The 138,520-nt window shown below is 42.4% G+C and overlaps 2 protein-coding genes across 4 annotated transcripts; both read right to left on the minus strand.

The window, feature by feature from the left end:
• Positions 1–208: 208 nt before the first annotated feature.
• Positions 209–33,284, minus strand: CSE1L (chromosome segregation 1 like). Of its 2 annotated transcripts, none has more exons than XM_044986355.1 (25): positions 33,134–33,284; positions 28,722–28,817; positions 27,951–28,093; positions 23,132–23,233; positions 21,963–22,108; positions 21,549–21,639; positions 21,171–21,278; positions 19,868–19,960; positions 18,508–18,675; positions 18,299–18,428; positions 17,102–17,167; positions 14,556–14,758; positions 13,633–13,717; positions 12,799–12,860; positions 11,640–11,776; positions 11,380–11,483; positions 10,611–10,708; positions 9,461–9,611; positions 7,391–7,599; positions 6,119–6,216; positions 5,841–5,926; positions 4,591–4,672; positions 3,652–3,798; positions 2,439–2,670; positions 209–751 (listed from the first exon to the last, which is right to left on the minus strand). In XM_044986355.1, the coding sequence occupies exons 2-25, from the start codon at positions 28,804–28,806 to the stop codon at positions 662–664; spliced, it is 2,916 nt and encodes a 971-aa protein (XP_044842290.1). In that variant the 5' UTR covers positions 28,807–28,817; positions 33,134–33,284; the 3' UTR covers positions 209–661. The 2 variants fall into 2 exon arrangements, with proteins under 2 accessions (XP_044842290.1, XP_044842291.1); XM_044986356.1 differs by lacking the exon at positions 33,134–33,284 and adding an exon at positions 29,189–29,207.
• Positions 33,285–37,603: 4,319 nt separating this feature from the next.
• Positions 37,604–94,255, minus strand: ARFGEF2 (ADP ribosylation factor guanine nucleotide exchange factor 2). 2 transcript variants are annotated; one of them, XM_044985580.1, is made up of 39 exons: positions 93,736–94,255; positions 84,596–84,626; positions 81,380–81,503; positions 80,019–80,165; positions 78,987–79,166; positions 77,626–77,845; positions 76,604–76,675; positions 75,189–75,340; positions 74,019–74,149; positions 73,179–73,413; positions 72,794–72,893; positions 72,356–72,495; positions 70,078–70,186; positions 68,791–68,992; positions 67,353–67,464; positions 66,466–66,671; positions 65,362–65,446; positions 65,091–65,262; positions 63,166–63,317; positions 61,612–61,740; positions 60,966–61,124; positions 58,553–58,700; positions 57,218–57,317; positions 56,345–56,385; positions 56,088–56,257; positions 54,516–54,667; positions 54,196–54,368; positions 50,997–51,157; positions 50,032–50,162; positions 49,799–49,928; positions 49,254–49,389; positions 48,133–48,271; positions 47,994–48,048; positions 47,628–47,742; positions 47,140–47,270; positions 45,849–46,017; positions 44,327–44,465; positions 43,043–43,160; positions 37,604–42,104 (listed from the first exon to the last, which is right to left on the minus strand). In XM_044985580.1, the coding sequence occupies exons 1-39, from the start codon at positions 93,872–93,874 to the stop codon at positions 41,979–41,981; spliced, it is 5,331 nt and encodes a 1,776-aa protein (XP_044841515.1). In that variant the 5' UTR covers positions 93,875–94,255; the 3' UTR covers positions 37,604–41,978. The 2 variants fall into 2 exon arrangements, with proteins under 2 accessions (XP_044841515.1, XP_044841514.1); XM_044985579.1 differs by having other exon boundaries at positions 37,604–42,155; positions 93,736–94,254.
• Between the last annotated feature and the right edge of the window lie 44,265 nt (positions 94,256–138,520).

The following is a 138,520-nucleotide window of genomic DNA, read 5'->3' on the forward strand; positions in this document are numbered from 1 at the left end:
TTCTATTTTTATTACTAAAAGAGCAATACCTTGATTTGAATTTTCCTCCAAATATATTTTTAGTTTTGTTTTGAAGGGTGCTTAGAGTTAGAAGCACCAAAAAACCCCAAAGAAACCTCCAAAACTTTAAAATTTAGTACCGATAATAATAGTGGGACTTCAGTTATTTTCTGATTATTAGATTACCTTACAACAGTAAATACACATTTCTAGACATTTTAAACAAGTGTTTCTTATTTATTCACAATTTAGACAGTTTAAAGAAAGACACAAAAGAAATACAAATGACAACATCAAAATGAAAAGGAAGTTTAGTGACAGAAAGTGAGTTTCTATAGCCAGTGCTCTCCATACATTTGAAAATATTATCCAAACACTGCAGATGCAGAACTCAAATCAATGCCACACGATAAACTGCTGTTACTATTCTCTTTGAAATTAAAATGGAAATGGAAGTTAGCTGCCTCTTTATTTATGATCACATGAACCACCTAATTTTCCATTTCTGCTTAAAGCAATATTTAATATCTTTTACAAGATGAATTCTGCAATACATTTTGAAGTAGCAACTTCATTTTGTCTGAGCTCTGCTTAAAAGAAAGTCAGTGTCAATTTTCTTTTTAAACAAACAGTTTTCAATCTTGCTTGTCAAACATGCAATTCAGAGCAGCGTTACACTTGCGGCTTGGAGGTATCCTTGGAGATACTGCAAGGCTTCTGCATTCAGACTAGTACTCAGCATTGATGGAACCTTAAACATAAATAAGACAGGCATTAATATGTGCATGCATTAACCAAATACCACTATATTTCAAGATTCCATCAGTCTGAGGGTATAAAATACGGAGCTAACTGAAGTCCTGACACAAGGAGTTTTTGCAATGTGAAAGCACTTCCTGCAACAGACATGCCATTGTCTGCCAGCCCAAGAAATTAGTATCAGAGATCTTAATTCCCAGCATTTTTCAATACTGCACCTTGAAATTGAAATTAACATGAGCAGCTTCGCTTATATTGTTGTATTACCAGTTTGGGTAGAATGTGAAAAATGAAAACAAACCAATTACAAAAATCAGGTGCCTTACACAGTAAGCTGTACCCTGATCTCTCTGCTCCTCAGAAATCTTGAAGGCTACTAAGAGTTATGAAAACTTAAAAATATTATGTGTTCTAAGGTATTTTTAACTGCAGCCTATTAGTATTTCCAGGCACGAGACTATTCATCCTGAAAAGGTGTTTTCCATGACAACAGTAACAGAGTTTAGTGTTTTTCAAACTGTGGGTCAGACTCAGTACTGGGTCACAACATGTAATGCACTGGGTCGCTTTGCTCTGGTCAGCACTGCCAACCGGGACGTTAAAAGTCCCTTCAGCGGTGCTGCCCAGCTAAGGCAGGCTAGTGCCTACTTTTTCCAACACTGCGCTGCACCCTGGAAGCGGCCAGCAGTGGGTTCGGCTTCTAGGCGGGGGGGGACACAGGACTCTGTGCGCTGCCCCCGCCTCAAGCACTGGCTCTGCACTCCGATTTCCGGCCAATGGGAGCTGGGGTGGGAGGAGGGACGGCGGTGCCTGTGGACGAGAGTTGTGCGCCACTGCCTAGGAGTTGGACCTGTTGCTGGCTGCTTCTGGGGCACAGCACGGTCTGCGGTGCCAGGACAGGCGGGAAGCCTGCCTCTGCACCCCGGCTGCGCTGCTGACCAGGAGCTGCCGGAGGTAAGTCCACGCCCCAACCCTGTGCCCCAACCCCCTGCCCCAGCCCTGAGCCTCCCCAAACCTTGAACCTCCTCTTGCACCTCAAACCTCCCATCCCCGACCCCAGAGACTGCATCCCCATCCCATCCCCCAACCCCCTCCCCCAGCCCAGAGCCCCCTCCCATACCCGGCACCCCTCATTCCTGGCCCTCAACCCTGCACTCCAACCCTCTGCCCCTCCCACACCCCAAACGCCCCATCCCCAGCTCCGTTGGGTCGCAGGCATCAACAATTTTATTCAACTGGGTCCCCAGAAAAAAAGTTTGAAAACCACTGACACAGCTGAAGATACTGATTTGGAGCTTTACCATTCTATTTAACTCATTAGTGGCATTGGATGTTTTCTCTGGATTCTGCTTCCAGTCCAGGCATGATCTTCCCCAGAAGACCAATAAATGCATTAGAATCTAATTCAGAATAGTTTTATTTTTTCTTCAACCCACCCTTTTCCCAAGAGAAGATAGTTTACCCTAAGAGGTGGCAACATTTTAAACTCTTCTCAGAATCCAACAGAAGTATCTGGGCCCTTATTAGCCTAGTTAAGTATCCCTTACAGAAAAATACTTCAGTTGCAAACTAAATGAGTGAAACAGCCACTCAGTTTTTCTGGCTAGCAAGACATCTTGCACAAAATAAATGCATTGCAGAAATGGAGATTAATGTGCCGTACATTAACTGTTACCTACCCTGCCTGGACATGCAGTAGATAGCTTGTGAAGAGACTGTGCCAGGTGGATTTTAGGATTGTTCACCATTTGACCCACAGGATCATGTTCTTTTTTCCCAGCAAAGGCGAGCTGAGAGAATGCAGTCTGGTATCCTGGGGTATCTTCTATATCAATGAAGTGTTCTTCATCAGGGATGGTATCATCTTCAGGCAGTTCAAAGAGACCAATTAGCGCCTGCAGTAAAGGAGTCCTGCCACAGGACAAAGGAGGATAAAACCAAAATAGACACACATTATGTCCGCATGGATGGATTTTAAAAGAATACTGAAAACTCAAATTTATCTGAACCTGAGTGAGAACTAACAAAGGGCCAGGTGTTCATAGACTGCGTCCTGACTTGAGCAAATCCGGGCTGCGTAGGTGTAATGGATGTGCATAAAAATTTACAGGCACAACTTGGGTGCTCTTATTAAAAAGATGGAGAATGTATTCATCTTGGATTGTCTCAAGTTCTCTTAAAGTGTTTAAGGAAAGCAACTCTTTTAGACTACTCCATTCATGCTGCCATTTAATTTTTTCCTAATATTCTAACATTGAGATCAAATCATTTTAACTATAACTTAAGTTACTTGCCATTTGGACAATGGAATTTCTATGAGGCTTGATGGCAAACAGGAATTTTATTAATGGAACAATGGCAACATCAGAACTAAAGTTATATATAGGCTCAATTATATTGCCATTCTAAAGACCAATGAGTCAAAATCTGGCTTGATTTTTCATAAGTAATGCAAAGGTAAAGGAAAGTAATATTCTCTCAAGCAGGATCCTAGCTGACCTGTCCAATGGTGCACCCCTGTCAGAGGGGTAGGGAGAGCTCAGTGGTTTGAGCATTGGCCTGCTAAACCCAGGGTTGTGAGTTCAATCCTTGAGGGGGCCATTTAGGGATTTAGTTGGGGATTGGTCCTGCTTTGAACAGGGGGTTGGACTAGATGACCTCCTAAGGTCCCTTCCAACCCTGATATTCTATGAATACTGACATCTGCTCTGGAAGGAGCAGTGTAATATTTCTCTTAGTAACAGCAAACAGGCCTGAACACTCACTCCATATTGCAGCGAGCATATCTAAGACCACAAAAGAATATTTTAAAAAAAAGGGGATTTGATTAGTTCAATTGCATAAGCAGCACTATCTTTACCAACAAACCTTCAGGAGCTGTTCTGCACTTACCACAGTTTTGTGTATTCTGTGTCCATCATGGGAGGACACTCCGTTAGTATTTTAGTAATACCAACAGCACAGATTTTCTTCTCTACTTGTCCAGATACTTTCTGTATTTCAGGAATTATAATTTTCTCCAAAACCATTCCAAACATCCTATTGTGATGTTATAAAACAAAAAAATAAGTATAAATAAAAATGGTGAAGGGGAAAAATCCACCAATTATATTTAAAATAAACATATACTAAAACGGTGTATGTAATCTTCAGGGAGTGATCTAAAGAAAAGCAATGCTATGCCACCACATGAAATGGGTTCATTCAAAAATCCAAACCAAGTTAAGTTTAATTTCCTAACAGGAACAGAATCAAACTTCACAATTCCCCATGATCATCAGTGAAGTGATCTAACGAGTTCATTCAATAGAAATCACATGGAAAAGTAGGTTAGATACACTAGGAAGAAAAGAAAGACTAGAGGATATGAGAACTACCCAGCCTTAGAGAACAAATAAGGACAGCAACAAGAGGCATCAGAAAACCATACAAAAATGTGGAATCTAGCATGACAGAGCCTTCCCAGAGGACCCAAGCTGGAAATTGTGTGTAGGCAGCACACTCTTCCCATGGATCGAAGTGAAACAGGAACTACCTCTTGCCCCCTTCAGGAGATACTCTTTGGCAGGTACTCAGACAATCAGAGTGATTCAGGGGGAAATCACAATCAGCCAGTCTCAGCAGAAGAAAGTATTACTGCTACATGGAGCCTTTGATATGGTAGCAGAAATCTCAGAGGATAACCCCTCCTCCAGGATGGGGTGGGGGTGGTAAAATGACTATTTAGTTGAAGGGACAAGTACTTGTTTTCTGATTTTTAAGTAGCCGACCAACTATTTCCCACTTACAAGTAATAAATATACAAAAGTCTTAAGAAAGAATGATACTAACTTTGGCTGTATGCTGTCAAATATTTCTTGAAGTGCTAACGCCCCATATTTTACACAGTACAAATTAATGAAGACTAGGAAACCTATTGAAAGAAAAGGATCAAGTTAAAAACTATCTAAAGAATATTTGTACATACTATTGAATAACAAGAGACTTCTCTGAACAAGCTTTAGAAGGAGAAACAGACTGCACCATTACTACTCAACCTGGCATAAACCATCTGATTTCAAAAAGTGGTATTTTTTGATAAGATTAGAAATGGTGATCCAAAGAATGTAAAATTTTAATTATAGAAACTAGATTCATTCTAGTTTATCGAGATTTGTTCAAAAAGTTATGCACAGGGTACAATTTTAGATATCTAAAAAGAAATTAACCAAGATTGATTTTCTCATGCAATGTGTTAAAGCTCCTGCCATAATTAGATAAACTAAGAATTATAGCAATTGTAACACAACAACTGTCAACCCTCTTTCCTATGTGGCTGTTAGGAAAATCACTTAATTTCAGTTTGATGTAGGTTGTTATAACAATCATACCATTCTCATTCCTGCCAAAGACACACATTTAACTACAAGACTAAAGATTTTGTGGTCTATTGTATGATTTACATAGTGAAAGAACATAAGATTTTATACTGAGTAACTATGATAATCTCTAAATTATGGTGTAAATCACCAAAACACATTTCACATTTCAGTTATTTGCCACGTTATGTTTGTGTAACGCAAAACCATAACAATGACCACAGCTGTGTTAAGGCAGAATAACTTCCCAAATACATGAAATGTGAGAGTCCTATAACTGACATACAAGCACATCAGGTCACTGTAAAAGTTTCTGTATTTAGAGTGCAAGTTTGATGAAGCTGGAATATATATTGCTTCTCAGTATCAATATGAGATGAAAATGAAAGTCTTATGGAGTGTTTATTAACAGTGGTGTTAGCAATATGAAGGTGGAAAGGAACACACAAGTCTTTCCCCATAACTTTTTATTTCTCTTATTTTAAGGTTTTGGATGGATGGAGTGCAACCTTAACTGCCTCAAGATGTAGTTTTTGTGTGGTAATGGAAATAAGTTGGTATAAATCATAGAAGTTCAAGATACAAAAGACCTGTTAGGTCATGTACTCATCCCCCTTAACCACTGCAGGATTCTTCCCTATGGTAAGTTCATCCAGTCACTTTTTGTGTTCCAAGTTATAGGGATTTCTGTATATCAGAATTCATATATGGCACAAAACTTACTTTTGATAAACTTTGTTGTTTTGGAATTTTGAAGTCTTTGGAATAGTAGAATGAAGATTTGCTTCCTGTACTGGTCAACTGATTCTCTAGAAATTTAAAACAATTATTCAAGTTACACCTGTATCTTGCTAATGTAGTTTTATAGAAAGTGTATATAAGAGTTTAATTTAAAATTATAACATCTGATTGAAAAAGATACCAGTGCTAAATTCAAAGTACATAAATATATCTGGTCTTCAGTAATTAGGCTTGAACCTAATTTCACAAGTTATACTCACGGAGGCATATGCTCTATAATACTATTGAGAAGATAGAATCCTTGATGGTCATTAGCTTTAGAGGCAATCAGCTTCTGGAACACACCTAATAATCCAGGCTGTAAGTGAAACAAATGAAAGACAGCATTTTTCTCTGGTGTCACTTAACAGATATGAGAAGAAGAACTAGCAAAAGTCATGCACCTATTTTCCTAAAAAGTATATCAAGGAGAATCAAACAAATCAATCTAACAGACAATTTCATTTTTGCAGTTAGAGACAAAAAGATTTAGCAAAAGGACATTGATGGAACCAAGTGTTCAAGAGTTAGAGCTAACTTTGAAAACTACTTGAAAGCCAAAGTTAATTCAGAACATGGCTGCCTGCCTGTTCAATGGCATTATCTGCTCAAGCCTGACTCTGTGAGGCTGGGTGGTGATGGAGGATCAGGACACGCAAAATAAATTTGCTGCTAGAAGTTGCAGGGAGAAGCATGGGGGGCATATTTATTCCTCACCATTCCAATGCTCTTTCTGGGAGAAATCTTTGTCCTTTCCTGTTCCAGAGCTCTACTGAGATGCACCAGTTTCTTCCATCTCACTAGCAGAACTGGGGAAATCTATTTGCATGCAGGGCTGGCTCCAGGCACCAGCATCCCAAGCAGGTGCTTGGGGTAGCAATCTGCAAGGGGCGGCAGTCCGTGTGTTTTTGCCCCCAAGCAGCGTGCCAAATTGCCGCCGCAGACGGCGGGGGCAGTCCATGTGCCTTTTGGGCAGCACGCGCGTTTCCGCGGCGACGACAGCTTCTATGTTCAGCTGTCCGCGGCGGCGCAGCTTCTGTCTTCCGGCTGTAGACAGAAGCTGCCTCCGAATTGCTGCCGCCGCAGAAATGCACGTGCCGCCCTAATGGTGCATGGACTGCCCCTGCCATCTACGGCGGCAATTCGGCACGCTGCTTGGGGTGGCAAAAACAGTAGAGCCAGCCCTGTTTGCATGCCAAGAGCAGCAGGGACTGGACACAAGAATTCTGCATCTACAATGGTTAGCTGTGTGATGGAGTGCTTGCCATCAATATAGAAAAACTGAATGAAGAGGATGTGCAGTGTACATTGTGTTGTGTACATTATTCTTCAGTTTACTATGTGAGAAGTTTGAGTTTACAAAGGGAGTAAAAACTCTGTATTAATCTTGCTATCTACTAAATTTATTAAGTTTTGGAAAGTGTGTCAGTATCATTTGTCTGAATTAAAAAATGCAGTGATAGGCATGTTGCAGTCAAATTAACCCAACTTACAATTTTGTCAGCTGCAGCACTTGCTATTGTACTGGCACCCTTCTCTAAGTATGCCTGGAGGAGTCTCACCAAAGGAGGAATGTTTCCTGTTCTTTCCCACAGTACTGGTTGGAGGAGATGAGGAAACAATGCCATGTAGGATGACGGGATGTCGTTCTTATGCATTTCCAATAGCAGAGACATCACTTGAAACACGTATGGAATAAACTCTGTTATGAGGGAGTAGAAAATGACATTACACACAGTTGAAAGGGTCACTATCAATTCATACAAACATATTTCTGTCTGAATTATTTTTAAACCTACTATTGTGACAAGTAACACCTAAGATCCCTGTAATGAAACCTAGGAAAAAAGTTTTTCTGCCCCCACATTTACTTATTTTATACATTTGCAAGCATTTTGTGTATAGTCAAATTCAAATTTTCTCCATTTGTCAATTTTTCACAATGCAACAGAGAGGAGAAAAACTTGAAGCCTATGTAGATGTTAGAAAAGCTACAAAAACTGACAGGATGATTCAGGGATAAGGGTAGTAAGTAGGGCTGTCAAACAAATTTAAAAAAATAATTGCGATTAATCATGATTAATCACACTGTTAAATAATAGAATACCAAATATTTTTGGATGTTTTCTACATTTTCAAATATATTGGATTCCAACTACACCACAGAATACCAAGTGTACAGTGCTCACTTTATATTTATTTTTTATTACAAGTATTTGCACTGTAAAAAAACAAAATAGTATTTTTCAATTCACCTAATACAAGTATTGTAATGCAATCTCTTTATTATGAAAGTTGAACTTACAAATGTAGAATTATGTATAAAAATACTGCATTCAAAAATAAAAATGTAAAATTTTAGAGCCTGCAAGTCCACTCAGTCCTACTTCTTGTTCAGCCAATTGCTCAGACAAACAAGTTTGTTTACATTTTAGAGAGATAATGCTGCCTGCTTCTTGTTTACAATGTCACCTGAAAGTGAGAACAGCCATTCTCATGGCACTGTTGTAGCCAGCGTCGCAAGATATTTACGTGCCAGATCCGCTAAAGATTCATATGTCCCTTCATGCTTCAACCACCATTCAAGGGGACATGCTAATGACGGGTTCTATTTGGTAACGATCCAAAGTTCATTTTCATTATCTGAGTCAGATGCCACCTGCAGAAGGGTGATTTTCTTTTTTGGTGGTTTGGGTTCTGCAGTTTCCGCATCGGAGTATTGCTCTCTTAAGGCTTCTGAGAGCATGCTCCACACCTCGTCCCTCTCAGATTCTGGAAGGCACTTAAGATTCTTAAACCTTGGGTCGAGGGCTGTAGCTATCTTTAGAAATCTCACATCGGTACCTTCTTTGCGTTTTATCAAATCTGCAGTGAAAGTGTTCTTAAAATGAACAGCGTGTGCTGGGTCATCATCCGAGACTGCTATAACATGAAATATATGTCAGAATGCAGGTAAAACAGCAGGAGACATACCATTTTCCCCCATGGAGATCAGTCACAATGAGTGTCATCAGCATGGAAGCATGTCCTCTGGAATGGTGGCCAAAATATGAAGGGGCATACAAATGTTTAGCATATCTGGCACATAAATACCTTGCAATGCCGGCTACAAAAGTGCCATGCAAATGCCTGTTCTTACTTTCTGGTGACATTTTAAATAAGACAAGGGCAGCATTATCTCCTGTAAATTAAAACAAACATTTGTTTTAGCAATTGGCTGAACAAGAAGTAGGACTGAGTGGAGTCATTTTTTTTAATGCGATTAAAACTGTGATTAATTTTTTGGGTTAAATCACAAGTTAACTGCAATTAATTGACAGCCCTAGTTGTAAGTTACCTGTGTGGTTTTTTTTTTAAACTGGTTAAATTTTCAGTTCGCATGTTCTTTATGAACAAGGAGATATTGGGATACTGTATTTTATAAATAAACCTCTTTGGGACCGTAGATATAATATGTAACTCGGAATTACTGCATTAACAAATATGCATAGTAAGTCATTGCACATTACATACACTACAACATAGGATGGGAACACAGACAGCTACTTATGGCTTTTAGTTACCTTGCACATCATTCTGTAATATCTCAGTAAACACCATAAACAAAGCCTCTTCAAAGCTTCCAACAGCAGCAGGGTTTGCTTTGCAAGTTATCCTTATCGACAAGCATATTGATTCAAACATGTAATGGTTAAAGTGAGGTTTGCTTGGGTTCTAAAAACAAGTTATGAATAAACAATCAACTCAGACTTTGAGCCAAGTCAGTTATTTAACACAATGTAACTTATATTTAAATTGAGAAACCTAATCTAATTTTAGTCGAAGAATAAGTGCATTATGCTATATTTTTCTAACAATAATTTCAGTGACACCATGGGATAAAGCAGTAAGATCCACTAATATTCGTTGTCTAAGTTTTTATCAGTTTTGGAAATATACAATACAGTTTTCATAACTAGACAAACCAAACAAATATACAAAAAGAAACAGCATGGGAAAACATCTACTGAAAAAAAATAAAAAAATATATTTTGCAGTTATGTAACAATGTTCATTCAATTCTTTATCTATACAGCAAAATGTAGGCTTTAAAAAAAAAAGTTTATTTGGTTGGCAGTTGAAGGTGGCCTGTAGTCTTCACAGGATTGTCTATATAAAGTATAGCAGTCCAACTTGAACTGAAAAAATCTGTTAGTTATCAAGAGATTTAAACATATCAAGAGTTAATTTCTTCTTTTATGTATAACATTTACAGCCTCCATATTTCATTGGTTTAAACAACTGCCTGAGAAGTCCCCAATACAAAGGAAAAACAGAGACAGCTTTAAGATTTATGTGACTATCCGTGACAAATCCAGATTTATATACTGGCCGTTTGTGTATATACAAAAGCTTGTACTAAAATAATTGTTATATTATAAATACACTTAAAAAGTTTTTTATAAAGCTTGTATTTCAAATGAAAGAGGGGAAACTCTGCAGGAACCTGTGTCTACAAATGAGGATAATTTTTCCACTGTTAGGTATGAAGAATGAGTTCCTACCAAATGTAAAAGAGTTGCTTATTATTTCAATTGGCAATTTGTTGTGCAACAACCAGTATTTTAACAAAAAAATCATTTTTAAGAAAAACAAAACAGATTTCTGCCTTAAAAAGTAGAAGCAGCAGCTAATAGCGAAGTGAACATTGTGCTCGGATAGCCTTCTGTTTACCTTACTGACAGCCAGCAGTTTCTGTGTAAGCTGAGCGATGAGAGAAGGGATGTATGGGATTATAGCTTCCTGTAGCAGAGAAAAACTTCTCATAACAGCTGTAAATAAATTGAGATAGAGAATTTTACATCCATGAAGATGTGCCGGCTTGCCAGTTATAGATATAAATCCTTTGATCTTGTATTTGTATTATAGTAATGCCTAGAAGCCCCAGCTACGATCAGGGCCCGTTGTCGTAGCTGCGACACACACACACACACACACACACACACACCTTGTCTTGAAGAGTTTACAATCCATAGTCAAGACAAAGATTTTGGCAAATGATCATTATCCCCCATTTTACAGATGGGTACAGAGAGATTATGTGATTTGCCCAGTATAAATCTGTGGCAAGAATTAAACCCAGATCTTCTGAGTCCCAGTCCAATGCATTAGCCACGAGACACTCATACATTTAAAGTCTGCTGTTAATATATTTCCCAGCTAGCCTTCAGAACGAGGGACATGCCTCATCTGAGGCCTTGCTATGTTTTTGTCACGTACAAGCCTGTTATAGATACTATATTTCCTGGGTTCTACATTTGGGCCATGGCAAAATTAGCTATGTTAACCTAACTAATAAGCACCTGCATTTAGTGTGTGTATCCACTTTAAAAAAAAAAATGGCATAAATCAGGAGTTTCAAATCAGACTGAGGCCCATAGCTAGAGTAGCTTCTTACCTCAAGTTAAGTCAGTTTCTCAGTGCACAGTATGGAATTTCTTACCTTTCATAATATACTCATTTTCAGATGAGCCAGGAAATGTCAGAGCTTTAAAAAGGTTCGTTAGTAGCACTTCTACAAATGGTGCCATTTCTGCAGCTGTAATGCTGTAAATGAAAAAACACAGTTTTGCAACATTTCAATGTTTTATTCAAAATGCAATTTCTGAGCAACTTAGGACATTCTGATATGATGAGAAAAAAAATCCCCTAAAATGATGATAAAAAACCCAGAGGTAAAATTACTTCTAACTGAAAACTTACAGTGTAGCATTGTTAGTTCCTCTCATAGTAAACAATCTCTCAAGAGCATGGGCTGCATAGGTATGAACCACAATACTTTCTGCTTGCAGGTGATTGATTAAGAGAGGGATAGACACCAAAAGTTGTTCTTTAGGTACCTACAAAAACATAGTGACAACATTAAAATTGACATTTTAGAATCAGACACCTGTATTTTGAGAAAACATTCACCCTAGAATCTGTTTCATTGGGACAACGCAAGTTCTGCAGGAGATCAGAAGGAATCTCTGGCAGGCTTCTCCAGTAGTTAATATCACACCCTGACCACCTGATATCCAGAGGGCTATTACCGTGTTCCTGTCATCACCTATGTCTTGCTCGCTATCAATACATTAAGATTTTTTAAAGTAATATTTTTCTTCAGCATTTTATTATGCAAAGAATCTCTAAATTAAGATCTTAATATTTTTTCTCCTCTTAACTGTCTGTATGATGATCATTTTTATAGACTTCTCTAGCAGCATTTGATATACCTAAAATACTTTTCTCCCCCATTATTAAATGAAAAAATAGCTCTCTGATATCCCCTATGGTATCAATTTGATCAGGAATGCTTGGGGAATAAGGTACTACTCAACATGACTAAGGTAGCAGAATCAGGCTGTTTGATTTGATTTTGGGGCCCAATCCTGCTCCCATTACAATTAATTAAAAAAAAACATCACTGATTCCAATGGTGTGGAATCAGGCCCTTTTGTCTTCTGAAATAATATATAGCTGAGAGTTGAAAAGCTAAGCAAAAATAGAGTATACAACTGAAATACCTAATGTCTTCTCTTGCTACATCTCAAAAGTCAAAGGAGGGAAAAAAATTATTGTACTTCCTGTAACAATGTCATGACAAAGGCAACTGGGCAAGCCCTAGCTAAAAGTCACTTCTCTTCTCTGTGCACATGGAAGGTTACGAGTGGAAAAGAAATCCTAAATGTTCCCTATTCTAACATTAACAAGCTTTTTATACCACTAATATTCATCTTCAGACATGGAACATGTGGTTACTGAATATCTGTTGAAATAATTTATTATATGTTGTGTAGAAATTAGTTAATTAGGCTTGGTAAGTATAAAATGACTGCAAGCTAAATGACACTAGTAATGGAAGATTAAGAGAGCAACTTACTTGGTTCCTGAAAATCATGATATACTTGATGCCATCAGCTTTAAGCACAGGAAATTCATTCACTAGAAATTAAAGGGATGTTTAGTGAGCGTTTGGGCATTATTGTATATGGAGTTTATTATTTAACATAAAATTACATACAGAGTTGACAGCAGCTCAAAGAATTCTTCATGAGTTATCTGTACAATACATTTTCAAAATTGTATAACGTGGACTTTGTTGTAGGAGAACTTGCACAGCATGTAGCAGTTGTAAGACCGTAATGGCGCTCTCCACATTTGCTTCTTTTTTGCTTTTTATAATTTTACGATCAGATATGTTAAACTCTGGATTTTGAGTTGGTCTGATCAGTTATTCATAGCCCTGACCTACAACAATATGACATGGCACTAGCCACCACACTGATGGTAGGCCATGGAACTGATCAAGGTAACCTCGTGACACAGTTTAAAGAAGTACCCCCCCCCGGCCAAAATCTAAGGTAGTTTGTACATGAATAGTTAACTGTATTTCTAGGCTGAAAACAGCAGTCTATCATGGATCAAATGGCGTGGGAATATGAAAAACCTCCCATCCTCATCCCCACCAAATACTTCCATAGAATGAATGGCTGCAGCAGCAGAATACAAAACATTCAGTCTCCTATAACCAAATTTTTAACTTTGCTACCTTACTCAAAAATGGGTGGGTATACGCTGCAGGCAAGCCATCGGTATTGTTACTCTTAAAACTTTTGGGCATCTGAAAAATCATCAATAAAAGTTAACAGCCACCAAAGGAGGTTTTAGGTATGCTACAAAAGGAGCGTTATGGCATAGATAACCCTGAGCTTACCATTAGCAGACTTTAAGTCGGGTTGAATATGATTCACAAAGAATTCTGTCAGATTTACAAATTCATTGGCTTGCGTTATTCCATGCTAGAAAAAAGAAAAATCTTTATAGACATCAACATTCATCTATTTTTTTAACTTATTTCCAAGTGGTTTTTACAGAAGGCACCCAAATTTATCTAGTTATTTATAAAGTGCTCAACCACCACAGTCTAGGTGCTACATAGATACTCTCATTCAGAACATCCTTTCCAATTATTCTGCACACACTTGTTTTGGCGTCATTTCTAGCTGCAATGTTAAATGCTCAACATAAAATAGCCCCTAAACTGAGAAAGTACTTATGACACTTGCTAATCCTATAACCCCTACATAGAGGTGAAATCAAGTTCCTCTTAAATCAAGTGGAGATGTGTTTCATGGCAGTTTCGTAATCCTTGTAAGACTTATCTATATCACAACCATCTAATGCATCATAATTGAGCACTGCTCTCCAGATGCTCACAACTGGAAAGCAAGAGAGCTATAGTGCAGAACTGGGGTTCTTTGGCAGAACAGCAAGAAAGGAAGGTGCATAATATTTTTCACTATGCTTGATCGCAGACAATTGTATTAGTCTCTCATAAGGCCATTCTAATTCATATACGGCGGGCCAAATTTTGATCAGCGTAACGCCCTTCCCTTCAGTGAATGTATTGCCAGTATATACCATGTAACAAACTCAATCAACTTGTGGCACATATTTAGTCTCCTGTGGGCTGTAATACTTTAAACTCAAGGACCAAAATCAGACCAATGTGCAAGTGCTGGTAGCGGTCTGTGATATGTAGGGGGGTCAGACAATCCAGTGGTACCCTATAGCCTTTAACTCTATGATGTGTGTATAGATACATTATGGTTTAAAATAAAAGGCGTGTAAAAGTACCTTCTGTGTCTGAGCTTTGGATGCCAAAGATGTTACAAGGTAAATGGCTGCATCTTTATGCTTCCAGTTGACAGATGGATTCTTTGCATATTCTTGCAGCATGGAATTAACATAGCCAGAGAAGATCCCTGTTACAGGTCCTTCAAAAAACTTGCATAAGCCTCGTACTAGATCACAGGCTGCTCTGCGTCTGGTATCAATATCTATATAAAAAAAGAAATAAAAATATTATTTGGATATGAAAGAATGAATGGATCTAGTCACATACCTACCTAATATAGTTTATACTGACTACCAACAACTATTGCCATGTACAGTATTAAGTCAAATATTTTACTTACTGTGATGAACATAGAATGGAGAAGTTTAAATCCATGCAGAAAATTTTGATCTACTGCTTAACAGAGTGTTAAACAATATTCTAGGATATAGGCAAAGATATGTAACACTGCTGATAGCATGCACTCAATATTTACTGCCTAATGAAAATTTTTTGACAGGTATGCAAGGAGTTTTCTTCTTCATTATAATTTTCTCTTTACCCTTACAATAAAGTGCCTGGGCTAATAAATTTGCATGACAATTTTGTAAAATTTTCTTTTTGTTTCCAAAGAGGACATATACACACTAGAGCTTATTCTAGACCAGGGGTCAGCAACCTTTCAGAAGTGGTGTGCCGAGTCTTCACTTATTCACTTGAACTTAATGTTTGGCGTGCTGGTAATACATTTTAACGTTTTTAGACGGTCTCTCTCTAAAAGTCTATATTATATAACCAAACTATTGTTGTATGTAAAGTAAACAAGGTTTTCAAAATGTTTAAGAAGCTTAATTTAAAATTAAATTAAAATGATCTTACGCCGCTGGATCACTCAGCCCGCTGCCAAACTAGGTGAACGGAACCTAGTTTGGCAGCGGGCTGAGCAGGGCCTGCGGGACCCCAGACTGGCAGTGGGCTGAGTGGGGCTGGCGGCTGGGACCCCAGACTGGGGGTGCAGGTGGGAATGTAGGGGGGGTGCAGGAGCTCCCGTTTGGTGCTCAGGGTGGGGATGGGGGGGGTGCAAGAATCAGGGCATGGGGTGTGGGGGGCTGGGTATGTGTGGGGGTGCAGGAGTCAGAACAGGGGCTGGAGGTGTGTGAGGGGGTGCAGGAGTCAGGGTGTCGAATGGCTGAGTATGTGTGGGGGGTGCAGAAGTCAGGGCAGAGGGCTAGGTGTGTGGGAGGGGGTGCAGGGGTCAGGGCAGAGGGCTAGGGTGCTTGGCTCGTGTGGGTGCTCCCAGCACCCTGCCATGAGCGGCTCACGGCAGGGGGGCTGGAGGGGATATGCCCCGATTCCACCCCTTTCCCCAGGGCGCCATCTGTCCCCACCTCTTCTTTGCCTCCTCCCCGAGCAGCGAGCACACTGCAGCTCCACTCCCCCCACACCTCGCAAGGGTGATCAGCTGATCGGCACAGGGAAGGAGAGGAGGAGGGGCAGGAAAGCACCATGCTGGGGGAAGAAGCGGGGGAGCTTGGCCGCTGGCAGGACCAAGCTTCTGCCTCCTGCCCCCGCAGTGGGCAGAGGGGCTGAGTGGGGCCGGAACCCCGGCAAGTGGCAGGTAGCAGCATGCCATTAAAAATCATGCCACAGGTTGCCGACCCCTGTTCTAGACAAACTCGAGATATGGAATAAGCTTTTAAAGAATGGATTAAAAAAGTAAGGTTTCCAACTGGACAACACAAGTACCAAGTAACAACCTATTTTCCATAACTGTTTGCAGTTTATTTGCCCAACTGGTCTCCAACATAATATAACTAAGGTAAGGGAAATCAGAACCAGATTCAGATGCATCAGGCTGTCTTCCCAGTATCCCAAGTAGCCTCAGAGTTCATATAAAATGTAACCGGTTGCCTAAATTCGATAAGAGTGGGATACTAGTTCATAAGAAGTCTCTCTACAGTCCTGGACCAACATGGCTACACCACCACTGCATACTACATCACAGAACTTCAGGATCATCATGAATAAATGCCAATAGTGGAGGCAGTGTTGCCTAGTAGATAAGAGCTCAGAAGACTCAGGCTCTATTTCTGGCTCTGCCATGGACCTGTAAGGTGACCTTGGGCAAGACATTCCACCTCAACGCCAGTTCCCCATCTGTAAAGTGAGGATAATGATATTGACCTCATTTGTAAAGCATTTTGAGGTCAATGGATGAAAAGCACTACATAAGAACTAGGTACTAGGTATTATTACTGTTGTACATCTGAAGTGTGGCTAATTCCAGATAAGAGTGGTAGTATTTAAAACTCTGCTATGTCTTTCAATTGCAACACACTGACTTTTAGCCACTCTCTTTCCTATTATAATTTAAGAAAAAACTGAACAATTGTTCTTTTGCATGACAGTCAACTTGCTCAAGATTTGGATGAAGTCTCTTTAGAACTGATTTTGGAAAGGGCCTTCCAAGTGTAAAAATAAAGATATATAAACTTCAGAAAACTACTTCAGTTCTTTGGCATTATGTTTAAAAATGTAAAATATTCCCAGTATATCTGTGCATTACCAGATCCTTCCAAATCCCTTCTTATATATTCTTCAGAATTATCTTCAAAAGCTTCTTCATCAGCAGCTGCAGAGAAAATAGACCATTTATAAGATACATTAATGAATTCATTTGTTTGTTTGGATCTTGGCAAAGAATTGAGATACTTTGTGTCAACAACTATGGTTTAAACAGTGTTCTGTGATATTAATGGGATTAAGAGATCTTGCCAACTACTACACAGCATATTGGGCTTGATGCATAACAAGTGACACAATGAGCTTTAACTGACAAATGTAACTCCTTTTCTTCCATGTTCATGAGCGGTTATACATTGGATGTAGAAAAGATGGGGGACATTCATAGAATCATAGATTATTAGGGTTGGAAGGGACCTCAAGAAATCATCTAGTCCAACCCCCTGCTCAAAGCAGGACCAATCCCCAAATCCCTAAATGGCCCCCTCAACTCACAACCCTGGGTTTAGCAGGCCAATGCTCAAACCACTGAGCTATTCCTCCCCCCATATACACCTCTACCCCGATATAACACGATCCGACATAACACGAATTCGGATATAATGCGGGAAAGCAGTGATCGGGGGGGGAGGGGGGGGAGGGTTGCACACACTGGCAGATCAAAGCAAGTTCAATATAACGCAGTTTCACCTATAACGCTGTAAGATTTTTTGGCTCCTGAGGACAGCGTTCTATCGGGGTAGAGGTGTATTTTAAGTGTATTTGAACCAAGAGGCTTTCAAACTCATGCACTAGAAAGAAGGGAAGCTTCCAATTGGTGCAATAAATTTTCGTTACAGGTTAAGTCTTGCTGCCCCCAGGATCAAAATGATTCAGATGAGCCAGACAGATGAACCACTAAAGCTTGATGGGGTAAATTCTCCATGCTCCACCTTGTTACACAGCCTGAATTATTCTGGTGTTTGCGCTAATAACTTTAAAAATTCAAAGTAATAGCTCAACTTGAAATTACAAGAGGAAGGACTGCTATCATTCCTTCCCAAATTGAAATTTTCCCACATGATCATTTCCACAGCAACTCAACAGATTAGCATACTATCAGAGAGACTTGGTTTGACTCTTGTGCAAGGGTGCATAGGGTCCAATCGTGCAGCCCTTACATTACTATGAAGGTAACAAAAGTTATCCTTTACTGGTCATAATTGCTACTAACATGCCTTAAAAAAAAAAAATTAGTTACCTCTAAATTCCATGTTGGGAACAATAACTTTTTCACAGATGCTTGTCAGGGTATTCTGATCTTCAAACAGATGTTTATAATGTGGTCTCTCACAAACCGAGGCCAGAAACTGGATTGCATTGCTTACCAACTAGAACATAAAACGGACCCATTTTTAGCACAACTGACCCGTTTATTCTAAAATTGGATGGAAATATATAACAACTTACCAAGTCATATTTAACTTCCTGGCCTGTCGTGACCAACAAATTCCAGATCGCTGTGACAAAACGAGGCAGGTAAGGCTGGAATTCTTCGTCATATTTTTGAGCATACAAAGCAGCATTATCACAAATTTGGGATTTCAATAGCTCCAATAATCCGGCTTCCTCTTCATCCTCATATAAAACAAAACTAAAAACTCAAACATGCAAATTTCAACACTAGTGAATAGTTAGCTACCAAAATAAAAAAAAAAGGCAAGTATTTTATAATGCTGTTGTATTGGTGTTTCACAATTCTAAATATAAGGAAATATAGGAATAAATGTACAGTTCTCACAATAGAGAGAAGTAAATAACAAGGGATCTCAATGTTGTTTAACATATTCATAAGTGATCTGGAAAAAGAGGGTGAACAGTGAGGTTGCAAAGTTTGCAGACAATATAAAATTACCCAACAGCTGTCTATGAAGAGGTGCAGAGAGACTTCAGAAAATTGGGCAACTGGGCAACAAAATGGCAGACAAAATTCAGTTTTGATTAATGTAAAGTAATTCATATTGGAAAATGTAATCCCAATTATACATACAAAACGATGGGGTCTAATTTAGCTGTTACCACTCAAGAAAGATCTTGGCATCACTGAGCAGATGTTTTCAGAGAACTATCAACAATGTGCAGCAGCAGACAAGCTAACAGAAGGTTAAGAACCATTAGGAAAGAGAAAGATCAGAGAAAAAAGCATCACAATGTTACTATATAAATCCATGGTATGCCCAACACCTTGAATACTGTGTGCAGTTCTGGTTGCCCCATCTCAAAAAAGATACATTAGAATTGGAAAAAAATACAGAGAAGGACAACAAAAAACGATTGGAGTATGGAACAGTTTCCATATGAGGAGAGATTAAAAAGACTGACTGTTCAGCTTGGAAAAAGAGGTGACTAAAAGGGGATATGATAGAGGTCTATAAAATCATGACTGGTGTGGAGAAAATGAACAAGGAAGTATTATTTACCCCCTCCACATAACACACAAACAAGGGGGTCACCCAATGAAATTAATAGGCAGCAGGTTTAAAACAAAAAAAAGAAATACTTCTTCACACAACACACAGTCAACCTGTGGAACTCATTGCCAGGGGATCTTGCGAAGGCCAAAACTGTAACAGGGTTCAAAAAAGAATTAGATAAGTTCACAGAGGATAGGTCCATCAATTGCTCTCTCCCAACGCTGTGCCGTGACTACACAACCACGTTAAAGCGCTGCCACAGCAGCACTTTAATGTTGCCAGTGTAGACAAGTCCTTAGTCACTCCTTCCCACTGCAAACAGATTTGAACAGAGGCAAATTTTATGGAATACTTACATCAGTCTGTAATAGTTTGTTATCTAAAGTTAAAAGACTATGAAAATTTGTCATCCAGGTTTCCATGTGATCTTCAAAAAACTCAGGAAGATCCTGTGAGGGGAAAAAAAGTATGAAAGAAATGCACATTTTAAGTTCATACCTGGTTATACTAGTTTGGCAGCTGTATACAGTTACTGTCCGCTGTTCATTAACAATTTATTTTCTAAGAAAGGAAGATGGACAAGGACATAGGAAATCATGCAAGACCCTGACATAGAGACTTCACACTATAGCTTCTATCTCTAGTATTTGTTTGTAGACGCCACTTCAGGGGATATTAGGAGCCATGAGACATTTTCTCCTCTGAAAGATGGTCAGGGAGAGGCAACTCACGACTCTTTTTGTCCTAACGAAAGACACTCTCACTCCTCTTGCCCCCTTAGCCTCAAAACACAAAAGCACAGGCCGCCCCTTTTGCTCAATCCTACTCTTCAGTAGGAAAGAAGGAAACAGGAGTGGACTCCAACAGTCTATGGGGACGTTTATCACACTTCAAGGGCCTGTACTCATATGGGTGCTTTGCCCTGTATAAAGAGTCTAAAAGTTTGCTTTTTAGCGTGTTTTTAAACACAGATATGCTTGTTTTATACCTTAGCAATTCTACGGCAATAAAAAAAATAGTGAAATTATGTTGCTATCAAACTTAAAGTTAATAAAATCCCTTCTCATCTGATTTGCTTGAGACTGTTTACAATTGTTTTCTGTCAACCCTTACTAGACATGCAAAATAGTTTGACACTTGGGAAACAACGTCCACTGAACCTTTACCACCACCACTGCTCTTGTAATTAAGATTGAACACTCCTAACAAAACCAGAAAAGGCCAAAATTGACATTCTTGATCGTTTTCATTATTCTTTACCTTACTATAAGCAACAAAAGCTTTTCAGGCTCCTTTATGCATTATGAAGCAGCAGAGTGGCCACAAATTCATGGTTTTTGTTTTTAAGAGTCTTTTGCAATTCACCTGTAACTAGCTACCCTTGTATTTTTGCCTCTCTGATCTGCTACTTAGAGTTTACCTAGATCAGGAAGACAGACTAAAATTAACTATAGGTTAGCAAACACGTTAGTCAATCCCAACCTCTGCCTATTCCTTTGTGTAGGCACAGGTTAATACTTTTTACCTTGACCAGATAATATCCTCCAGAGGGGACCTTTTAAATTGATTCTACAGCAAAAAGCTTAACAGCTTAAAGCATAACAGCTCTGTCTCCTTCAGAGCAGACCCAATAATTAGGAACAATAAATTAAGATTCACCTGAAAATTTAAACTGTAGAACAATTTTGCAATCTGAATTAGAGAAGAGAAGAGAACCTTCAAAGCACTGGCATCATTTGCATGCGTACTGCAAAGTTCAATGGTAGCCTAGAAAAGAAGAAAGGGTTAATAGGAAACATGAACAGAAATGTATTGGGTGTATTGCAAATGCCATGTAATGTTACAATTTTATTGAGAGCACATTCCAGAGTACTGATGACTTTAGAAACGTACTAAATTTTAAACTGAAATCAGGATGACAACTAAACAACTATTTCTAAATAACTTGCATTCCACAAGAATTCACAAGTAAGTCAATTTAAAGTGTTAAATCATCCTTAAAAGAAGCTCAAACAACTCTCAGAAATAATCCTGTACCTTAAAGAGATTTGTCAAGGGCTGTGCAAAGGCATCAAGGACAAGTTTGATTTCTGTCCACAGTTCATTTGATTTAAACTCATGGCGGTATCTGGCAAACGAAGGGAGGGGGAGGAAAAAAAATGGTAATAGCACTTCATTCCAATTTAACTTGCATCTAATTATTTATAAAGGAACTCTGAACCTTGAGACAAGTTCTTGCATTTGCTTGAATGACTAAATGCTACAGTTAAAACTGTCCATGTAAGGTATGAAATCCAATAACCACTTAAATAAAGCTACCAATCATTATAAAGTCAGTAACTTCAATCAGAAGCCACAAATGATTAACACAACCACAAAATTCAATTTAATAAGCAGAGGTATGTGCATTTTAGTAGAAATTCTGGAATCCATACACTAATCCCTTAATACCTTTTAAATAAGGAGTGTGCAGTGCGAAGGACTCCATTAATGACATGGAAATCTCCACTCTGAAAACGATTCACCATTTCGGTCAGCAGGTCTGGCCATTTCTGAGGGAAGTCTTCCCTGCCAATAATGCTAATGGCGTCACTTAACTGGAAAGGAAATGTAACCATTATATCATACCATTTGTGAGCAGCATAGTGATCAGTACTTACATACTACTTTTACTCCTGGGGGAATTTTGCACCACTGCTGGTGGCTCCTACCTTGCTCCCCAGTCCACCCAACCCCCATGCATCTGGACCACCCATACCCAGAGCCCCCCCAGTCTCCTGCACCCGACCCCCCACCGCGGTGATTCTCACCCTTCCTGCAACCGGACCCCCACCCCTGCATCCACACACCTGCTGAGCCCCAACCACCTTCACCTGGATCCCCGCCGCAGAGTCCCATTCCCCCAGCACCAGGGACACCCCCTTCAAACCACCCACACAGAACCCTCTCACCCCACACCTGGATTCCCACTGGTCTAACCCTGCTTGCCTCACACCTGGATCGGGGCCAGGGTTAGGCATGCAAGACTCTGTCCCCCTCTCACTTGCTACCTTGGTACAGATGGCATGAAGGGGCAGGGCCCTGGGGTGTTTCTGGGGGCAAGCCCGGCCCTTGCATTGTGTTAGGGTCTGGTGCAGCCTCACCACTGAGTCTGTGTCCCGAGGGGCAGGGGAGCTGCAGGGTGATCTCCCACCTCCATGCAGCCAGTGGCCTATGCTCCCCACTGCCATGCTGGAGTCTCCACATTTATTTATTGATGAATGAAATACGCAGAATTTTAAAATACTGTGCACAGAATTTTTATTTTTTGGGTGCAGAATTCCCTTAGGAGCATACAGTGACTGACACGTGACAAATACCTAGATGCTCACTCACTTTAAGCTAGTTAGATTGAGAGGGATCACAAGTTAAAGAGGAAAACATTTGTTTTATCCACTTGTTCTCATTGAGTGAGAATGAATACACACACACACACACACACACACACACACACAGAGTAAACTCTTTGGAAGACCCCAGAGCACGACTCTGATCTCCCATCAGGGCTTCTAGGCACAACATCCACCTGAAGATCTCAGTTAAGCAATCTAAAAAAACCCCACTTCATTCTGTCATCTTACCTGTTTTTGAATTTGTTCTGGACTGCTAAGCATCAAGTGTACTATGTTGCCTTTAATAGCTATCCTGTCTGTTTCACATATTTTGTTTGGTTCATCTTCAATCTAAAAGTAAAACATTAATTAACTGAGACATCTGTTACTCCTCTGTGCAATGAAAAAAAAATACTCCAAATATTTTTGAGTGTTCTTTACATAAGTTGAGCATGTTGCACCACAATAAAGAAACCCAGTGTAGAAAACTGAGTGTTTGCCAACATCTTTATTGTAATGATATACCTCTGCCTATGCTGGAACCATAATGGCAATCTCTGCAGATAAACCAAGAAAATTAAATGCTTCTATAAAATTAGGGACTACACTTTCTCCTTCAGGATTACTGGTTTGAAGAGGCTGACCAACCACAACTGCCCAGCTCACCACATCAGCTACATGCTCCAGACGTGCTCCGGCCAGGAGCAGACAGGATTGGATTTCCTGGGCCTGAGAACATACTGTGCAGTCACAGCTACAGACCATCCACAGAAATGTGGACATCTATGAGCAGATTGCACAGGGGAGGCAGAAGGGGTATGACGGAGCAGCACCAAAGCAAAGAAATGGCGGTAGGCATACCAGAACGCCAACGGTCAAGTCAGTGCCAAGCTGCAGACCTGCTACTTTTACAAAGAGCTGCATGCCATACTTGGTGAATACACCATCATCCCACACTCCCCCATGGATACCACTGAGGAGCCCAAATCACAGGCCCCCGGTATGAATAGCAAGGATGAGGACGACGACGGGGGACATTCAACTGGGGAGGGTGTCCAGCTATGCCACAATTCAGGACCTATTTGAGACTTCCCTGCAGTCCAGGCAGTTGAGCAAAGGCAAGCCCACGCCTGTGTAAAAATGGTGCCAGTATTCAGTGCCATTGCACTATACTCATAATTTTAAGCAACCAGCAATTCCCCCCTTCATTTCCCTCATCCCTGGCAGGGCATACCATGGCTGAAGCTGTGAGTGATGCTGCGCACAATCACTCTGAAGCAGAAATGTCAACCTCTTGTTTAACATTTTAGGGGAGCAAGGGAAGGCAGTTCTAAATCTTAACTTTCGTTTTCCATTGTGACTATACTGACAACGGTATCTCTGTGTGTTTTATCTGTAGCTGCTGTAGTTGCAGCAATCAGGGGTTTCTCTTCCACACCGGTGAGTGCCTGAGCCAGAGGAGGAAGAGAAAGAGGAGGACTTGGGATAACATTTTCAGTGGGATCCTGCAAGCCAGTGCTGCATCAGACTGTGAACAGAGGACCTGGAGGATGAATATTGCAAGACTGTAGGGAGAAGGAAAGATCAGACAGGGGAAGGGCCCAGGAGTCAGAGAGGGAGATGCACCAGGTCATAAAGGGGCTTCTCTAGCAACAACAAACATAGATGCTGCAGACTCTTCTGGACCTAATGATTCAACAAGCCCAGGCTCGCCTCCCTCTGAAGGCCATGGAGAACTCCAGTATACTCCACACTCCATGTGGTATCAGGGGCCACATCCCTACCCCTACACACCGGGGGACATTAAAGACAACCACAACTATACATACACTGACCTGTTAAGAGCCATGACTGCTGTATGTGAAGCTAAAATGGACATGAATGTTCCTTCCCCTTCTTTAAGCTCTGTTCCACAAGTCTATTAAGGTTTTAATGCATTTAGTTTTAACTTGCACAAAATTTTTTGTGACATGTTTTCATTTACTCAAGAAAACAGTATTGTTTGGCAAATAATTCATCTTTATTAGTTTCCAACATATTCTGCAGAATGCCTGGTGGCACTGAAAGCACCCACTTCGTTGTTAGAGTACATTGTAACACAATTCATAGGCTCAGTGAACAAAGTGTAGTCATCAGATGTGCACCAAGCACCACACAATTTGTAACAAGCCCACAAACTATAGGGCCAGGTAGAGCACTGTACACCACAACACATTACTGTGGCTTGCTGTTAATGTGCTCTTTCAAATCCTCCTTGAGCTATATAGCTCCATAGTGAGCTCTTCTGATAGCCCTTACGTCTGGCTGCTCAAACTCAGCAGACAGCTACTGCACCTCTGCCCTCTACCCCAGCAGGTACTATTCCCCCTTTGCGTCACAGATATTATACAGGACACAACAGGCAGCTATGACAATTGGGATACGTTTCTTACTGAGATTCAATTGTGTGAATAAACACCAGCACCCTTTCAGTCTACCAAAAGCATATTTATTCAACTATCATTCTCCAACTGCTAAGCCAGTATATGGCTTCATGAACCAGGGGAGTAAAGAATAGGCTGGGTCCCTCAGGATCAGTATTGGCCTTTCAAGATCCCTAATGGTAATCTGCAGATCAGGAAAGAGTCCCTGCTTGTAGCTTTCTGAACAGTCCTGTGTTCTTAAAGTTACAAGTGTCATGCACCTTCCCTAACCAGCCAACACTGACGTCAGTGAAGTCCCTGGGATCCACCAGCGCTTGCATAACCACTGAAAAACAGCCCCTTCTCATGATGTACTCTATGGCAAAGTGGTCTGGTGCCAAAATAGACACATGCATGACATCTGTTGCTCCACTGCAGTTCAGGAAACCACTGCTGCAAATCCACGCATTCTGTCCTGCACACTGCCAAGAGTTACAATCCTGCATAGCAGGAGATGATTAATGACCCTGCACACTTGCATGACAACAGTCCCCGAAGTGGATTTTCCAACTCCAAAGTGACTTTGCAAAGACAGCAGCAATCTGGCATTGCAAGTTTCCACAGTGTAATCACTGTCACTCTAATTCTTGTGTCACTGCTCGGCACACAGACCCAGGAACGCGGCCTTGCACATCCAAACATTCTGCAGCCAGTGCTTATCACCCCAAGCCTACATAACAATGCGATCCCATTAGTCAGCACTTGTTTCCCACGGCCAGAAGCAGTGCTCCACCACTTGCATCTGCTCCATATACACCAAAAACAATCTTGAACTAGTTCTCACTATGTCCCACAGCAATCTGCTCTTCAGAAAATCATCACATTCTCCGCGGCTCTTCAAATACCAGAAGATTGCCTATGCCTGCAATACTCATGACAATAGTTCAGAGCTGTGCATGCTCCAGGCTTGTGTCAGAGACGGCGGACTGCAACAAGTTCCACGTGGGTTCATGGGATTTTCAAAACAGGCACGAAAATTATGGGATAGAGATGGCATTATGGGGCAGAGAAAGTCGTACGATGAGAACCTGAACCCCATTGTCCCAGTCACCCCTGCGCGACTCACTCATACCCCACCATGCTGCAATGCCAAAACTTTCCAAAACAGTGCACTGAATGACGGGGAGTTACACACTTGGGTTACCTACCCATGGCACACCGCATTATTCATTGAAACAAGCATTCCTAGCGCATACGTGAAGTACTCACATGAGTCAAGTGTGCATGTGCACAAGTGATAGACTAACTGTGGCAGCTTTATGGAAGCATAACTTGTGCCGATAAATGTTTGTAGTGCAAATGTGACCGATGTGCTTGATAAACTCGGTGCCTTTTTCCTCCCCCAGCCCTTGAGCTTTATACCTGGGAGATACCTAGCCCAAGGCTGCTCAGATGGCCTAGAAAGGTGAACCTGGGCACATACTCTATACAGCTGCTCTCCAACACGAGTGAATCTTAGCATTTCAATTGCCAGACAAAGGGAGTGCTTGAACTCATATAGCATCCTTAATGACTCTTTGGATGCACCTACTACATGGCATCTTTATCCTGAGTGTTTGTACTAATAAGGAAACCATTAGCACCTTTTGCTATAACTGTATGCTGGGTACTAATTATGTCAACAGCAAATACAATATTTCATATAAAGAAGTGTGATACGACAGTGTCCATTTAAATTGTAGTAAGACAGACACCAAAGGCCTAAAATTTTACATCACTAATACAGTCATCCCATTTGTAATGAGAAATTCACATTCTGATTTAACAGCTAGTTTGCATTAATCCTAAAGCATTTTTTCCAGCATTATAAAATTTATACATTGAAGATTTTCAGAGACACAAATGGCAGTTAGGCATTTAACTCCCAATAACTTTCAGTGGGAATTCAGCATTTAGCTGCTAGGTGTACTACAAAAATCTCCACACATTGTCAGGGTTGATAGGTCCCAAATGTAGTTGTTTTATCCATAAATTAAATTAAATTTCACTACAGCTTAATATTTTGAACAAAGAATGCTCCAGGATCTCCAAAATAAGAACAACTTTAAGCTCCAACATCTCTAAGTGAGAAACTAAAACAATATAATGCCCAAGTGTGGACACTCTTTAAATTGGTTAGCGTTAATCAGTTATAACCTCACCTAAGCTAAACTGATTTAAAGAGTGTTTGCATACAAAGTTGTATTGGTTTAAAAAAAAAAAAAAACCCAAACCAAAAACAACACCTTCTTTAGTTGAAATGAGGCAACTTTGTGTTTAGACCAGGCTTGCCCTACTGTCTTCTGTATTTTTTTCCCCAGAAATGTGAATGTCAAATGCTATATTCTTCCTTCACCATTTCATTATCCTGCTCTATTCTTATGATCCAGCAAGGGAGTGAAATTAACAAGAATCTGACCGTCTTCTCTCAGGCTTCAAGAACCCAAATACCGTCAATTCCTATCCAGTCAATAAGTCAAGATCTGTACTTGTTTTGATCCATCTATCATCTCTCAAAGCATGGGTATGCTAACATTCTCCATGATTACTGTTCACATAAGAATAGTTTATTGTATATCAGACAGCTTATATTACATTTTATCACAACTATTCACCAAAATACCTACAATTCTCCAGTTTCTTTTAATATAATTCTTGAAAGTTACAGAGGCACAGACTTTGATGACATTATCTTGTGACTTCTCCAGCAGCGTTAAGAGTAACAATGGGTAATTCTGGTTTCCTTCAACTGATTCGAGAAACTTCTCCGCTGTAAGATAATATGCTAAGTTAACAAAAAATGCATTAGCTTTTACAGAGCCGTATCATTCTTCAACATTGAAATAGAAAACAAAGCACCATTTAGTAATTAGACTAATATTCATATGAGTGTGTCTCAACAAGAGACGTATGTAAATAGACTGCATTTTTATTTCCACAAAAATTGACAAATATTAAGTGATCGTGGTGCTAGAGTGTTTCCACTACAAAAAAAAGTTTTGAATGAAGAGCAAGCTGTGGAAATATTGCATCCTCACCATTTCTAAAAAGTCATGAACACCCAGAGGCAAATCCTGGATTTTTAATTAATTAGCATTATCTATGTTTGGAAACAGCATTGCTTCTTTTCATTGAAGATATATAAGAGAATATGAAATTAGGAAAAGAAGGGAAATGGACGAGAAGGAAAACAGGGAGAAGAGTTATGGATAGCTTTTATTTACACACTTTGTCACAGGGTTCCTTCAAAGACTCAACTGCTTTAGAAACTAACCCAAAACAGTTTAAGGTAGGAAAAAGATCACATCTAACAAACGTCAGTGGCAGTTCAGGCAGACAGAAGAATATGCAGATACTATGCTTTTCAGCCAAGCGCTATGCATTTTTAAGTATTTTACCTGGACGCCGTATAGAAGGATCTGGATCTAGTGTCTTCTTTAGGTATTCTGTTAAAGTCTGTAAATTGGCATCACTGAGCTCCATAACTGCAGAACCTAAAGATGCATAAAATATTTGGTTAAGAATTCAGAGTAAAAAATAGTTTCTATGCAATCTATTTACCAGCCCAATAGGCTGTGCATGCAATTATTTAGGATTTACATTTTCATTTGAAATTTCAGAAAGTGCATTCATAACCTGTATTATATCCAAGCAAAGCGGATAGATATATATTTCATTTCATAAGGCAGAAAGCATAAATTTTTCTCAATTATGTATGACTGCTAACAACTATTTTATTAGTTTGGCCGAGCAACTAGAGAATTGCAAACAGAACAGTTTTAAGTTCTCTGGAGAGCTGACTCTTGTTTAAAGGCACATTACGAAAGAAAAAGCTGGTAAAGAACTTGCAATATAAAATTCTTACCCAGTAAACAGAAAGCTGTTTCAAGCCAAGCCAACCTACATTATTCTTCCTCTCCGCTCATTGTCCTACACATATTTCCAGGTTCACCTTGGTGAGCTGTTACCTTCACAGCTTAGTTGAGATCATTCAAGTGACAATATCATCACTCGACTAGAGTCAAGACACATTTCAGTTTTGTTCAAGCTCTTTTCCTCCCTCTCCTTTTCCCACGGTGGTCTGTTTTTCTTTGCTATTCCAAGTTGCACTTTCTTATCCTATTGTTTAGGCAACAACAAGTCTGGCCTAATCTTCAGTGAGAAGATGTTTCCCTTCTCAAAAAGGAGATGGTAGCAAAAATTAAAACTAACTACAGAATTTATAATCTGCTATGAGAACACACACTTTTCCACTGGAGTATCAGCAGATACTTCTGTAATCCAGACTGAAGTCTGGGTGTCCCATTTTAGTATTGATCACCAATCCACAGCAACATCTAACCTATCTACAAATGCATCCAACCTCCATCTTGTTGAGCTAATTTTTGCCTAATGGTACAGTATGTACTTATATACCATTTTAAAGAGACAATTACACCACAAGAGTTTCATTTACCTTACTGTGGGTAAGTATGTAAGTAACCATTGCATGTTGTAAAAGAATACAATCCTGCCCCAAAACAGAAAGGTCAGAGGCATCACTTTTTCCTGCAGTTTTCAGCTGACCTGACTACAATCACATTCACTAGCTCATATCAGCTAACAAAACCCTACTAAAAGGTAATATTTAATATGAGAGTTTACCAGCTCTCCGACATAAAGCCCTCATCCACCATTACTGTGGTAAAACAAATATTTGATGCATCCATAATTAAAAATTACTTACTCCAGGCAAGTGTAATTTTGCAAGGCCACGGAATCAACCAATACACAAGTCATTCAGTTGATCTTTCGAGTCTGAATGAAGTTCAGTGCTCATGAAACAAATGGATCGCAAGTACTGGCTAGGGAGAGCCTGGCCTTGGTAAGCAGCTGTATAATACAGGTATGTAGATATACTCCACCCTAATTGAACTCATGTCACTTGTGAATTATGTAGACTTGATACATGGCTGCAGTGGTAAGAAATTAACCCATGACACACACACACAGCCCTTTTCCATCAGTCCCATGGTGAATGGAATTTACATTAGCTACAAGAATGTTGCTGATTTTTCATCTTTACAACTTGTTTCCTCTATTTCTCACTCCACCTCTCATCTACCACTTTCGTCCTTTCTCTGTTACAATCAGGAAATAAAAGACACTTTAGCCAAAAAATATGTTAGCTACTGAATTAAGAATCTATTCCCTTCAGTCTCAATCTATTTGATTTCTTATCAGAGATTTTCTTTGGAAAACTGTTGGTTGAAACAACTTTGAACTCAGATGACTATGCTTTCCTGCTCTGAGCTCAGAGCAGGAGTTTAGAATTTCAAAGCCCTTTCAGTTGCATCTGGCATGTCAGTCAGTACCTGGTCCTGTGGGACCACAGGAAATCCCATCTCTCAGCCTCTCTTATTTCCACAAAGATAGAATGGGCTCTTCTCCCTGGAGAGCTTACTATAAAGTTATAGAAAAACCTCAAACAGAAAGAAACTGAGGTCTGTTTTCACAGTCCTGTTTCAGACTCTGAACTAAATCTTGCGTATTTTACATAAATAATCCCACTGAAATTAATGGGCCCATATCTGCTCCAACCGAAGGCCAATGAACTCATTCACATAAGTATTGTGAACAGGTGCTCAGCTGGTAGCTGTGGTGCTATACTGCCAGCAACTTTTGTTCCCCTTTATATTAATACACACCAGAAAGCCATAATAATGCATCTTCCTTAACAGACTGCAACTTGCTATAGAAAGAGTAAAAATGTTTTTGAGTTTTGACCCAGGCAAGTGTCTATGCTGACAGATACTAACATAATTCACATATTAAGGAGGGAGATAAATTAACTGAGGGCAAGGATTACTGTGTCAGAAATAAGAAAAAAGACATTTCTCCCCACTCCACTTTCATGGAACACTATAAAGAACTTTTGAGAACACTGCATTTCTGCTCTAAATTGTTACATCACTTATCAGGCATGAGTTCCATTCACAGGAATACTTATTTCCTTAATTTAGTGAAAAGATAGTAAGCGGAATAGCAACTGACTAAACCACAATACTTTGGAAACAAGTACTAGCTGGGATTTTACCTGAAACAAGACAAAGTGAGGGCAAAGTCAAGAGGTGCCGTGTGCTATGATTTACTGTTCCCAAAACCCATCTTCTCTGCAAACTTCCTCTACCACAAAACCCACTGTAAGGGCAATGGAAGAGGTTTTTCTATCCATGTAGTAAATCCACCCCCTTGAAAGGTGGTAACTTGGTTGACAGAAGAATTCTTCCATTAAGCTAGTCGTACTTACACCAGGGTCTAAATTGGGTTAACTACATCCCTTGGGAGCATGACATTTTTCACACCACTGAGCAAAGTAGCTAGGTTGACCTAAATTTTAGGTGTAGCCCAGACCTCAATTGCAGATATCCGTACATAGAAGAGCACAATACCAATACACATTGAGGTAATGGCTGTCTCATGATCTGGTACTTTTCTCTTCCCCCCAGCAGCTTTCGCTCATTCTCTAAACCCCAACTTCTCTTAAGATTGTAAGTAACCACAGTTACTTTAGCAGCAGAGCTCTTGTACCCACTTTATGTGGCAGTGAGCAGGAAAGAGATGGAGGAAAGAAAGGAGTTAAACACATAGAAGTCCACATATGTTTAGAATAATTAGGCCTAGTATGTTTTCCAAATCACCACCACTCCTTCACCATCCATTCCAAGTTTCTAAATCCCTGCTTTTACTACAGTGCCCAGAGTATTACACAGATGTAAAGATTGCTCCTCCTTCCTCCAAAAATCTCAGCTCATTTTCACTCCTTTTTAATGCATCCTAGCTCCTCTCTTCCCTTTCAACTGTAGCCAGTAACCAGGCATAGAGTTAAATTAGAACAAGGACTAAGTGCACACAAGTATTTTGCAGCAAAAGCTGGTGCCTTCCAACAGGTACAGTGCTGGGAAATGAACCCAGCTTACATCCAGGGAGGAGTGCCTGTTTCCTTCCTTTGGTTGTACTAACCAGTGAGTGTATACTATGCACAATGATGCGGTGGAGAGAGAGTAAAAGCACCCAACCCTAGAGTGAGGAGAAACTCAGTGCCACAGACTTCTGCAGCAAAGACTGAAAAGATCCCACCCATGTGGTGAGGCTTCTTCCAGTTATCACCCAGCTATCTCCGAAATACTGCTGTGCAAATCACCTCCTGTGCTCCTCTACCCATCATACCGCAGCAAACCAGGCCACGTGCCCGAGGGACAGACAAGCGAGACAGGCCCGTAAGGGAGGGCAGAGGCTGCCCCCTTATCCCCTCCCTGCAGCGATCGGAGGACGGCGGCTGCCCCCTTGCACCCACCCAGCCTGTGCAAGAGGGGCCGGGGAGACTGCCCCCTTCGCGCTCCCCGAAGAGGGGGTAGGAGGCGACACCGCCACCCTCAGTCGCTACTGTTTAGTCGGGGGCCGGGGCAGGCTGCCCCGAGGCCCTACCGCCAAGGGGGCGCGCTCAGGGCCTCGGAGAAGAGAGACTGAAGCGGCACCCACCCTCCCTCACACTAACTCGCTACCCGCCAGAGACTGACAGCAGCGCAGACCAATCAGAGCGAACCTTTCCCTACTACTTCGGCCTAAGAACCAACGCTCGCGGGTGCAAGCGAAGAAGGCGGGCCCGGGTGGGCCCAGCACGTTCAGCTGCGCCTCCCGCTGGGCCGTGGGCCCAGAGCCCATCCCCAGTCCGGGAACAGGGAACCCCCCCGTGTAAGCAGCGAAGGGGACCCGGCCTACGAGCCTCGCCCGCAGGGGCCCTCGCGCTGCGCGCGCGGCTGACCCTCACCTGGAGGGTCTCCCCGGCGGCGGCAGCTCCGAGAGCTCCGGCTCCGCTTCACATTCAAACCACGGTGAGAGGGCGCGACGGTGGCGGCGGCGGCGACGCACTGATCGCATCACGCTGCGCGCGCGGAGCTGAGCCAATCAGCAAAGCCTTAGCGCCTCCGGCTTGGGCCAATCGCCGGCATCTTCGCTCCTGAGGCTGCTAGGCCAATCGCCAGCCTCCTCCCACAATCCGTCGGGCGCGGCCGGGCTTGTGGGGTCCAGGCCTGAGTCAGCGCTGACCCCCCGGCCCGGCTACGCAGGCGCCGCTCCTCATCCCCACCCCGCAGGCAGCCGAGCGGCTCTACAGGGGCCTTCAGCGTTCATGTTTCTCAGCTTTTCTCCGCGACCCGCAAGGGCTGGAAACGTACATTAGCCCCTCCCCCCACCTGTGAGAGTCTCACCTCGTTCCCTGACACCCCCGCCAGAGCGTTAAGCCATTGCTGCTACTCCTGCCCGGGCAGGGGGGCCAGTGCAACGTACCCCTCCCGCAACTCAAGTCCCCAGCTTCAGGAATCAAGGCTGTCCCCTCACAGCTCCGCTAAGCAGCACGCCAGCCAGAGCTCGTCCACAACCTTCATTTCTACCATCAGGCTTCAGGAATAACTGGCATGGCCTCCTGTTTTTTTTGTGGCCAAGTGACTAAGGATTGCATGGAATTTACATGCATCTGATGAAGTGGGTATTCACCCACGAAAGCTTAGACTCTAATGCAGCTGTTAGTCTTTAAGGTGCCACAGGATGCGTTGTTGCTTTTTATGGAATTTACAAGCACCTGTAAATAAAAAAAAAAGGAAACTGACAGCATAAGCTTCCCACTTGTGTTCAACAAGGCCATTTGGCCAAACCTGCCACTGTAAGTAGTAGGGTGGGTGAGGGAATATCTTGTATTGGACCAACGTCTGTTGGTGGCAGAGACAAGCATTTACATTTACACAGAGTTGGGGAGGGAGAGGAGAAGCAGCTGACGCAGTGTCACACCTAACTACAAAGACCAACATATTGTTTAGCTTAACTACTTAACACATTTAAAGGGACCATTCCAGGTGAAGTGGCCTGTTAAAACCCCTCCCCTCAAAGGGAGGAAGTGAGTTATAGATTGTTTATCCCGTGTCTCTTGAGTCACTGATTTTTAATGTCTAGCAGAGTTAGGAATTTTAGCTCCCAAGCTCATCTTTTGAAAGTGGGTGCAGGTTCTTTGCAGGGAACTGAGGTCAGATGGAGTAATTGCATTGTGAAATATGTTCACCCACAGCTGATGGGATGTTTTTGTCTTATTTTCCTGTGTAAGTCTGAGAGCATAGTGATTGGTTTCTCTCACACAGCTTCTATGGAGGGCATTTAGTGTACTGGAGGAAGTACACCCACATGCTGTGATAGGCATATGCCTAAGAGCCATGCATCCAAAGCAGCACAGAAGATACCCCCTAGTGAGACTGAAGTAACAGACTCCTTACCACCTTTCCTCAGCCCCTTGCCAGTCCCTGTCCCTGCCCTAACCCTTCTCTTGGAACTGCCTAGGAAAAGCAGGGCTCATATGGGAACCTTTGCCAAAAATAAATTAGTTCTAAACCTAGTCATAAAACTGGATGCTATAGAAATCAGACTACACAAAGGGTTCACCTACAGACCATTCTAGTAGCTTTACAACAGTATTAAGGAACGCTAGAAGAAACTAATAGCAGACAGTACTATTTTAACCTGTAACTTTTGGGAATTATATCAAACTAAGATGGTCATTCAGTGCACTTCCCACAACATGTTACTGATTCCACAGACGACTAGGCCAAACTCATTAAATTAATGTACTATTTTGTGTGCTCAGATTAATTGTGTATATTAATGTTCTCCCACTTGCACTAAAAACTCTGATCCCAGGCAAAATGTTTAAGATGAGATGCAGACCCATGGCACCATAGGAGTTTGTGTTATACCCATTGTGGATATTCTATTTCTCAACTCCCATTTGTATGCAATAATGGTTACCCTGTGGGTTGCTGTTACACCTTTAGGTCTCATTTTCCTTGAGGGAGAGGTGTTTTTCTTGGCTCTCCAATTGTGGCACACACAAAAGATCAGTCTGTCAGCAAGTGGCAAAATAAGAAGTCAACAGAAAACTAGACTGGTCCTAAAAAACTAGACTGGCCATAATCTAAAGCTAATAAGGACATTCACACTCACAAATCACATCAAACTAAGCCTCAAGGTTCCACCTCAGCTGACATTGTGCAAGCTAGGCACCATCTGTCCAATTTGGACAGATTATAAAATGTTAAGGCCTGAATATGTTGCAAATTAATGTAGTAGGAAGAGTTTAAGACTATTGTAGAGGTTTTACTATAATTGCAGTGGTACTAAAAAGCAGAGAAAGGTCTATACCAGGGGTCTCAAACTCAAATGACCCCGAGGGCCGCATGAGGACTAGTGCATTGGCCCGAGGGCCGCATCACTGACACGCCCCCTTGCTGCCCCTGGCCCCACCCCCAATCCACCCCTTCCATGAGGCCCCGCCCCTGCCCTGTCTCTTCTCCACCTCCTCCCCTAAGCGCGCGCAGTTTTAATAAATATATACACTCAGTAATGCACCTCACTCAAAGGACAAAACACGCACTTAGATTTACTGCCTAAGGCTCTGGGAGGGAGTTTGGGTGGGGGAGGGGGTCTGGATGCAGGCTCTGTGCTCGATGCAGGCTCCAGGCTGCGGCAGGGGGTGGGGGTGCAGGCTTTGGGACGGAGTTTGGGGATAGGAGGGAGTGCAGGGGTGAGGGCTGTGGGGCTGAGGGCGAGGGGTACATGATGCAGGAGGGGGCTCAGGGCTAGGGAAGAGGGTTGGGCTGTGGGGTGAGGGCTGTGGATGAGGGGTTCATGATGCGAGGGGGCTCAGGGCTAGGGAAGAGGGTTGGGCTGTGGGGTGAGGGCTGTGGATGAGGGGTACATGATGCAGGAGGGGGCTCAGGGCTAGGGAAGAGGGTTGGGCTGTGGGGTGAGGGCTGTGGATGAGGGGTTCATGATGCGAGGGGGCTCAGGGCTAGGGAAGAGAGTTGGGCTGTGGGGTGAGGGCTGTGGATGAGGGGTTCATGATGCGAGGGGGCTCAGGGCTAGGGAAGAGGTTTGGAGTGTGGGGTGAGGGCTGTGGATGAGGGGTTCATGATGTGGGGGCGCTCAGGGCTGGGGCAGAGGATTAGGGTGCGGGGGGCGGGGGGATGAGGGCTCTGGCTGGGGCTGAGGATTAGGGTGCAGTGGGATGAGGGGTTCATGATGTGGGGGTGCTCAGGGCTGGGGCTGAGGATTAGGGTGCAGGGGGATGAGGGGTTCATGATGTGGGGGCGCTCAGGGCTGGGGCAGAGGATTAGGGTGCGGGGGGATGAGGGGTTCATGATGTGGGGGCGCTCAGGGCTGGGGCAGAGGATTAGGGTGCGGGGGGATGAGGGCTCTGGCTGGGGCTGAGGATTAGGGTGCAGGGGGATGAGGGCTCTGGCTGGGGCTGAGGATTAGGGTGCAGGGGGATGAGGGGTTCATGGTGTGGGGGTGCTCAGGGCTGGGGCAGAGGATTAGGGTGCGGGGGGAATGAGGGCTCTGGCTGGGGCTGAGGGTTTGGGGTTGGAGAGGCTCAGGGTAAGGGAAGCCTGCCTTGCCAGTACTGGCGGAGGGCAGGCACTAGGACCCTGCACCCTAATCCTCAGCCCCAGCCAGAGCCCTCATCCCCCCACCCCCGAAGCCGCTGCCCCAGCCCTGAGCGCCCCCACATCATTAACCCCTCATCCCCCCGCACCCTAATCCTCTGCCCCAGCCCTGAGCGCTTCCCTTCCCCCCCCCCCAGCCCAGCCCCGGCGGGTCCCGCTTCCCTTCTCCTGGCCCTGGCCCCGGCCCCGGCGGGTCCCGCTTTCCCCCCCCCCTTACCCGAGCGCGTCTCCGGCGGTCCAGCTCAGAGCCGCGTGGTGAGGGGGCGGGGCTGGGAGCTCCACGCCGAGCGCAGCGCTCAGCCCAGAGCTCCCAGCCCCGCCCCCTCCCCACGCGGCTCGGAGCGGGCGGGGCTCAGGCGCTCGGACGGAGACTCGGCGCTCTATGCGCCGAGGCTCCAGGAGAGGGGCGGAGGCGGGAGCCTCCGCTTTTCTCTTGGGGGGCCCCTGCGGAGCTCCCCTGGGGAGCTCCGCGGGCCGCAGGGAAGAGCTCCGTGGGCCGCATGCGGCCCGCGGGCCGCATGTTTGAGACCCCTGGTCTATACTATACCCCAATTAAAAAACCCATACATCTATCATCAGATAACCCAAGACTTCTATTCTCACTTACTACAGTAGAAGAGATCGTTGTAGTGTATAGTTGTGCCCCAAAAATATTTTAAATCCATAAACAAACATCAGATGAGCATCAATGAGGATTAAGTCAATTTATTTGACAAACTTAGCTGAACATACAGTGCTCATGCAGGAGCCTGCTAGTCAGAGGTAGCTTTCATAATATATTATTCTGCCTACCCAGGCACTCCTAGCTTCTGAAAAGCTACTATTCAGATGAGTAGTAGTGGCAGTTAAAAATGATTGTTGTGGAAATCAAAGTGATAATATTCTGATTCCTGAATTACCTGTTCTGAACCCTTCCTCTTCTCTCCCTTCCCCCAAAGAGTAGTAAGAACACTAACAGGTACTCTACGGAATAGTAACCTGGAAAAGGACTCTTCTAATCATGGAAGCATACTTCATTGTACTTCATTGCTCATAGAAGAATTATAAGGAATTCACAATAATGGAATGAAATTCTCCTGCCAGTGACCCCCGCATCCCTCACATTTAACAAAACAAGAGATGAATAATAGTGGACAATTCTCTCTGTTCTTTGTAAGTTGTCACTGACAGAGAACTCTCCCACTGAAACTGCCCCAATTTAAAGTTAGCACAATTTTTCCTACATATACCATTACATTCGTGTTTAAGCAAATCACTTTGGTTAACAAGACTGCATAGGCAACCTTATGCGGATAGCCAAGATGTATCTGCCTTCTCTGAAAATTAGTCAAGTGTTTTGTTTTTTTTGTTTTTAAAAAAAAGCACATTACCACCATTTCTATTTGTTACTCACCATACACCAAAAGCTTTGTTGTTCAGAAGTTTGAAAACAAGAGGACTGGTTACATCTCACAAACTGGATATACCACAAAATAGTTTCACATAAGTTTTAATTACTACATTAAAAACCACTTCACTTTTTAAAACTTTATTGATTTACCACCTGATTAAAGCATGGATTGTAACAGTATTATACACAATATTTTTATGTAGAAAACTTTACATAGTTTTTATTATATAATTATTTTCTGCTATTCTCTCAAAAATGTATACATCCATTGGGCAAGGAACTCTTCTCATTAAATTACTGATATTAAATGCACTTAATATGGAGATCTTCAAGAAAAAGTAACTAGTTACTAACTTAGGCATTTTACATACATAAAACATACATTGTGCACAGAAAGTACATGTTGTTTGAAGTGGCAGAAGTGATTGAACAAAACTTAAAGACAGTTTAAGTGAGCTGTACCTTAGAAAGCTTGTAAATTTACTGCAGGCCAAGGATAGAATATTCTTTTAAAACATTCATCAATATATCACTACAATGTTAGATTTTTTAAGCTAGAAGAGTTGTACTAGAATCTTGTTGTGTTTGCATTTTAGAAGCTACAGAAATAAGTGAAATCACATAGGGAGAAAAAAAACAAGGTTCAATATAATATTTTACTTGCACCATAACAAGCAATAGAAACACCAAGAAGAGGGTAATTTTGAGGGTTTATCCTAATCAGCACATTAACAACTCTCCCACTGTCCACCGCCTTCAAAGGGTTCCAGTAAAAAAAAAAAAAAAAAAAAATCAAACATGCAGGTACTCCACATTAATACCATTAAATTATAAGACTACCTGTCATTTGTTGCATAACATTTAAAATACATCTGAATACAACTGTGTACTACACACGGAGGCCTAGATCCTTATCAGCATATACTAACATGGACCCCTGTTCTCATGCATAGTCCCACTGAAACCAGTGAGACTCCACACAGACAGTGGGTGTGCGTGCCAGCAGACCCTGGTTCAGGATCAGAGCCAGAAGGTAATTACTCTTGGAGTTTTGACTGAGCACTCTTAGCTTTGTTATTATGATGTCCATGGGTTATGGCCTTTCCAAAAGGTACAGAGAAGCAAACAGCTGGTGTAAAATTAAGGGCTTCAGACATTACATTTACTAATGCACCATTCTCTATACAATCAACTTTCAGAAACTTCTGAGACAGGAATAAGGCTGTCATAGTCTCTCTTCACCGCATACACTATATGGTAAAGCTAGAATGCTTCAGATGTCATGTATGATCAAATATCAATTTTTAGCAGTTTTTAAATGGCATATAGACCAGTCAAATCCTTTCATAAGGAATCAGTCTAAGGAAATAGTCACTCAAACCTGAAGCTGTGTTAAAAGGCTCTCTGACATTGATAAAGGCTCTTAATTTCATTATCTTGAGTATCCATACATGTATAAAGACACGTTTATTAAAACCACTTCAATACTATTTTATATTGAAAGAAAACCCAAAATGCCATTGTTCTGAAAGAATTTGGAGAAAAAAATAAAAAGCCCAATTCTCATCATTCAGATTTTAACAGTTGTATTGCTTTCATGCTGCCACCAGGGATAGAAAGCATGCAACCTGAAAGGTAATGTTTTAACAGGAGACAGGACTAAAGTCATATACTGTACATTCATTAACAATGAGAGTGATGTTCAAACATGAGAAATAAAATCTAAATAAATAGTCCTATTTATTTATTTTCTTACTGTAGTTGATGAAACAATACAGTAGAAGGGAATAAGTGACTGCTACACTTTACACTGCCACACAAAGGACATATACGGACTTCAAATGTAGGAAGTTAGTTAAATGCAATTACTTATTTTTCAGTCTTTATTCATGGTAAAATAAAGCCATATATTCTTTTCTACTGAAATAATTTATATATTTCTTCTAATGTATACTTAAAGTAAAAACCCATTTACTTTTCTTTGGTATTAAAATTAAAAAGACAAAATAAGGTAAGTGAAAACCTTAGAGCACTACTGGCCAAAACAAACTACATTAATATAAAGTAAGAGCACCATTCTGACTCTGAAGAAACCCACAAAAAATGAATCCCCATCGAATCCAAAGTTTGGATTTTCCAATGCTATATTAAACTTTGATTGCATTAGCAGGAAAAATCTCTATTTACAAAGCAAAAGGATAAGTACTAAAGACACAACTGTTTTATTTCATTCAATTAACACTTATATAGTTCTTGTATGCAAATATGGGTAGCACAAACAGTGCTTGATAACACTTTTCCCACTTGCATCCTTAATACATTAAAGAAGGTGGTGACTTTCCTCCCACCCTTCCACATGGATCCTATACTGTTTTTAGAGTTACGATTTTAAGTCACTTGCAAATACGGATAATCCTATGGACAGGTTCAATTCTGTTCAACTTCAGTTAAAACTGAAAGTGCATCAGAGGAATCATTGTAACAAAACACTATGGTCTGGCCTTTCCAAAAAAAAAAAAAAAAAGGAAGTCACTAGGGCTAATAAAATTGCAATGTTAAATCACAAGTTTGCTTCTTGGTTGCCTCCAATAAATAGGAATGTATTGGAAGGTGTGTTATAGTGTGTGCTGAAGCTAAATATTTTTTAACTAAAGCGGTCCTGGTGGGAACTAGATTTTATTTCCCCAAGCCATACTGACAGAACTTGAAAGTTGAGGCATTAAAATAACCAACATATTGTTAATAACATATTAACAAATTGGCAGTAAAAACAGATATGTCCTGATATGTACTAAAGAGATTACTTCTGGCTAAACAGACATCTTTGCTACGAAATATATATTCAAAATATAAGAGGTTGACAAACCAATGTTATTTTTACTTAATCTGTTCAGTGTGCACTTCAAAGAAAATCAAATAAATAACTCTATTCTTGCATTTTACCATCTCATCTAGATAATCAGGCAAAATATAAAAGGCAATGAAGAGTTTAAAAAGCTTTCCAATTCCTAATAACTTGAGATTTTTCTGAGTTCATTTGAGAGTATGTGTTACTATGTACTCCTGACACAACTAAACCTTCCATGAAAGCTGATCTTGGAAGGGTAAACACTGCTACTAAAATGGCTTACTACATAACCTGCAGGAGGAAAGCCTTTCCCCCAACTGGTGTATCTACAGCCACTGTACAACAAACTAAAAAAAACACACTAACTGTTCTAGTCATGTGCACACAAAGAAAAAAATCCAGCATGATCTTTTGGTGGCCACTAGCCATTGCAATATATTTTATTATTAACATATGTGCTAACATCACAAGCCTATACAACCATATTCAGTATTTCCAAGGGGAATAATTTCCATTGAGGAATCATTTCCAGCAGATTTATGGGAATAAGCTGGAAGGTACAAGATCAAACAATTGAAGTAACTGATCTGCAGAAACAGAATTAATCGTAAGAATGACTAGCACTGAAGCAGACTTTACATCCACTGTGTTAACTCTGTCGGCAACAATTTAAATACAATCATCGAACTGCTGATAGCTATATTTTTGTAGGGTGGGCAGAACAAAAATCTGTTTTTCCAAAAATGGCATCTTGATCCGGATGATCTGCTGCTCTCTTGGGTTACAGAGAGGTACCAAATGACTTTTGTCCCTCCTCTTGAATCCATTCCTTGAATGTAGCATGACTAAAGCTTTGTGAATAAGCAGCAATGGCCAGTCTTACTTGAGGCTACCATGAAGGCGAACGGGTCCCAGTTGTCCGTAACGGCTCCTGTGGTATCCAGATTTTGAACACTACACCTATACGCAGGAAGAACTTCCGTAACACAGCTCGGAGCTCAGGAATCAGGTCAAACTGCATGATTTCACAGAGGTACGGGTAATAAGTTGAAGCATGTGCTTTAAACTTTTATGGAAAAAGAATAAAATGACTTAATACAAGACAAAAATAAAAAAAAAAAGTTACTCCCATTACCTAGAATGTTACAACAGTAAAACTCAGGAGTTGGCATTGTTTTTCCCAATGAAGAGAAGAAAATGCTCATGCCACCACTAAAAGCCAATTTCTGAACTCTAAAGCAGCAATATGATATTTCAGACAATGTGACAGTGCACTAGTTCAATGCCGGAAATTTCCTATTTTGATAACTATGCATAGTTAAGTAAAATATTTTACAGTAAGATAAAAGGTTTAGTAAGTTCTGGCTTTATATTTATTTCTGACTATCAACACACTGATGTGGCAGCTGGTTTAAACAACTCTTCAAGCAAAACTTGTAACCTTCCCTGGATGACCTACACTGTAGTGAGTACCAATAGCCCCATATTACTTCGCCAGTTTACACTAACCTTCCTCTGCATGGTCAACATCCTGGGGGACGCAGGAAATCCAGGAGACTTTTACATTTATAGCTACAAGTTTTCTCCACAATCGCCAAGTTAAATTATATGGAACTAATGTAACATACGCAATGTAAAACCAAGTATTCTCATAACCTTACATTATTCATTTGTATGTAAAGCACCATGAATATCTATATTGGTATGTAAATAATATTTCTCCACCATATCTTTGTGAATAAGTATATTTCATTGACAGTCCCCTCTGTGCACTGTGGAGCACTGGCAAACTACATTTAAAAATTCCTACATTCAGCAAAGAAAATTTACAAGTTAGCTAATAAAAATACTGAAAAACAAAAGAATTCATAACACAGATTCCTTTTAGCAGTAGTGAAGATCAGAGAAAGTATATTTGGATGCAAGTATAAATGATTTCCAGGTCTATCTTACCTTTTCATCACTGATTTTAAGTGTTTTTGTTAAAAGCAACAATAGGAGATTGGTCCAGGCCTCTCTGTGGCTTTCTGAATTTACTGTTATAAAATAGGCCAGTGCTTCACTGCACACACTAAGAAAAAATTACACAAATTAGTGCACATAAGGGTACAGCAAACAAAACAAATTAAGTTTATATATGTGTCCGCCATCTGTAACAGCAGTATTTTGTGTTTAAATACGAGCTGCACTTTGAGCTTTTTTTTTTCCTATTTGTATATCATGTTTTTAATAGAGTTTGTTAACTTTAAACAAGTACACTGCTATGTCTCTATAGGTTTTCATTTATTGAAACTGTTACTGATAACCAATCGGCATTGAGACTTGCATTAAAACTGATGGTTCTCTACTGGCAGGATGGGAAAAGGTTTTTTCCCCTCAACATCCCTCCCTCCAGTTTATTTTAAAAACTGACATTTTTTAAAATACATTACTATAGTGATCATTAAAGAGATATCAGTTTGATAACCCCATGAAGAGAAATCCTTTCCTGATCCTCAGAACAGGTATAGCAGTGCAAGATTCCCCCTCCAAATCTTTTATGGACAGAAGCGGAGTTTTTGGTCCCTCTGGAAGACTGACAACAAGAGGCATAATCAGTGCTATTTATTGTGGTGATTTCTGCTATGTTGACTAGAAATTGATAGAGACCTCCTTTTACACACACTGATTAAAGAAATCAACTATAAGCCAATAGGTAATGGTAACCAGACTGCTGCCAGCCTCAGCTGGATTTGAACTGGCAATCTATAAGTTCTCCCCACACAGACTCAATATGAATCCTCTGAGCCTCCAGTCAGCAGCAAGTCATCTTTGGGGTAAGGATGTAGTTGATATCTTTATTACCTCTTGTTGCCCAAAGTTCAAACTGTGATGCAACAGATGCCTGAAAAAGTTCATCAGGAATTGGGCTATATGGCGATTGGTGCTCACACCCTACCCATCCCCCCGCCCCCAACAGGAAGGGCTATCTGGCCACATAGTATCCATTCTGAATGGACTTACTTCTGGTTGCCAAAACCCCTTTATTAGAATGCCCCCTTTTCTATCCCTAATCAATTTATGATCCATCTGCTCAACTACTTTGAATAACAACATGATTAATACTGCATTACCACCCAGAAGTCCCAATCAGGATCAGGGCCCCACTGTGCTATGTGCTGGAAAAACAGTACAAGACAGTCCCCCCAAAGAGTCTTCTTGAAACCCAAGACTCATTAGGTAAAATACCATTCTTACTTTAGGAGTCGCTGTTGTATAGCATCCCAGGAATCTCTGCGACTTTCATCAACGTACATTCGGAAGAGGATTCTCAAGCAACAAGCCAAGCTGCTGGTCTCTTGTTTTAAAAGATTGGGTTTTGACTTACCCTTGAACCCTAGAAATGAATTCCAATTTGATACATTCATACATCTTTGCATATAGTTTAGAAACAGTAAAAAGTATAATTAAACTTCAAGATACCAGCTAAGCAGACCAACTTATTGTAGTGCTGCCTAAATCATTTTAAGGGATAACTTAATTATATAGAAATTTTTAAAACAATTAATCCTGCAGGCTATTGACATGACATCTGAGGGAAGCACTGTCAGGGTTTGTCATGGAGCCTTAGGTGGTGTGCAAGTCACTCATCATTGAGAGGTTTAGATTTGTAAAGTACATAGGTTTGGATTTGCCTCTAAAATCCCTGTGTATTTTACTATTCAATCCACATATGGTCCCACAAAACTCAGTTCAGCACACACAACTCTCCTTGCATATTTTATATGGTCTTTTATTCAAAAGAGACCACACATACCCCGAAGTCAGAAGCAAGAGCCTTCCAAAACTGCTTGAACTTTTTTTTTTTTTTTTTTTAAATAGCTCCCCAAGTTGGTACAGAATTACCACCAAGTAGCAGCATTGGTCAAAGATAGTGCCACAAGGCAGCTCAGTGATTAGAGATAAGCAGGAATCCTAGAAATGCATTTGCCATGGAAAAAGGCAGATTTGCATTTTTACAGAGAACCTTCTGTTTTTACATTTCGTGAAAAAATAAAAACATATACAGTAGAACCCCGTTTATCTGAGCCTCCATTATCCGGCTCTCCGTATTAACCAAACTGAAGCTGACAGCCCAAGCCCAGCTGCCACCCAGAGCCGAAGCTCTCCAGATTATCCAAATTTTTTATTATCCGATCTGACCTCGGTCCCAATTAGATCAGATAATTGGAGTTTCACTGAACCTATGTATACTGTGGTTAGGGAAACTGAAGTTCAGAGTTTCATTTTAAACACGGAAAAATGCAGCTTTTTATACCTTTGTATCAGAGAATTTTTTTCTTTTTATATATACAGATCATGGAAAACTGGGATCCCCGGTGATGAGCACTTCCGTGCAAGAAGACTGGATTCCATTGCTCCCGGGCCAACTCCCCTACCATCAATAACAACCCCCTTCCCCCTACCCACGCGCCCCCAAGGTTATATTGACAAAACTGAATTACATAAATAAAATCCAATGTTTCCCATCATGTTTCTATTTTATTGTAAATGAAGTAGGTCTTTCGATCAATATTTCTATTTTGTAATTAAAGGAATTAGAAAAGTGACAAGTCTAATATAGAACAGTTAAGTAGCACTATGTGATTACAAACTTTTACTATATAGTACACTTGAAAAAAGTCACTTGTGCTGTACTACACATTCCTACCTTAGGGTAAATATTTTAAAAAACCCACAAGCAAGAAAGCTCAAAACCATTACTAAGTAACTTGCTCACCAGCTCTCCATAGGACAGTTCGCTGCTCATAATTTGAGTTAAAGGCTTTTGAAAATGAATGAGACTCTTGCAAACAATCCAATAACTTAAAAAGATGTTGTGAAGTTATGTACTTATACATTCCTTGCTCTTCTGTGTCAATGTGGATATCTGCATCCAGTGTGTCTCTCTACACAGAAAATCAAGTTATTAGTGGTGGTTAATGGAGAAGGAGTCCAAAAAAAACAACAACACTCAGTTGTGCTACACAGTGAAGTACCCAAATCCAGAATAATTCCATTGTCACGGATGTAAATGAAATTTACTCAAGAATACCGGAGCAAAGTTTGGCCCACAATATCTACACATCTGTTTCCATCAGACCAGTGGGTTTGGAGAATGTTAGGGCTGTGTTCCAGTGCTGTCCTGTGATTTAGTGCTTTCCTTCCTACTAGTGTATTTCCAAAAATACGTGATGTAATTTATTTTAGCAATTAGCATAAGATCAGATCAAAAAAGAATACGACCTCTATTTCAAGGCACAGAGAGGTCCTGTTGAGTGATACAAAGCTCTTGCCTACCCACAGAGGCTGATTCACCGCCTCTGCAGAGCTCTGAAGACTGTCAGACAAGTTAACTAGTCAGACATATAGTTCCCCATGTTGAAGTAGATGCTGAACAACGTAAGAGTTCACCTTTTTTGCCTTAATTAGAGGTTGCATTAATAAAATTTTGTTCTTACAAATATAGAGATGTGCACCTATTACAGAAGCCTCTGGACATAACACATTAATAACAGACCTGCCAACTGTCAGGAAGCAGACAATCCCAAAATATCAGCTTCACCTCTACCCCCAAGCAATATATATAGGAGTTAACAGGTTTGGTGAGGGTGGTTAAGACAAACCCCCAACCCAGCCCTCTACTGGAACAAGCAGGTGGGCTTTGCACAGTGCCCTCAAGATCAGGGTATTTGGACCTGAAACATGGAGTTTCAGAGTTCAGGATTTGTCACTGAAGACAGCCTGCTATCGGCCTCAGAGGTTAAGCCTTGCTAAACAACTAATAACTTCTCCCCTCAACAGAGATGCCCCTTTCAGAAAGTACAGTGTACACAGTCTGTTCAGAAAGGGGAAGTTAATACAGGAAGTTACTCTCTATTGAACCCATTTTTAAATTATTATTATTACAGTCTTAATGGTTGGAAGGCCTTCCACAAACTGTAAAGCACTACAAAAAGTGCTAATTATTACTATGATAGTAAGATGCAAAGAAAAAAAGATTATGACGTTCAAAATCTAAGATAAGTTACCTGGGCTGCAGCCATGTGCTCAGCATCCTCCTTCTTGCTAGTTGCTGGGTAGAATACTATGTTGTCAATGGTCTGTATCAATTCCAGCTGCACCACACATTTAATAAGGAGGCCCGCAAACAGTTTCTGGTCTAATAGAATAGAGGAACTCTGGTTTTCAGTCTAGTTTTAGATGCAAACTTATGATAAAGTATGTTAAACTAGAAGACTGAAACTCGTATTTCTACCAGCATCTCCATACCCAGTTATTTTGTGTGTTCTTTGAAGTACAGTACCATATTGCATAGTCAAACATTTTCTCAATTATAGTCATGGTAGAAATGGGAGAGTAGATTATGTGCTTTGGCTAGTAAGTTTTCATTAAAACATTAGGGCACCTGAAGCACAGATTTAGGAACCTCAGCAAGTCGTTGTTACTTAAATGATCTGGGTCAGTGACTAGAGGTTCTGTTGAAACTAAAGACCTTTACAGTGAAATGCATCCTTACTTGCATGAGGCCCGCCTTTCCAGCTGTCGTCTGTGCGATTTGAAACCTGACTCTGTCCCCTCTCCGAAGCATTTTTATCAATACTGCTTAGAGACTGGCGATCTAGGTCCACATCCTAGAAGGGATAATCGAAGATACAAGTCTGTTTATCCAATGTACTTAAAATTTGTCACAACTCAGTTTTCACATAACGTAACAAATGTGGCTTAAGTTTTCTACTATCAAAGTACTGAGATAGTCTTGCATTTGATTTTATGATCAGTTGGGCCTAGCATACAGTATAGTCTGTATTTAATTCCAGCTTGCGGCTTTACAAACAGATTTACCACATTAAGTATTTCTAAAGAAGAACAGTTTAAGTCTTACCAAATGCTTTTCAGAGGAATCATCCTCCATTCCTGCTGGCCTCCATGTCAGCAAGCTTCACAGAGAAAAGAAATATAATAAATAAATAACCTTAACATGACAGCTGGCCTCAAAACAAATTTATGTTGGACTAACTTACGCATGAGGAATGGTGGTTTTGAAGATTTCTAGCATACAATTACATGTTTGGTCCCAGACTTCAGGACTGAATTTCTGTCCATTTAGTATCACCAGATTTTCTAGACAGTTTGTACCTGATCGAGCCAGCTGTTCATTATCTGTAAAATAATTATCCTTATATATTAATCTCTGAGCTCTTCTAGTCAAACAATGTGAATTAAACATCTTCTGTGCTTGACAGTCATTATGCATGTTTGATATTATGATGCAATTGGTATTTGTACCAAATCTCCAATAGCTCAAAGCCTGCTTAGAGTGTAACCATTATTTGTGTGACTGTAAGCACCAAGATCAGGACCCCTAGTGTACAAAGACAGTAAGAATCCCTATTGTGAGGAACCTGCAAGCTAAATAGAAAAAGACAAATGGTGAGAGGGGAAAGCGGCACAGAGAAACAAAGCATCTTGCCAAGGTGACACAGCAGGCCAGTGACAGAGCTGGGAATAGAGATTAGATCTGATGCCTAGTCCAGTGCCTGAGAGGCCCCAAGTCATTTTCCCATGAAATAATAAACTAGGCACCATGGAGGATTTAAGGACAGTTTGCGTTCAATTCACAAGCCCCCCTTTCCCTCCCAGTCTTCCCTAAACACTCTGTGCTGTCTGCATAAAAAGGTTACATAATATAAAATTCTAACAAAAAGATATGGCAGCTGACTCCTTATGTCTCTTGTTCAAATAAGTATTCTAACTTTTTAGAATGCTCTCTGTATAGATATAGGGACAATTTTTGAAGTGTGAATGTAATGCGAGATTAAATGTTATTCATGCAGCAAACAAAAAAAATGCTTTTTTGCCAAATGAAGAAGGGATAATGGCAAAAAGTGTTAACGTAATTCATACTGAAGCAAAAGAAGTTAAAGATCTTTCGTAAGTAGCAGCACGTTTGGCAAAAATTGCAGACAGAGAAAAGTCACTAATGGATTAAACAGCATGAAAAAACATTCTTGCATCAGTTTTATATATAGCAATAGTGGTTTATTTTCCTTGCTTTGATTACCTCGAGGAAAAAAAAAAAGTTAAAGCATGCATTCCAGACGTACATTTAAAAACAATGTGTATATGTATGTAAATAAGCTACCTTGTTTTACACACCAGTGTAACTGTGCAAATATGTCAGGAAGAAGGATCTCATTTAAAGCTTCATAAAACTGCGTGAATACATCACAGATTGCATAAAGTGCATGGTTACATGTAGTTGTCATCCATTCAGATTTCTGCAAGACAATGACAGGCCTTTATTTTTGTTATGATAAGTGCTGAATGGAAAGAATGGGTTCCCATCTTATGGTGCTACATGGCATAGGATTGGCTGGCTATACAAAAAGAGAGGAATGTAGTTTGGATAAAATTGGATCATCTTGTAAGTACCTCGAGTCGGGGTGATTAGAAACTAGATACCATTTGGGCATGGAGACACACAATACCACTAGTCCAGGCTGAACCTTTTTTTTTTTTTTTTTAAATAAAAAGGTACCAGGCGTCAATTTACCAGGGCTAAGAATCTCGCTCCTTCCAGGAACAGTAGGATTTCACTAAGTGGAAGTTTGGGGGTGTTATTTCACAATTGTATGGAAACCTCTTATTTTGTCACAACAACAAGATCCTTCAGAGGGCTTTTGTTACCTCCGTTTGTTGTTCAGGAAGCTTCATATTGTCAAATATCCGAAACACAATCCTAAACAGATCTTGCCACCAGTGTTTTTCAAAGGTATGGCCATAGCTCTTCATTATTTCAAACATCACCGTTAGGCCTCTACAATAAGGAAACAGGAATACAAAAATAAGATGCTAAAACAGTTGCCTCTGATCAGAGTTTCAATAACTGAATGCAGCTAAAAAGCAAAGAACCTCATTACCTTGTCCGAACATCTAATTTGCATCGATTAATAATGCAGGAAAGTTCAAACAAAATAGGGAACCATCCTCTGACCCAGACCCTGTCTCCAGGAGCAACATTCATGTCATCACTTGTATATTCTCGCAATACCTGAAAGCCATTTAGAGAAAGATTATTACCTATTAAGTCACATCTAAAAGACTTCAGAATTAAACTAAATTGCATCTTCTAAACAGAATTTGGCTACTCAAAATTTAAGTAAGTAGTGAGAGGTCAAATAAGATATTTGAGTAACCCTTTCCTAATTTGTTTGTTTCTCCAAGTATCTCCATTAACACTTCTAAATAAAAAGATTCATCTAGTTCTATTCCTACTCTAGGTTTAAAAAAATATTTGGCTCTTTTTGTACATTGGAGACAAGATTTCAGATCAACCTCTTAACTGCACCCACATTTACACACAATTGCTCATCTAAATACATGTGTGCACACAGTTCTGTGTAAGTCAATGCTGTGCTCATGCATGCAAGAACTGAGGAACCTGCAAATCTTGCAAGATTAACTAACAATGTTAATTAGGTAACTTCAGCCTACATTCTTTTAAACAGAATTACTGTAATATTACATATTTATACAATAGGGATTTGGTGTTAAGCTCTAACAGGATAGGAACTGACATGCAATATGAAAGTTAGATTGCAAGAGTCCTTATTTAGAGTTAAGAGTTTACAATTTTTGTTTAACAAAACTGCAACAGCCAATTTTATCCAGCTATTTCCACACCTGATTGAAACAAGGTTCTCTCCATTTTCTAAAGATGAGCGTTAAGTGTGTGTTCTGCTAATGCTAAAGAGGTGTCTAATTTGGGGGAAACATTTTAGCATGATATTCACTAAGAACCTAAAGTCTATGTTTAAGAGCAGAGTCTTAGCTACAGGAGTAATCACAGTTTAAAACTAAAAATTATTACAAGAACAGAAAATACCTGTGGTCTTTCTGAAACATATTTAGCACAATAACGGATAAGTCGGATTGCTTCCATACTGGTGTCCGGAAATGCTGCATTACAGGCAAATTCAGATAAACATTTTACAGCATCCTGGAATGAATCTATTGCTGCTGGAAAATGCTGCTGAAAAATATTGGCTGGGGAAAACAAAGGAAAAAGAAATGTCTTAAACATACTAATATTGGATCAGACTTTTTGAGTTGGAGCCTCCACTGATGTAAACTGGCATACCTTCACTGAAGCCAATGAAGCTATACCAATTTGTATCAGCTGAGGATCTAGTATTTGATTTTATCAATATTAAACACTAAACAGTATTACAGAATCAACACACCACAATTTCTTAGTATATACTAACAGGTAAATAGTATTAATATTAAAAAATCCATTCTATGATAATGATCATTACTATTTCATAGCCTCATTAAAATGGTTCAAGTCTATTTTTTTTTTAAAAGCCACAGATACTCTTGTTAAAGCTCTTTAGATGAATTGTTAAATTTCAAATCATCTTCTATCTGTATGCAAGATGCACCACCTCTCTTGTTTCGGTCAAATAACCCAGAGAGTCCTCAGAGGTTCTGTAGTAAGAGAAACTGACTAGTGTTCAAAAACTGAAGGGCCAGTCAGCATGAAAATCAGATTTGTCTGGAAGTTTTGTACCTAGTAGTTATAACCATAGTAAGATCACTATAACTGATGTTGGAGGGGGAAAAGAAGAAGAGGGAAAAAAAAAAGGAGAGAAAGTTATTCTGTTAGTTTATAAGCATAATGCTATTAAATACAAAGAGCAGTTAGGCCCTGGTCTACCCTACACATAAAAGACAGCTTATGTCGATCTAACTATGTCAGCGTACAAACTACAGCTTTGCTCCCACCGATTTAAGTGCCCTACTACACCAACATAACTACTCCACCTTCACGAGGGGTATAAGGCTTATGTCGGTGTAGTTAGGATCATGCAGTGTCAATGTAAACACTGCGTGATGTAAACACTGCGTGACTTACATCAGCTATTGGCTGTCTTGTCAATTTCACAGCTCTGCTGGAGCCCTGAAATTGATAAGAAAGCCCAGCTCCCCAGCAGGGCTGCTGCTGGGTCTCTGCTCCAAGCCGGGCTGTCACCCAGGCTCCTGGTGGTGCTGCCTGGGCTCCTCACTCCCTGCTGGGAGCCTGGCTGTCTCCCCCTCGGATCCCAGCAGCACAGAGCCTCCTGGCTGGAAGTCTGGCTGCCCACCCCCTCCCCACCCAAAGCCCCATAGGGTAGCTGGGCTCCCAGGGGGAGAACTTCATGAAGCTAAGAGCCCTGGCTCTCAGCCCCACCACACTGCTACTCTTCAGGTCAGTGGAAGCACTCCTGGTGAGGACACGCACCACCAACAGAAGGAGGGTAGTGTGGACATCAACCACCACAGTAATCACATGTAGTGTAGACATACCTTAGTTTCACTTTTTAACTCAGAGTCAATTTCTCCCTTGCTGTAAAAAGCATTTAAACAGCAACAGAGCAGAATAACTTCTACAAAAGTGTACAGCGAATGCTTAAAAATAAGTTTCAGGGCATATATTGCAAGTAATATGCCATCAGAAACTAGAATTACTTCATTTCAAAAACTGGAGTACACAATGTGTACTTTTTAATTGGCTCACCAATATGCCCAAATATCTTTTTAATAAAGTAGATGGCTCTGTAGGGCTAACTCAGCAAGTAAAATATCTAGGATGGGTGATTAATCGCAGTTAACTCATGCGATTAACAAAAAAATTATTTGTGATTAATCGCAGTTGTAATCGCACTGTTAAACAATAGACTATCAACTGACATTTATTATAAACTTTTTTGAATGTTTTTCTACATTTTAAAATATGTTGATTTCAATTACAGCACAAAATACAAAGTACACAGTGCTCACTTTATTTTTGATAATTTTTACAGAGCAAATATTTGTAAACAAAAAATAGTATTTTTTCAATTCACCTCATAGAACATCTCCATTATTAAATGTGTGTATCTCCTAGAACTGGAAGGGACCCTGAAGGGTCATTGAGTCCATCCCCCTGCCTTCACTAGCAGGACCAAGTACTGATTTTTGCCCCAGATCCCTAAGTGGCCCCCTCAAGGACTGAACTCACAACCCTGGGTTTAGCAGGCTAATGCTCTCCCTTTCTATTGTAGTGCGATCTCGTTATCGTGAAAGTGCAATTTACAAATGTAATTTTTGTGTGTGGCATAACTGCACCCAAAACCAAAACAATGTAAAACTTTAGAGCCTACAAGTCCATCAGTCCTACTTCTTGTTCAGCCAATCACTAAGACAAACAAGTTTGTTTACATTTACAGAAGATAATGCTGCCTGCTTCTTTTTTACAGTGTCACCCAAAAGTGAAAACAGGTGTTTGCATGGCACTTTTGTAGCTAGCATTGCAAGGTATTTACGTGCCCGATGCGCTAAAACTCCAGCACGTACTGTTTAAAAAGACAGACTGGAGTAAGCACTGGGTGTTAATACGATGCAACCCACCCATACCCCCACAAACAATCTGACCTGATAAAGAGGCCGGAAGGGTTGGGGGGGGGGGGGAGAGAAAGTACTATTGCAACATCTAATCCAGCCTTCAAATCAAGTCATTTGTAGTCCTTTGTTCTGTCTAAGGAGAAGCGTGAGGGTGGAGTGTCTTAAATTGCAGTTAATTACAATAAAGGGCTATGAATAGATTATGCTTGGACTGGGAAGAGTTTTCCTCTAGCCATCCATGACATTTCTAAGGCACCCATCACTGCCTTTGTTGGAAGCTATATATCAGAGACACAGAACTTAACTAAATCTGTAAAGCTGGAGAATTAATCTAGGTGCCCAGATGTATTATATAGGGTTGAGAGAACACTTTCATATTACTATTAGAAGTATTTCATATACCCGATTGGATTCAGATTATATAAAATAATACTTACAGATCATGCCATACACGATCAGGCATTGTACAATAGTTTGGTCTACCATGATACAGAATTGTTTAGAGCCAGGGAGCAGGCAAAACTTAACCACGTACTTTAAACAATTTGGACATTTAAAAACACAGCCCCCTCCCCTACAATAGAGTTTATTATGTAGACAAGCGCTTTTAGCATGAGAGTATGTTAGTTAAGGTGTTCCATCTGCCAACCACTACTTACTAACTATATGTCCTGTTGTTTGGAAAGCCAACTCCACAATATTCCCATCATGGTCTGAAGCTGCTTGGTGAAATACTGCAAAGATATTCTTCCAGCCTGAGCGAATGTTACCAGCCTGTGAGTTCACCATCTGAGCAATACAGCGTATTACCATGTCACGAATGGTAGGAGATCTTAAAAACAAATTAACCACCATGTTATTTGCCATTGCCTGCATACCAGGGAGCATCCCACCCACATTAGCACAGGAAACCTGGTCACATTTTAAGTTGCTGCATAAAAAAACCCAAGCCAAGACAGACGTTTCAGTGCACGCACACCTGTTTTTCTTCATAATGTGCTCAAAGGGCCTCAAAAAGTCTTTCTGGAAACGGAAGTTGGCTAATTCTCCCTTCTCGAGAAACTTCATTGATAGCTGCCTTAATGAATCAACTGCAAAGATGGCCACATCTTCATTAGGGTTACATCCAACCTAGTAATAGAGAAGGAAAAGGGGTGTGTGTGTCTCAACGTACATTTAAAAGTTCATGTGAACTATACTACACAAGCTTTTCATTTCCATGGGATTTTCATTTCCATGACCCAATCTTTATACACCTGAATGGTTTTTACAAACGTATAATGGCTGTCTAAGAACCCCAGGGATTAGTTTACTAAGGGGCATGAGGGAAGGGGTACACCACCAAACTATCAGGCTAGGACATGGAGAATTATTTTATGTTAGAGAGTTAGCATATTTGAGTTTGCAAACAAACACTTAGTTTCCCTGTATACTCACTATTTTTCTAGTTTCAATAAGATAACATTTCATAGCAAGAAAAAACCTCATAAGCTTGTACATTTTGCTTAAATGCCTAAAGACAGGAACAGAGATGATAATGAGCTGATTTTTTTCCAGAGATCCTGACCACTCAGTCACTGACTTCAATAGGAGCTACAGGTGGTCAGTATATCTTGTCGGGAGTGGAAGGAAGTCAGATAGGTAATTAAATCGCAGTTAACTTTAGGTACCTACATCTGAATGCTTTAGCAAGGATTAAGTGTGAATGGGGAAATATTAAATTAAAAGATTCATTTAGAACTATCTAGATATTTATGCTGCACATCATAGATGTTCCTAGGCTAGATGTTGTGGTTAGACCATGTTTTCCTGAAGTTGACATGTGTGCTTTTGCCCATGTTAAAACTAAAGAAACAGACTCCTGAGCTGGTAAAACAAATTGAGAATTTAGATTTATTTATTTTTAAGAGGAGAATCAGATGGTCATTTTTCTTGCTTTGATTGTGTGGAAAAAAGGATTAGCAGTGGAGACTAGCGGGAGAGACAAATAAATTAATCATCCCATCATAAGGAACACATATGGTTGCTGTCCCTCAGTCTACACACATTTTATAAGATGAAACCTAACCAGGCTTCACTGATTCCAAAAGGAAACTGCCTACATAGTTTAGAAAGAAGAGGACAACATAAATCATGTCCTGACATTCTCAATACGGGGGGAAACAAAGGATGAAGAAAGCGGTCATATGATTTCCAAAAACAAACCAAAAAAAAGGGGATGAGGGTGGGAAGGGGAGAGGACAGATATCTTTCCCCTCCTCCTCAAGATAATATGAATATTATGGCCCAACACCACGGATTCAATTAAGATCCAAACACATATGAAAGAAAGACTTAGGACTTCTCCAACTCTAATGTAAAGAATGTAGCAGCCTCAACTAAATCCATGTTGATCAATACATGTCAAAACCTATGATGTTCTGAATCAGGAAAGCCTTCCAAGACATCATCTTGGGCATCTTAATAAGGGAAAGCTAATGAGCATGATTCCAACTGGACTAAAAAATAGTACTACAAAAGCATGTTGTATAACCTGTAAGTTTTGAATTACCTTATTGAAATGATCTCCAATCACTTGCCATATCCTTGACCATTGCAGTCTAATTCGATTCATATTGTAATATGAGATCTCTACTATCTTCTGCAGGCTGAACATGCGAGGATGGTGTGGGGAAGCCAGCTCATCCATGGAAACGGCGCACAGCCATCGGACAAAATCAACTGAATATTAAACAGATATTACAAACTATGAGTTTTCGGTGTTCTACTGCAACACAGTTAATTTCCTCATATGTTCAGCATACATACCTATTGCATTTCCGTCCAACCGGGTTGATCCTGTAAATATTCTGTAGAACAAATCAAGGTGTGTGATAAAATATACATTATATTTAAAAAAAAAATAAAGGAAAAGAACATAACAGACTAGAGTATTTCCAGGTAAAAGGGTGCAGGTTTATAAAGAAACCTTGATGCTGCAAAATAGACTAGCAAGGTAATGCTTTGGATTTCCACCAGTGACTTACAGGTGGAAAGAGTGAACTATGTACAGGGAGGAAGTAAAAAAGGAAAGCTGAATATAGAGGTCAGCATGGTCTAATAGACTGAGGACACTGATGCATTTCAGAAACCTTGACTTGGGTTAGTTACCCGGCAATGGTAAAAAGTCTAACTGTAAAGTAGTGGCTCATGGCCAACATTAACAGGACAAACCCAGTGTAGCAGAAAGCCTTTATAAAAATCACCAGGTGTGCATTACAAAGGCACCAATTTAATGAATTCTGGTCGCCATTTCTCCAAATGGAAAGGGTTAAGAATATTCTCTCTCTCTCTACTTCCCACCCTCAAACTAACTTGCATACGTTCTTTTTTCCAATTATCCAGTTATCAATGGTAACACCAGACTAGTTTACTAGAAGAGTATTTCACTCTCTTTAGTGTTGCAGGACTGAAGTTTAAAAAAAACAAACAAACAAAAACACCCACCAGAATATTTTACCATCATCAGATCCAGGAGATTTGGCATCATTCAGGGTGAATGCCAACCTGTTCTTAAAAGGGTTTTAAGTTAGGCTTTGAGAGCCAACCGCCCTGTCAGTCTGCAGGGGGAAATCAGGACAGTTTGGGTAACTCTTGATTTGCAAGTCACTACAAACAGAAAGAGAGAAAGCACTACAGTACCTGTCCACTGCCACCACCACACTTTGTGAACTGGTCTCGCCCACAGACTCCTGAATGCTGGCCATATGCCTTTTATCAACTCCACCACCAACTAGGTTACCTGTAATAAAATATCAGATCCAATCTGAGGAAATAGTCATAGTTAAATACCAGCAATATGCTCAATTTTATACAAAACAGGAATTCAGATGGGTCCTGCTCCCAAGAAGCTTAGAATTTTCTGACCTATAGCACCTGTTCTATGTAATGATGCACCTGGATTATTCTGCATGTGAAGATCCAGTTTCAAAGCTGTGTACCTCTTAAAAACATTCACTGCCTGAAAATTATTTCAACAAGTTCATAACAAAAGTTATGAGCACGTAAAGATTTTGTGGGGGAGGGTATAGAGATGTTTTAATGGATACAGTTTTGCATCCTTAATTTTGGTGGCTAGTATCCATTTTAAGAAAGCAGGCCATCAAGATTACAATAGGCTTACAAATAATCTTTAACATTTGAGAAATGCATTAGTAGTTAAATAACAGTTGTCATGACAATTATGCCTAAAGGCCTACAATAAAAACATTTGAATGTAATATTTGTAATTAACCTACAGTAACACTGGTACTAAATAAACACTTATAACTGAATATGAGCAATTAGTACTGGGCACATGTAGTTTAATTACATTAATATACAGTATGTGATACTGTCTCAGGGGAACTCTAGAGTACTTCTACATTAAATGTTTTTTCATGGAGAGTGTTTATTTCTTTTCTCAGGTAAATGCAGACTACCATCACCTCCTAATCCCCCCTTACAAACCAGATTTTAGACTATGCAACGTACATTAGGGTGAAATATCTAACTTGAAAACCATCTATCACCACATCTCAAAGCAGAAAATTGTTAGTATCAGCAAAAAATTTTAGTATTCAGACAGATTTCAGTAATTTCAACATTTTTATTTCAAAATGGAATGAAAAAAGTAGAGCTTTTAATGTCTGTAACAAGACTATGGCCATACCAGATCTGATTTAACAGACAAGTTATGACCACACTCAAGTTCCTACAAGGCAGTTACTCTGGGTAGTCTATGAAGTAATTTCTCATAGCTGATTTATAGAAACTGGAATGTGTTCAGATGTTTAATCATTACCAAGCTAGTTGAAATAATGGCTACTTTCTTTAATTATGTAGTGACATTAGTCTCCACAGTTAAAATGAAAGCAGGTAAATATACGACCCAACATCATGTGAAGAACTGATCATTCGTTCTCATAGTGACAAACGTTTAGGTTTAATTAACTTGGTAAATGCAGGTTTGTGAAGTGAGAGAGCTATTAATCTTACCTAGTCCCAGGCCCATGAATTCTTCTCCTCCAGATGTGTAGCTTTTAATGCTGCCTTCCCTTTCACGCCCAGAGCCAGATAAGTATCGAGTTTTAACCCCAGTCCCTATAAGCTGTGCTAGTTCCAGCTGGCTGATGCATTTCAAGATCTAATAACAAAGGCACATTTCAATAATGTAAGTGACCGCTACCATGTTTTACCTTACGAGACTTCACAGGTTCGCAAACCATTTTACCAACACTAAACCTCAACACTTCTGTGATATAGGCAAATATTACTGCTAATTTACAATGGAATTAAGCAATTTGCCACAGATTACAGTGAGTGAGTGGCAGCTGTGAAAAACAGAACCAAGAAGTCCAACTTTTAGTTCTCTGGTCACGAGATCAAGTTTCCTTCTTAGGGTGTGGTTTAAGAATTTATACATTATGGGGCTTATTACCCAATAGGTTCTCTTCCCCATACAGATAAATAAGTGAGCTCCCATTACTACAAATGGCAGCTGCAATGAAATTCCCACAATGCATCAAGTGAAGATGACCACAAGTTTATAATAGGATCATGATTCCAATTTGGTTCGACAAGTCTTGTCTTCTACTTCAGTTCTAGCCCAGTCTCTCAGAGCCCCCTCATCCACTGAGGAGCCTATCTACTCTCTCCATGATAATGCAAAATTTATTAGATTAATCTCATGAACACAAACAAGAGACTAGATTCAATATCTAAATGCAAAATTGTTTCTCAGAGTTGAAGCAGTTGTGAAGAACACTGGCAACATATACATAGATACCAGATACTAGCATATGCCATCAAGGCAGAATTCATGGCCTTCTACTCTAAGGCCTTATTCTGAGGAGCTAGAGAAACTGCCCAGCTAGCTCAGCCGATCAAAGAGTACTTATAATATCTTCAACTAGTCAGATATCCTTTCCAGTAGAGGACAGTGCTGCACTCATCCATTTACTTAGGTACTTATATAGTCTCTATTGATGTAGCTTCCAAATACCTCCCAACTATGTGAAGACAGAAATGACTTTTCTTCCTTGATTGTAGGAGACAGCTTGATTAATTTGTTGTGGGTTAGGGGAGAAATGGTGTCTTTGTGAAGAACTGAATCTCTCACACAGTGTCCATCTCAGATAGCATTTACTGCCACTAACACAAGTTTGCTTCCTTCCTGCTTTTTCTCTACTGCAAGCTGTCCTCACGATACGGCTATTCATGTGGGCAGTGAGGTACGAGAGGATGCCAAATCATTACAATGGCGACACACACAACAACATTAGGTGAATTTTATGCTTTCAGTGGATCACTTTGAAAGAATGTTGAGAGAAATACAAGAGGAAAAATTAGTTGGACTATGAAGAAATGGAAACGCCTCTTGTCCTCAGTTTCTGGCATCCATTATGATACTTAAAATTAAGTTTTAGACAAGTCTTTAAGGAAAACTAAAGAGGAGCTCTGGACAGAGTAAATGTACAACTAGTCAAGACACTGTGTGCTTTATTATGAACTGAACCTAAATTCTGCAGCAAGGTCCTTCGGATTGTGCAGAAATCTCCAGATCAGCAAACAAAACAATACAAATCCCAATTTTTGACTAGTTTCATATTCTCTTAGTCACAGCAGTCTTTGTATGTTTTCAGATTCGATTCAGTTTTACTCTTCTCCTGTTTTTCCATTTTCAATGTACTAAAGGGGTATGCACTGACAATAACTGCACTGTAGAGATTCCTGTGAGGAAAGGTTTGAGAGATGGACTAACCCAGGGGTAGGCAACCTATGGCACTCATGGTCCTGGCCACCGAGCCGGGGGGCTCTGTATTTTAATTTAATTTTAAATGAAGCTTCTTAAACATTTTAAAAACCTTATTTACTTTATATACAACAATAGCTTAGTTATATATTATAGACTTATAGGGAGAGACCTGCTAAAAACGTTAAAATGTATTACTGGCACACGAAACCTTAAATTAGAGTGAATAAATGAAGACTCGGCACACCACTTCTGAAAGGCTGCCAACCCCTGGACTAACCATATATTTTTCTGCTACAGTGAACAGCACAATAGTTTACATATTGACTTTTGAAACATCATTAGGTTTCAGAGGCAACACTCCACTGAGGTGTAGAGTGTTTCATGCTGTCTACAAAAAGCACAGTACTGGTTTCACTGTTCATGTTTGAGCTGCCTTCACAACTACAAAGGCTAGAAAGAATTTTATTAAAAACAGTGAAAATGAGATGCCAGTGCACAGTTTGCAGAATAAATCCCTTCATCACAGCAGAGTTCTCTGGTGCCGGAGTTTCAAATCCTGTGGGCTGCGCAAACAGTAGGCAGAACTCGGTGAACAAAAGTTTGGTAAGCTGTGAGGGCACACTGAAGCCTCACATTTACTATTCAAGTTTTTACCTCATGCCAGGAATTCCCAAGATAGTTGCCATCTGTATGGGCCACGGTAATAAGTGTCTTAATGGTGTCTATGTTTTTCTGTTTCATTTCTGTGATGCTAGAGCTGGCAGTCAAGAGTGAGAAGCGAGCAAGGGCCTGCACATAGGCATCTCGTTCAAGCTAGAATGCAGATACAAATATGAGAACAGAAATAAGCCTGAGAAATTGAGATGTCTGCAAATACTAAAGAAAAAGCACCCTCCCCGCCAAAATGCACACAACCCCCTCAAGTCTGGGTAACTTCCCTTCCAAGTATGGCTCTGTGATTGCAATTATGGCAAAGTATTTCCCTGACAATATAGTACAGAAGAGCTGGAGACACACTAGCAAATGATCTTAATGGGAGCATCAGAAGTGGGAGGCATCTGAGGATTAAGAATAAACCCCCACTATTATCTTTATTTATGATCCAGAGCTCTAGACAGATTAAAACTAAAACTGTTCTGCAAACAAAAACATTATCCGTGTTGATTAGCAGAGCAAGTTATTTTCACTTGCTTAAGATAGCTTACGCCAAAGTAACATTTTTATAGTTTTACTACTACAGATGTCAGAAGCCATGATGGACTCCAGTGACCTAGACATAGCATGTCTAACGTATACAAACCTGCATTCCAAAAATGCAGGCTATTCGGATTGCACATCGAATTCCTTCCAAACACAGAGATGCAACTTCCGTGTCATCGCAGTTCTGAAGGCCAACGCTGTAAGCTGCCAACAATGGAGTCCAGACAAGCTAGCAAAAAGGAAGCCCTTGTAAGTTTAGTTTCATTACCACCAAATCACGATTCTCCCTAAAGCAGTGGCTAGTGTAGACATTGCCCATGCCAACACTGTATCCTCCCATTCACATAATGAAGTACCAGGATGCCATTCACATACTTTTTCTACAGCATCTAGAGCAGGGTGGGCAAACTATGGCCTGCGGGTTGGACCTGGCCTATCAGGGCTTTGGATCCGGCCCACAGGATTGTCACCCCTGTGGCGCCGCAGGGCTAAGGCAGGCTCCCTGCCTGCCCTGGCCCCACGCCACTCCCAGAAGTGGCCGGCACCACATCCCTATGGCCCCTTGGGGGGGATGGGGGGTGGGTGAAGGGGGGCAGAGGGCTCCGCTCGCTGCCCTTGCCTGCAGGCACCGCTCCTCACAGCCCCCATTGGCCGGGAATGGGGAACCATGGCCAATAGGGGCTTTGAGGGAGGTACCCGCAGGCGAGGGCAGCACATGGAGCCCTCTGCCCCACCCCTCTTCCAGGGGCTGCAGGGACATGGTGCCGGCTGCTTCCGGGAGTGGCGCAGGGCCAGGGCAGGCAGGGAGCCTGCCTTAGCCCTGCTGCATGTCGCTGCCAGCCCAGAACCGCTCAAGGTAAGCGGCACCAGACCGGAACCTGCACCCCAACCCCCTGACACACCCTAAACCCCTCCTGCACCCTAACCCCCTTCTCTGAGCCCCCTCCTGCACTAGGCACCCCTCCCTGCACCCCAACCCCCTTCTGAGCCCCCCCACACACCGCACCCCTCCCTGCACCCCAACCCCCTGCCCTGAGCCCCCCCCCGCCGCACCCCTCCCTGCACCCCAACCCCCTGCCCTGAGCCCCCTCACGCCGCACCCCTCCCTGCACCCCAACCCCCTGCCCTGAGCCCCCCCACACGCCGCACCCCTCCCTGCACCCCAACCCCCTGCCCTGAGCCCCCCCACATGCTGCACCCTTCCCTGAACCCCCTCATACACCCCACACTCCTCCTGAGCCCCTTCCTGCACACCACACCCCCTCCCACACCTTGCACTCCCTCCTGCACCCGAACCCCCTGCCCCAGCCCTACATTCATGGCCCTGCATGTAATTTCCCCACCCAGATGTGGCCCTCAGGCCAAAAAGTTTGCCCACCCCTGAATTAGAGTATATTAATATCCCTTATAAAAAAAAATAAGACTCTTTTCTGCCTCCAATACTCCCAGCTCTTCTCTTCACACTCCTAAGCCAGAGACTCTCATGGCAGAATGCAACACTTTTAGTCACATCAGAATATTGACACCTTCATAAAAGAGATGCACTGCTGCACTCTATGGCTCAGTTATCACAGCTCTCAACGAGGCACGTTATGGATTGAAGAGGATTACATGCCCTAACAAAGATACGTGACGGAGAAATCCATACACTCACTTTGAACATGGGTCTGACGTGATCCAGGTGAGTGGCACTAGTAAAAGGAGCCTTTGCATGGCTTACTGCCTCCATGAGGGCTTTAGCCGTTTTAGCCATTTGCTCCATCTCCAGGTTGTACAATAACCGCCGCTGCTTCTCATTGGCTACATCTATGAAGAACAGCACAAAACCTGCATCACTATATGTATTTTTGCTATCAGGCTCCATTCCTTAGTTCTGGGTATCAGATGCTGAAGGGAGATTTTTTTAATTTTTATCTAGAGATTGCAATTTAAGGAAGCTTGTTCAGAAGCTTTTGGATTTACTCAAGATGCTGTCATGGGACTTTGCCTTTCATATAAAGTGTAAGCCTTGGGGTAACAAAAACAAAAACACAACCATGTCTAGTACAACAATCCACATATATCGTAAGGTACAGTACTGCAGTTATACAGCTCTTCCCTTAACAGTCTCCCACACTTTATGACCTGCTTCATAGAAAAAGTAAAATCCAGAGGCGTATTTTATTAAGTCATTTAGTTCATGTGAACTACATAAGAATGCTTTAAAGTCTCAAGTTTGCAAAACAGATGCTATGGCTACGGCTATGTCTACAGCAGAGAGCTTACAATAGCGCCACTGTACTGATGCAGCTGTGCTGTTGTAAGATCTCTAGTGTAGCCACTCTACGCTGATGGGAGAGAGAGCTCTCCCGTCAACATAATTAATCCACCCCCAATGAGTGGTGGCATTTATGTTACCGGGAGAAGCTGTCCACACCAGCACTTATGTTGGGGTAACTTATGTTGCTCAGAGGGGTGTTTTTTTTCACTCCCCTGAGCAACATAGGTGGTAGTGTAGACAGAGGCTACGTCTACACTGGCAATTGAATGACAAAACTTTTGTCTTTCAGAGGTGTTTAAAATAAATAAATAAACCCTGAAAGACAAAGTTTTGCCAGCGACATGCACCAGTGTGAACAGCGCTTTCTCGGCAGGACAGTGCTCCTGGCGACAATGCAAATGCCACTCGCTGGGGGTGAATGTTTTTTGTCAGCAGGAGAGCCGACAAGCAGCAGCTACACTGCGCGACTTTTAGCGGCACAGCTGTAGCAACACAGCCATGTCGCTAAAAACTGTGTAATGTAGACATAGCCATAGCCTATTAAAATAAGCAGTGCTGTTTCTTTATTCCTGCAACCATAGCACTTCAGGCTGTGACCTAGTTAACTCTCAAGATAAAGAATCAATACCTGAATGTAAGACCTCGAAGGAGCATGCAAGCACTGAAGGAGGTAGTGCCGATGATTTGGTAGTTGGTTCTCTTCCTTCAGTTAGCACTACATTAATTGCCCAATATGCTATTAAAAGTACAGTGCAGCTGGAGGTGCTGTCATTTGGATGCGACATATCATTTAAGTCCTCATCTATTCTAGGTACAGAAAAGTCACCTAACTTCAAGTGACTTTAATGATGTTGCCAACTGCTAAGCCCTCCCTGGGTTATCACCTCAGACTGCAAACTCCTTAGGAACAGCAAATCAGTCTCTCTGAACTATGAGGTGCCATTGTTAAACATGGCACAACATGAGATAGTCACAAAAAACTCTGAAGAAGACTGTCAGCTCTTTTCTCCTGGCCAAGTGCCAACTTAGATTATTACATTCTGCCTCCCTTAAGTCCCTCTTCTTTTTCAAATAGCTACAGCATTCTTCACTTCTTCCCCTTAACCGTGTCTAGTGGTGCTAGGAGCTTTTACACCGAAGTGGCCACATACCAGTGGCCATGTTTCAGCATTGGGTAAAGTGGTCCCCAAATTGTCAACACTTGTGTGAAGTACACAAAGGCTAAGCTGAATTAACGCATTTTATAATGTTAATCCTTGAATACGAGATACTATAAAAAACACTCTGAGCATTATATTGAGTTTCTAATTAAATCTTACTTGGCTTAGTAGATTTAGTTGTAATTGCATATTCTTTTGACTCTTTCATTGCAATTTTTTTCCCTTCTATTTCTTCATAGATAGTGGACAGATACTCTTCTGGCAGGTCTTTACTGTCATTGATTCCTCGATTCATTTTAATATATTGCTCTTTTGTCATTTTATTCTTTACCTGTCAACAGGTGAGATGGATAAAAATTCAGGTGTCAAATTTTGAGAACAAGTTCTAGAGAAGAGCACTTGTAGCAGTTCTATAGCGATTTTTCCCTACCTGGGGACTGTGCAAGTCCGTAGTCAGCATTATAATAGAATATGCTAAAACATAGGCAGTGTCAGCACTAGCAAATAGGGTTTGCCTGAAACAGAGAAACACGTTTTAGAGTTCTAGATCTTCAATCCATTAGCTCTCTCTGCGCATGCAGGGAAGAGATGCAGTTCAGAAGCATTACACACTCCTGACACAGTAAAGCCCGACAAGGAATCTCATACTTTAGCCTTTCATATTAAAATAAGTTTATACTTAGCCCAGCTACTTCTTAATATGTACTGAAAGCTACAGCAAGGCCAATGAAGGGGAAAGGGAAGAATTTGTGAAGCCACACATTTACAAGATTACAGAAAAAGGCAATTAAAAAATGCTATTCATTACTATTCTTCCACTGTTTTCAACAAGCAATTAGAATAAGATTTATCCACTAGCGTACTCACATCCAAGTTTCCTTTCTAAATATACTCATTTTTATTAAAAACAGTGATGTGTGACGGATCTGGGAGTGGAAATTGATTAAGTCTGGATTCTTAAGCAGACAATGTCAAAGTTTTCAAGCAAGAATTGTATTTTCAAATTTGTTTTAGAGTAAAATGGTCTATATTATCACAAATTGGCCCATCCATGCACGTTTGCCTGGCTGAAGGCAAGTGGGAAAATGCCTCATTACACAGAGACACATTACTTACCAAACTAGATTTTTTATCTTCCACTAACAAACAATTAAGGCTCACAAAACTTTGATTTTGTTGAACTGGTTAAGTACAACATGGATAAATAGGATATGCAGTATCTGAAGCATTCTTGCTCAATTAGATCCCATGCACCTGTTAGAAAGTGCTCTCTGAAGTGCCAATACTGCCACACCTCCTGTTCAAGACTTCATGATGATTTAGCAGCTGCCTACAGGAACATCCCACGGGTCTTCCATTTAGCTATAGAACAGGTATAGCATGGACAACAGCAACACAATCTGCCCCCACACATCCCTGCAATGTGCCTTGCCCTTGTGGGGCAAGCACGAGTCAAGCCTTGCTTTACTGCCTACGGCTGCCAACAAGGTGACCATTCCTAAGACAGTTTATCCAATATTATGTTTCAAGTTACCCTTGGTTGCATTCAATGTATCTAGCCGCAAACTTCTCCATTAATCTATCAATCTTCTGGGCTTCGCCTGGTAACCGAAAGCCTTCCAGAAATATACGTAGAGCAGAGACAAAGTCTTTTCCACAGAAATCAAGCTGGTCTACGTAGGCATACATCACCTCCTTGTTAAATCTACTGCTCTCCCCTAGAAATTCTCCAACTTGGGTCTAAACACAAGAGAGACTGTTATGACTATTATGTATCAAACTAACTGTACCTTCCCCCTTTTCTATTTCAATGAACTTATTGTATAACAGTTGCACTGCAGTAAATTTCATAATAAGGTTGGTATGTTGCTCATGAGAAGCAGAGCCACTGTTGGATATGGAAAGTCAAGTCTGGTCAATGGTCACAACATTCCATTAAGTGTCATTAACACCACCTTTAAAAGTCAATGCTATAAAATAACCGGCTCCAGTAAGAAGCCAGTTCGCTCTTCTGGCAGATCTAAAAAAAGCAGCATTAGTAGGCATGAAGGGAATCCCACCCAGTCCTCCATTGCCAAAAGCAAAGATCTGCAAAGAGCCTAAAAGGAGTATGTAAATTGGGAGCAGTGGTGCGGAGGTATAGGCGCAGGCACCCAGGGCTTTGCTCCCGGCATCAGCTGGGGTGGGGGGCTGGCTTTCAGCACCCCTCCTATTAAAAAATGTTCCAGCGCCACTGTGCAGCGGTGGTTTGAGATTAACCTGGGGGGAGGGAGTTGAGAACCTTCATTAGATTCTCTGCCATAAAAGGTAATTAAAGTAAGGTGGCATGGAATATGAAAGCAGCAACAGCTGAATTGCTGGGGAGAGGGAAGGAATATCTTCGTAAAACAAATTAATCGCTTAAGTAGCATTCAGACTTACAAAACACAGACGTTCTTCTTGGTGCAGAAACTGTGCGATGTCTTCTGTTGTAGTGCCAAGCATGCCCTGTTCTTGAAGATACTGTATTCCTCTTTTTGACTTTTTGTTAAATCTATTCATACAGACAGAATATAAAAAAAATTAAATGAGAGGCAGAAAAGCTATAGCTTACACCTGGACACTATGGTGCATAAAGTTTACTTGCATCTGCAGAGCCCTTACAAAAGGAAGGAATTTAAAAATCACATTACTTCCACCTTTAAGGTGAATAGTTAAGAAAAAACATCTGGATGTTTTGTTTTTTTTGGGGGATGGGGGGAAATTAATGCATTAGCGAGGTAACGCTAGACATCCCATCCTGCGTATTATGTGGTATATTCAAAGACCACTATTTTAGAATTAAGGATGTCAAGATAATTTAGGTTTAATTAAAAAAAAAAACACCTGATTTTTCCAAATGCTATTAATAGAAGTTTTTTCATAAAATAAGAACAGTTCTAAGGAGGTTTGTGCGCGTTTGGATGTTTTTAAAAAGGAACACCCTTCTACAGCATTTGAAGCATGGCAATATCCAGGATAATTTAAATTTTTTTAAGTGATTATAAGACAAATGTACTTGAACCAATCATTTTATTCTCCCAGTTGTGTGTGTGTAACACAGGAGCACAAAAGGCGAAAGCACTTGCAGAATTTCAGTTTTCATTAGTAATACAACCAAAGAGGATTTTTTTAAATATAGCAATTTGAAAGGGTCATTGCCAACTTGAAGTCTACCCATTTTTTTGAATTAAAGAGCAGTCATATTACACCTGCTCCAAACCAATTAGTAATTTACAATCACTTAAAAAAAAAAAGTTTCCTCTCCTTTGTGGCTGAATCTGCCTAAAAGGAGACCACCACACAATTGTGTCAAGATCACAGAGTGAACAAAATCATCCCCCAATTCCTTTTAGTTACAGTAGACTTCGAGGACGTCTACACTGCAATAAAAACCCCTTGGTGCAAAGTCTCAGAACCCAGAGCAACTGAGTCAGGTACACAGGGCTCGGGCTGCAAGGCTTAAAACTGCAGTGTAGATGTTTGGGCTCAAGCTAGAGCCTGGGCTCTGACACCTGCGTGGGGGATTGATCTCAAAGCCTGGTCTCCAGCCTGAGCCCAAAACATCTCCACTGCAATTTTTAGCCCCGAAGGCCAAGTCAGCTGACCCAGGTCAGCCGCAGACATACCCCTCAGGAGTTAGCTTGTGACAAGAGTAGACAAAGGTTTTCAGAAGGAAGTGTAATTTTTAGTTGTCAGTGCTACTTTATTATGACAAGTGTCCCTTTAAACTGAACAAACACGGTTCCTGTAATACATAGTGACTACATCAGAAACAGTGAAGATGCATCCGACGGACATTCACACTAGTTAGCCTTTATTTCCTTGCCAACCCACTTACAATTCTATCCCATGTTCAATTATCTCCTTTTGTTGCTTGATGACCTCAAACTGCTCAGGATCATCAGGGACAGCAGTCTGGATGCCAATGCTTCCAATTCCTGAGGACACCGTCGAATCCAAGGAACTCACACTACTCCGTCTTCTTCCAGTCTCCAAACATTTACCCTCACCCATTTCCTGATCTGAAGGTCTATCTGAACCTGCAGGTAGGCGAAGAGTACAAGAAGCATAAGAATGATTAGTGAGAAAAGCCAACATGCCCCCAAGGAGCATGTGAACACACACACACACACACACACACACACCTCCTCTTAAACCATCTGACCCCTCTCTCTCCAGCAAAACAGTCACCAAACATTTAATCATTAGGGGCATCTTATGCCCCATGCCACTTTCCCGAAGCAGTGAGGAAGAAGAGTGGAGGAAAGATCTCTGCGCCTCCACCTAGTAAAGAAGGGTGTACAGGGTGCAGAAGAAGAGCTATTGCTACTCACAATAACACCAGTTTCACCACCTAAGTGATCGGGGGAGAGCTGGCTAGCACACTACTCAATATGAGGGCTCCACCTTGTGTATGTTTTTTTTTTTAAAACACTATTTGAATTCCTGGGGCCTACAGACACTATTAGTGCACATAAGAATTATCCTGTTCAGTCTCCTGCTCAACTCCTAGAACCTCAGCTTTTAAACAGAAAAAGAAATATCTGTAAACAGGCATCTTTCCTCATGTTCACTGAACTATCAATCAGTTTGTAGACAAGACACATTGCTTTTCATAGAGCTTTGATATTCCTCAGTCTACCAAGTACACTGTATTTTTAATCTTAAAGCTTCCATAAGTTTTGCTTGCTGTTAAAAAAAAAAAGAAAAAGAAAAAGAAATCCATGTCTCAAGTAGCTTACAATCCTGTCAGTGGATCTGCCAAAGAAGTGAGGATCACACACCAGGAATGGAAAGCAGAGTAAAGACGACATGGTTTACTGAAATAGGACTTTTATGCTTAACCAAATAGCCACAAAATCCTATTTCTGTAACCAATGCTCTGTTTCCCCATCCTCCTCATTCAGAGTGTTTTGTCAAGTCCATTATCTAGACTGTAAGCTCTTCAGGGCAGGTACCTCTATTTGTTTCCTATGGAAACACACAGCACACTTGCTAGTGTTATAACAGCAAAAAGGTGTACATAAAAAGTGATATACATTTATTTGCTGGACACACATTTGGACTGACATCCACATTTTAAATGCATTTTTCTACTGTTGGAGGGTGGGGTGGAAAATCTCACCAAGACTGGCCTGATGGTTAGGGTTCACATACAGGTCTTTGCTCCATTCGACCATGCACTTTAAAATAGAAACCAAACATTCAAGACCTTTTTTCCGTAGGCTGAGTTCCTGCAGAAAAGAAAGAAGAAAAAGAATTAATCACACTGTACTGGACAGGTCAAGTCCTAGATACTAAAATTTAGAATTTCTGTGCTGAGACAAAATACATCAAAAGCAGGAAGAGAACAAGCCAACAAATTCTCTCTCTCAAGATTTTACGGGTGTGATTTAACTAAAGAAACAAACTCACCTCAGAGAGACTTAATAGTAGAGGAGAGCTGTTCTGATGTACAGCACTACTGTTGGCTTTAAACACCAGTAATGACAGCTTGTGGGGGGTTTTAAGCTTGAAACAATTTTAGTATTTTCAGTTGGAGAGCCATATTATATGCAACTATTGATAAAGCAGTGTTTCCAGGGGTAAAGTGGATTGTTTCTCTGCTGTTACCATGACCTCAAAGAATGGGAGAAGAGACTAAGGCAAGAATATAATTGGGGCACGAATACAGAGCTACTTCCGTTCTTTGATCTAGCAATGTTTTATTGACATTGGCCCAGGTCTGTCTATAGTAAGTCATGGATCAGGGATCACCAATTTTTAATCCTTGTAACTGCAAGAAATATTATTGTAAATAACAGTCATATTTTCTAAATGCTACTACTAAGAGCTGCAAAAGGATTTACAATTCAGGCCCTCTCCAAATAAAAGCAAATAGGTGCATCCCAGTAAGTGAGCTGCACTGCATTACCTTGACAGGCAGGTAATCAAGCTATAAATCCTCAGTCAGTTTCATTCTCTGGCCAACAAGGGGATTGCAGGGGGATGGTGTTAATGGATCTGTGACTGTGGGGGAAGAGGTGCGTTCTCCAAGGTGAAGAATACCAATGAGTGGTCCCTACAGTTTGCTTTCAGCACTATTGTTCGCAAGCAGTAGGTCACCATAGCGCGGGGTCAATATTGGAAGGATAGTTTTGCACTCACTGAAGAACGATTGTTATTCCCCATCATTCTCTATGGCTTGGAGAGTGCCATTTTAACAAGGGGGAAAAAAAAAACACAGCTTGTGATGAAGAGGTGATTTCAAAGCCATGGACTCCACACAATGCAAGTACTGTAACCCAGAATGTTACTGCTCTCGGGGTAAGCCACAGAAGGAAGTCAGATGACTCAGTCACATGAGTGATGAAGTAGGGAGAAGCCTCACATCATGGAAGCGTTAACTCTCCCTTAGCACCCCCAACAAAAGAGTGGCCTGAACATGTATAATACAGTATTTTCATTGGGCATTCAACCAACTAAATTCACTAGGAGATGAAACAATAGGATGACCTCCCCGGTGACAGTCAGAAGTGACTCAATAAAACCGACTGCAGCCACGTTGCACACTATACAAGTAAAAACTAAGTCGGGGGTGGGCAAACTTTTTGGCCCAAGGGCCACATCTGGGAATAGAAATTGTATGGCAGGCCATGAATGCTCACAAAATTGGAGATGGGGTGCAGGAGGGGATGAGAGCTCTGGCTGGGGGTGTGAGCTCCTGGGTGGGGCCAGAAATGAGGAGTTCAGGGTGCGGGAGGAGACTCCGGGCTGGGATGTGAGGGCTCCGGCTGGGGGTGCAGGCTCTGGGGTGGAGCTGGGGATGAGGAGTTTGGGGTGCAGGAGGGTGCTCCAGGCTGGGATCGAGGGGTTTCGAGGGCGGGAGGGAGAACAGGGATGGGGCAGGGGCATAGGGAGAGGCTCAGGGGTGCAGGCTCTGTGCAGCACTTGCCGCTGCTTCTGGGAGCTGCTTGGGGTATGTCCCAGCTCCAACGTGGAGGTGCGTCCAGGCGGCTCTGCATGCTGCCCTGTCTGCAGGCATTGCCTCTGCAGCTCCCATTGGGTGCAGCTTCTGGCCAATGGGAGCTGCAGGAGGGCACTTGGGGTGGGGGCAGCATGTAGAGCGGAGCCCCCTGGCTGCCCCTATGCATAGAAGCTGGAGGGGGGCCATGCTGCTGCTTCTGGGAACTGCGTGGAGTGGTCCCCAACCCTGCTCCCCGTCTGGAGCGCCAGAGCAGGGCAAGCCCCAACCCCGCTCCCCAGCAGGAGCTCAAGGGCCGGATTAAAACAGCTGGCAGGCCAGATCCAGCCTGCAGGCCGTATTTTGCCCACCTCTGAACTAAGTGGTACTCATTATTTAAAGGAGGTGGCATTGAAGGGAAAAATCAGAGCTATATTATTTCCAATGTTGTTGCTCTCACCTGCAGAGGTGTCATTCCCAACTCATGTCCACTGCGTCCCTGAGCGATTTTAGATAAGTCATTTACAAGGCGTTCAAAAATATTAGCAGCATTTAAATCACAGTCGTAGTTAACATAAATATCCACCACACACTGAGCATCTTAAAAATGAGAAAAAATCAGAGTATTAGAATTCAAAGATATAGAACTTAAAAAAAAAATAGGTGGAAAGTATGTATGTTTTTTAAAACATGTTCATCACCATCAGAGCAGTTATTTTATGCATCATTTCTTGATTCAAATATTTTGAATTAAAAGACAAATGCTTCTCTAAGAACACACACTTAAAGCTACCACTGCTCTGATATTAGCTGCCTTCAGTATTTCCAGATCATTGTCAAACCAAAAAGAAAGTTATTTCTACATTGTGAAGAACAGGTAACTTTTATAACTATATACCTGCACAAATTCTAGTCAAGGTCTGAATCACCATCCATTTGTGCTCAAAAGAACTTGAGGAGGTCTCCAAAATATTCAGGAAGATCTCTTTGAAAAACACCTGTGCACAGCAAATGAGACAAAGACACAATGTCTGCAGTTTTCTATTGAAGAATTTTAAAAAACATGCTAAATGAGCATATTCATTTGTACACAGTAATTTCACTTGGAAGAGAGTCTTCATCTCATGCATATCCAATTTGTAAAGTAGGTAGTACTTCAAGGTGCAAAGAAAGCAAAATTTTGAAGCAGCAATTTTAAAGTATTGTGTTTGCTTTGCATTATTAGTAAAATGTATTGAGTTAACAGAAAATTTGTAGGCAAAATGAAGATAAAGCACTCTTACCTCAATCTGCATTTTTAAATGGGTCTTAAAGTTTGAAAGCAGTGTGAGAAAGATGGCAAGAGATAGCTCAAAGACATCAGGAACAGAAGAGACCCCGTTTTTAGATAATGCTACACAAAGATATTGCTTGATTGCATTGATGAACATTTCATGTGTCCTGAATACTCCACCAGCATTCTGCAATACGGAGAGAAGCAGCTGGAGGGACACTATCTTAGAACGCAACTCATGGGATCTGGGGAAGAAAGCAAAAAAGACTATCGTTAAGAAAATAGGTTACTTTCATCTCTCACACACACACACGAGTATAAGTCACAGTGACTCTGGAGGCCAAGTGAAATGAGCACTACCTCAGTTCATTTCACAGATAACAGCTTGCTTGACTTCTCTGCTGAGAATGCTAGGGAAGAGCAACCTTCTTACCTTGGAGATTCTTCTCCTTCTAGAGAATATTAGATGCTTGCAACCCATGGGATTGGGTCAGTTACTCCTGCTGGTTCCATTAAAGCATAGGATTCAAACCACAGAAGGAGTTCTTTCTACAGATCTGCAGAGATACTACATCTAAAGGGAACTTTTGTTGAGACCACATGAACTACAGCATAATGGTTTCCTGCAGTACTGCATCCCTCTGCTATTTGGTTTCTCCAAGTAAGAAGGTTTGCATACAGGGAATTTTCAATGCAAAAAGAGATCTCTCAATGTATTCAAAACAGGAGTGTAACTGGGAGTTCTGGATGACCAAGGCTGTATAATGAAGTACCTAGACAATCTGATTTTCTTTGTTCCTAAAAATAGCTATCTGAAGAGCATACAACTCAGTAAATATAAGCTCATTACTTGGGATCTGGTGGTCCATCACCAAGCGGTTTCATCGAAAGCTTGCACAGTGACCGGAACACAAGGAAGGCATCTTTCTGCAGGATATGGGAGAATTTGGCAGCTGACTGAGATCCAGGTACATCTGTTTCCTAATGATCAAAGAACCACTACGTCAAATCTTCATTACAACAACTGATAAGATGAAAAAATTAAAGAGTCACCATAAAGCGAAGTTTAGCCACAAATTTTAGTTCAGCAAAAGTCATCTTTACACAAGCTAGCAGGAACGCAATAATTTATTTTTAAGTTCCAGTGGAATCTGTGTTTAAAGAACAAAGTCATCTGTCTGCAGTGTTCATAACCAAAGCAGCATCATGATGTAAGAACACCCCAAAGTGAAACTAATTTGTTTACACTGTCCAGTGTGAGAAATGTAAAAGACCATGCAAACAGAGCAAATTAGACTTTTTTAAACTCTCGGTTTCAATAATCTAAGGGTTCGGCTATTTAAACACTTCGTTTGTGGCAAGTTGGGGTGTAAATCTACTCTGCACAGCCAGCTAGTCACTAAGTGTCTGTGTGGACACTGCTGCTGCACACTGAAAGTTCCCTGGAGTAGATCAAAGCACACTAGGGAACTTTTAGTGTGGGCCACCAGGGTCTACATGGACACCATGCATGGCAAACTAGTGTGTGGTATATTTACAGCCCAGACTGACACGAACTACATGTTCATTTAGACAACCCCTAAGATGCTAGTAATATAAGTAAGTGCACTTAATTTTTATTCTTACAGCCCCTTCTAACTCACCATATATTTGAAAGGGTTGTTTTTCCAAGTTACCTATCAAAAAATAGTAATTCCAAACTTTCAGATGAAAAACTGAAAGCCACTAGGATCCAGGTATTGAGACAGAATAACTATGTAGATACATTAATATCTACAGGCATTCAGGAATGAGATTATTTTATCACTATTCAGACCACAGCACTCATATGAAAACAATGCAACCTGATCTTACTTTCATGCTCTTATAATGCAAACTTTCAGGTGGCAAAGCAAAAATTAAAAACATACTGTTCCACACCCAATTTTAAATACCGGTACCAAATGCTGTCCTTTTGCACACTTTCTGATTGATCTTTTTCCCCAAAAGAAAATCAAGAGTCTGGGTTTTTTGTTTTTACCAGATTATCCGTGGAGGAGACAGACTGTCTGTCATCTGGAATTCCATTCGTTTGTACATTTTCATTAATACCACCAGCAGGGGCAAGATCCACTGCTTCTAATTCAGATAGGGGAGTTGCTGTTTCAGCTGCAACATGCTTTTCTTCAGCCACTTAAAATTAAAAAAAAAAAAAAAAATAGACGAAAAGCCCAAATAAATACTTGCAATAATAAATTCACTAAAATATCAATGTCATACAAATTCTTAGGGTGCACAGGTGACACTCTTGTGGTTGATGGACAAGAGAAGCACTAATCGGCTAGAGGGAGCTTGTCTCAGCGTTAGCCAGAGGAAGGGTTACTGTGATACAGTAACTCCTCACTTAACGTTGTAGTTATGGTCCCTGAAAAATGTGACTTTAAGCGAAATGATGGTAAGCGAATCCAATTTCCCTATACGAATTAACGTGAATGAGGTTAGGTTAGGTTCCAGGGAAATTTTTTCACCATACAAAAGACTACACACACACACACACACACACAGTTTTAAACAAACAATTTAATACTGGTACACAGTGATGATTGTGAAGCTTGGTTGAGGTGGAGGAGTCAGAGGGTGGGATATTTCCCTTACTGCTAAATGATGAACTAGCAATTGGCTGAGCTCTCAAGAGTTAACTCTCTCTCTACACAAGGCAGCAGGAATGGAGGGAGATATGCACATTTCCTTTAATTACATTGCCTTGTTAATTAGATCAGCTTGCTGAGAAGGCAGCTGCTGCAAGCTCCCTTCGTCCTGAGACCTGGTATGTCCCCCCTGTTCTATGGAAGATGGGGTAAGCGGGGTGCAGGAGTGGGGGGGGGAGGCGGGCACCATGACATTAGCCCCCCCTCTTCCTTCCCTCCCCCCCACACAGCAAGCAGAAGTCTCGGGAGCAGCTCCAAGGCAGAGGGCAGGAGCAGCATATGGCGGGGGGGGAGGGACAGCTGCAACTGCTAGCCTGCTGGGCAGCTGCTGCACAGGGAATTTAGGGGAATGGGGAGCTGATAGGGGGGCTGCCGGTCCACCCTAGTTCCAAGCCCTCACTAGCTAGCTGCAATGGGCTGCTCTTCCTGCAAGCAGCAGACAAAGCAGGCAGCTGCCAAACGATGTCAGAAGGGAGCATTACACAACTTTAACTGAGCATGTTCCCTAATTGATCAACAACGTAAGAATGAAACAATGTTAACCAGGATGACTAAGTGAGGCCTTACTGTACATGGGAGGGTATTGACAGTGTTCCTATTACAGGCCTCACTAGGCTCAACAACATCTGTGGATCTCAAAATAAATTCTTAAGGAAAAAGGCATTCCATACTTCTAAAAGCACAAGGCAAAAGCTGGATAAATATATACGTTTACTTGGGAAAGGTTCTTCCGATAAGAAAGTTTTACCTTTAACAGCTGATATGACCACATCCTCCAGAATGGCTGTAACCATTTCCTTGCCTCCATCAGTGGTTTCCTCTGATTAAATATGCCAAGAAATAGGATTTTTTGTGGGGGAGGTAAGAAGAATACTGCAATTTAGTGTTTTCTGTTAAAGGCATTTTATACACACACACACACCACCACACTATGTAGGTAACACTACATTTTGTTTACTACGGTCAATTATTGAATAAGCACAGATTTGCTAATAGTACTATTGTACTGAATATAACAAAATACCTACAGTAAAGAACATTAAGTATGAAAGTCAAGCAAAGATTAAGAAATGCCTGAATGGAGGTTGCAGACGCAGCCTTAATTCTGACCCTTGTGTGTAGCAGTATGAAAATCTTTGAAGTAGATGTTCACATCCTATTTTTCCCCGTAAGACTTTCAACTAGCTTTAGCTGTTTCTAGACACCTTATCTCACTTTCTCCATTCCTACCCCCACCTCCATTTACCCCCCAACTGAAAACAACAAGTCAAAACCCAGTACAACTCCGCACACACAGATTTTATATTACCAAGTAGTCCAAGACTAACATTTCACTCATTTCAAAGTGGTTACACTTTGGTAAAGAAAATGTTTGAGTCCCAAGGACTCTATCCACTTTCACTGACAAGTTTGCAAGACAAATGCTGTAAATGCGTTATCCTAGAATATGTGTCTTGGCAGTTACGGAGCTAGATAAGACTTGCACGTATGGGAACTAAACCCCCCATTTCAACAACTTCCCTAACACGATCATGCTTTTTCACACCAAGAAATTAGAGCCATGGTGGGTTGTGCTCCAAAGTAGAGAACAGGAAGGAGGAGAGGGGAGACGGACCTGATTGCCAAAAGAAAGGCAGTGTTATTTTCATGATTTAACGAGCCATTAAAAAAAGATGGGAGTTTAAAGAAAGTATACGGATATACTTAGAGTTACCCCTGTGCGCAACTCATTTTACTGTAAGTCAGCACAAGCAACATGATCTTATGTACCGGAGACGGAAGGAGTCAGATCTCTTTCTGGCTTTTGGGCTGCATTTTCAGTTCTCTCAGGCTCGCCATTTGTTAAATCTGTTTTTTCAGGGGTTGAGGCTTTCCCTTCCTGGTGGCTGTGTTGTAGCAGATTAACCTTCGGAGATCCTGCCACATCCTGAATCACGGGAGACTGGGATTTTTGTTGATTTGTTTTTTCTAATTCTCTGGCCTCTTGTATCTAAAAAACAAGGTAATACTACTTCTCCAAAACCACCCCTTAATAGAGCAAAGAGAAGCTTAACACATAACTTAAGCATCAGACAGTGAAATACACCAAGAATATATACAAATTCACACTTTAAGGCAAAGGTAGTCAATTATTTTCTGTCCAGGTCCAAATTTCTTGGTCAAGGTACAGACTCCAGAGAAGAAAAATCATAATAAAAAACCCAATAACAATAAGTAAATAAAAAGATTTCGGGATCTGTTCAAAAGTGTCTGGTGGTCCGGATTTGGCCCTCGGTCTGCCTATTCACTACCCCAGCTTTAATTAGAAACCAATCTTTCTGCTCTGGCTACAAGCTTTGTGGATTTTTCCATCTTAAATTTTATTCGAGCTGCTTTATTACACTTGACAGATTAGCTTTGCATAAACTTCAAATTTGAGCCCTGTTTTTTCCTTACTTTCAAATTTTGACTATTACTGAGTTGATTCACTAATCATGTTTAATAAAAAGTTACATCTGCATTTATCTAAAGTCCCCTCTATGCTTTGTTTGTTTGAGTTGCTTTATTTTGAAGATCAAATCTAACATTTTTGTAAGTATGCCTGCATGTATGGTATTTGATTAGCAAAGATTAATAGAGCTACGTTTTCTTGACATTTAAAAGAGTACAATTTCTCTGAGGGCAAATCCAGAATAAAAAAAGTCCTTTTGTAGTGGTCAGGGAGAGGGAGCTTTCATAGAATATCAGGGTTGGAAGGGATCTCAGGAGATCATCTAGTCCACCCCCCTGCTCAAAGTAGGACCAATCTCCAGACAGATTTTTTACCCCAGTTCCTTAAATGGCCCCCTCAAGGATTGAACTCACAACCCTGGCTTTAGTAGGCTAATGCTCAAACCACTGAGCTATCCCTTCCCCTCCCCATTTCTTTATGTAGCTCTGTTAAGCATAAGTTACAGGGTCAAATTCCGTTACCAGTAACACATTTCAAATCAGAATTTGGCCCAGGTTTTCTTTACTACCGAGCAAGAGATATTGTATCACAACATCACACAAAAAAAAAAAAAAAAAAAAAAAAGAGAGTAAAGTAGCGTGTTCATTTTTCAAGGCTAAACATTAAAGAAGATGGATTGGTAAAGGCAATAGTGACATACAGCTTGATTCTCCATCCGGGTGAAAATAACATTCAGCATCTGAGTGAGGGTAGCCTTGGCAGTAGTCTGATTAATGAGATTTTTACTGGCTAGATAGATGTTGTAACAGGTTCTAACAGTCTGAAGGATGGTTCCTTCATGAATTTCTATATATGGAGATGTCACAGCAGTAAGAAGAGCCTAAAAAAAACCAAACACACACCATTACACACACACAGTAAGCTTGAAATCTAAATAAGTAGGAACAACCATATTTTAGAAGATTTACACAGGTAAATAAGTAGGCCGTGGCTTTGTTATGGAATACACGTCTACTCCAATCTACCTTTATAAGACTATTTCTTTGAAATCAAAATTTGATTGGAGGAAGTTTACACAACAAACCCTTACAATCTCTTCTAACCCTATGATTTTATAGCTGAAATTTGTAAAGAGATTGGAATATCAAATGATCTATTCCATGGAGTTATTTTAAAAGTATGTCAAAGTTTGCATCAAAGACGACATATTGTAACAAAAATAAGGACTCTCTCCACCTTCACAATCAGTCACAGATTCCTTTCTTTGACCAATGGAAGCTTTAACGTTTGTCATCAAATTATTAGATCTCCACCAAGCAAACTTCTGCTCTCACCGGCAATACCCTAATATTCCTGGACCAGAACCAGACTAGTGATGCTACTATAGCATGCCAGATCTTCTGAGCAGAGTGTATGGTGGACTAATATCTACTGAGCCACCGACATATGCCTCTAATTTTATAGTCTTAAGCAATTGCCGATCAATGTGTTTTAATTTTTATCAAAAGAAATAGATTTATAGTCCCCATTCCTTACCAGTTTATACCCTTTGAAAACCCCATTGAAATCAACGAGACTGCATAAAGTGTAAGCAGGTGAAGAATTTGGCCCTTAAACAGGCTTTCAGATTTAGGAATTCTATTGCTGCAGTGTAACATGCAAGATGGAACGAGCTTTCCATTAAGCAAACAAATTCCTAAAATGAACCTTAGAAAATAGTGAACGGAAATACCTTAATTATTTGTAACTGCACTCCCTCATCTGTTTGAGGACCCTGAAAGCAATTGCAAACGGTCTCAACTATCCGGTCAATCAGGCGCTTTCCAGGAGCTCCACTATCTGGAGCATTGCCAGTGATATGTCCATATGCAATGAGTTTCTAAGCGGAGAGAATAGAGATTACACATTGTCAGTTACAAGACACCTGCAATACAGCGCAGAAAAATATTTTTGTATACGGTTCTCCTAATCAATTACAGCCTCCTACAAGACAATGTTCAACTTTGCTGACAGCACAAAAATGAGCCAGACCAGGCTGAGTCACATGTATGTTTGGATTGTCCATACGTCAGCCAACTAAAGCTTTAAAGAAATCAAACATTTTTTCAAGTTAAACAGCTTAATGTCTCCTTTGCAAGCGGCGTACCAGCAATGAGCAGGTAGATACAAAATGCCATCATAAAAGGACTTCATGCCAATCCATATTATAGTCAATAGAATACAAATGTGCATTAGCAAAATTTTCTGCTATAACAAACAAGTTTTGGTTTTTGGAGTTATTTTTAACACTCCAGAAAGACCAAGTCTGCTTAAAAAGTGAAATTCCTGAAAAAGCCCATTTTAAATTATTAGAAACAGCTGATAAAAAAGGACAATAATCAGAGGCTCTGATCCTGGACCCAAAACTCCAACTGACTTCAAGTTGGTGCTCCAAGGCAGTTTAAGAGTTTACTACAATGGCCCCATTAGGAATGCTAGTTTCCACCTACAAATCGTTATAGAGAATGCTTTACCACGTTATGTAAAATGGTGAAGTGCCTGAAAAGCTAAAGCTGACACATGCTTCTTTAGTTCAAAAACTGCTTTAAGAAAGGCAGTTGAAAATGATCTTTTGGGGACAAGCTTTCGGATCACAGCAAGATTTTTCAGCCAAGTTTTGTAAAGCCCTATTTTGTGGAATACCGTGCACAGAATTTTTATTTTTGGGGGGAAATTCTGCACCAAAAAAATAAAAATTCTGTGCACAGTATTTTAAAATTCTGAAAAATGATGTGTTGCTTTGACAAAACACCACAATATAATCACACTCCCAGCACCCCAGGGCTGATGGCCGGCAGGAGTGCTAGGAGAGGTGTGTGTGTGAGTGAGAGTGTGAGAGAGGATAAAATGTTGCAGAAAACATTAATTCTCCATTGTGCAGTGGCACAGAATTCCAACAGGAGTAAACAGAATGATTTTTGTCAGAGCAATTGTACATGTTCTGGCTAAATTCACTCCTTCACTGTCACGATTACTAATAAAAAGGACAAGATTTTAGACCTGCAATTTTGCCCATAATACCTCACGCTATTCCCGTTTAAACAGAATACTTACCTGCAAGCAGTCTAGTGAGGTACTGACGATGCGTGGGGACTTTGATTGGCAGGCCAGCTCAAATGGAAGGAAATACTTATCTGCTTCTATGAAGTTTGCTTTTGGTGGAGAGACAGCACCTTGCCTAGTTTAAGAGGGGAAAAAAATTACTACTACATTTTCACCCTCTTCAAAATTAAAGCAGATATAAGTGGCGCACAGCAGCATGTAAATGGGATGCAAGTTTCTCCCCACAAACTGAATACATTTTTAAACGCTGAAGACTCAATCTACTTTACAATCCAACTTCAATTTTCTTATATTACAGCTATTCATTTTGATACATCCCTCCTCACAAATAGCATACAGTCAAATTCTCCTTTCACCTATATTATTTTAAGCCATTGTGGTTTCAGTGGAATTACTCTCCATTTACACTAGTACAAGTAAGAGAAAAACCAGGCCCACTAATTCAACAATTGATTTCATGAGAGGGAACAATAACAGAAAATGTGGAAATGGCAGAAATGCTAAATGACTTTTTTTTTCCCCTCCAGTTTTCACCAAAAAGTTTAGTAGCAATTGGAAATCTCTTAATGAATGCCAGTGAAAATGAGGTAGGCTCAGAGGCTAAAATAGGAAAGTTAAAAATTACTGTTTTCAAATCATCGGGGCCTGATGAAATACATCCTAGAATAAAGGAGCTGACTGAGGAGATATCTGAGCCATTAGCCATTATCTTCTAAAAGTCATGGAAGACGGGAGAGATTCCACAGGGCAAATACAGTGCCAAATCTATAAAAAGGGGAATAAAGACAACCCAGGGAATTACAGACCAGTCAGCTTAACTTCAGTACCCAGAAAGATAGTGGAGCAAATAATCAACTTGCAGACACCTAGAAGATACTAAGATGAGGGGGACGGGGGTGGGGGGGGGAGAATGAAAATGACTGCCTAGGGAAGAGTATTGTGGAAAGGGATCTGAGGTCATAGTGGAGCACAAGCTACATGAGCGTCAACAGTGTAACCATATTGCAAAAAAAATCAAACATCATTCTGGGCTGAATTAGCAGGAGTGTTATAAGCAAGACATGAGAAGTAATTTTTCTGCTCTACTCCATGCTGATTAGGTCTCAACTGGAGTACTGTGTCCAGTTCTGGGTGCCACATTTCAAGAAAGTTGTGGACAAATTGGAGAAAGTCCAGAGAAGAGCAACAAAAATGATTAAAGGTCTAGAAAAATGTGACTTATGAGAGAATATTGAAATAATTGGGTTTAGTATGGAGAAGAGAAGACTGGGTGGTGGGGAGGGGAGAGAATGGGACATAACAATGGTTTTCAAGTACATAAAAGGTTACAAGGAGGAGGGAGAAAAATTACTCCTTAACCTCTGAGGATAGGACAAGAAGCAATTGACTTAAATTGCAACGGCAGTTTATGTTGGACATTAGGAAAAACTTCCTAACTGTCAGGGTGGTTAAGCACTAGAATAAATTGCCCCGGGGAGTTGTAGAATGTCCATGATTGGAGATTTTTAAGAGAGGTTAGACAAACACCTGCCAGGGATGGTCTAGAGATAATACTTATTCCTGCCTTGAGTGCAGGGGACTGGACTAGAAGACCTCTCAAGGTCCATTCCAGTCTTACAATTCTACAATCTTGGTGATAATGAACAGTAGCTCTATAGAGACCATGTGAAGCTTTCTGGGGAACTGGTGACTTTACTTAAAATATGTTAAGTAACAAGCAACATTATGAGAAGTGAAAATGCTAATAAATGGAAAAGTGTTCAGTTGCCAGCAGACCATGTGTTTGCAAAAAATTTTTAAGAGACCTTTATGAATTCCTTTTATTTCCAAACTGGCAATCTGAAAACAAATATTGAGACTGAGATGGACATTTTTATTCTTGGCAGGTAGCAGAGCAAGAGGAAAAGCCAGTGACAATGTTGGAAACTGATTTACAGACACCAAGGATGTAAATCTGTGAAACTATGACATATATACTAGCTGAAGATTAGGACTCAAGTGTGCAAATAAATTTTAACTGCCATTTATCCATTTGGGAATTAGTAGTGCTTTTCATCTTGCTCTTTACTCATGTCAGAGTGTTTCACTAAGTGTAGCTTCTCTTAGCATTAACAGGTAAATAGGCCTTGACAATTAATCTCTCCAATTTTCCACTCAGTTTGTGATTCACAGATTCATATGACTACTGAATTTTTATATGGCCATAAATCTGCTCTTAATTCAAAGAGAAAAACTACAGCCCTCAGATTATATTTTGATGTTCATATTCAAACTTCATTTCTAAAGGAAATACAATTAAATGTGATACAATTAGGGAAAGATCAGTCTCAGAGACTCAAACATCTTCTGTTGGTCCTGAATTCCCCCTCCCTATACCCCAAGAAATGTAAGAATCTTTTGGGAAGTACTTTTAATTTTGCACTTAGATCTTAAGCACATGCACACACTCTTATTTTCTTCCACGAAAGCCATCTCTAGCTGTTACTAACAATTTAGGTACAGTATTGCTTAAATATTTTATTAGATTCCGCTTTATTAAGTTTTAGAACATTACAATTTGTCAGCTTATCCTCATCCAACTCCAAAACACCATCCTAACATACTGTGGGATGCATAGAACGTAAAAATTTTCCTATTAAGATACTATTAATCTGGGTATACCATCCCAGAGAAAGAGAGAGAGACATACAACTAGACATGATGTAATAACACTGATTCACAGAGTTGCTAATGTCGGAAAGAAATCCAGTGATTTGGCTGACCTGTAGCTAATTAAATGTTATCGCAGACCAGCATTTGTGATCAAAACAACTAAAAACATGCATTATTGAACACAAAACCATAAAAAGAAGAGACTAGGATTTTCTATGAACAAATATGGTTAAGTCATGACTATTAAGAGACAAACCTAGTTAACGAAAGGAAGTAAAAAATTGGCATCCTTCAGAAATGTGGCAGTTATCTGTAATGAAATGTGCTGGCAGTTGCGACTTGATTACCCACAACCACGAGCATTACATAATTAGTACTCTCCACATACACACGTTTCCTTACACAGACAGTACCAAAGCTATTCAAACTCTCCCCAATAAGCTAGCTTGTTTGTACTTTGCAAAAATTGCTGCTCAGATACTTGCACACTCACTACTGTGCAATCTTTGACGAACAGCACAAGAGAAGTTGCTATAAATTGTATTAAGAACTTACCTTTGTTTTTCTAGATCTGCTTTTATTTCATCTAGGGAAAAAAAGAAAAGGCAGAACAATGAAGATACCACAACATTCAACGGAAATTGTGCTTACACCTTCTGAATGTACATGCCAGTTGTCATGAAGTAAACTAGTCTCAAAACTAGAAGTTATATATCATTAGTGTCTGCTATTCCTTCTGTTGTATATTAAACAAAGTTTCCAAACATAAATAAATCTGCTTGGATATACACTAACAGCAGAACTTTTTAAATACAGTAAATTTTCAGGAGTGTCAATACAGCAAACCTCATCACCAATCTGAAGTACACACAGCAAATGTTACCTTAGCCTTTACGCCACACTCACAGTGAAATCAGAGCACATAATAATCTAAGATCCCAGTACTTTAACAGTGACCTAATTTTCACGAGCTGTGCATGGCAGCCTTATACTCATAACTCCCAGACAGGAGTATCTTAACTTGTTTCAAGTGATAATCCTGGACAATGGGCAATTCACTCTGTACTTGCTCTTCAAAACCACCTTTGGAGGAGTGTCATTAGCCTTGGACTAGATTTGCACAAATTCAGATGACTTTGGTGTCACCTGAGTATCCTAATAACTTTGCTCATTCTCAGGAGTGCTATTATGCAAGGAATAGTAAGTGAATGGAGGAATGCAAGGAGCTCCTATGAGCATTCCAGACTCAAATGCTATCATCATACCTCCTTCACTTGGAGCCTGTAGTTGTCTGTAAAACACCATGTTTAAATAGTGATACATTTCTGTGGTGTCAGATATATTTCTCCAATGGACCCCTCCAGTGTCATGGTAATATTATGAATCTTGGGTGCCATCGCTCCAACCTTTCTCAAGTAGCCCAGAATACATATTTCCATGGTACTTACATTACCGTGTCACCGTGTATTGGTGACACTGTGGCACCAATGGTGGGTTACAATTGATAGATCATTATTATTCCAAAACTACATTTTGAACTTTTACAGTGCTCTCCATCCAAAGATCTCAAAATGCTTTAACAACCTAGTTAGGCCTCCCAACTCTCCAGGTGATATTAGACTCATTTATAGAAAAAGACATTGACGTTTTCTAAATCTTGGATCCTTCCTCCTCCCACTGTTTCTGTAGCTTGTGTCCGTGTCTCAGTGCCACAGTTCTGAACAATATTACATACTCAACAGCTCCTTCTCATTCCAACGCCCTTCTAATCAACCCCTCAAGCTCATTTAGCCTCCCTAGAATTTGACCCACAACTGGGCCTTGTCCACCCAAAATTTAGACATTTCTCACACTTCCGAGAAGCGCTAGGGTAAACAAAAAGCAGTCACTGAGACTGGGGTGGGAGGGGTGGGGAGGGGAGGGAGAAGCTTCTACATGGTTTTCTGTAACGTTTGTACTAGACCAAGATGGGGGACTTGCTGCAGAATCTCATAGTAAAGCACGCCATAGCTAAACAAGAGATGCTTTTGACTGGTACAGTAACTTTCAGTGTTTCAGACAACTGTACATCCCTTACATATATTTAGCATTTATACACAGCATGTTACAAGAATAAATCCTCAGGGTGCCTGTAAAGTAGGTAAGTGAATTAGTGCTATTATCCCCATTTTACACATGGGGAGATGGAAGAGAGAGGAAGTGACCTGCATAATATCAGTTAGTGACAGAGCCAGGATTGGAACTTGGGACATTCGACTCCAAATACCACACTTATCCTTCCATATCACACTACCACAGGTCAATGTGTTCAGCGGTTAAAAGAAAGGAAGGGACAGACTCCAGCAATGAGCAATGGCACAAGAACAGACTGAACTCTTTGGACAATATCCTACCTGTTCTGCACAGAATAGCATCAGAGGCAGCAGCAAGATTGAGTAACACCCTTCGAGTTAATGAAGTGCAAGATCTTGAAAAGCATGTAATGAGATCCATAGTATGTCATGGCTAACTATCCTGTTTCCATGTGGTTTGTTGAGATACAGGTGGGCAGTGTAGCTTAATGTATAAAATGCGTGGGGCTCCCTGGATGGCAGGCACTATAGAAATTCAGAGTTTTATTATGAGATGACTGCTGAGTGGTCCTGTCAAGCAGGTTTCAGTGTAGACCTGGCATAGCTGTAAGCAGTATTTTTGCAACGTTTTCAATGATAAGAAATGATTGCTTGCTGATCAGATCTTAAATTTCAGAAAGAAAAACAAATGGTTTATAACAGTGGTGGCTTCTCCTTCTAGTGCTATCAAAAGCCAGGTAAACAATACTCTGTGTTGATTAAACTAACTTTACTCACATGAATAGTCCTATTGGCTTCAATGAGATCACTCATATTAGTAAAGTTAAGCATGTATGAGAGAGATGGGCTAGACACTGGGCTGGGTTATATAATCTACCACATGAAACTATGGCAGCGGCCCAAGGTGGTGGGGCGGGGGGAGACAGAGCTCATGTGGTCAGCGAGTTTGGTAGAGGTCATTAATGCTCATTTTGTCATAAAAGTACTTTGCAGCTAAGTCTTCCTTTCAACTAACCTTTTTATTTTGTTAGAATTACACAGAGTTAATCATTCTCTGAAACAGTCACGCTTGCATGTAAACTGCTCACTATCACTCTTTTACACAACGAGGCTTATCTCCTACTGTTTAGGCTAGCCATTTCTTGGCTCAAATAGCAGGTAAAGCAAGGGCTTGGTTATGCGAGGAATTTAACCAGCATAGCCATTCCAGAATAACTCCCCATGTAGCTCTTATTCCCAGAAGAAGATTCCCTCTTTCCAGTTTAGTTTACATCTACAAAGGCATTCTTATTGTGAAATAAGTGTCTGCATGGGGAGTTACTTCACAATAGCTATAGTTAAGGCTGAGTGTCTGTCATGGATTCCGTGACTTTCTGTGACCTCCATGACTTCTCCAGTGGCCAGTGCTGGCTCAGGGGCTGCCCAAACCGTGCAGCTCATGGGCCAGCAGCAGTGGTATGGGTGTGAGAGGGGCTCAAGGCTGGGGCAGAGGGTTGGGTGCAGGGGGGGCACTTAACTGAGAGGGGGGGAATCCCTGGCTCCCACCAGCATGTCCCTGCAGCTCCGAGGGCACCCCCGAGCACCCGCAGCCCCCCGGCCCAAGTTTTAGTTAAGGGTATATAGTAAAAGTCATGGATAGCTTACGGGCCAGGAATTTTTGTTTACTGCCTGTGACCTGCCCATGACTTTTACTAAAAATACCCGTGACTAAAACGTAGCCTTAGCTATAGTACTTTAAATTCACACCCTACCTTATTCTGGAAACAACTTCCCAATGTAAATAAGCCCTCAATCTCTCACATAGTTCAAATCATTTGTTTCCGAGTTTCCTTCCCCCACTAAATTGGTTTGTCTTGCATGTAATCAAATCTTGTTTAAATGGATCAGAGCTGTCTGTTTTCCCCTCTAATGCTGCAGCAGATACCAAACTGAAGTTTGCAGACCGATGAAAAATGACATTTCCAACCAAACAGAACTTGCCTTAGCTACTTCCTGTATTCCATCAGATAGCAAGGGAAGCTCCCTTGCTTCTTAGTATTCAAGGCTCAAAAAACACTCATTATGAATCATACACTAGCTGTTTCCCCGTCACAATTCTGACGTAAGGTTAACATCCACACAGTTTTAGTATTAAAATCCTGTACACCAATACTCACTGAATATACAAGTCTATCTATTTTTTCAGAACTTTTGAGCTGATGATTTGAGATCTATTATCACCAGTCATTGCGTAAGGCATTCTGTTTCAAGGATAACGCAGAAGAGTAAGCAAAAGCTTTAAACATAAGATATAATATAAGGCAGCTGAATTTACTTTAAGACAGTCCCCTCAGCTCAAGATTTAAAGCATGGCAGGACCCATTCACAAGTGTCCAGAGACATTCTAGGATCAAAAGGAAGATTAGCTAAATTCCAGTTCCGGCTCTGAGACTGACTCACCGTGGAAACTTGGGCCATTCATTTAATTGCTCTACTGCAGTTACACCATCTGTAAAATAGTGATAGTACTAGCACACCACAAGCATGCCACGTGGCTTCATTCGTTTTCTGTACAGCACTATTGGGCAAGAAGAGTTAAATGTTGGCCCCTCTGTGGCATGACAGCATCCCCTTATGTAAAATTCCATGGAATACAGGCTATAGTAGTTTCGCAACACAAGCTTGTGAGTTTAAAAATCATTCTGGGACATCAAGAGATTTGCCTAATGTCAAGGTGAGAACATAATGTAAAACATTAATTTATTTTGCTGGCAAACACAAGATGCTACTGGCAACAGCCCAAGACAAACCTACTTCTTTCAAAAGATGGACTATGCCACAGTATACTCTTGGGGGAGTGGAGCAGAAAAAAGGCAGTCCAGAATCGTGGCCTCTAAAAAAAGAGAAAGGCTTGTATTATTTTATTCTTTCAACCCATTTAAAGGGCTAAGATTACAACCAAACTTCCTGAGCATTACTTCATCAGGGATAAAGAATGCAGGGAACCACTCTTTTGACATAACTGAGCTGTTTACAAAGAAAACAGATTTTTAACTACTAGCCCTGCAAATCCAGGCTGGAATCCAAGAGCCAACTTGTTTGCTTTATGGGACATGCATTATCACTAGCAATAGCTACATTTTAATTCCAGAATCTAGCAGTTCTGCTACAGACACACAAGCTAGAATAGAATCCTCCCCACTCTCCCTAAGCTCTGCTGATTCTGCACTGTTAACAGAAATACAATTATTTTTGGTCACAAAAGCAAGATAATATGAATCCAAGTACATAGAGGGTGAAGATCCATTGAAGAAAATCCCCCCCTCCTCCCCCCCCGCATTAAAAATCTTGAAATGCCAGGGGAAAAAAAGGTATCTGCAATCCACCTTCATGGAACAAAAGTCAGAAGAGAAAAGCTGAACCAGGTGGATTCCTTTGTATTTTGGCAAATAATGTCAGGTAACAAAGGCTAACTCAAGAAGAAACAGGGAGTAGTCAAATTTAATCCATAAAAGACAAGATTGTTGCTTTTGCTGTCTAGATGCCACAGTGAGTATAGTGACTGAACAGGCAAAGCTACCTTAAGAGGACTCTACAAGTTGTGCTGGAAGCTGAAATAAATGGGAAATAACTTGATAAAATTGTTACTGCATAGTTAATAAAGGCAACATGTTGATAAACCATCTGCTTGCCCTTACTGCATGGCGGCCTGATCATATAGCAGTACAGTAGAATGTTCTTCACATACACTACACTTTGAGGATAGGAATAATTTGCTTAATATACTGGCATTTTGCTAGACATATTTTATTTGTTCAAAAACACTGAGGTTCAAAAGTCAGACTATGCAGGGAAAGTGGAATTTAAGCTCTGCCCACAATCCCAAAACAACTGAATCTTTCTATGATATAATCAGTGACACTTAATGAAGAGATTTCAGTTATGTTAGGCTTCAGAGTTTACACCATTTTAAATGAACAGTGCATTTTCACATTTCTCTGAGCTGTTTTTATTTGCAGACTCAGGCAGTTTGCCTCAAGTGATTTTCTTTGCAACTATTAGGACCACAAACTTTATTTCAAAACTATTAAAGCTTCAATTCTGCACAGTATGATCAAGCCGTACTATAGAGATACTGGTGCCATATGCCAGCTAAATCTAATCCTTGCCTGATGATTTTTGTTTTTTTAATATAAATGCAGAGCATTTTGCTAACATTTAATTAAGATTGTGCCTTTGATAGTCCCGTGGCAATGAAATTCAAAACTATGTTTAATACCCAGAATAGTTTTACAGAGGGAGGTATAGCTCAGTGGTTTAAGCATTAGCCTACTAAACCCAGGGTTGTGAGTTCAATCCTTGCGGGGGTCACTTAGGGATCTGGGGCAAAATCAGTACTTGGTCCTGCTAGTGAAGGCAGGGGGCTGGACTCAATGACCCTTCAAGTTCTAGGAGATAGGTATAGCTCCATATATTATTGGAAATGTTTTCCCCAGTCTTTCTAAACAAAGTTGCTGATGGTGATGCAAGACCCTCCGCTTGGAGACACACCCTGCCTATTCTCAGCCAGTACTGGTCAAAACAACTTAGAATTTGTCTTAACTAGAAAAAGGGCAAGATTGGAGGAAAGAGTCTGTTTTTTGGTTTTTAAATGACCCATATTGACTATGTTGGGGTTACAACAGCTGTTACATACACACACAACCCCATATGGGAAGTCTAGTGAAGACAGTGTAAAACTGAGGGGTTTTATTTCACAACATTAATTATGTTAACTAGCCTGATTGTAAATTGTATCATACACCACACAGATGTTTGTTCAAGGTCACTGCAGCTTAAGGTTAAACAGGACAAGAAACAACTGTGCAGTCCTATCTAACTTTGATTTTAGAGTCAATTTGGTTAACGTGTTCACACACAACTAAAAAGGTGAAGTGTAGATACATGTGAGATTTCCTATGCATTCACCTGCTACTAGGCTGGCTGCATAGTTTTGTCATTTAAAAATAATTGTGTTAAAGAGTTTAAGATTCATCAATTGTGAATTACAACAATGAACTCCAATGTAACTTATTTTCCTTCACCTGGAATAGAAAGGAGTTCATCTGATATGAAGTAAGATTTAGTAAGTGAAGTGTTAATACCTGGATGCATAAATAGAAGAGAATGTATTCATGTTGCTGCTGAAAAAGTTATTTGGCAACACTCACCAAACATAACTTGGAGAGATTCCTTCAGTGTAGCAACCAAGGCTCTACATGAGCAGGGATAGTTGGGCAATAGATTATCATCTGCCCAGGCCCAACTTTGTCCCTGACACAGGTTTGGAAACAAAAATCCCAAAATGTGAAAACTCAGCTTCATGCCAACCATCACCACCAGTTTCCCCCAAAGACAGTCAATGACACAAGAAATTAGTTCCAAATTCATTTATATCACTTTTTTCATAGCCTGAGCCACAGGGAATTTTAATAGCCATATTGTCTTTGACCCCTCTTTTTAAGTACTTTTTGATATTCTGCAGTTTAACAAAAGGAAACTAGACAATCATTTTATCTATTATTCACTAGTAGAAATAATCCCGTGAAAGACAAGTACAATGAAATTGGGTTTCCCCGCATAATTAGCATCACAGGATTTCAGTTTTTTGTTTTACTCCAAGTGTCATAAATAGTCAAACCAAGATCAATACATCTACTGGTAACTAGTACTGTATTACCGATATTATTCATATCTCGTTTATTAAACACATTTTTAAGAACTAGAAACACGCTATTTATCACAGCTGTTGCATCTTACTACTTTAGACAACAAGCCTACAAATGGATCAGTGCACACTCCTGTGCCTATATACAAATCCAATTCCAGGATTGGTGCTTTAGATTGTGAGCTCTTCGGGGCATAGATTATTTTTTCATGTGCATTTGTACAGCACCCAGCACAATGGAGCCCAAATCCTCATTGGTGTTTCTGAGTCTGGGGTCACTAAGGTAATATGTATAATATTATAACCACAAAACAGAAATAGTCAACTTTAAAAAAATCAAATCACATTTATACCTGATTCCACCTCCCAATCTACTGTTACTACAATTAACTCCAGAATATTTCTGTAAGGCAGAGCTGGGGTGGAGTGTGTCTTTTTTTTTTTTGGAAGGGGGTGTTATTTACAAAGTAAAAGCAGCAAAGAGTCTTGTGGCACCTTATAGACTAACAGACGTTTTGGAGCATGAGCTTTCATGGGTGAATATCCACTTCGTCGGATGCATCCGACAAAGTGGGTATTCACCCACGAAAGCTCATGCTCATGCTCCAAAACGTCTGTTAGTCTATAAGGTGCCACAAGACTCTTTGCTGCTTTTACAGATCCAGACTAACAGGGCTACCCCTCTGATTATTTACAAAGTGCACCTGACAGCAAGTCATGTCTAGTCAGTTTCATTATTTTCTCTGCATTCTCAGTGATTCTTTCCACCTATTATGTATTTCACACAGCTCTAGGGGAAATACACTTAAAAAAGTAACAAAACAAAAATAGCAACACTTGGTTTTACAGTTTTCATGGCTTTACAAGTAACTCCAGGGTAAATGTAGGACCTAAAACTTAATTGATTAAAAAAAATTCAAGTTGATGATATCCCTTTAAAGGACACAAACAAAAAAAGGTCACTTTGAATATAAAAACTGGACTGGTTGACCTAATGCCATCTCATCTCCTGCCCAAACTCTAATTTCCATTATCCTACACACTGTAACGTTCCCCAAATCCAATAAATTGGCTGATATAGAAGAATCAATTATAGATGCAAGAGGCTTCTGCACTAACACTGTCAATTCAAGAACTTTTGAAATTCAATAAAACATTATAGACACAACCTAGAAGCCTGAAAAGTTAACAGTTTTCAACCAACATATTATTTGAAGAATGAGATGTCAAAGAATTATCAGCTTGATTGCTAGAACTGCTCTTAAAGTTGATAGTTTTTTGACAGTCCCTCCTGGTTTCCAGCAGTATGGCCCCTGAACTAGTTTAAGAAGAATCCACAGGCAGCATTTACATTTTACATTAACATCAGAAGTAAATCAATTGGACCTTGTTCATTTCTCCTAAGTTTAAAAAAAAGGGGGGGCCTTATTTCCCTTCCCCTAAGCAAATCTGTCCAGAAACTAACAAAGTCTCAGAGCGTCAGGAAGATCCAGAGTCACGCTGTTTGCTCAGAGACCGAAGAGGATCCAACGTGGCAGATTAACCTGCAGAACGGTAACTAATGACAGTCGCAGTCACTGATAACGCCACTGCCCATTGGCAGACGGGCTGCACGCTGGCTCTACGCAGCTGCGGGAGGTAGGGAACTCCCAGCCCCGGCAGGGCTCGCCCAGCCACACCTGGCTGGCTCTCCCCTGCAGGGGCGGGGGCACACTAAGGAAATGGCCACCCCCCCAAAGGAAGGCGAAGTGTGACCCTGATCCAGACTCACCCGGCGCCACCTGTCAGGATCCCCGCAGTTGCCAAGGAGGGTGAATGGCCCCCCAGGGAATACAAGGGACCTGGGGCGATCCGGACTCACTCTCCGGCACCAGTGAGGCTCCCCGCCGCGCGGGGGCGGGGGCTTCCCGGGGAACGGGGCCCAGGCGCGGACTCACCCAGCGCCACCTGGCAGGCTCTCCGCAGCTGGCCGTACGGGGGCCGCTTCGCCTCCTTCTCCGCTAGGATCTTCTCCAGGGCCCGGGAGACGAACATGCTCTTGGTCCGGGTGTCCTGTTCCCGGGCCGGGGGCTGCATGACCGAAGGCCCCCGCCGGGGGAGGAGAACGGGGCTCAGAGGCTCCGGCCGCTTTGGGGCCCCATGATCTGGAAGAGGCGCGACTCCCTCAGCAGCGGCAATAGCAGCAGGGACACGGCGCCGCCATATTGGATCCGTCACGTGACTCCTCCAAGTCTACCTTCCCCCGTCTTCCGGCGTGACCTCTGACCCCACACAAAGTTGCCAATGGTGACGGAGGGGGCGGGGTAGGAAAAGGGGAGGGGCCAGGAGCGTGGGTGTGGCCTGATGGAGAGGCGTGGCCGTCGTGTCTGGGTTGATGATGCGGTCACTACTGGGGGGCTGCAGAGGAGGAAAGGGGAAAGTCCCCCCTCCCCCATGTCACACTGCTTCAGCCATCACTGCAGGATTGGGCTGGAGTCTCCGGGAATTAAAGATTAATCTTTAATTTAAAATTGTGCCATGTGATTAAATCTCCAGGAATACGTCCAACCCAAATTGGCAACCCTAACAGTTACCCACGCTAGCTAGTATGGGTATGCATAGCCTGTGCTACGATGGCAGTGTAGACATATCCACAGTCAGGAGGCACCAGTGTGGCACTGTCACCACAAAGAGAGAAATGTCACTGTGAAAGCAAGTGACTCCACATGCCACACCTCAACACCATTGCTTCTCACTCAATGACATCATGTCATAAGCCAGCATCACTACCTCTTAGGACCTTGAACTCCTTCTGCCACAGGACTGAACCCCCAAAATCAGAACAGAACACAGTTATGTGGCAGAGAGTCATGTTTAGCCGATGAATGTTTGGGGACATTTTGTTGCAATTGTAATGCCAACAGACCCTGGTCTTCCACGGGTGGGATTGAACCAGGGAACCTCTGGAGCTTAGTGCATGAGCCTATACCGCATGAGCTAAAAGCCAGCTGCCTGTTAAAGGAGTCTGCTCTACAGCCTTAGCTAACTCTCTCTAAGTGGTCTCAGTACCATTGGGACATAACACCACACACGGGAGGTGTGTGGGTTACACAGTGTCATCACATCAAATTGGCAGCACATTCATTGCCATATAATATTGCAATGTGATTAGGTCTGCTCAGAAAATGTTAGGTATTTTATGTAAAAATAAAAAATGTTCTAAATTTGTTCCAGATTTGTTTTTATTTTTCAGTGAATCAAAATGAAAATTTCAAATTCAAAAGTTCAGTTTTTATTCAAATTGAAAAATTTCATTTGTTTTGGGTTTGTGTTCCCTTTGAGTAGAACCCTAGAAAAGTAGGGCTGAAGGGGAATTCAAGAGATTATCTAGTCCATCTCCCTGCCCTGAAGCAGGACCAAGTGTACCGAGAACATCCATGACAGATGTTTGTCCAACCTGTTCTTAAAAACCTCCAATTATGGGGATTCCGCAACCTCCCTTTGAAGACTATTCCGGTGCTTAACTATCCTTATAATTAGAAAGTCTTTCCTAATATGGAACCTAGATCTCCCTTGCTTCAGATTAAGCAATTACTTGTTGTCCTACCTTCAGTGGACATGGGAACAAAAGATCACCTCCTCATAATAGCGCTTAACTTATTTTAAGACTGTTATCAGATCCTCACTCAATCTTCTTTTCTCAAGACTAAACATGCCCATTTGTTAAACATTTCCTCATTGGTCAGGTTTTCAAAATCTTTTATAAGATATCATAAGCTTGATAAGTTTATGGATGGTATGATGGGATAGCCTAATTTTGGCAATTAATTGATCTTTGATGTTTTGCGGTAAATATGCCCAATGGTCTGTGATGGGGTGTTAGATGGGGTGGGATCTGAGTTACTACAGAGAATTCTTTCTTGGGTGCTGGCTGGTAAGTCTTGCCACATGCTCAGGGTTTAGCTGATCGCCATATTTGGGGTCGGGAAGGAATTTTCCTCCAGGGCAGATTGGCAGAGGCCCTGGAGGTTTTTCGCCTTCCTCTGCAGCGTGGGGCACAGGTTACTTGCTGGAGGATTCTCTGCACCTTGAGGTCTTTAAACCACGATTTGAGGACTTCAATAGCTCAGACATAGGTCAGGGGTTTGTTACAGGAGTGGGTGGGTGAGATTCTGTGGCCTGCGTTGTGCAGGAGGTCAGACTAGATGATCATAATGGTCCCTTCTGACCTTAAAGTCTATGAGTCTATGACTTTCCTTTTGTCACAGCCAGACCTAGTAATCAGAGCCAGAATCAGCAAACACGAGATAGGAATCAGCTGGATCAAGATACCAAGAGGTCAGAAGCAGAAGACAAAATGGAGGCCCAGATCAGGTGCCATGAAATCAAGCTGAGGAGGGGGAGCCACACAATCCACGGTAAGCTAGAGGCAGAATTGCTCAAACAGCTTCCTGTTCCTGCTGCCAGTCAGCCACTCTGGAACTCTGCCAATCAGACATCAGGGGTGGAGCTTCACATTGGGCATGACATTGGGAGTGGGCTTCATGGGTCCCAGGTAAGCTATTGCCAGTAGGCTGCCAGGTGGAGGATAGGAGTGTGGCTGCTCTTGTGGGCTACATTCATGCCCCATGGTTCATGACACCATTTTCCAGTCGGAAAAGGGAAAGAAATGGGAAAAACCAAAATATTAATTTTCTATTCAAATTGAAAAAAAAATGATTTTTTTAATTTGAAATGAAACTAAATTAAAGCTTTCTAATGAAGACTATTTAAATGTTTCATTTCAATTCATTTTGTTGAAAAATCAAAACATTTAGAGTAAATTAATAAAATTAAAATGCATCATCATGTTGGAGCTACTTAGCTACTCATTTATATAAATGTCTCAGTAGATAGTAGAAGGTTTGTATTTGGGACCAGCCCTGCACAACTGATCTTATGGGGGAAAAGTGTGCTCCAAAACCCTAATGCTACCAATGCTGGCACCTGTTGGACTTTTGAAAACTTGGCCTCGTTTCTTGCCCCAGGGTTTGTGGGGATAAGCTATTACATGCCTATCTGATATCATTTAAAATGTGTAACTGATCTGTGGGAACCATCGGATCCTAGGTATCCACATAACTTCAGTTGCACCCAGAAATAGATGCAGAAACAATTTAATGTTGCTTGTTATTTGTATGCACAAAATTATGAATACTGAAAGAGAGGCAATTTATGAATACTGAAAGAGAGGCAATTTAACACAATACTGTTCACTTGTTTAATGCCTTTCATCTCATGATCTCAACATACTTTATCAGTTTTAACTTTCACAGCATTATCCCTATTTTATAGATGGGGAAACTAAGAAACAGTAAGGTTGAGAGACTTGGGCAAGATCATACAGTGAGGTAGGGCCAGAGCTGAGACGAGAATCCAGGATCCCAGACAACCAGTCTCCTTTTGTAACCACTAGGCCCCTTCCTCTCTAATCTCTTTATCCTTTGGCCTCAACAGTAGAAGCCCAATGTGACACATTGTACCCCATGTGATACCCTGTATCCCATGTTCATGCATGTTATATGGTTATGATATATTATGTACAAAGTATGCCTGGTGAGGTATCATTTGAAAACTCACAAACTGCTGAATATTATTATCCTGCTGAAATGTGTGTAATATCACTGCATGTAAAATTGTAAGATCTTGCTATATGATTGTTACTCAAATATGCTGTAGTTCTGGGTAATGCCCTCAGACCATTTTCACAAAGGCACACTGGCATGCCAGCTGGGTGCTAAAAGGCCAGTATCTGCTTAATTGAAGAATCCCACCAGGGGAGTTATAAACAAAGTATTTACAATTCACCTGATGGACAGCTTGAAGAGCACGTATGCAATGGGACTGCTGATCCCATGACCTAGCAAAGACTTTTCCAGTATAAGGCGTCAGAATATAAGAAGGGGGATGGGGGGAAGGCCTCTGGCCACCTCTACCATCTCCTCTCCTCTCCCATGACATCAACAAATACCGAAAGAACACGGAATCAAGAGAAGTGGTCCCAGGCTAGATAAAGAAGCAGCCTGTGAAATGTATTATAGCTAATGGTGGGATAACCTATTTTCCTTTTAGAACGATTAGCCTTGGTAAAGTTTAGGAATTAGATTGGTGTTTTATCTCTTTATTTCTTTTGTAACCAATTTTGACTTTTATGCTTTATCAATTGTATCATTTAAAATCTATCTTTGTCTAGTTAATAAACTTGTTTATTGTTTTATCTAAACTAGTGTGTTTGGTTGAAGTGTTTGGGAAATCTCTACTTAGGTCAACGGGGTTAGTGCATATGCATTACCCTTTGTTGGAATGACAGACTCATTTATGAGCTTGTGGGCTACTGAACGGTACAAGACACACGTTTCTGGGATACAAGGCTGGGACTGGGGGATATGTGGGTGTCGCCTTCTATTGATTCATGAATGGCTGGGAGAGCATTCATGTAAACATCTGGGAGTGATGTTACATGCTAGTGGCTGTGCATGAGCAGGCCAGAAGTGGCTGTTCTGACAGTAAAGCTGTGTAAAAGGCACCCCAGGCTAGAGAGATAGGGGACACAGCAGTTCAGCAGTCCATGTTGTACCAAGGGGAATGTCACACTTAACACCCAAAATGATCTCTGGATTTTAATGTATTCCTATGGCTACCCCTACTGGGTACTTGAGCTGCTACATGAAACACTTGTCAGCATGGAAATGCAATGGCCTCAATTGTGTCAGAAATATTACCTGACATTTTAGACAAAAAAGTGAAGAATGTATACTATCCAATTGAAACTACTGGGGCAAATAAGGTTGTCTAGATTGTTATATGAGTGGGAATATTTCCAGGTCAACAGGGCTTTTACTCAACCCTTTCAAATGGCACCAAAGTGTCCTCAAGCAACAGGACTTTGATTTTGTCTTAACCAAAAGACACCATCAGGAGTCCAAGGTTAATATCTTTCTGAGGCACTGGTTCAGTACTGACTTAGGAAAGAGTGACAGGTGCTTTGTGACTAACCCCAGAGTCCACAGGCCAATGAGGACTGTAGACCCAACCAGCACTAAAACAAAGAACTCAGAGGAAGTAAAATCAGTAATAATGGAGGATCAGAAGTGAAGATGCAGTATTTAGTGGAGATAATTTTAAGGCCTGGGTTTTCTTTGGAGATCTCCAGTCCAAGAATGGACATGGTATAAGAGTGATTAGCCATGAGATCACAGTCTATTGTAGGTGTGAGTGCAAGCAAAACATATTAGTTATCGAAGTTCTCTTGCAGCTAATAGTAGGTTTGACCTTTTGCTGATAGAATGGATGGAAATACGTAGAGTAACAAAAGGGGAGACTATGTGGAAAGGTTAATATCCTCCTGGAGGGACTGTCTGCTGAAGTTGTAGGGCAGCTGATGGGTACTTCTCTTTGCTTCAAATCAAGAAGCTGAATTTAGAATGAGTTTCTGGGGGGAAAATGAAGTAAAACAAAAGTTGCACATGTATTGGATTTATCTCACAGCCAAGAATCAAATCCCCATCCCACATTCCCAAAAAGCATTATCCCAGTCCCTCCATTCACTGCCCCTTATCAGATCCTCCCCCAGAACATTCCTGAATTACACTGTCTGCTTGGCTGCTCAGCTGTTGCTTATCTTTTCTGGGATAATAATATTTAACTATCTTAAAGGGAGAAGGGTTGTGAAGCTGCATTCATTAATAATGCTCAAAATGCCCTGAGACCTCTGAGGAAGGATATTAAAGGAGTGTGAAGTTTTGTTACTATTTTAACCAAAGGTCCTAACATAGACAACAGGTGTGACTCCCCTCTGTTGAGAGATGTTGTACAATTCCGCAGAGAAGGCCAGCTGGAGCCAAGGATAACAAACAGATGTCCTGGCACAGGTAAAGGTAATGAAAGAAGAGAAGTGATTTCACACATGAAGAACATTAAATTCCCATTTTAAAAGGCCTTAGTCCCCTGACTGAGAGCAGGAGAAAGGAAATGGCTTAAAGAAAACTGTTTTTTATTAGCAAGGGTCTGACATTGCAGTTTTAAAGCGACCAAGTTGTAGATCATATACAACAGGAAAACCCACCTGCTCTGGAACATGAGATCAGCATCAAGTTTTCAGGAAAAAGTCCAAGCTGATGGCTATCAGAGTGACTCAGGCTAAGCATGCTGGGATAGAGAAGCAGCCTTCACTACATCATCTTTGGCTCTAACCTAGCTCAGAACACTGTCAGATAATTATTTTGGTATGCTAAAGGTACCTTCTAGTGGAAACCTGAACCCAGAACCAAGCACACAAGTAGGTGCTAAAGTCATTTACTAATTAGCTTGTGCGGGGTATTGATAAAATAACACAATAAATAGAAAAAACAAATGCAAATGATATTTAGTATAGTAAAATAATGATAAATAAGGAAACATTAAAGCAGGGGTCCCTAACGTGGTCCCCGCGGGCGCCATGGCACTCGTGGGGGCATCTAAATGTGCCCGCGTCCTGGCTGGTGGTGGAGCACCCGCCGAAATGCCACCGAATTTCTGCGGCATTTCAGCGGCGACGCCTCTCGATGACGACAAGCGACGTCATCAAGAGGCATCACCACTGAAATGCCGCTGAAATTCAGTGGCATTTTGGCAGATGCTCCACCGCCGCCACGGTCCTTCGTCTGGCGCCCACCAGACAAAAAGGTTGGGGACCACTGCATTAAAGTGTGAAAAAAATGTGATTTACGTAGGGTTCCATAGGCCAGCTCACTGTAACCATGGCATTTTCTGGTACTGTATTTGTGACATCCCAGAACGATGTATTCTAAGGCAGGGATTCTCAACCTTTTCTTTCTGAGGCCCCCTCAACATACTATAAAATCTCCAAAGCCCACCTGTGCCACAGTAACTGTATTTCTCCATATAAAAGCCGGGGCTGGCACTAGGGTGTAGCAAGCAGGGCAATTGCCCGGGGCCCCATGCCACAGAGGGAACCATGAAGCTAAGTTGCTCAGGCTTCAGCTTCAGCCCCAGGTGCTGGGGCTCAGGGCCCAGGGCTGCAGTCCCGTGTGGTGAGGCTTCGGCTTTCTGCCCTGGGCCCTAGTGAGTCCAATGCTGGCCATACTTGGTGGACTGCCTGGAACCTGCTCACAGCCCCCCAGGAGGCCCTGGTCCCCTGTGGTTGAGAACCACTGTTTTAGGGTGTAAATGCTGTAGCAGACAGAAAGACTTATTCAAACAGGAGGACTTTGGAAGCTACATATTATGGTGATGGGAAAATTAGAAAGACATCGATAAATAATATCAAGTAAGATTAAATTAGATTGTAGGAACTATAAAAATGTTTAAAAGATGGAGCTCATTGCAGGATTGAAGCTTTAATTTAGGTTTAATTTTCTGCCGCAAGTCCTCCTGCAACCTGGTAATTTATGCGTTTAGTTCAGGTTTTCTTTACAGAGCGCGTTCATTCTTGTTAGCATTTGAATTTGAAATATAAGCACATATTAATTCCCATTGACTTCAGTGTGTTTACGACAGGGATAGATTTGGGCCAATCATTTGGCTCAACTCTTTATAGTAACCATATGAGTAATTGATACTCCCTCTGAAAATTCATACTCCCTACAACATTGGACCACCATATAAAGAAAACGTGAGCTTCTGTTGTAGCAACTGACTTTATTAAACATCTAGAGAATTGCTTCAAATTACAGAATGCTAAATACTCCAGACTCTTCTCTGGTATTTTCCTGTGAAGTCCCAGTTTTCTACTGTTTCTATATATCCAATACACTACAGAATAAATCATGAGGCTAGATTCCTTAATAGTTTTGTATTTCCCTTGTTTAATAAAGCATAGGTGTGACGAAGTGGGACTGTTCTTAATGTTCCTTCTGAATACTGTGGGGGGGCCTCAGTTCCTGGCTGATCCTCTGTCGCCTAGCAACTAATGGCCAAGCCCTTTCCCCCCTGCAAGGGGATGCTAAAGGTGTGGGAGAACAAAGAAGTCAGGTGACCTCCTGGCCCGGGAAAGGAACTGAGCAGAGGAGGAGGGGCTGGAGGGGTTTTCAGTCTGGAGCTGGCTGGGGACAAGGAGTGAAGTGCAGACGTGGGGGTCGGGCTCACTGCCCCCCAGAATGGACCCAGCTGAGGGGTCCAGTTCGCTGTACCTACAAGCTCTGTTTTAGACCGTTTCCTGTCATCGAATAAACCTCTGCTTTACTAGCTGGCTGAGAGTCACGTCTGACTGCAAAGTGGGGGTGCAGGACCCTGTGGCTTCCCCAGGACCCCGCTGGGGAGGGTTTACTGTGGGAAGCGCACGGAGGGGCAGAGGATGCTGAATGCTCCCAGGAGAGACCCAGGAGGTGAAGACGTGTGAGCTTCTTGCCCTGAAGATAGTCTGCTCCAAGGGAGAGGAGGCTCCCCAAAGTCCTGCCTGGCTTTGTGGGGAGCAGTTCCAGAGCATCGCCTGGGGGCTCCATGACAATAGGTTATTGTTTTCTATCTTGCACAAACATTTTCACACCTCCTTTGAGTGTTTAATTACCAACATTGCATGTACAATCAGATTAAATGAAGATGCAAATAACTGCTTAGATATCTTAGTGATGCAATTGTGCATAAGCATTTCTGAAAATCAGGGTTATATATTGTTTTTAAATTGTGACATTGTAGAAAGATAAGGATTGCTGTGCAGAATCCACATGTGATGTCTCCCAGACCCAAACCACTGATTTTCCTGTCATTCTTTGAACACGTGCAGTTTCACAGTAATACTTCCTTCTGCGTACAGTTTTAATGGAAGCCTGACTGCTTTGCAGAACTGCAAAGTCTCCTGAGGTCACTGAACGTTGTGAGATGCAGCTCACAGATGTATAGCTCTGCTGCCTCTTTGTATAACTGCCTACTAAACGTTTTAGGAAAAAATGATGCAAAACCATAATGTGTCACATTTGTTGGAATAGCAGGAAATCAGCACAGTCTGTAGAACTGTAAACAACTGCAGGACCATGCGCTGACTTCAGGATCTTGCAAGTGCTCTACATTCAGTTTCAAGTTCCTCTTCTCCTTTAAAAGTGATTCTCCCCAGTTGTCTCTCAGATAGATATGGCCACATCACTGCTCTGTCAGTTACATTTCTATGATTCTTCTCTTCTCAACCTCTGCAGGGAAAATGAGAAAACGTCTCTTCATACTTGAGAAGGATTACATTTCCATGCATCCAGCTCCATCACTCTCTACAGAATCAAAGCTGTGTGCATGTGGATGTCAAGGGTTAGAATTCAGAGCATTATTCTAGGCAACTGCAGCAGCAGCACAGGGAATGGGAGCTTATTTTTTTCCTGATTCAACATAGGCAATATGACACATCGTACTAGCAGCACCAAATTCAGCATTGTAAAATATTAAGGAAAAACTGCTACAAATACCTCAGATACACACACAAGCTGCACACCTGGAGACTGCTACAATAGTAAGGGGGTGCATGTGGAATTTTATGCCAACTTTATGTATGTAATTATTACAGTTATGTGCTCAAATAACAAAGCAGTTTTATTTGCATGTACAATTAGCTAGTTTTCAAACAATCACAGAAACTACACATGCAGTTTTATTCACAATTACATGTCTAAATTATTTGAAAATCTGGTCTCATCTATTTTTCTATTTCTTTTTTTTTTACAGTGCAAATACTTGTAATAAAAAATAAATATAAAGTGATCACTGTACACTTTGTATTCTGTGTTGTAATTGAGATCAGTATATTTTAAAATGTAGAAAACACCCAAAATATTTAAATAATCGGTATTTTATTATTGTTTAACAGTGCAATTAATCGTGATTAATTTTTTTAATTGCGCGATTAATTGCAATTAATTTTTTTATCACTTGACAGTCCTAATATATATATTTGGAATTGAAATTCATGGAAACATTTCTATTGGTCTTGGGTTTTGCAATGATTTAAAAACTAGAAAACTAAATTTTGAGCTGGCCCATAATATCCATTTTGCAAATGAGGAAAGTGAGGCTCCGAGAGATTAAATTGCCTACGTCACCAAGCCAGGCAATGGCAGAAAGGGAAATAGAGCCTAGAAGGGAAACAGAACTGACTCCCAGTCCTGTGCGATAACCACAAAAAGTCTGGAGTAGAGGACTGCAATTTTGGAGAGTATTTTTACAGGTCTAAAGGATTGTTTTGAAAATACACTATAAGGCTTAGTATTTTTCATGCTGGGCTATTAAATTGCATGAGGCATTTTCAAAATACCCCTCCAGATTTGTAACAATATCCTGCAGGGTTGCAGCCCTGGTCTCTGTCTTGACCCCTTGAAGTGTCCCCACACCACTGCAGCTTTCTGTGGGGTCCCACAGTACTGAAGGATAGTTTTGGTGTCATGCGCCTCATTGGTAGAGTTGATTTGCATTAAGGGCTAAAATACCGATAGTATTATGTGGGGTCTGATTACAGTTTTCAAACCAGAAATCTGGGTCAGAAAGGCAAAGGCTGGGTTAGTGTTGATTCAATGTGTTCCTCACAGTGAATTAGTTAGGAAGGTTGCCGTGTGCTTTATATGACTCGGCTGCTTCCTTGAATTCTTCCTCACAGCTCCACTATAGCAAAAGCTTTCAAATCCTTTCCACAGGTTGTCTCAGTGACTGAGCCCCATCTAATTTAATTTGTTCTGATCTGTGGGGCAAGAAATTCAGCACAAACCTAAAAGCCTCACCACTGATAGAACAAAACCTAAGTGACAATTTTAATTTTTTTTTCTGACTCGTTTCATTTAGAAAAGAAAGGGATTAATATATCTCCCCATCAAGCTGTCACCTCCGGGTAAATCATCTCTCACTGGGGGGAGGGAGAAGGAAAGGAATCAAGATGGGCTATAATGCAGAGTAAGGGAGAGATGGAATAAGAGAATAAAGAAGAGAGAGCTAGGTCAGCTGTGGTAGTGCAAAGGGAAATCTGTGCGATTTGATTAGTTTCACAAGACACATCAGTGCTGAAGTCTGTATCCTAGAAGTAGATAAGCATATGCCAGGGGGTACATGACAGCCCTGCCTGTACTCCTGGCCAAAGGCAGTATTTGGCCTTTTAGTGTAAGTTAAGTAGGCAGCATCAGATAAAAATCTCTGGTGGGGATTGCGACAGATAACCTTTGGTCTGTCAGTAATTCATCTTTGATAGAGTGCAGAGATAAAATTAAGAGGGAGCTACATGACAAGTGAATCCTGTATCTTTAAAGGCAAACAGTCCAGCCAGGGCAAATGAACAGGATAGAAAGTATGGCCACTGGGTTAGAAAAAGAAGCCAACTGCCCCTAGAATGGAGGATGCTTATTAGGAACTAAGGGCCCAATTCTTATTTACATCAAGGCCCTTTTACACAATTACCCTCACTTTAATGCCCCTTTATGCTCCCAGAGTGGTGTAAAAGGGGCCTTAGTGTACATGTGAATCAGGCCCAAGATGTGGCAGGTGTACAGGAACCTGCACTGTTTATCCAAAGCAGTGATGGGGAACCCATCTGCAATGGACATGTCAACAGACACTGGAATATCCCCCTCTGGAGAAAACGGGACACACCTCTGTGTGTGTGGAGGGGCTGGTGGGGAGTCTGTCTGGAATTAATAAAGCACATGTCACAGAAACATGACAAATATATCAGCGGTAAGTCAGGTAGGAAGGAAGAGATGAGCGCTGCCTTCTCACCGGGTTTCACATGCAGTCCTGCCAAGAGGACTGGGAGGAAAAGGACAAGCTGGACCGGAGAGAGCACATTCCCTAGAAATGGCAGATGTTACCTATTTTCCTGTGACAGCATGAAGGGGACTGCTCTAGATTAGCTATTGCAGACCACAAGACTAGCTATTTTATACGCACTGTTTCTCTTGCTTTAATCTGATTCTCTTACTTGCTCTGTTTTTAATAAATCTTGTATTACTGCAACCCATGTGGTTTTAGAGTGTGGTTTGGGAATTTCACACAGGCCATCCCGAAGCGGGGAAACCTTTCAACTCTAGGTTTGTCTAGATTAGGAAAAGAGGCTGAGGTTAGGTGGGGTTAGCTAACATGTGTTAACCTCAATTTAACCCTGATCTTTCCCCTAGTGTGGAGAGAGACTAACATCTTGTACCTGGATTTAGTTAACGGAGATCGATCCTAGGGGGAACCTAGGGCTCACCAATGCAGCCTTCTCCTCAGGGACCTGGGCAGCCTTTCCTTCTGCCCTCTGTTCATGGAATTCAAACTGTCTTTCCTCCCTTGACACAAGCTCGTCTCTCTGGGCCTTGGCCTTTCTTAAGGCCTTCTCTGGCATCTTCCATGCTGTTTCTCAGCAAGGAATCACTGGTCCAGCCCCCAGCCCTGGGCAAGCTGCTGCTTTCACCAGAGTCTCCCTCATGCTGAGCTCAGAGAGATCTTATATCCTGCTTCCCCCAATAAGCCTTTCTTGCTCCAAGTCATATGCTCCTTCTCAGTCAGTTACTCCATCAAGGGATTACAACCAGATTGGGAGCATGGCCAAAGCTTCGTAATAGGTGTGGTGGGCCATGCCTTCCCTTAAAGGACCAGCATGCTCTGTTACAGTCTGTCAGATTGCAAACAGTTTCTGCTATCTAGTCTGTAGCTCCTGAGAATAATTCTTGTGCTTCTGAAGCTAATTATCCTCCTGTTCATAACCGCGTCTCACTGCTGGTCACAACAAAAACTTTTTTTCAGCAAACACAGTGACATTCTGTGGCTTAGTTTCTAGGGATGCTTTTACAGATACCTTCCTCTGGATTTTGAGGCCTTGCACATATTGTTACTCAGACGAGACTCAAACAGCTCTTGCACATTCATTCAAAATTGTTAGCTGTGCATTGGGAGCCAAAGAGGTTTGGAAAATTGCTGGTTGAAGGTAATTCCCTTCCTTTTCCATTAGGAGTGGGGTACAGTAAGCTGATGCATGTTTGTTAGGATCTAAGACGGTAATATTGCAGAATAGCCTCTGCTCAAGTATTAGTTAATGTTGGGTTTAAGGCAGAAGGAGTCAGATTGCCTGTTACACGATTTGACTAGGTAGGTGTCCAGGATCACCATAAAAGACTCCAGAGTTTCAAACAGTAACAAAAATCCAAGTTTATCCAAGCCATAACATGAGAAATGCATGTATGCTAGAAACCCTGGTTCCATGTGTCCCTGTCTCACAGTGCAGCGGTGTGTGCATGAATCCATTATAACTGCACATGCCTGCTTATACTGTTGTTATGAGATTAAACATTGCTTTGATGGCACTGTGGACACATGAGCTTTTCTGACTGGCTGCCAATGAGGTTAGACTCATGTGAGTAATGCGAAGTAATTGCACAGACTATCTATTCTTATTTATTGTGACAGTCCAGGCAGACCACTTCTAAGGGACTGCATTTATGAGGTAGTCAAAGTCACTAAGTCTTTGTGACTCCTAAGAGCCATTAAGGCATCAACAAAACACTCTGCCTGTTACAGTTTGATTTCATAGTCTGGGGTTTGCACAGATCTGATCTCCACACCTGAATGGTCAGTTTCTCAGAACATCACCTGGCCAGGGAAGTTGATTTTTTAAATGCATTATATATTATAGAGCTCTGCTCATAGTGGTTAAGAGTCACATTGAAGACAAGATCCTTTCCCCAGAAAACTTGCAATATACTTCAAGTAAGTACAATACACTGGATAGCAGTTCAAATGCAAGAGGTTGAAGGGTAGTATTGGTGTGGAGAAGACTGTAGGAGGCTTCATGATAAAAGTTCTTATAGATATATGAAGAGGGTAATGGGGTGCATGACTCAAAAGCAGTGGCAAGCATAGAAGGATGCAAGAAAAAAAGTAATGAAACCAAGAATGGGAGAAAGAGCTAAGGGAAGAAGTTAGAAAAGAAAATTCAGAGGAATGTAGGGATTGAGAGCTGGAGCATGTAGTGTGTAGGAGATCTCTATCCATCCATCCATCCATCCATCCAAGATATTTCTAATGTATACATCACAATAGAACCTAGGCACTGGTACTGAGATGAAGGCAGGGTGAAGTTGTGTACAACCTTTCAGGTGTGATCACCAAACCTTGAACTCAATGTAGAAAAAGAAAGGAACCCTGTGAAGGGCTTTAGAGGAGGAATGTGGCAGGCATGAAGTCTCACTTCCAGCCTGTAGAGAACAGCAGGACACTATGGGGCTATGTCAACTACTCTTGGTTCCTCTAAATCAACCATCTGAAGATGTTGGCCATGCAGAAGGAATTCCACCCACTCCTTCACCACTAGTCAACACTAAGCTATCTCTGAAGAGCAGTTGCAGAAGGTAAGTTAGGTCAGTGTCCTGATAGATTCCGAACACTTTTGCAGAAATGGACTGGCAGTCTTGGTTAGGTTTAATATTCTCCATTGAGTTCAGTCTGATTCTGTATAATCCATATGGTAAGGTGATAGGGAATAGCCAGCATGGATTTGTAAAGAACAAATCATGTCAAACCAATCTGATAGCTTTCTTTGATAACGAGTCTTGTGAATAAGGGAGAAGTGGTGGATGTAGTATACCTAAACTTTAGTAAGGCATTTGATACGGTCTCGCATGATATTCTTATCAATAAATTAAACAAATACAATTTAGATGGGGCTACTATAAGGTGGGTGCATAACTGGCTGGATAACCATACTCAGAGAGTAGTTATTAATGGTTCCCAATCCTGCTGGAAAGGTATAACAAGTGGGGTTCCTCAGGGGTCTGTTTTGGGACCGTCTCTGTTCAATATTTTCATCAACGACTTAGATATTGGCATAGAAAGTACGCTTATTAAGTTTGCAGATGATACCAAACTGGGAGGGATTGCAACTGCTTTGGAGGATAAGGTCATAATTCAAAATGATCTGGACAAATTGGAGAAATGGTCTGAGGTAAACAGGATGAAGTTTAATAAAGACAAATGCAAAGTGCTCCACTTAAGAAGGAACAATCAGTTTCACACATACAGAATGGGAAGAGACTGTCTAGGAAGGAGTACGGCAGAAAGGGATCTGGAGGTTATAGTGAACCACAAGCTAAATATGAGTCAGTGTGATGCTGTTGCAAAAAAAGCAAACGTGATTCTGGGATGCATTAACAGGTGTGTTGTGAGCAAGACATGAGAAGTCATTCTTCCACTCTACTCTGCACTGGTTAGGCCTCAACTGGAGTATTGTGTCCGGTTCTAGGCACCGCATTTCAAGAAAGATGTGGAGAAATTGGAGAGGGTCCAGAGAAGAGCAACAAGAATGATTAAAGGTCTAGAGAACATGACCTATGAAGGAAGGCTGAAAGAATTGGGTTTGTTCAGTTTGGAAAACAGAAAACTGAGAGGGGACATGATACCAGTTTTCAGGTATCTAAAAGGGTGTCATAAGAAGGAGGGAGAAAACTTGTTCATCTTAGCCTCTAAGGATAGAACAAGAAGCAATGGGCTTAAACTGCAGCAAGGGAGGTTTAGGTTGGACATTAGGAAAAAGTTCCTTACTGTCAGGGTGGTTAAACACTGGAATAAATTGCCTAGGGAGGTTGTGGAATCTCCATCTCTGGAGATATTTAAGAGTAGGTTAGATAAATGTCTATCAGGGATGGTCTAGACAGTATTTGGTCCTGCCATGAGGGCAGGGGACTGGACTCGATGGTCCCTTCCAGTCCTAGAATCTATGAATCTATGAATATGCTGGACCTCTAAACTGACATGGAGCCCTTCTGCTTGAGCTGGGCTGACATTTGTCAGGAGGTCTGAAATGCAGAGAGAAGAGTGAATCTCTTTTTCTTCTCTGACTACTATGATTCAGCACCATAAAGATGCATGCTTTTAAAGTATATAATAGGGGAGGTTTCCTTGTGGATTCTCTGTTTTAAATGGTGCACTGTATTTCTTGGATCAGGAAACAGCCTGGTGAAGTGGGAGAAAATTCAGTCTGCCCCATATGAGTCAGAAGGCAGCAGTGATTCCAGTCCATATACAAAACTGGGCAGGGAAAGGGGATGAGAACTCCTTGCCAAAAATATATCACCCATGCCACAGGGGGTGGGATTTTGGAAAGCAAGTTAATGGAGGGAGAAAAAAGCTCACTTATCGTCCTCCGGCTCTCGGGCACAGCTTGATCAGCAGCAGTCAGCTAAAGGCACTTGCTTGTGTCTGAATACAAACCTTTAAAGTGTCCAAAGCAGGGGTGGCTCTAGGTATTTTGCCGCCCCAAGCACGGCAGGCAGGCTGCCTTCGGCAGCTTGCCTGCAGGAGATCCCCGGTCCCGCGGATTCGGCGGCAGCCTGCGGGAGGTCCGCCGTAGCCGTGGGACCAGCGGACCCTCCTCAGGCATGCCGCCGAAGGCAACCTGCCTGCCGCCCTTGTGGCGACGGGCAGAGTGCCCCCCGTGGCTTGCTGCCCCAAGCACGCGCTTGGCGTGCTGGTGCCTGGAGCTGCCCCTGGTCCAAAGGCCCAGGCAATCTTTCAGGGGAGGGAAGGAATATCCAAGGCAAAAAAGCCAGATTTTTTTTCCAGAACACAAAACCCTGAATAATATGTAAACGAGTCATTTCCAGTACATCAGCCTAGGATGCGGATGGGCCATGAGACTGAATTAGGAAAAGATATCCCTGGTAGCACACAAAATTCAAAGAAAGGCTTGTACTAACTTAGTTTTCAGTTTTCCAGACTGGTCCAGCTGGTTCTGTTTTCACTCTCCCCAGAGGCTCAAGGCATCACCAGTGCTGAGGCATCTGTGTTGAACACCTGTCATCAGCAGAGTTGCTTCCTCTCACCATAAATTCAAAAGCTGCTTGAATCCCAATAACTGGAGATGTTCCAGCATGTCCAGTTCACAGAGAGGTCCCAACTCAAGGATATCAATTCATGACTGCCACTGGGCAATAAACTGCACTGACAGGCATGACTTCATGCAAGCCAGGAGAGGTTAATATGAGAAGCAGTGAATGTCAGGACAGTTTATTTCCAGGCTGGCAGCATTAAATTGATAGCCTTGGGCCTGAAATCTCTGGAACAGGACTCACCGTATCACATTGCACTGTTTCTTGGCAGGAGGGGTATCTGATCAGCAGGAATTATTTAAAATGAAAAGGTGAGTTCCAGCCTTACAAAGCTGTATCAAAACTGCTTCTAGGCATTCTCAGCCATTTGTCTGTAATCCCATATTGTGGATGTGTCAACAATGGCTCCTGTGCTTTGTGTTGCAAAACTGTCGTGCAGGGTGTGGTGAATCCCTTGATGATGATTGGTCGGTTGTTATGTTATGTTATGCTAAGAGAAGAATTAGGCTTCATGAATATTCGTAAATCAGAGACCTTCCTGAGAAAGTACCAGAGCAAATAACCCACTCCTTTCTTGTGACTTGTGTTTGGTCTTATTTCCAGCTTTTCCTACAATTCCCTGGGAATCAGCATGATGGATCTTTGCTTTTGAGTGTCAGTGCAATTCTATCCTATTGTTGGTCATGCTGATGTCTAACCAGAGAGCAGCCATTACTTAAAAATCTATAGCTTACTGTTTGTGCTTTGTCTTCTGGAAGACCCCACATGCTCACAAGGGATGAATGAACTATGTCAGATGAAACAGGAACTGGCCCAAACTGAATAGAGTTTTAACCTTTTACAAACAAATAATGTTTTAGGTGGTTTATTTTAAATGTTCACACGCTATTGAATTTCCTGGCTTTGTCTGGATGCAGAAATACCATAAATAAGGCTGCTGTTTGATTGAAAATGGGCCCAGGTTTGCTGGTGTAGCTCAATATGCTGTTGAGGCATTTGTGACCTGGCTGAAACCAGAACTCCTTGGTAACCTTGCAAGAAAACCTGTTCTTATGAGATTTCCAGACCAAGTCATTTTGAATAAGCATTTGCACTTTCCCCTTCTTCTCTTAACCTACAAACTTTGTTGATTTACCCTTACTGACCTTACATTTCTTCTTCCTTTCTACACTTCACTCTAGCTCCAGTATAACCATCTTTCAGATCTTCACTATTAATGAGTGCAGAATCCTGTCTGCTGGAGACTGATTCATCTGTGTGAGGCTCCCAGAGTCCCAGAGGATGATGACTGTGGAAGAGGCTCTGGTGATCATGAGTTTCTGCTGCCCATGCCCCTGCTTATCCAACACATCAGAGTTTTCCATTACAGCTAAGATTATTTAAAGGGACAGACAGACTACAATTTTCAAAGATGAGTGCATTACCAGGACAACCATGTCCTCTGCATTTGCACCCTCAGATCAGCACATAATGCTTGTTTTATTCACTAAAGTGCAAATCCACTCCCAAGCAACCAGTCTGAGTATCCAAGGAGAAACCTTTTTATAAAGCCATGGAGCAGAAGCAGAGATACTGAATGGAGGCTACTCCAGCCTAGCACTCTCCCTCCACTGAGAGATAGGCCATACTCAAGGATCTTCCCTTCTTAGTTCACCAACCAAATCCAGACTTCTCCTTGCACCACAAAATTGCACTAGTCTTTCTGCTGGGAGGCTTTCTGTGCCTTCCACAGAAGGGAATAATGTGCCCCTCAGCATTAATCTGAGGTTAGATAGGTCATGTCCTCTTTAAGGTTTCATATTGGAAACATAGTTCCATACCACTAAGTGGTTTCAGCCTGAAATCCAGGTTTTTGGGGAGAGGGGTATTCATTGATTTTACCAGATCTAAAAGGAATAGAAATGGTTCCATGACATCTAAAACATAAACTAGTTCAGTGAAGGAGGAGTGGGGAGCAGCTTAAGCCTTCCTTCCAGTGCTAGGAATCCAAACCTCACAGCATTGCATGAGAAGGAAAATTGGAAACTGACTATATACTAGTTTCACTGCTGGAACTGAATGAGGTGCACACAGTAAACAAACTTCAGTGGTGAGAAAAAGTACATTTGACTTTAAAAATCCTTTCAGCTTTAAACATCTGAGATGTTATAAGTAACACAGGTAACAATATTTGTTATCATTTTGTAAAATATTATGTTGGCCTTGCCCGCAGACCTTTAACCTGTGTTGAAGTTCTTTAACTCAAATAGGAAGAATAATTAGTAAACAACTCCCCAAACACTGCTGCTTGATTTTTTTTTAAGTAAACGTAATTCAATGAACTTGTCCAAAGTTGTTGGAACTCAAGATGAGCTTGATTGAAAATAGGGCCAGGCTTGCTGGTATAGCTATACTGATATGCTATGCTATCAAAGTGCTCCTAGTGTGTACATAGTTTATACCAGCAAAACAATGCTTTTGCCAGCATAATTTATTCCAGTCCACACCCCAAGTGAAATAAGCTGTACTAGCAAAAGCACAGTTTTGCCAGTGCAACTGTATCAGTGTTAGGGGCTTTGGTCAGCACAACTATGTCAGTCACAAGTCACACCTCATCACACCCATGACCAACATAACTGGCAAAAATGTGTAGTGTAGATCTGGCCTAACTCTTAACAATAACACAAAGCCTGATTCTTCACTCACCTAGTGACTGTAAATTCCATTAACTTCAACAGAAGTCACTCCTGATTTATAGTGGTGTAAGTCACAAGAAAATCAGGCTCCAGCAGTTCATTTGTTCCCATAGTTAGACTCATCTGCTAAAAGTAGGGTGACCAGATGTCCTGATTTTATAGGGACAGTCCTGATATCCCCCTCACCCCCACCGATTTTTCACACTTGCTGTCTGGTCACCCTAGCTAAAAGCTGCATGTAGCTGAGTCCAGTCTCAGTTCTTATTTAATTATGTTTTCAAGCATTTATGAATCTTTCTTTCCAAAAGAGATGGAGTTGGTGGGCCAGATCATTAGTTGGTGTAAATAGGCATTGAGCTATTGATTTTTATGGTGTTATGCTGATTTACACCAGCTAAGGATCTGGCCTGATGTCTGCTGTTTATGTATAAGTTTTTCTTTCTTCAAAATCTGCAGCAAAGAGCAAGCATGTTCCCCTGGAATGTATTTACTGAGTGTAAGGGTACGTCTACACTACGGGACTATTCCGAATTTGCATAAACCGGTTTTGTAAAACAGATTTTATAAAATCGAGTGCGCGCGGCCACACTAAACACATTAAATCGGTAGTGTGCGTCCATGGTCCGAGGCTAGCGTCGATTTCTGGAGCGTTGCACTGTGGGTAGCTATCCCGTAGCTATCCCATAGTTCCCGCAGCCTCCCCCGCCCCTTGGCATTTCCGGGTTGAGATCCCAGTGCCTGATGGGGCAAAAATCATTGTCGCGTGTGGTTCTGGGTACAGCCTCACCCCTCCCTCCCTGAGCAGCAGACAACCGTTTCGCGCCTTTTTTTGCTTGGTGAACTGTGCAGACGCCATAACACAGCAAGCATGGACCCTGCTCAGCTCCATACCGCAATCGTGGATGTTTTAAACACCTCGCGCACTCTCCTGCAGTATATGCTGAACCAGGACCTTCAATCCGAGGCGAGGAGGAGGCGAATACGGCAGCGCGGCAATGACAGTGATGAGGACATGGACACAGAATTCTCTCAAACTGCGGGCCCCTGCGCTTTGGAGATCCTGATGGTAATGGGGCAGATTCTATCCATTGAACGCCGATTTTGGGCCCGGGAAACAAGCACTGACTGGTGGGACCGCATTGTGTTGCAGGTGTGGGACGATTCCCAGTGGCTGCGAAACTTTCGCATGCGTAAGGGCACTTTCATGGAACTTTGTGACTTGCTTGCCCCTGCCCTGAAACGCCATAATACCAAGATGAGAGCAGCCCTCACAGTAGAGAAGCGAGTGGCGATAGCCCTGTGGAAGCTTGCAACGCCAGACAGCTACCGGTCAGTCGGGAATCAATTTGGAGTTGGAAAATCTACTGTGGGGGCTGCTGTGATGCAAGTAGCCAAAGCAATCACTAAGCTGCTGCTACGAAAGATTGTGACTCTGGGAAATGTGCAGGCCATAGTGGATGGCTTTGCTGCACTGGGATTCCCTAACTGTGGGGGGGCGATAGATGGAACCCATATCCCTATCTTGGCACCGCAGCGCCAGGGCACCCAGTACGTAAACCGCAAGGGGTACTTTTCAATGGTGCTGCAAGCACTGGTAGATCACAAGGGACGTTTCACAAACATCCACGTGGGATGGCCAGGGAGGGTTCATGACGCTCGCGTCTTCAGAAGCACTACTCTGTTTAAACGGCTGCAGCAAGGGGATTACTTCCCAGACCAGAAAATAACAGTTGGGGATGTTGAAATGCCTGTCGTTATCCTGGGGGACCCAGCCTATCCCTTGATGCCATGGCTCATGAAGCCATACACAGGCAGCCTGGACAGTGGTCAGGATCTGTTCAATTACAGGCTGAGCAAGTGCAGAATGGTGGTGGAATGTGCATTTGGCCGTTTAAAGGCGCGCTGGCGGACATTACTGACTCGCTCAGACCTCAGCCAAACCAATGTCCCCTATGTTATTACTGCTTGCTGTATTCTCCACAACCTCTGTGAGAGTAAGGGGGAGACCTTTATGGCGGGGTGGGAGGCTGAGGCAAATCACCTGGCCGCTGATTACGCGCAGCCAGACACCAGGGAGATTAGAAGAGCACACCAGGAAGCGGTGCGCATCAGAGAAGCTTTGAAAACGAGGTTCATCAATGGCCAGGGTACAGTGTGACTGCTGTGTTTGTTGATGAACACCCACCCCGCCTTGACTGACTCATTCCCTGTTAGCAACTCACCCTCCCCCTTCGAGTACAGCTTACTTATGCAAATAAAGTCACTCTCATTTAAAAAGCATGAATTCTTTATTGATTCATTATAAAAAGAGGGAGAGAAGTAAGGGTGTGGTTTGGGAGGAGGATAGGAGGGATGGAGAAGGCCATTAAAAAAAATTCACAGTAACGACATCCTTCTGGTTGGGCTGTCCACGGGGGTGGAGTGGGCGGGTGCACGGAGCCTCCCCCCACGCGTTCTTACACGTCTGGGTGAGGAGGATATGGAACATGGTGAGGGTTGAGGGTGGTTATACAGGGGCTGCAGCGGCACTCTGTGATCCTGCTGCCGTTCCTGAAGCTCCACAAGACGCCGGAGCATGTCAGTTTGATCACGCAGCAGCCCCAGAGTTGCATCCCGCCACCGCTGATCTTCCTGCCGCCACCTCTCATCTCGGTTGTCCCTCCTGTCCTCACGTTCACTGGCCTCTTTCCTGTAATTTGAAACCACGTCCTTCCACTCATTCAGATGAGCTCTTTCATTGCGTGTAACTTCCATAATATCCGAGAACATCTCATCTCGCGTCTTCTTTTTCCTCCGCCTTATCTGTGCTAGCCTTTGGGATGGAGGAGGGATGGTTGATAAATTTGCAGCTGCATGAGGGAGATAAATATTTAGAAAGATACATTTTACAGAACAATGGTTATACTATTTCACAGTGAACAGCAGTATTCACCACCTAGCACATGTGATTTCCCTACAAGGTCGCATTTTTTCATCTTAATAGTGAGTGCCTGCAGCTCTGGAGTTACAGATCTCACAGACGCAGGTCCAGGCATCATAATTCAGCTTGCATGCGGCCATGGTAAGCCACTGTCTTTCGGCTTCTGTAGTGATTTAACCCTTCCCCCCCAACAACGCATGGCTAATACCACGCTAGCTCCCTGCTAATCGACAACCTTCCCCCCCCCCCCCCCACTGCGTGTCTGGTGCCTTGGGGAAGATCGCCGGTGACCAAACACAGAAAAGATCATCGGCATTTCACTCCTCCCCTCCCCCCGCTTCGCTACGTGGAGGAAAGTTTTTTTTTAAGCTGATGCAGTCCACGAACCCAGTAGAAAAATGGCCACCCCCCCCTTACTTAAATTCCTGATTTTTAACAAGGTTATCCTGAACGATATCACTTTGCTGAGGATAACAGAACAAGATAAAGAACGGATGCTTCTTGAATGCCAGCAGTCACCGGGACCATACGCTGCTATGCTTTGCCACGCAATGATACCTGATTACTTGCTACATGCATGGCGTGGTAAAGTGTCCTACCATGGTGGGCGGAACAAGGCTGCCTTGCCCAGAAACCTTCTGCAAAGGCTTCTGGAGTACCTACAGGAGCGCTTCATCGAGATGTCCCTGGAGGATTTCCTCTCAATCCCTGGACATGTTAACAAACTTTTCTAAGTAACTATACTGTCTGCGAATGCATCCCAAGACCTCAGGGCAAATCAATCATTAAAAAAGGCTTGCTTAAAAAAAAATGTTTGATATTTGCAAAGGTACACTCACCAGAGGTCCCTTCCATGGCGTCATTGTCTGGGATAGTGGCTTGTGAGGGCTGGGAGGACGGTAATTCCGTCAGGGTGATAAAAAGCTCCTGGCTGCTGGGGCTCACGGAGTGCTGTGTGCTCTCTGCTAGGTCTTCCTCCTCTTCTTCATCTTCCTCTTCCCCGTCTGCATAATCCTCAGCCATGGCAGAGATTACAACCCCCACCTCGGAATCCACGAACAGGGGTGGGGTACTTGTGGCGCAGCCCCCTAAAATTGCATGCAGCTCAGCATAGAAGCGGCATGTTTTTCGACCTGCCCCTGACCTTCCGTTTGCTTCTTTGGTTTTCTGGTAGCCTTGTCTGAGCTCCTTAACTTTCACTCTGCACTGCACTGAGTCCCTGCAGTGGCCTTTATCCGTCATAGCCTTAGAAATTCTTTCAAATACTTTTTCATTTCGTCTTTTGGAACGCAGTTCTGTTAGTACTGAATCCTCTCCCCAGATAGCGATCAGATCCAGTACCTCCCGTGTAGTCCATGCTGGGGCTCTTTTACGATTCTCAGCAGACTGCATTGTTAACGCTGATGAGCTGTGCGTGGTCACCTGTGCTGATGAGATGAGATCTCCACGCTGGGGAAGCAGGAAATGAATTTCAAAAGTTCGCGGGGCTTTTCCTGTCTACCTGGCCAGTGCATCCGAGTTCAGAATGATGTCCAGAGCGGTCACTGGTGCACTGTGGGATAGCTCCCGGAGGCCAATGCCGTCGATCAGCGTCCACACTAACCCTAATCCGATATGTTAATACCGATACTAGCGTTACTCCTCTCGTTAGGGAGGAGTACAGAAACCGGTTTAAAGAGCCATTAAAATCGATATAAGGTGCCTCCTAGTGTGGACGGTTGTGGCGTTAAATCGGTTTTACGCTCCTAAAACCGATTTAAACGCCTAGTGTAGACCAGGCCTAAGAAAGATAGAGAAGTTAAGGAGCTTAAGTCCCTTGCACATTCTACAGGATCTGGTCAATGCTCTGTGGAGATAGTACTACCCACTTTAATGTCTTGATATTTTCTATGTACCTACTGAGGATAAGGTTTTCAAATATGTATGTTTCAAATAACTCACGAGTTCATGATCAGAAATGTGACTCTGCAAAAGTGATCACATTGGGCCTGTCCACATTTGCTCCTGCTGTCTGTGTGCCTGATTCTTCTCTCATTTACATCTGTGTAAATCAGAAATAACTCTGCTGAAGTCAGTGGAATTACAGTGGTGTAAAACTGACATAAGTGAGAGGAGAATAAGGCTCCACATGTCTTTTGAGTGACTTTTGCTTAGTTTATTGACAAAAATGAAAACAAGGTTTTTACTCCTGTCAGCAGCATAGCAGAGCAAATAAAGCTGAGGAAGAGAGAGCTAGATTCAAATTTGCTTCATGCATCATCAACCAAATTACCAGTTATGTTCCGATTTTAGGATCTGTATTGTAGGAGAAGGTTAGCACTGATGTAAATAACAGAAAGGATACCACTGGGTTTTCCGATACTGGCTTGGGCTGGCAGTTTTATGGCAATATTTTTTGACTTGTAAACCGAGTTAATGTTTTCCCCTTCAACTGATATGTTTGTATCTGAATTCCCAGGGAGCACATCTGTCCCTGCCATCATGCCCTCTCGGGAGCTCAGTCTACGTATGGCACAAGAATAACTTATTTGGAAAGAAAATATTCTGCAGCATATTGTGCATGCTTTGGCAGCTGGGTGTCATTCCCAAGGACAGGCTGACTGCATCTGAAAATGGCCGTATAAATCTCCAGAAGGCTTTGAGGACCCTAGTCCTTAGCAAACCCATTCACCACACTTTAAATTGACCTCACATGAGTAAGGTAGAAAGGAACCTATGCATTCCATGGAATCCATTCTGTCTGGCTGAGTCATCATTAACCCTTTCCATTCTCTAAACAGGTCCCCTCTGAGTTATTGCCAATGCCTTAAAACAAGACTTTATGCTTTTCGACTCATTAAATCAACTGGTTTGGTAAAATGCATAGGGTCATTTTTACAGGCTCAGTAACATTAATAATCCTGAGAAACTGGAAAATGCAACCTGGACCATCACTGGATGATAGATTATAGTGGCCCAGTAATATCATACCCCTCTTATATTTCCAAGTGCCAGGGACAATGTAACAGAGGACTTCCCTCAGCTATAATAAAAACGACTCCAACATTTTTCATTGTATCATAAGGGAACTGCACTTCCACAGCAGGTTCCCACATAACCTCCCCTAAACTGGCCAAACTGGATAAAGCATGGGCTCCATGGTGGAGAATACTAAGGCTGTTATTTATACTGTGTTTTTTCTGAGTGTGTCACCTATTTTACTGTGCCACAAACTTGCCTCCCAATAGGTAATGTTATTATAGACACCAGCTGTGCCCACATGTGGTCAGGGGGAGGGGGACCTGGGATCTCCAAACACAGCAACGTGACCACATTTCTCATTTCTGCTTTCTTGAAATAGAATCTTCTTCTTCTTTTTCATTTATCATCATTTTTTAAAATAGAAAATGTCTGAGTCTGTCAGCCTGGCATAGAGGTGGCAGGCTGCAGCTGGAAATAGGCTAAGACAAAGGATGCTTGATCTGTTTATACCAAATAATCAAGTGTTTTACCCACACTGTGGTCTTGAAGGCTGCACTGAGATACAGAGAAGTAGTGGCAGAGGGAGAGAACAGACATTTTTAAACTTGTAATGAAAAAAAAAAGTACAGACTGAACTTTAGGGCCAGATTATTACAGTTGTTTATTACTTGTATTATGGCAGTTCCAAAAGGACTGTGCTCCTAGGGCTGGTTGAGATGGTTCCTACCCTGAAGAGCTTACATTCTGAGTGCTCACAACTGCCACAAAACCTTTCCCACCAGGACTGTAGTATGACAAGTGGAACTGCGGAAAGTGGGTCAGGTTTTAGGAGGGACCTAGTTTGGTGTGATACCAGGGGCTCAGGAACACAAGCTAGTGACCAGAGTTCCTGCAATCAGACAAATGCTGGCCTTTCTGCATGCCCAGGAAAAATTTATTTCCTACAACTCTGCCTGGCTGGCACATCTTTCATTGCTAATGGAACAAGCACATGCTTGAATTTTAAAATCCCTTTGCTCTGGATGTGCTCGTGCCCCATGAATGTGGGAGCCCCTGAGTTTTCACACAAATGCTTGCAGAAAGCAAACACTCATCTTGCACACTCAAATATTCGCACTGGAAGTGAAGGGGTTTTTACTGAAGAGGACGCTGCTTGACTCAGCTAGCAGGGAGGTTCTGTAAAGCCCTCTCACAAGATCCTTTGCACAGAGATAATTAAACAAGCCAGAGAGGGATCGAGCTGCATCTTTTGCAGGTAGGATCATACACATAGTTAATTTGTGTGTATGTGATGAGAATAAATTCCATTCAAACTCTGTACTCAGCCAGTAATACACAGGGTAACCTGACTTTTCTAGGAACAATGTCCTGCATAAGCTCTGCATTGCCCAGAAAGGGAAAAGTTTTCAAATTTTCTAAAATGCTTTAATCCTGTTTATCTGCTATCTGTGCCTAAGCTACCCCGGTCACATTGTCAAGCCATCTTTTGGCTGATTGGAGCCTCATTGATCCAACCAGGGATTTCTATGCAATTTACATTTCTATGCAATTTACATGACCAATCATAGCTACAAAGCTCAGCTTGAATTCTAGCCACCGATTGTCAGATACTTACTGTGAGCTGCGAATGTTCAGATAAAAAATTTGCAAAATCTGGATAAGTAAATGGGCATAACGAATAAGCCTGAAAATTATGGGAATAATGATCCTGTTTGGGAATATTCCATGAGCAGAAAAAGGGGCTATTTCCTTGATCAAATGATTTTCTGTGAATTATTTGCTCAGCTCTGCTCACAGCTCATAGCTCCCACTGACTTCAGGGCTGCCAGGTGCCCAGCACTTTTAAAAATCAAACCACTTATGTAGGTGCCTAGATGTGGCGATAGGAGCCCTTCTTTAAGCTTGGTCCTGTTCCAAGCATGGTTAAATGCAGGGCCGGCTCCAGAGCCCAGCGGGGCAAGCACCCGCCTGGGGCGGCCCTTTCCCGGGGGGGCGGCAGGCTGGTCCGGCGGACCTGCCGCAGTCATGCCTGCGGGAGGTCCACCGGAGCCCCGGGAGCAGTGGACCTGCCGCAGGCATGACTGCGGAGGGGGCGCTCGTCTCGCGGCTCGGCTCGACCTCCCGCAGGCATGACTCAACCGCAGCCGCCGGACCAGCGAACCGCCCGCAGCTGCGGGAGGTCCAGCCGAGCCGCGCGACCAGCGGACCCTCCGCAGTCATGCCCACGGGAGGTCCGCTGCTCCCGCGGCTCGGGGGCGCCTCCCGGGCATGACTGCTTGGGGCGGCCAAATTGCTAGAGCCGCCCCTGGTTAAATGACTTGAAAATCATCAGCAGCTGGCAGCTCATCTGCATCAGGGGTCCCGGTGTTGCTAACGCCAGGAGAACTGGATGTCTGTGCTCACGAAACTTGTCTCCTTCCTCTTTTGAAAACAATAGTAACCCTTTCCTAGGTAGCTGGGTTTTTCCAGTCTGTCCTTGCTCTGGTTTAAACCAGTTTCCTCCACTTGAGGGCACCAAAGATCTAACCTAACTCCAGAAAGTGACTAGGCACTTCCCAGTAGAGTCTGTGTGTCTCTCTGAAGGACTTCATGTGGCACGAAAAAAAATCATACCTCAGGCGTAGCAATTTACAAATAAATGATCTTCAACCACACACACTAAGATGATGAAATCTTGTGTATGCGTGGAGGTGAGAGGCTGTTTCCAATAGTTCAGAGCCCAGCCGCCCAGGGCCATATTCTGCTCTCAGCCATGCTGGTGGAACTAAAAGCAGAATTAAGTGCCCCCCCAGACAATTAAGGTCATATCTCTGGCGCTCACTTTGAATGAACAGCACTCATTCACACGAGTGAATCAAGGCATCTGCATGTGCCAAACTTAGCAGATTTGGGCCACATCTTAAAGTCCCTTCTCAGCTTTCTCGGAGTCCTTCCTGAGACAAAACTGTCACTGGTCTTTGTCGGAGTTTTGCCTGAGTAAGGAGCCTTAGTGAAAACTGAATAGGAACCTGAAGATTTGACCCTTCATTTCCCTCTATCACACTTGTCCCCAGTTTACTCACAGTCTTTATAGGTCTCAATTACTTGTGAAGCTACCCTTCAATAAGTTCATCTTTGGCAGACTGAATCCAAGGGTTCATTTCATTCAGCCCCCCTCTATCTCCCCACTCTCTTTTTAAGATGCTGTTTTTGCCTTAGATTTCCCCAGTTATCTATATGGCAGCCTTTGTTTAGACAAAAATGATCTATAAGCAGAACTTTTGCTTTCCTCGCAATTGCATTTTCATGCAAGCCACATAGCACTTGCTAAACCCAATTTACAGGCCCCATAGGTAATGAAATCAATGTTAAATTAATGTCATATGCGAGGTAATATTTCTACTGATAAATCATATGTGACTAATGTATTGGTCATGCTGAGTATGTTTTAAATAACAGCCTGTGACTATTTATAAAGTATTTATTTGGATGAATCTAGCAGTTCATTTGATGTGTTTACAATGCACTTGAGCTACTGCACCATTTGTTTAACATGCTGACATAATTGGTTCACATATTTTATTCCTCTCTTTCCTCTGTAAACTTTTCAAAATGTAGCCTCTGATTTTGCATACAAAATTATTTACAGTCAGAGCAGTGAGATATTCATGTACAAATCATTATGCATGCAAAATCAGAGGCTGTCTTGAGGACCCTTGTAAAATACATCCCTCTAGAAGTTATTTTCACTGTGTTAAACCTTGGTTACTAATCCATATTATTAGTTACTTGGACTATGTTCCCGACTTCCTATCCTGGAGCATAGGCATGTGTTACTAATGGCCCCTCCTCCATTTGCCAGTGTGGCATGCAGTACCGTCAACCCCAAGCTAAACTGCAATGGAGCCTAGAGGAAGTAGTTTTCCACCAACTAGTCACGATACATTAATTTTCTGTGTGGTCTCCTGGATTTCAGGGTCTCTCACTGAGCTGGAGATTGAAGGCACACAGGGGATCAGGAGCACAAAAACTGTTGAAATTGAGAAGCATGAAGGATCCCTTCCAAATGTGCTTGGATGCCCTTTGACAGGTGAGTGTGTGTCTGCATTCCCAATTAAGCAAGGTAACTACAGTGTGTCTGTGGTCACTGAGGACAGAGAGAAAAGGGAAGGAAAAGGAAAAGCAAGGGGAAGCCAGAACAAAGGGAGCCAGCTGAATCAGATGATGGTTGGACATTTTTAGGTTGGACATTAGGAAAAACTTTTTCACTAGTAGGGTAGTGAGGAACTGGAATGCGTTACCTAGGGAGGTGGTGGAATCTCCTTCCTTAGAGGTCTTTAACGTCAGGCTTGACAAAGCCCTGGATGGGATGATTTAGTTGGGTTTGGTCCTGCTTTGAGCAGGGGGTTGGACTAGATGACCTCCTGAGGTCCCTTCCAACCCTGAGATTCTATGATTCTATGATTCTATGGTCCCGAACACTCTGGAGAGAGAACATCAAGACGCATACAATCTCCTACTCCTCTCCTACTGATCTATCTTGTCATTAGTACAGAGCTATATCGCCACCATTCATCTCAAGAGTCCCCTTGATTCCACGGCTGACGAGTCATACCCACATAGCAGCAAAAGGGAAACTTCAAGGAGTCACATCAGCACTCATGAGACAGGACAAGATTTTCAGAATTGAATACTTCTGATCTGCATGCACAACTACAGTGATTGCAATATAAACTGTCAGCACCGACTACAACTGGACATTAGTGACACCTTCCCTAAGCAGGTGGGGCTGTCACTACCTTTGGCACAGGTCAGAAAGCTCTTGTCAGATGTCTTGGGTCTGGTGAAAAGAAGAGGGCGAGTGTTAGTATTATGTATATTGCTGTAGCCCCTAGGAGTCCCAGTCATGGACTATGACTCACTGATCTAGGCACTATACAAAACGAACAAAAAAGATGGTCCCTGCCCGAAAGAACTATGAATAAACATAATGAAAAGTAGTATCACTCTCCAGTATAATATGGCTGTTATCCTACAGTTTAAAGCATTAGGGTAGAGTCCCACAGTAAAAAACACTGTCCTGTACTTAGCATGCTACAGAATTTGTCCTTTTCCCTCCAAGCTTTACCTAGTCTTAAGGAAGATAACACTTGTCCTCCTAATAATAAGCGGTGTTTGAACCTTTGCTAGGGTCCCGGGAGGAATCCATGCCTCTCTAAGGCTAAAGCACATGAGAGGAGTTTGACACTTTTTCTGCAGCAGGGATAGTGCGTCTAGCAGCGGTTCACAATATTGGTGTAGTGAGCCGGGATGGCTCCCCTCCTGCCCAAAGGAGGGAGAGCCCAGCCGGAGGCCAGAGTGGGCGGAGCCACGGAGCGCTGGGCCCACCCCTCAAAGGGTCAGGCGGCGACCCGGAACTATAAAAGCCGGCGCTCAGAACTCAGTCAGGCCTCAGCCGGCGGAGAGAGCGGACGTACCTCAGCGAGCTCGAGACTGGGAAGCCCCTGCGACCCAGGGCAGCCGCCCAGACTGGCCTGAGCTCCCCCGCACCCGCTACCCAAGGAGCAGCGCCGGGTTCCAGTATGTCCTGGTCATCGTTGACTATGCCACGCGCTTCCCCGAGGCCATCCCATTGTGGAGCACCACCGCCCGGACCATCGCTGGGGAACTGGTGAAGGTCTTTGCGTGGATGGGCCTGCCCCAAGAAATTCTAACCAATCAAGGCACCAATTTCACCTCCAGGTTATTACAGCAGGTCTGCAAGCTCCTGGGAGTGAAACAACTACGCACCTCCATTTACAACCCGCAGACAGATGGACTGCTGGAACGGTTCAACCGGACCCTCAAAGAGATGCTGCGGAAGTTCCCCCCGGAGGAACTACGCCAGTGGGACCAGTTGCTCCCTCCCCTGCTGCTAGCCATCCGGGAGGTGTCCCAGTCCTCAACCAAGTTTTCCCCATTTGAGCTGTTATATGGATGCAGTCTACGGGGCCTGTTGGACTTGATGCAGGAAACTTGGGAACAGTCCCCCTCTCCAACCCAGGGGCTCCTGAAGTATGTCCTCCAACTACAGGACTACTTTGTCCAGGCTGGTGCCCTGGCTCAGGAGAACTTAAAGGCTGCGCAGAACAGGCAAGAACAGACGTATAACCAGGAGGCGCAGGTGCGGGACTTGAACCCGGGGACCGGGTTCTGCTGCTCCTGCCCTCAGCGAGTCGAAACTACTGGCCCATTGGCAGGGCCCCTACGAGGTGGCTCGGAAGGTGGGGCCCGTCACTTACGAGATCCATCAACCCGACTGGCGTAAGAAAACCCAGCGATACCATGTAAACCTGTTGAAACCGTGGCGAGACTGGGAGCCCTGCCTGAGCCGGAGCTGGGCCCCCACGCACCCCAGACGGAGGACCTCGCTGCTCCCCTGCTCGGCGACACCCTGACGGAAGGGCAGCGCAAGCAGGCCAAGTGTCTCCTACAAGCTTTCCAGGGAACCTTCACGGCCCTACTGGGATACACGGACTTGGTCTACCACTCTATCCAGACCGAACCGGGGAAGGTAATCCGGGAAACGACCAGGCCATTGCCATACCGGATGTGCCAAGAGATGGAGGAAGAGGTGCAGGCCATGCTGGCCTTAGGAGTCATCGAGCCGTCCCGGAGTGAGTGGCGTAGCCCGGTGGTCTTGGTACCCAAGTCCGATGGCACCCGCCGATTTTGTATAGACTTCCGGCAGGTGAATGCCATCTCACGGTTTGATGCCTACCCTATGCCCCGTGTGGACGAGCTGCTGGGCCGCCTCGGGGAGGCCCAGTTCATTACCACCCTCGACCTCAGTAAGGGGTATTGGCAAATCCCCCTCGACGATACCTCTAAGGGTAGGTCTACACTTACCGCGCGGGTCGACGCGGAGAGTTCGACTTCTCAGAGTTCGAACTATCGCGTCTAATCTAGACGCGATAGTTCGAACTCCCCGCGCGCTCCGGTCGACTCCGGAACTCCACCACTGCAAACGGCGGTGGCGGAGTCGACCTTGGAGCCGCGGACTTCGATCCCGCGGTGTCTGGACGGGTGAGTAGTTCAAACTAGGGTACTTCGAATTCAGCTACGCTATTCACGTAGCTGAATTTGCGTACCCTAGTTCGACCCCCCTTCTTAGTGTAGACCAGGCCTAAGGAAAAGACGGTGTTCGCCACTCCGACGGGACTCTACCAGTTCACGCGAATGCCTTTCAGTCTCCATGGGGCCCCGGCGATGTTCCAGCGGCTGATGGATCGCCTATTGCTGCCCCATCGAGACTACGCCGCGGCATATCTGGATGATGTCGTGGTCTATTGCCACACCTGGGAGGACCACCTAGCACAAGTGGCAGCGGTCCTCCGGTCCCTGCGACAGGCGGGACTGACGGCGAACCCAAAGAAATGCCGCATCGGATGGCAGGAGACCACATATCTGGGATACACCATCGGGGGAGGACGAGTGAAGCCCCTTGTCGGGAAAGTGCAAGCCCTGGCTGCCTGCCCGACGCCTACCACAAAATGCCACGTCCGGCAATTCCTGGGGCTTGTAGGGTACTATTGGCGGTTCATACCCCAGTTTGCCTCCATCGCAGCACCATTAACTCGACTGTTGACGAAGAAGAGCCCCCGGCAGATCCGGTGGTCCCCAAAGTGTGAGACTGCCTTCCGGACGCTCCAGACGTGCCTATGCCAAGAGCTGGTGCTGTACAGCCCGGATTTCCACCGGAAGTTCATCCTCCAGACGGATGCCTCCGAGGTAGGGCTGGGGGCCGTCCTGTCCCAGGAAGCTGATGGAGAAGACCACCCGGTGCTATACCTGAGCAATAAATTATTTCCTTGGGAGAAGAACTACGCGGTGATCGAGAAAGAAGCACTGGCTATAAAGTGGGCCCTGAACCAAAGGCCTGAGCTTTCTGACGCTGTCTTTGCTGCCCCGCCCTGACCTAGGGCGGGGCCTTAACTATACTGTTGCTCAGCCCTGCCCCAGGGTCTGAGCTTTCTGACTCTGTGTTTGCTGCCCCGCCCTGATCTAGGGCTGGGCCTTAAAACCTGTTGCCGTTGCTCAGCCTGGACCCAAAGGCCTGAGCTTTCTGATTCTGTGTTTGCTGCCCGCCCTGACCTAGGCTGGGCCCTCAACTGTTACCGTTGCTCCGCCCTGCCGGAGGACCTGAGCCCCTTGCCCACTGGGCAGGCAACTACCGCTAGGACTGCCAGGCAATTTTTCCCAGACCAATCGGAGCATAGTGAGCCGGGGTGGCTCCCCTCATCCTCCCGGAGAGGGCCGAGCCCCGGCCACTCGCTTACAATTGGTCATGTTGAAATGTAGCACTGGGAAGTTGCAAGCGTGTTAGTACTGGCAGCTGATTGAGAAACATTTTCTATAAATGATAAAAAGCAGAAGAAATTGGAGACAGAAAATGGAAGTGCTACTTCCTAGCTGCATCAATTAACTCAGACCTAAAATATCACAAGCACGTTTGCAGGCATACAACTGTATTTCATTAAGCTACAGCCACCCTGGAGTCTTGATGGCAAAGACCTGGAGTCTCTTGCCTCCCCCCACTCTGGCAAGCTGAGCTTTGGTGCATCACTTCAGCGCTGTAGAGGATGCATGTCAATTGATGGTGCCACTGGTTTAGGAGAATGTGAGGGCAATCCAAAAAAATCCTGCTATTACAAGGAAACAATGTGCTTAGCAGTTTCACAAGAAGTGAAATCCCCTGCAGTTTCACTGCACATAGAATCATAGAAATGCAGGGCTGGAAGGCATCTCAAGAAGTCATCTTGTCCAGCCCCTTCTGCTGAGGCAGGATCAAGTAAACCTAGGCCATCCCTGACAGGTGTTTGTCCCACCTGTTCTTAAAAACGACCAATGAGGAGGATTCCACAACCTCCCTTGGGAGCCTGTTCCAGAGTTTAACTACCCTCGTAATTAGAAAGTTTTCCCTAATATCTAACCTAAATCACTGTTGCTGCCCATTATTTCTTGTCCTACCGTCAGTGGACATGGAGAACAATAGATCAACATCCTCTTTATATCAGCCCTTAATATATTTGAAAATTGTTATTAGGTCCCCCCATCTTCTTGTCTCAAGACTAAACATGCCCAATTTTTTATCCTTTCCTCATAGCTCAAGTTTTCTAAGCCTTTTATCATTTTTGTTGCTCCCTTCTGGACTCTCTCCAATTTTTCCATCTCTTTCCTAAAGGGTAGTGCCCAGAATTGGACACAGTACTCCAACTGAGACCTTACCAGTGTAGAGTACAGTAACTCCTTGCTTAACATTGTAGTTATGTTCCTGGAAAATGCATTTAAGCGAAACGATGTTAAGTGAATCCAATTTCCCCATAAGAATTAATGTAAATGGGGTGGGGTGGGGTTATGTTCCAGGGAATTTTTTTTATATATATATACATACATCTACATATATATACATACATATATACATACACACAGTATAAGTTTTAAACAAACAATGTAATACTGTGCACAGCAATGCGGATTGTGAAGCTTGGCTGAGGTGGTGGAGTCAGAGGGTGGGATATTTCCCAGGGATGCCTTGCTGCTAAATGATGAACTAGCGCTCGGCTGAGCCCTCAAGGGTTAACACATTGTTGTTAATGTAGCCTCACACTCTGCAAGGCCCTGTTCTTTCCCTCCCCCCCCCCCCCGCCACACAGCCACCAGAAGGCTACTGGGAGCAGCTCCCAGGCAGAGGGCAGGAGCAGCACATGGCAGTGGTGGGAGGGACAGCTGAACTGCCGGCAATTGCTAGCCTGCTGGGCGGCTGCCACACAGGGAACTTAGGGGAGTGGGGAGCTGATAGGGGGGCTACCGGTCCACCCTGGTTCCAAGCCCCCACCAGCTAGCTCGAAAGGGCTGCTCTTTCTGCAAGCAGTGGACAAAGCAGGTGGCTACCAAACAACGTTATAAGGGAGCATTGTGCAACTTCAAATGAGCATGTTCCCTAATTGATCAGCAATGTAACAATGAAACAACATTAACTGGGACGACTTTAAGTGAGGAGTTACTGTAGTAGGACAATTACCTCCTGTGTCTTACATATTACACTCCTGATAATACACACCAGAATTATATTAGCTTTTTTTTCAACAGCATCACATTGTTGATGCATATTCAATTTGTGATCCTCTAAACCCCCAGACCCTTTACCGCAGTACTATCGCCTAGGTAGTTATTCACCATTTTCTAGTTGTGCATTTGATTTTTCCTTCCAAAGTGAAGTATTTTGCACTTGTCTCTACTGAATTTCATCTTCTTGAATTCAGACCAATTCTCCAATTTGTCAAGGTTGTTTTGAATTCTAATTCTGTCTTCCAAAGCGCTTGCAATCCCTCCCAGTTTGGTATCATCTGCAAATTTTGTAAGTGTACTCTCCACTCCATTATCCAAGTCATTCATGAAAATACTGAATAGTACTGGACCTTTCGGGACTCCACAAGATACGCCCTTCAGTCTGCCAGCAAACCATTGTGTATCCACTGTATAGTAATTTCATCTAGACCACATTTTCCTAGTTTGCTTTTGAGAATGTCAGGTTGGACTGTGTTAAAAGCCTTACTAAAATCAAGATATATCACATCTACAGCTTCCCCTCTGTCCACTAGGCCTGTAACCCTGTCAAAGAAGGAAATTGGGTTGGTTTGGCATGATTGTTCTTGAGAAATCAATGATGGCTCTTTCTTATAACCCTGTTCAGATGATATGAAGACTTCTCTCGAGAGAGATCCCTTTAGAACTCCCATAAATGCTACTCATCTCCTGCCACCAGCCACAAGGCCCAGCTTTCTGCTGGCCATTCATCTAGCCAAGGCGAGCTGCAGCCAGCGTTATTGCTACTCTTGAGGCACTGAGAAGAGTCACTACAATGTGATGTGATGTTCCCTAAGCCTGAGCGTATCACACCTGCAGGACTCCCATCTGACATGGGTTCATTTATCTAGCAACATGGTATCATGCTACTGCAACTCAGAGAGACAGTGGAGGTTGGCGACGGGGCAGAACTGGAGTTAGTTTTTGCAAAAGAACTTCTTGGCCAGGGGTCATTTGGACTTAGGTTCCATTCTATCCAAACCCTCAAAGTTGAGCAATGGAGGAAGGGTGGGTTAAGGACCTCTGATTGGGGTTCATCTCTATACTGAATCACATGACTCCAGGAACTGGGGCTATAAGTAAAAACACCAAATATTGTGAGACTAACAATAAAATCATTGGTAACATGGAGTAGCTACAGTGCTGAAGCAAATGTGACCCCTACACTAGGGAATGGGTAAGCCAGGCTCAGTAGTTATCTGCTTCTGAGCAGGATCTCTTTTGAAAACGCTCTGAATAATGGGCCTGACTCAGTGATTTCACCCACAGGTGCATGTAGAAAAGGTGATTGGAAGCTGATTTTCCACTTCTCATTTAACATCTTGTACTTTAATAGGACAACAGGAAACACATTTATTTTGTAAATGAGCAGCAAGTAAGGGCATTGTCATGACTGCATGAGGACATCCCTCTTGGAGCTTCCAGAGAGAAAGCAGTACCTAGCCATGGCAATCAGCCAGGTAAGCAAAGACCTAAAGAGTGTACAAAAGGGGGGAGGGAATGATACATGGCCTTTGCCCCATGTGACTGCCAGGTGGGGACTCAAACCAACACGCCCAGCTGCGTGTGTGTGTGTGTGTGTGTAGTCTTTATAGTGTATGTTTTTCCAAAGTAAAAGCAAAAGCATCACAAAGGGGCCATGCTGTTAGCCTGTTAAAGGAAGTGCCATCAACGCCGCAGAGCTTTCCAAAGAGTTGGGAACAGTGCAAAGCTCTTCTCTGTACGTGGATGTAGGGTTCCTTGTTAAGGTGCTCAACTACAGTCCTGAAGATAGGGAAGAGGGGGGAGGGGGGAAGGGGGGAGGTTGACTCTCATACTGAAAGGCCATCTCCAGTTCTCCCAGCTGCAAAATCGGTGCCTTATCCATCGGGTTAAGGCAGTCAAAGGTGGTCGGACATGATGCTGGCACTTCCCTCACCAGTGTTACTGTTACAATTTTTGCACTAGGAAGGAAATCTCTCCCTAAACAAATTCCACAATGGGGGGTGGAGGGGCCTGGGAGGACCTCTCTGCTCTGCAGAGAAGCCCAGTTCCTAATCTAGTGTGTTACTATTGCAAATAGAAACTTCATTGAGCAATTTCTTATCGTAACTGCTGCTCAGCTTTAATCATTTCATAGGAGTTTATTCTCCTGCCTCTGCTTGGCTCCGACAGTAGCTGCCAAATAGTGTGCTAGCAGCTAGTTCATGACCAGGATCCTCTCCATTCTGCCTTTCCATCGGCTCAATCACCCACCTCTTATCTCAGCTGCTGGGCACTGCCAGTTCCAAAGCCTCAAACCTCTGTGCCTTGTGGGATTTTATACAGAGTTCTTCCTTACTTTTTATTGTCCTATAAAGAAACTGGAGGATCAAAGAACTGTGCCAGCATGTAGGTCTTTAGATGATAATCCAGGCAGCAGAGGCAAAACATTCCAGCATGGAATTTACCAATGATGGCCTCTGTCTCGCTCCCTCAGTTCCCCTTTAAATCAAGCACTGGATCTCTGGCCTTTTGCTCCTTTAAGGCCAACTTACTGTCAATACTCCTCACATTCAACCCCCGTTGTCATGAGTGGAAGCTCTGCAGTGGACCAAGGCCAGGATATTGATGGCCCTCACACAGGATAATAGGGATGTTGTGATTCATAAAATAGTGGCTCTGTGAAATTCTCAGATAGATAAGGTCAAATTCGGCCTTAACATTAGAGCTGGCCAGATTTTTTTTTTCCAGCAAAAAACTTCCACTTTTGCTGAAAAACCAACACATAATAACTTTTTGCCCCAAACCCAAACTTTTTGGGTTTTGGGTTATTGCTGAAAATTTAAAATTTTCCATGAAAAGCAGACACTTAAAAAAAAAATTCCCAGCGGCGGGAAGGGTTAGCTGCCCTGAGTATGTGCTTGGGGTCTCATATGGGCACACAGAGCAGCTAGCCCCTCCTGCCACTCATGCTGCCGTGGCTAGTCTATTTTTAGCTTGCTGGCTCTCATGGAGCTAGTGCAACTATGTGTCCTGCTGCTGGAATTTACACCTTCAAGCTACAGTGTAGACACACCCTAAATCACCTGCTCTTTGACCATAAGCTCTTTGGGACAGGGGCTGTATCTTCATGTGTGTTTTACAGTGCCCAGCACTGTGGGATTTATCTGTGACAAATCTTGATCCTGAATTGGGGCCTCTAGCCCCTGCCAGAATAATAATGATAATACATAACAACAACACACGCTTTCTTATTGAAATTAAACCTATTTGCATTTAAAGGCATTTAAAAGGGGCAAACTTTTAGGCAAACCACTGACGTTTTAGAATCCTAGGTCCAGGTTTTCAAAAGTCAGGATTCTAAATCCATATATAGGTATCTAAATCAAAGTGGGCTGATTTTCATGAGAATTGAGCACCCAGGGTTCCCACTGAAGTCAGCAGGAGCTGGGGGTGCTCAGCTGCTCTGAAAATCAGGCCTCTTAAATTTAGGCCACTTCAGACGCTCGGGTTTGAAAATCTGGGCCCATCATCCTTTCACAGAGAAATGTTATCTCTAAGTGTCCAGGCCAAACAAGGATTTCAAAAGCCTCCAAGTATCTGAATACACAGGAAGATAAGAAACAAACTGTCTTTCTACAACCAAGTGTACATTTATGGAGCAGAAAGAACAGGTGGGGATTAATATTCACAGCAATCATTGCCTTTGCTTGAGGAGTGGGAGACCTAATCAAGTGGAAAGACAAGAATGAAAGAGTAGCTCATGCAATCCCAAGTTCCTGAGAGGTGGAAGACCGAGGGGTGGATAATCACTCACTTGGGATCTTTCCTGCCTCAACAAAAGGTGATAATGAGACTCTCCTGCTACAGAAGTCTGATGTCGTATGTTTTATCTTGTGCACTCAGATGAGTCTGCTTCATATTAAATTTTGCTTTTCAGTTAGGAAAGAAGTGGCGGGAATACTGACAGAGCCCTGCTCTCCAGTGACAAATGAAAGAGTCAGAATAATTCACTCCCAAAACTAAAAAAGGTCCTGTCGGCACTGACTAAGAAAATCATGTTAGTATTTTTTTTAATCACAGAAAGGTGCTAAACAGTGCGGAACATAAAATGCCATGTAACAGTGGTAGATCCCAGATCCAAAGGACTGTGGCATTTTCCTTAGCAATTGGTTTTCACTTGTCAAATGTGCACTCCTCCTGCGTATTAGTGGGATAATCTCAGAGGCAAATGAAGTGGTTAAAAACACAGGAAATAAATAAATAAATAAATGCCAGTCTGTTTAACCTTTCAGCTGCTTTTCAAATCAAGATCATGTACAAATCTTTTTTCTGGAAGACATAGGAAATAACATCAAAATATGTCTCTGGCTGGTACCGTGTAGTATGGATTTTATTCCTTTGAGTGCAGTGTTTTATGTCAGGCCTCTAGTTTTCTTGATGCTGCACAGCTCAAAATAGTTTCTTAGCTCCTTGGTTCAGGATTGAGATGATCTGATTCTCTTTTTCTAGGCTGGAAAGCCTCCTCCTTCTGCTTGTTACTGCGTTCATTTTGTTGCCCATTTTCAACACAAGAGGCTGGTCAAAGTTTGGGGCCTTGGTTGTGCTACAGTTGGAAGTATAAATTGATGGAGTCTGGTATTTCCTTTGATGCAGTCTTGTTTATTTACAAGGAATGTACAAAGCCCTGTGATGCTAAACGCAGAAGGAACCAAGATCAAAAGGAGTAGTTTCTTAGCTTACAGACCCAATGCCTCTTTAGCTGACACCAGACCTAAAAGCTCTTTCTCTAGCTTTTCCCAGGGCCACAATGCACTAACACAGTGGTCCTCAAACAGGGGTCCAGGGCCCCCTGGCGAGCTGTGAGCAGGTTTCAGGGGAGCCACCAAGTAGGGCCAGTGTTAGATTTCCTGGGGCTCAGGGCCGAAAGCCAAAGCCCCACCTCACGGGACTGAAGCCCGGGGCCCAGCGTCCTGCCACCTGAGGCTGAAGCTGAAGCCTGAGCAATGTCGCTTTGCGCGGGCCCCTGTGGCATGGGGCCCCAAGCAATTGCCCAGCTTGCTACCCGCTAACACCGGCCCTGGCTTTTATATGCAGAAAACCAGTTATCATGGCACAGGTGGTCCATGGCATTTTTATAACACATTGGAGGGCCTCAGAAAGAAAAAGGTTGGGAACCCCCGCACTCAGGGGCGGCTCCAGGCACCAGCATGCCAAGCGTGTGCCTGGGGCAGCAAGCCACGGGGGGCGCTCTGCCGGTCGCCGCGAGGGTGCCAGGCTGGTTGTCTTCACCTCCCGCAGGCGTGCCGCCGAATCCGCGGGACCGGGGACCTCCTGCAGGCAAGCCGCCGAAGGCAGCCTGCCTGCCGTGCTTGGGGTGGCAAAATACCTAGTGCTCCCCCTGCCTGCACTAACGGGTTTCTGTGTGGCTTTCTTGATTCTCCCTCTCTCTCTCTTCTTGTCTGTACTCAGTTGGTGTGCGATCTCTTCCCACCCAACATGATACTCAGTCAAAAGCTCCTGGGAGGGTTCACCCACACCTTTTCTCTTCCGGTTTTGCCCCTTTCTTTCTCCTCATGTGGTGCAAGGATTAACAAGTGCAACCCAGCAGGAGCTCTGTCCATGTCCCTGGGGATCCTCAATACAACTAATCTTCATTTTGTCGAGCATCTTTCCTGTAAACTGTACCCCAAATGCTTTACAGAGGTACACAATATTGGAGGGGTAGATAGAGATTAAGGGATATAGGCAAAATTGTACGATTATCCCCATGGGGCTCCACACTGATTCTTGATCAATCATTTCAGGTCTAATTGGCTCAGTTTACAAACCAAAAGGTGATTTTTCTAACTGGCAATGCAGCAAACTCCACCTAAGATCTAAAAATTGATTCTCCTGAGGTTCCTGCATTTGGAACAGCCCTCCTGTATCCTACTCTCTATTGTGCTCCTTGCCCATCTAGCAATGGCCTCCTCTTTAGTCACTTAACACAATCTCCACAAGAGCCATCTCCTCCTTTTACTACTCTGCCTCCTTCCTATCCTGGCTCTTCTTAGATTTCATTTTAAACCTTCTCCTTTAGTTTCTTTCTCCCGTTGATATTTGACTCTGTGGTTGTATTATTTAACTCCAGGATACAATCTGTATGCAAGATCCTATACAAAGGGATGTTACAGTGTACTGTATCGACTAAGAGAGAAATGAAACCGCAAATGTCATAGTTTGGTGTTATTAGGAACTTGAAACTGAAATTGTTCTGCAAAGTGTCCCTAAAAGAGCAGGGCTGTGTGTGTTATTTTCTCTCCAGATGTTATATAGATCAATAGTAACTATCCAAATACACTCAGGGCCAAGCACTGCCCACATTATTCATGTGTCATCTGCTAACTTCAATGGCAGTGGGTGCAGGCCCCCTGATATATCTATCTGGAAGAGTAAATTGAGCAGGATTTGACCCTGAGCTTATTTGCAACTGTGGCCTGATGCATAAGGGACAAAAATAAGGCCTAAGGCAACTTTCTAAACTCCCTGCACTAAAGGCTGATTTGGGCCCCACCCCAGTATAGGTGCCCAGGGCAAGTGGGGCTGTGCAAGGCTATGCACAGCACTGCATCAGGGCATTGGTGCTAACTATCCCAAGAAGTTAGGGAAGAAATAGGCTCCTCCCACTCCCATGCTGGCCAGTCTGAAGAGAGAGTTCTCATCGCGCTCTGCTCAGGGATGGTGCAGCGGCTACTTTCCCCCTGCGTCCCGGAGGACTCTAGGTGGTGTCTTGTCTCACTGCTAGCTCCCACTGAGGTGGTGTGGCTCCATATGGGGTAGTGCTTGCAAGATTCAGTCCAGCCCTAATGCTGCTATTTCAGCTTGGTGTGGAGTTTCAGAGAGGGATGAATCATTTTGTGGGACTTTCGTGAGGAAGTGCCCACTAATGTGAGTAATGGCTGCACAGTCACGCCTAATGGTATATCTACATTACAAGCACTACCTGAGCACAAGCACTTATAGGTTTTTCTGTCACCGTAGTAAATCCATCTTCTCAAGAGAAAAAAATTCTTCTGTCAACCTAGTGGTGTCTACACCGGGGCTGGGTTGTCTTAACTACGTCTTTCAGTGGTGTGTATTTTTTTATACCCCTGAGCGATGTAGCTAATCAATCAAAGAGTTAGGTGTAAACCAGGCTTCAGTCAACATCCTAAAGAAAGGAAACAAAACAGTTCTTTAAAAGCAGCAAAGAATCCTGTGGCACCTTATAGACTAACAGACTTTTGCAGCATGAGCTTTCGTGGGTGAATACCCACTTCTTCTTGCATCCGAAGAAGTGGGTATTCACCCACGAAAGCTCATGCTGCAAAACGTCTGTTAGTCTATAAGGTGCCACAGGATTCTTTGCTGCTTTTACAGAACCAGACTAACACGGCTACCCCTCTGATACAAAACAGTTCTTCTTAGCCTGTCACATGTTTTTATTCACCTTACACCTATCCTAACAGTGGGGAGTGTCTGAGGGCTACAAGAATCAAACCACATGTTAACAACAAGTGTCTGGAACTTTGGCAGGTCTTTTTTGTTCACTCAAAGCTTTGCCTTTGCAACATTCACTTGATACTTAGGGCTTGTCTACACCATGCAACTTTTAGCGACAAGGCTGTGTCGACACATCCTTGTCGCTAAAAGTCAGCGTGTGTAAATGCTCTGTTGGCACTTTTTTGGCACGTTTGCTGACAAAATACTTCTAGCCCCGCAAGCGGCGTTAGCTTTGTCGACAGAAGAGCACTCCTGCCGACAAAGCCGCATTCACACTGCCACTTGCGTCAGCAAAACTTTTGTTTTGCGGGGGAGGGTTTTTTTAAGTACCCGTGAAAGACAAAAGTTTTGTCAACAATTTCACAGTATAGACATACCCTGACATGCAAAAAGGATGTTAATGCAATATTAAGTCTACATGGTGATTTTTTTTTTAAATCAGGAAATGTTTTCATCCTTGCCAAACTCAACAAAATTTCTTCAAATTTTCTGCTTTGGGGCTGAGATCAGGCATGGAAAGTTTTGGCCTAGAAAGGAAATTCTCCCTACAGCTATGAGCTTCAGAAAACAAGGGGTTATAGCTGAAACATTTGCAGCCTTCACTGGAACTCTGATTTCTCACAAAAGCTGTAAGAAGAACAGATCTGGTTTGTTTCCTTCCATCTTCAAGCTAATACCTACATCTCCTTTGTGCTCTGCACGAAGGCCCAGATCCTCAAAGGTATTGGGCGCCTAACTCCCATTGAGGATCGGGGCCTAAGGCCTTGGCTACACTGCCGCTTTACAGCGCTGCAACTTTCTCGCTCAGGGGTGTGAAAAAACACCCCCCTGAGCGCAGCAAGTTACAGCGCTGTAAAGCACCAGTGTAAACAGTGCCCCAGCGCTGGGAGTACGGCTCCCAGCACTGCAAGCTAATCCCCTCGGGGAGGTGGAGTACCTGCAGCGCTGGGAGAGCTCTCTCCCAGCGCTGGCGCCGCGACCACACTCGCACTTCAAAGCGCTGCCGCGGGAGCGCTCCTGCGGCAGCGCTTTGGAGTTTCGAGTGTAGCCAAGCCCTAAGTCATTATGCATTTACATGCAGTACCATCTTCCTCAGCGGAGCACGCAGGCCTCGCCTTATGTGTTTAATTTACTGTCAGGGGTTTCGTGTTATGACTTGTCTGGCATTTGCAGCGAGATTCAGTTGAAAATACGTGAGTGATACTGTCAGTTTATCGGGGGGTTGTACTTCATCAACTTTTAACCTTTCTGCAGGAAATTTGCAAGCGAAAAGATAAATCATGCTATAGTGATATCAGTCAGGCAGAAAATGTATCATTGCCTGTCTCTGACTTTACCTAGTGTGACTTCTTTAGTTGATTAGTATTTTGTTGAAGCTGGATGACATTTTCCCAGTATGTCTCTCTACTCCTACCCTTTGAGAACTTAGCTCAGATTCTGTCCTGATACAAGTAGCTTTAACTCCAGTGGGACTCTCTGGGCTGAACTCAGTGGTGTAAGTTACGTCTTCGGGGATAAATTCGTCTCAGTTACATCAGTGTAACTGATGCCGAAGGAGTTGCACTGTGGTAACTCAGAAGAGAGTTTTGCCCTGAATGTATGATTGTCAGAGACTGAATTGCAAGTGGCAAGATACTGCAACTTCTGCTGAGTTAGTATTTTGTGGGCCCAGTCTATCTCTGAACTTTTAGACAAAGAGTCAGATCCTGATATCAAATACATGTTGCATAACCCTACAGAGCGCCCATGTGCTTTACATTTAAAGGAGAGCACCTCAGACACATAGACATTAGAT

This window comes from Mauremys mutica, chromosome 13 (genome assembly GCF_020497125.1).
Source record: "Mauremys mutica isolate MM-2020 ecotype Southern chromosome 13, ASM2049712v1, whole genome shotgun sequence".
NCBI lineage: Eukaryota > Metazoa > Chordata > Testudines > Geoemydidae > Mauremys > Mauremys mutica.

Coding starts and splice junctions, on each gene's coding strand:
- CSE1L (XM_044986355.1), bottom strand. CDS start 28,806: ATGGAGCTCAGTGATGCCAATTTACAGACTTTAACAGAATACCTAAAG. Junction 21,640..21,962: donor GCACACTCCTTATTTAAAAG/GTATTAAGGGAT, acceptor TTCGTTTGCCAG/ATACCGCCATGAGTTTAAAT. Junction 6,217..7,390: donor GTGCTGCAGCTGACAAAATT/GTAAGTTGGGTT, acceptor TTTCACTTACAG/CCTGGATTATTAGGTGTGTT.
- ARFGEF2 (XM_044985579.1), bottom strand. CDS start 93,874: ATGCAGCCCCCGGCCCGGGAACAGGACACCCGGACCAAGAGCATGTTC. Junction 76,676..77,625: donor TCTGACTCCTTCCGTCTCCG/GTACATAAGATC, acceptor ATATTTAATCAG/AGGAAACCACTGATGGAGGC. Junction 74,150..75,188: donor TCTCCTCCACGGATAATCTG/GTAAAAACAAAA, acceptor TTTGATCATTAG/GAAACAGATGTACCTGGATC.